This window comes from Salvia miltiorrhiza, chromosome 3, assembly GCF_028751815.1.
Source record: "Salvia miltiorrhiza cultivar Shanhuang (shh) chromosome 3, IMPLAD_Smil_shh, whole genome shotgun sequence".
NCBI classification, from domain to species: domain Eukaryota; kingdom Viridiplantae; phylum Streptophyta; class Magnoliopsida; order Lamiales; family Lamiaceae; genus Salvia; species Salvia miltiorrhiza.
The window spans coordinates 57633075-57775855 of NC_080389.1; the positions used below are offsets into that span (position 1 = coordinate 57633075).

Consider the following 142781-nt stretch of genomic DNA (forward strand, 5'->3'; position numbering starts at 1 on the left):
AGAGCTTCGAATGGGGGATGGATTCTGGAGGAATGTCGGAGTGGAACAGTTGGTGTTTTTCGATGTGTTTTCGTTGGATTTGGGGATTTCCCCTTTCGGCAGATGAATGTTGCCGAAAAATTGAAGGAATTCAGCCGAAGAAGATGATCAGAAAAAAAAAATTAAATAAAATATTTTTTAAAGAAAACGACGTTAAACCGTCGTTAAACGCAAGGATTTAAATGCACATTTTTTTCAAATTTTGGGGAAGGTTTTTGCGCCAGGGTCGAATATAGGGGAGTCAACGCTCTAGGGGAATCTAGTTCAGGGATCAATCTGCACCTTTGCCCTTATTTTTATAAATCTACTCCCTCCGTTCCATATGCTTAGGCTTGTTTTCCTTTTTTGAATGTCCCATTTATATATGCTTGTTTCCATAAAAATTAATATTTTTTTACTCATTTACTATTATATTCTTATTTAATTCTTTAATTTATTTCCATTTTAATATATTATTAAATAATAAATATGAGCATACTAGGAAATTTATTTATATATTTTTATTTTCAATAATTTTTTTTAATCTTTGTGAAAATCTCAATCATCCTGTCGATATGATAGAGGGGGTATATGTATAAAGAGGGGAGAAGGAAATGCAATTTGGTGGTCCATTTGATTTTGCCTGTATTTCATGGCATTAGCGTATTAAATAAAATAGTAACAAAATTCACGGGGTAGTGGTGACCCACGAAACAGGACAATGATTAGAAGTTTAGAGAGAGAGAGAGAGAGAATGGTATTCATATTGCCCCATTCTTGCTCAAAAAGGGCTTCAAAACTTGAAACTTCAAACGTCAAATGCTTCAATTCCTCTCACATATATAACCAACGTGCTTGCCTCAACGCTCTAACTACCATCATTCCTCTTCATTTTCCTGCTGTTTTTTCCACCATTTTTATAAACCTTTTGTTACTATCCCACCAACAAAAAAATTTAAATTAAAAGTTGTCGTTTTTTTCACTTGATTCGAGTCAAAATCTCGGCACCAAACCACTATAGCGACTTAGATGTTTATTGGGCCTATCTTTTTCTGTTGTCTGCTTTTGCCTTTCTTCAAAGCCACACTCTATGATCAACGTTGAACGACAAACTGATTGTGGGTTGTCTCTCACTTTTGCATCTTGCTTAGTGTTTTCCCCACTACTTCTTGCGTCAATGCTGTTTGTAGAATTGCCTCAGTGAGACTTCAGAGTTGTGGGAGGTGAGTTCTTGTTTCTCATAGCTCTACTGCTTTTGGAAAATGGTTCTTGTTTCCTATCTGCTGTTCATAATGCTGATGAGTTTTGGAGAAATTGAAATTGCTGTGCAAATCTTGTTTCTACTGCTTCTTTTTTTAAATTGATAAAAAAAAACAATGCATTTTTTTAAGGTATTGATTGTTATCTTGAGAATTTCGTAATGAATTGTGGTCTGACAATGAATAAAAGGGCTGTAGATTGTTATCTCGAGAATTTCAAGATTGGCTTATTTCGGAATCTTAGTTCTTTTTAAGATTTGGAATCCATTTATCATTGGAAAAAAGAATTATCGTGGCCCATTTTTCTTTAATTTATTGTTTATGCCCTGCTAATCTGTTTGTTTTGTCTCTTCATTTGTTTGCTTCTTTTCAAGATTGGGATGGGATTCTGGCTGTCCACACAGCAGTTTCACATATAAAAGGGGGAAAGCATTATATGCTGCTTTTTAATTGTTTTATTTTTCTTTTTCGTTTATCTGGAGCACAGCCCACAAACCTCTCTCTCTCTCTCTCTCTCTCTCTCTCTCTCTCTCTCGGTAGCCGGAGACAAGTTCTTTAAGTTATTTCTTGCAGAGGCAATGTGTTTGAAATTCTCAGTAATGCTACTAGCTATCTATTTGTTATGCTTAAAGAATGCAAAATAAAGTAAGAAAAATGTAATTTCTTATTGCAGTTTTAAGATTCTTGATCTTTGTTCTATTGGTGCAAATGGTTGTTGCAGGATAGGGACTTTGTATCTACTAATATAGTCACTCCTTCATGGAGACAATGACGGCAGCTGCCTCCATGCCATTTCCTCGTGAGCTGGCCAGTTATGATGAGGTTTCTATGCAGCAGAGCATGCTCTTCTCTGATAGTTTGAAGGTACTTTATTCTTCCATATAATAATCCGTTTAGTGTTGCTTAAGAGCATTTTTTTATTTCTTTAAAAGCTCATTTGAATCATTACTTGCACATTTTAGCCTTAAATTAGCGACTGTGACGGCTCTGAGGAGCAAAAGGTGGGGAGGGAAAAAAAGAAGTAATTATGTAAACTAACTTTATTGAATAATGCAGCGAGTGTTGGAGAAGAATTATTTTGATATTGCACGCAGCGGAACATCTCTTCTTAGTTGGGCATGATTTGTTGGAATTCTTATTCATGCACTGATTTCTTGTCTTTCCGGGTCGGGGGAAGGCAGCACAAGAATATAATTTTCTAAATAATACAACTTTCTAATTAGTACAATCTCATTCCTACATCGAATAGGAGCTCTGTTTTGTATCTCTGGGTTGCTGCTGTACAATCTTGATATGCTTTTTGACAGAGTAATGCCTTATTTCTTCAGGATTTGAAGAATCTTAGGAAACAACTGTATTCAGCAGCAGAATACTTTGAGTTGTCTTACACTAACGATGACCAAAAGCATGTGTGAGTTGCTTGTGGTTGTTGAATTGCTATATTTTGCGTGTTCCTTGTCAATTCATAATAGTAGGTTTACCCATTTGAACATATCTGTACAAGCAGAGTGGTGAATACGTTGAAAGATTATGCCATTAAAGCTCTTGTCAACACCGTGGACCATTTGGGTTCCGTTACCTATAAGGTCAATGATCTGTTGGATGAAAACATCGATGAAGTTTCAGGAACTGAGCTTCGCGTATCTTGCCTTGAGCAGGTATAGTTTTTCGTTTCTGGCTTGACTATACCATTTGAACCAATTGGGTCAAGCAGAACATTCAAGGTGTTTCTTCAACTAATGGTTAACGGTTTTGGCCGTGGTTCTTTCTCGAATCAAGTTCATAATAGTACTGATATTTCATTGTTTCTATCATTCTATGTGTTTTAGAGACTGCGGACATGCCACGACTATATCAACCGTGAAGGTCTTTCTCAGCAGTCGTTGGTGATAAACACTCCCAATTACCACAAACGATACATCTTGCCAGGTATAGGTCTCTCTTTCTCTCTGTCCATATACCTATCTATCTATAATGCCATAGTATAGATCTTACATGGTTCTAATGAAAATGTTCTATAACCTCTATGTACAGTGGGAGAGACTATGAATGGAGGTTTACGCACCAAATCGAAGTACCAAGGTTGCAGCGTAGACGAAGGAGATGAGTGGCATCAATTTAGGAGTGGTAACATGTCTATAATGTCATTTTGATGCACATTTGTAAGCTTTGATACCACGTGTTGATCTCACGAGCGAGTTACCTTGCAGCTATTCGAGCTACAATACACGAAGCTCCACCATCTACAGCCAGGTGAGGTTTCTCCCTAATAAATCAACCTACTTGTATTACTGATGCTACTAGTCGTAAACATACTAAGGTAAACATCGTCTTGCAGTAAAGGGCGCTCCCCATCACCTACACCAAGACTCGTGCAGCAGCCAGGAAATTTTGCCTTCTCTAAGAGCATGCCTAAAAAAGATCTAGGTTCGTTCCTCGTTAAAAAAACTTTCTTGTTTCTTGCCAACTGAGATGAGCTCAAGTATTGTGATGTTTCTCTCAACATATCAGAAAGGAGAACAGTGTCACCACACCGGTTTCCACTTCTACGTTCGGGATCCCTCTCTAGTAAGCCCTCGACTCCAAAAAGCTCGCGCCCGACTACCCCAAATCAAAGCCGGCCAACCACCCCAAATTCATCTTTGGGAAGACAACCGGTATGACACTATCCTTTTTATGTTTAGGAGGCGTCTATCACCCAAAGTAAACACCCCCTTAATGTATGTTGATTTCCTTTGGCAGTTTATTTCTGACCCTCGGAAATCGGCTTCGATGCGGATTCGTGTCGGGAAAGAGAGCCCAAAAGAGTTGGAGCAGATCCCCAGCAAAAGTAAACGATTGCTCAAAGCTTTGCTCAGTCGACGTAAGTCGAAGAAAGATGATACATTATATACTTATTTGGATGAATACTAAAGGAATTGAAGAGGAGATTGAAAGAGTTGTTTGTACCATTTTGTTTTCCTCTTTAGAATTCAGTTTTATATCCTCATTTATGGTAAGTGTAATTTGTCAGAAACATATTCATCAATATTAATTAATGCCCATGTTACAAGAAAGATATCTGCCTCCACAATAATAATTTTACTTTGATTAGAATTTAAGTATAGAACTTGTTAGACTTGTGTATTACAATATGCCAACAAAACATATCTAATGAACTTTGAAAAGTAGTCAACATCATTTCCTTTTAAATTAAACCAAGATTGTCAATTTCCAAAACAGCCATACCATCCAAAAAAACTATAGAATAAATGGGCAATCTCAGATTTCGATCAATTTCAATTTATGATAATAATAATATAGAGTATAATGAGAGACACAATACAGCTATTCAAGAATCAGATTGTTTCAATAATAATACACCTCTCAAAATGTCACTGTATCAAACCCTGACCAAATTCTTCGATGGTCTTGGTGGCAAGTGTAAGAACATCGACAAAAGCACTGTATGATGCACGAAGGAATCTTGCTTCGACAGCCTCAAAATTCCTGCAAATAATTGAGATCGAACAAGAAAAACTTGAACAAACAAGCATCTCAGAGAGTAAATGATGCTGAAAATTTTGATTCAGTGTTGTTCCTTTTCTGCTCTCTACTCTACTACATCAACACAATTTCAAGTTATGCAAGTCGAACAAGGTTAGAATATCGGTAGCATGCAAAATTTGAAGAGGGGTTTGAAACGCTTATCAAAACAACTATCTTCCTCTATTATAAGTGCACAGATATACTTACACAGAAAGTTTCCCGTTGGATACTGACATATGCCTTTTCACCTTATCTGGTTGTAACTGTTAATCCCAAGCAAAATACAATCTCAGAAACAAGAGAGATAGAGAAAGACAGAGAGAATAGCAGTCATTGAAGTAGGTATAGCACACAAGGTACCTCCTTATCAACGGCTAGAGCAGCATAAACCATGCGAGCAACTTCCTCAGACGCATAATCTACTTCCAAGTTGCTGCAAGAAACTTTTATGTCAGACAACAAGAATATCACAGACTACAAAGATAAAGAGTATGAATTTGCTTACTAAATCATATACTACAACATACAAGGCTAATGAGCTTGACGAGGATGCACAAAACTAGAAAATTACTTTCTTCCTATTTCCTAAGTAGTTATCAATACAGAAACCCAAAAAAACAATGCCACAAGCTCTAGTCTCATAACAGGAGAGGCGAATAATGTACTCCCTTCTCAACATGACTCGATTGTAAGAACACAAAACAACTTAATGCCTATGCGAGGTTATAGAAACAGCAACATAATACAAAAATGCCGGAGTCGTGCAAAGTATAAATGCTTGACAGTAGAGTTTTTATTGCCATGTAGTTTCATGTGGAGAAACAAAGGAATTCATGTAGACAGACGCAAATCCCAGCAGATGCTCAGAAATCAGCAGAAACACATTAGATACTTAAAGCAATGATATTGTAAATGATACAAAAGTAATACTACAAGATTCCAACTTTCACCCTCTCATCAAGGGCTTGGACAGAATCCATCTAATTCAACCAACCAATTTTCTACAGAGGCACATGTATCCGCATTACTAAATCCTAATCATGATTAATAAACCCTAACTAGGGACTAGTAAAATAATTGGGAATTAATAAACCCTAATCGGATATGCAAATTTTTGCCTTTTATCTCTTTCTTTACATAGATGAGTTCAAAAAGCGAACTATAATCTTTCGCCATGACATTCTATAGCACTATTTGCATATAAAAGTAGCATTCTTCACAAGTCCGGCAATTACACAAAGAAGAAAAATACAATCAATCAGAGAAAATAAACCCATTAAAAAAATGCATCTAGTAAAGAAAAACAGTTGGAAATATGAAAGCACGCAGTCATACGATACAACTGGGCACATATAAAAGAAAACAATAAACCGAGAGAGAGAGAGACCATCTGAAATCCCATTTGTTTGGAGCTCCGGTAGTGAGGTCAGCAGCTAAGTTTTCCATGTTTTTGGGTATGGAATTCGAAAACAGGGAAGGAACAACTTTCGCGTCGAAAGAAGACGCAGAAACGGTTTAGGGCAACAACTATCCGGTTGGGTCGGGCGACACAAACCGGGTCGACCCTTTTATGTTTTTCTATGATTTGGATTTACGGTTTTCTTTCTCCTTTTACTTCTGAAAATTGAGTTCCTAAACTGACACATGGTTGATTTCGTAATAGTTATGGCCCAAATTTGGTTGTGTACAATTATTCATATTTAGTATGTCATAAGAATCGAAGCATATTCTAAAAAAATATTCCAATGTCTCGAACTTATTACTACTCCTATTTTAATAACTGGCATTCAAACATTATCACAAAAATGTTTTGAAGCACATTTTCTAATCTCAAAAAAATGATTTGTCACGTCAATAACAACAGGCAGTGGGCACAAACAAGGTTCTTTTTTTCTTTTCTTTTTTTGTTTAAAGGTTTAAGACGTGAGAAAAAGCGTTTTGACAATATTTTCCACAATCCGAAAAATATACTTGTGCTGATTTTCTTAAAACATTATGTATCAAACACTAATAATATAGGGAATTGTTGAGAAGAAATATTCTTGCTTATCCCAAATAAATAGTAAAGTAATTGACTAAGGAATCCCGCGGGCTAGCTTGTTTGGCTGAAATTGGTTTTGGGCGAACAGAGCATATTAGAATATTCTTCTCGTATATTACCTCTTTGGCCCAACTCCTATGTATAAATATATCCTTTATTTTTTTTCCACAAACAAAAACACACACCTCTCATCCTTCATGTTGGTGCTAGCTCAGCTGCAGCACCTCCGCCGGCGCCACCCAGCCCTTCCCAGTAAGTCTACTCTCAAAATATATTGTATATGCATTCTTCTTTTCAATCACTCATCTCTCTTATTGTTGTTTGCTTATTTCTTTTAGTCATAGTGGTAACATGATGTGATTCTTTCTTGTTGCACTATTGGGTTCTTTTTTGCATGTTTAGGTAAAACAGAGTGCTGATGTAAATTATTGCAAGAAATATTATAATCTACACGTTTCATTATACGTTCTACTTCTACATATACACAAAAACACACACTGTTACGTATGATTTTTCTAAAAGAAATACCAAAATTTAAGCTTTCTACCACTGATTATCTGCACTTGTTTTCCCATGGTATTTGACATATATGTATGTCAATACTTATTACATGGTATCAGTTTATATGTTTTGGGTGATGCGAGATTTCAAACTCAAAATGGCACTTTGTCAGCTGCATATATATATTGGAATTCCAAATTCATAATGACTGAGTATAATCACATTTCATTGCTCAATATATGATGTATCACAATTTACACTGTATCTGTATAGTCCAAAAGGGAAGGAAAAAGGTATCTTTATTTGAATAAACAGAAAATTGTGCAGATATTGCACTTGATCTTCATTCTGGATACAGCTAGAAGTTCCTTGCCATGCCATACACAACCCTTGTCTTCGCACCCGCCTTAGACTGCGTTTTACATGAAGCGCCATAGCATAAAAATTGCAATAATCTTGTTGTTCCCTATAACTCATCCATGCCTAGATTCACACTCTGTAAATGAAGAAAAATCGAATCCTGCATGTAAAGAAGAAGTAAATGCTTAAAATTTGCACCTAGTGAGTGAAGTAAGTATATTGGTGGATTATGAACATAGCAGCTGCTGCAGGAAGAGTAGAATTACCAGTAGGGAAAAGCCTCCTCCAATGTTAGTTTGTAAGAACTGCTTCTACTTTGACGGGCTTAAGCCTCATCACGCCTCTGCGCAAATGCTGAAAGGCTAGTACAAAGAGGCCAAAAAAGTATAACATGAAAATATGTAGCTTCTCTACGCTTTCAAGAATGAAAGATGAACTGATTGCTCTCCATGCCGATATCTGAGAAGCCTTGCACCCTGAAGAGAAGAGCAGGGTTAGTCATACTTTGATAACCATGGCAGGCTGATTGATTTCAGGAAGCATAGTGTAATCAAATGCATCGAGTCAATAAGCAAAAATGACTTTGTTCGTTGTTTTTTTATTTGGATTGATTGCCATCACATTTCAACAGAGACAATAGACCATAGGCGAATATCGAACTTTTGCTCTTAAATGAAATGACCAGATACCCACATCATTTCTAGGCCTTGGTCATGGGAATTACATTCGAGCCTCATCATATATACACCCCACAGCCTCACTGTGAGCTTGCCTAAGCTATACACTGTTTTCTCTCACTAAATCCTAGGTTAACAAACCGTAATATGGTTATATGGTTTGCGTAGTCTCTAGAAGATTTAGACCAGTAATACAGAATGATGAAGAATTTGCATAAGGATAGCACCCACCACTGCTTTTAGTAGACAGATTTGTCCATTGGTATGAACTTGTCGTACTTTGTGATGCCTTGATCAACTCTAGAAGAGCTTTATTCACCTGCATGTTTGAGCGAGGAAATACCATATAAGCGTCAAGTTCGAGAATTCTGGTCAATGTCATACTCAATTGCAAACGAATTCTGATTATATTGCAGATGATTTTCATGTATGTTTCTCTGTTTTCACTGTTTACAAAACTGAAATTTCATTTCAAGGTTCCTTTCACTGTTTACAACACTGAAAAAGACCTTCACTACTGTTCAAGCCATTAATTAGCCTGTTTCAGAATCACACTTCTCTGGATATGTTTACTGAACGTTAATTACAGGAATACTAACAAAATTCAATACACGGACATCAGCCCTTGTCCGGTAACGTTGCAGGATATGTTTAAGCATCCATTGCAACTAGTTTCAGAACTCAATTAAAAAAAAATGGTGGGATCTTGAAGCATTAAGTAATCTCCTCTATTTGTTTCCTTTATTCTGTAAAATATGTTAAACCAATTTGTTCTTCCAAGAAAAATACCAAATATTTTTCCATTGTAACATTCTTCACCATTTTCTAATGTATTCTCAAGACAATTCAAAAAGAAAGTGTGCTTGAATGAGAAAATGGATGAATTGTGTATCATTGTAACACATTTCCCTCTAACCTTTCTAGGAACTTAATTTCTGAATAGTGCATATTATCAGAGCCTTATTGACCAACGAGGGTTATGTTAGATAAAATTACCCGATAATTTGTAACATGAGAACATCTAATCTTGCTTCCATAAGTTAGCTGTTCCAACTATTATTTCATTATTTGTCAAACTAACGTATAGAATAATACCTCCTCAGTTCTCTCATGGCTTACTAGATGTCCACCATTAAGTTCAACCATTCTTGCAGATGGATATAATCTCTCTGCAAGTCGTTTTGCATGGCACAGCTGAGCAATAACGTCATGTCTACACAGGAAGAGAACCAATAAAGGAAAAAAAAAAAATCAGTCGTCTTTGAAGGCACAGTGCATATACGAGCAATTAGAAAAACCTAGTAAGTCTTTGATAGGCTACCTGCCATGAATTACTGATATGGGAAATCCAGCCATACGGATAGATTCTATCTCTTTTCTTGACAATTTATGGGTCCAACACGCGTTAATCTGACCGTCAAATCCATACTTCGACTGCATACCTGTTGATGATATGCCTTTTACGTATTCCTGCAGAGCAGAGTTATAGCATCATGTTATACTTTCAAATCATATAGACACTACTTGATTTTAAAAATATAGCCTGCCTCAGAAAAATTGTTCGACACTGAGGGTCTATGAATGTAGAATAAAATACTACAAATCATAGTAATGAGAATCATATACAGTGATAACAATTAAAATTGAAGGAACCAATCTTTACTACATTATCCGAATAGCTATGAGTCTATTCAAGGAAAAACATACAGTATCAGGTTTCTCATCTCAAGTTCACAATTCTTAAAATTCCTTACTTGGTATAAAATTGCTCTTCTAGTCTTTAGTCCAATGTACTCTTCAAGATATTCCTGCATAAAAGAGAATGAATTTTCAATCAATTCTCAGCAATCTCAATGAGCTGATGCGTTCTGAATTCGAAGCAAAACAGGCAGATGCAGAAAGCAGAAATTAAAGGGCTGTCACGCTTACTATCATGACCTAAAATAATTATTTTACCTGTGAGTAGTGGGTATCTAAATCAACGGCTGCTCTCTGTTCAGGTGTTTTTGCCCTCAGAAAACGCAGAGCAATTGACAGAGTTTTACGGTCAAACTGAAAAGAATAAGAGATGTAATTAGGTTCAGGGTGGCAAGGCACATTACAGAAACTTCCATATAGGTTAAAATTCGGAAAGACATAGTATTAAACAAGGATTTTGCTATGATTTCCAATTTAGCCAAAAACTCTCAAAGCAAACTGAGTTGGCTATGCTAACTTTTTTGACCTAATTTTGCGTCAGGTGAAATGGCTCATTAAGCTCACATAATGTAATCAACAACCCGATCAGCTCCATTTGTTGAGTTGCTGACAAATTTTCACATTTGAAGGTGTTTTCACAGTCAAGAAAAGAGAGGCAGAAGAAAGACAAACGAGAGAAAGCTATTATACTTCAAACAGAGAGTGTTTGAACTTCAAGACCTGTACACTAATGTCGCCTTTCAGTTTTCAAACATTTCTATAAGGACCATATATTATCAAAAAAGCTAGAGTGCAGTTTGTCAGCCTCAAGCTATTGCCAGAAGATCCAAGTGCTAATTTTCATATATTGCAAGATGTACTGGTGCGGATGTTGAACTAAACACATTGGAATATGTTTTATCGTATAACACTCAGTTGTTTGAAAGTAACTTTGGGGTTATCGGGGTAATCTTAATATTCCTGTTTATGATCCCAAGATTCATCCGAGGAATTGATACCTTTGGTATGCATTCATAACCTCCACCAGTTACATTCAACAACGCCAAAGATGAAATGCGCTCAGGTACCATTGCAGCAAGCTTACAAGCAATCATGGCACCTGCATTATCAAGAAACCATTCAGTAACAAGAAAAGCTAGATCTTTTGTTAATCAGAACCTTCATGATTCTGCAATCCTAAGTCAAGCTTTTACAAGTCAATGTGAAAAAGTCTCACAAGTAATGACGGTAATCAGGAAACCTAACCCATTTGACTGAATCTAGATAACCATTCAAATATATTAATCAATATGGTCGATTTCATATTAGATCAAATGATCACCAAAACTTTGAAAATCACAAACATTCAACAAATGGGGGTCCATGTGGTCCAATAAGTTTCAATATAAAGAACAAGAGCACGAGTTGAGTCAATCGTGCCGACTAGAAATTCTTATTCAAAGACTCACCCATCGAGTGGCCAAACACATGGGCTTTTTCCCATCCCAAATGATCCATTAGAGCTAATGCATCTTTTGCCATAATACTCGTCCTGCGAAATGTATACTAAACATCAATCACTTTAACATAATCTCACGACATAAGAACCCAATATCTGGATAAAAGAGAACCAAAATCTTCACTGCAAGAATCATTCACACAACAATTTTCACCTCAGCTAAACCCAATTGCATCCTATGCCTCTCCTATTTGAGATCTCTTTATATACTAGACCCCACCATTAAATAATATCACAAGAAATCCTTTCCCACAAGATTTGACACCATTCCACAAATTGAGAAAATTAAAGTAAAATCACATAAAGTACGCAACAAAAGCAAGTTCCCAGCTAAAATATTATTGTTCAACCATTCAACCATACGTGTCGATTACTATTAACAAAACCTTCAATTTTGACCAGAACTATTCCGAATAGGCCGTGGGGAAGAACTTTTTCTTTGTAAACAAAGTGTCACAAATCATGCTAAAAGAAACATTAAACTAATTAAAAAAGCTCAAAATTAGGTGGCACTCAATACTCACGTATACTCTGACTTTTTGGTGGGAACGGAGCTCCGCCCCATTCCACGGTTATCAAAAGCGCAGACCTCCACGCCTGTCGCCCCACCGCCGCTCGGATCTTCCGCCGGCGACTCGTCGTCGTTCGGCCTCACTGTCCCGGCCAGACCATTTATCTGCGGCCCCCAGGAATCGTGGGTCCCAGCCAATCCTGACGATTTTTCATCGAATAAGCTTCAATCGGAAACTCCATTTCAATTTCAGATGAACAACGCGACCGATTGAAAGCACGAGAATTTGTGGATCATCGCGAAAACCATCACAAACCCACGAAATTCAATCAAAAACAAACTAAAACCCTCGAAAAACTGAAATGCGCTCGTTTTACCTATGATCATAAGAACTTTGATTGGTCCTTTGCCGTATGTTCTGTAAAAAATTTGGATTCCGTTGCTGCTGTTTGCTGACGCGCCATCTATTTTCTGGTACCTGCCCACTTCGCAAAACGGCATCTTTTTTACCTTGATCGCGTGTTTTGCTGTGATTCTGTGACAGAATTGGTGGGCTCTAGAGAGAGAGAGACGCGTCTATGTATAATGTCTGAGCTGAAATATGAGAGATTGGAGAAGAATACAAAAAATAAAACAAATGATAGAATGCCAATTGCAATCGTCGTTGCTAAATATATACCACACGCCTCAAATAGTCAAATGTGCTGTTAAATAATTTTCTTCATTCTCTTTTTTGTGTCTTATTTTTTTCGGGATAAATAGCAGTCAAAATTCCTCAAAAAAAAAAAAAAAAGTAGCAGTCAAAATGTTTCTTTAAACTTAAATCAATGTTAACATACTACAAATAATAAAATATTTATTTTCATATATTTCTAAGATTATTTTTAAAATGCTGTGATTATACATTATTTTTTAATATTTTTGTAATTACTACTACATCTTTAATTATTTCGATAAAGTTAGTCATACATATATCATTTAAAATTTAAATGATAGTATTGCTTTAGTACTGAGCTATAACGACGTAGCTTAGCCATTACAAAGTAGAGTTGTTATAGGTGTTTTTTTAAAAATAATGTGATTCATAATTACAAAATCCTAAAAAACCGATTTTGTAATTCTCAATTGTGATAAAAAAAAGGTTATTTTATTTTAACAATGATATTTATAGGAACTAAGTCTTTTAAACAAAATTTACATTTTTTTTATAGTATGGTAGTTCGAAAACCGTCTTTGCCAAGTGTATAGCTAATCGAATTATCCCTTTATTTTCTTTTTTTTTTAGAGTAAGACTAGAGACTATATTAATGGCAATCCCGATGAATCAAGTCGAGAAGCCAGCTCGGGAAAGCTGACTCCCAAATCCTTACATCAGCACAAGAAAAAGCGAAATTCGCTAAAGAATGGGCTACACAATTAGCCTATCTACGAACATGGTGGAAGTCCACCACACACGCCTCGCGAGCAAAGGCAAAAGTCTAGCTCAAATCATCGCATAAAGAGTCGGCACTCACTTTCTCATCATGAACAACGTGAACCGCCAGGAGAGAGTCGGAAAAGACAATAACAAGACCAAGATCTTTATGAAGGCAATGTCCAACGAACTAAACTAAATCATGAATTATCCCTTTATTTTCACTGTTTTTATAATTGTTTATATTTATAGGAAAAGGAAGAAAATAACAAACAAACTAAATCATGAATTAACTGTACCAACGAAATGTCGTATTTTTAAATCAACCATGTTGCAAAATTCCTGGTGTCATAGGTCGTCTACACTAAAAAACAATATGGCGAACAAATCACACCAAAAATATATATATCAATATGATCATAAAATAATAATTTGATTAGTAAGGAAACAATTATCACCATGGTTAAGTGTATTTTTAAAAATACCTAGATATTCATAAGTATGTTGATGCTTCGCATTTTGACAATCTCAAAAGATACAATTTTTCAATTTCGATAAGTTCATCATGTTGTCTTCACATTGTTAGTCCTCATAATTAACTATTTTCAACATAATATGCAGATATTTAAATATTTTTTTGAGGGGAGCAAATGCTTAAATATTAGGTAAACGTTAGTATTTTAAAAAAACGCTTAAACATCGGAATGATACATGATATTTCCCACCATAATATAAATTATAAGGAAATCAAATTTAAAATCGAACCCCTTAAATTGAAATAAAATGTAGAATTGTGTGGTGGATAAGCCGTGGGCGGTTGGTCGGCTTTGCCCTTTGGGATGCAAAGTCAAATGTCACAATTTTTAAGATGTAGAGTAGGAAAGTGGGATTGTTGGTCGCCATACTTTAATTTCACTTCTCATATTCATATAGTATTATATTGAATTTATTTATACTAATTTATACTATATTAAAAGGGAGTTTTCAATTTCAAATTAATTTTAAATCAATTTCAAAATTGAGTATTTTACAATATAATGAATATTTTGAGTTATGCCATGAGAAAATATGATACTTAATAAATTTCAATCATATTGCACAATCGGAAAGCGAAGATCATCCCAAAATAATAGTACTAATATTAATAGGTTTTATATTGTCTTAAGTCTAATAAATACTCCTTATTGGCTCCGCCTCAAAAAAATAATACTTATTGACTTATTGTTATTTATCATAATCATGAGATCAAGTATAAAGCGAAATTTTATTTAAAGTGGGAGTAGAGTTGTCAACTGGGCCGGGCCGGCCCAGCCCGAACCGGCCCAAGCCCGGTATGGGCCGGCCCAGGACCAGCCCACTTGATCGAATGGGTTAGTTGGGCCGGGCCAGCCCTTTGAAATGGGCTCCATTTGGGCTATTTATCAAACCCAAGCCCGGCCCAGGACCAGGATCGTTAGAAGCCCAGCCCAAGCCCGGCCCAGGACCAGGACCAGGCCCAGCCCAGGACCGGTCCAAGCCCGATAATTTAGGTTAAATATTATTTATATATTTATTCCTCTTATTCAATATTCAATTCCCTACACAATTTAGCAATACTAAAATATTAAACCTATTTAATTTCCTATTCAAATACGTCTCCAATTCAATCTTCTATTCAAACTTATTAAAATATTAAATTTATTAAAATTTAGTGGTTGTCCATATATGAATGTGCACATTATTTATATGATCCAGATTATAATTAGTTTTCTATTTTGACAAGGACCATTTGAATAGGAAATAAATAAGCTCAAAATAATTTAAAGATAACGATTACAAATTTGAAACAATCTAAAATTGAAAACTCATTCGTACCCAACTGAAGCTCATTCGAAGTACAACCCAGTATAAGCCCATCATACTCGACCCAACATAAGCCCATGTGAGGCCCGGCCCATTTGAGGCCCAAGCCCACTAGACATGTGGTCCTGATTCGGGCTGGGTTCGATATTTTATAAAAAGCCCGGCCCAGGACCGGCCCATTTCAAATGTGGGCTTGGGCTGGGCTGGGCCTAACTCCTTACGGGCTCAACCGGGCCTGGGCCGGGCCGGGCTGGCCCAGCCCAGTTGACAACTCTAAGTGGGAGGCAAGAAGTAGATTACTACTTTCTAGTTGTGTAACTTTTGGCTCTACCCCACAAAATGGAAGCCACGCGACGACATGCAAAAAATGTGTTTGATAATGATTAATTAATTATTATAATACAAGATTATATTGACCACCACCTATCCACATGTTACAATGGATATGTCAACGTGCTTAGTAAAAATTATACCACTAATCTATTTTTTTCTTTATCTAGACTAAAATCTCCCTTTCCCTAAAAAAAAGACTAAAATCTCCCTAAAAAGAACTAAAATCAGAATGTCTGAATATTGCTCAATTCTTGAATTCACAGCTTTACGCTCCTTCTTTATCAAAAAAAAAAAAAAAAAGCTTTACTCTTTTTCAAAATGCAACTCCGTAAAATATATTGATCAAAAACTGACTTCACCGATCACCATTAGTCTGCAACTGTCAACTGATCTAATATTAAAAAAAAATATTAGTATTACACTTTTATATGTGCTTGATGTTGACACTCGAAAACTGACAATATTATCACCAAAATTATGGTTTTATATTGGGTTAAGGTGCAGATCCACCCTTAAAGTAGAGGCCCCTAGAGCATTTATCCCCTCATTCTCGGTTCTGGCGCAAACACCTCCCCATAGTCCAAGAAAAGGGTGCAATTAAACCCAGACCTCTAACGCCGTTAAACGTCTGGGTTTAATTGCACCCTCTACTTCAGGGGTGGATCTGCACCTTAATCTTTTTTTTTTTTTTTTCAATTTTGGCAACCCACTTCCGACATCAGCTTAGCCGCCTCCGTACTCATCGGCTCCGACTTGCACTTTGTCAGCTTGCATGCAACCAATCTCTTGGTCGTCGATGCTATTGTGCGGGGCGATGAAGAAGCTGGTGGCGTTGCTCATGTCAGCGGTGGGCAATCGACGACCAAGAAATTGGACGTGTGCGAGTTGATAAGGTGCAAGTCGGAGCCGATGAGTACTGAGGCAGCTAATCTGATGCCGAAGGTGGGTTATCGAAATTGAAAATAAAAGGTTAAGGTGCAGATCCACCCCTGAAGTAGAGGGTGCAATTAAAATCAGACGTTTAACGGCACTTAACGGCGTTAGAAATCTGGATTTAATTGCACCCTTTTTTTGGACTATGGGGAGGTATTTGCGCCAAGGTCGAGAATGGGGGATAAACGCTCTAGGGACCTCTACTTTAGGAGTGGATCTGCATCTTAACCCTTTTATATTTTGAGGAAATGCAAATGTGATATGATTAATTTAGATTGGTGGGCGTGAAAAGTTTATCAAGCATATATATGTGTGCCACGATAGGGCTGACTCACCTGTCCTCATCTCCCAAAACTCCTTCATTCTCATCTTCTCCACAAATATATATACACGTGTGTGTGTGTAGGATTCAATGGATTATCTGTAAATTAAGGTTAAACTGAAATTTCAAAGTTTCTAGTTTGAAGCTCATATCTCAATGGATATTGAGTAAGTGGTTAACAACAATGACTCAAGTTGATTGACTCCCATTAACAATTTTGTATTTTATATTTTGAAACAGATTTGTAGCTTAATCCTAGCCTCAATTTCAATATCTGAGAGAAGATATTCATTTCCAACTTTCTCCGATTATTTTAAACATGTACATCTTCTTTTTCATATGGACGGACAATTTTGAGATATGATTTTCTTCAGTTTGTGGCTGTAAATAATTTTAGCATGCTACGGATTGCCTCCTCCTCATCATACCAATATATATACCCCAAATTCTCCACAAAAACTCGAGTATAATTTTCATTAGACAACTTAATATCTTTAATGAAATGCAGCTCTCCTCTCACACTCTGATACAAACAAGAAAACACAGAATAGTAAGCCTCTCCATAATCATCAGAATGAAATAACAAGTAAACACTATCCATATACAAAGTAGTACCATATTTTGTTTCCACCAATTTGCAGGAGAAGTTAACAGCTCACAACTCAAACTTTTCCAACTTGGCATAAATATTTCCCATATATGCATTAGTATTCACAATCTTGTGCAACTGCAATCAGACAACAATATCATAAGTTGATGAAGCATTCCATAACAGATACAGAAGAGAACCATTACAGTTATGGATGATAACATTTATATATTAGCTACCTAAATAGACATCCAATAGTTACATGTTTAATTTTTTTATTCAAAAGATCAGGTGTCATGTTAAGTTGCAACTTGCAAATAATAAAAGTTATATCTCTGTAGTGTTCAATGAAGAAATGAATGCTTACGGAGTGGGGGTAATTATCCGGGACTGCAAAGGCGTGATTCAGGTGGCGGTCTCTGAACGTATGCAGCCGTTGTCCAACATTATGATTATGGCTGTAGTCCAATATTGCTCCGGTGGAAATATACACAGACTCCCTGCTAGCTGCGCTGAGCTATGGCCTGTCCGGATGAAGGCGCAATGCTCTTACCAGATGACATCCGAGACATCATTCACGGTGCTAGAGAGTGCATGTTGCTCGGTGTTTTTTATGTTTATGGATTGGCCAATAAGGCCGCTCATTGTCTTGCTCCACGCGCTAGGAATGTGGAGCATATGAGGCGTTGGAAGAATGATCTCCCGAATTGGCTTTGGGGATATTGTAACTGATGATATTTGGTGATTTTATATATATCTTCGAGGTCATTTAAGCTTCCAGGTGATTTCATGTGGATGTCACTAACAATGTCAATAAATACATTATGGGAACATCACTAACATAACTTGCAAAACCAAGGTCGTCTCAAAGATAAGCAAAAGACATCATATTTGATTCGAATGAAGGATAGAGGAAAGCTCTCAATCTTACATAATATGGACACAAAGGAAGGTTTTGCTACAAAAATCTCTCTAGCAATGTTAGAGAACATAGACTTAGACCAGTTCAATGTAAGCCATAGGAGCATTATCCCCGCGCCTTGGTAGAGTCCTGATTATCCTAGTATACCCTCCTTCTCTGTCCCCGTATCTCTCCCCGACCTCAGCAAATAGGGCATGGACAATTTGCTTCTCGTAGACGAAACCAAGGGCCTGTCGTCTCTTGTGTAGGGTGCCGTCCTTAGCCAGTGTGACCATCTTGTCGACATACTTCCTCATAGCACTAGCCCTGGCTCGGGTGGTCTTTATGCGACCATACTTGAGAAGCTGGGTGGTCAAGCCCCGTAGAAGAGCCTTACGCTGGTCGGGAGGCCGGTTAAGCTTGGGCACCTTCCTCCCGTGTCTCATGGCAAAGAAACGCCCACCATTGTCGAGTGTGGGAAAACAGAACTCAAAACTGAATGAATCTGCAATGTTTGAAAAGTACACTGCATGATCAAACCTTATGGTGATGACTTACAACACAAAGCTGGTAGCTTTTTTAAGTAGTTTTGTTTCTATAATCAAGGTCTAATTCCATATAATATGATTGAATACAGTTTAATACTACCTACCTTTTTCAACATACTACAAATGGAGCACAAATTTCGGAATAGATTAAAACCAAAAGTACTTCTTAACACACACCAGACCTATTGATAACACTCATGACTATCAAAAGTTTACTAAACCACCAAAACAACAACAAATAAAAATAAATTAATTAAAAGTGCCAGAAAAACTTGCATTATCTAACACAATGGTATTATCAAAAATAAGAAATAGATAGCAAGTATCTGAACAAGATTTGCAATCATCACCAGCCAGAAACTAAGACTATGAAAGAGATGAGTTAAAAGAAACAAATTCTTATCGACTCATTCAACAATCGAACAAAATCAAATGTAGCCTAAAATATTTTCAGTCACGAGTATCAAATCCCTCAAATTGGAATCTGATATGCAGTCTTTGGCATTCTTGAAACCTAAAATTCCCAATATCATGCAATGCAAACCACCTAAAACACAAAAAGTTGGCCTTTTATTGTTATCCTAAGCAATCATTATCAAGCACAATCGCATTTCCCACATTTGCTATTTTTCTTTTGAGGGAAACATTTGCTAATTACTAATACATTCATATTCCAATATGCTATATCAGATCAAATTTCCACCCGAAACCCCTAAAATGCCTAGCACAAATGAAGTTGAGCACATAGAAACCATCGCAAAAAACAAAAAAGCCTAATTCCAACTGCGAAATCTTCCGCATTGCATAAATTTAGTAAATATGCTTTTTGTGGAGAAGGCGGTACCTGGAGAAGAGAAGATGGGGTGCAAGGGAGCGAGACCGACAAAGGAGTTGAGCGGCCTCGGGCCGGGCTTAGGGCGAGAGAGTCTGAGCTTTGAAGAAGAGGGCCCGTTAGGAAAGCAAATAGAAGGAGGGGAGGGGAGAGCGGCACGTAGAGAAGAGAGGCTAAACGTTGAAGCAGACGCCATTGATGGATATCTTGCTTCTCCTGAGCTGTGGGTGGAAGATAGGCCGCTAAATTTATACGGATAATCCTTTAATTTCTAACACCTTCACTTCTAGTTCTACCCGGCTACTCGAACCCCAACCCAAACCGATAGCGAACCGTATTAGTAAACCGATAACCGCTTTGGTTATTTCGGTTCGGCATTTTATTCCATTTTCCCAACTTAAATCGAAAAAAAAAATACAACAACAATCCCTTTTTCTTCTTCCCTGTGGGTGGCTGCCGACGGCTGGACGGACGGTTGGAGGGCGGTGCGTCTGTGTTATGTTGAGTGACTCAGTGTGCATGAGTTCTTAGATTAGAAGAGTTATAGGGTTTTATATAAAAAGATATATTATCAACTGAAATGCCATATAGTAAAATTCTAGTGTCTACATATGATTAGTTATTGCCGAAAGATCAAATTCCAAATTATTAAAAATGCATATATTAATCACCCAAAAATGGCGTTAGTTAAAAATCAAAATTTAAATATACTTGGTGTATTCACAGACTGTTTATTTTTATGATGCCATATTGTGTAATTTATGATGTATTATGTCCTGTTATTAATTTCACTATTTTATAATTATTTATTTTTAAAAATAAAATGTTATTATATAATGAATTCTAAATTAATATTTTTTACTAAACATTGAAATTATAAAAAAAATATATAATATAAACTTTAAATTAATTATTACTTTAAAGTTTTAAAAATAAATAAAAAATAATTATAAATCTTAAATGAATGAGTGAATGTCCCCAAGAGGACACCAAGCGGTGCGACCTCTTGTGTGTGAACAATGAGGTCCTGGGTTCGAACCCCACTGCTTCCCTCTCCCCAACTACCCCAAGTCAAAAAAAAAATGAATGAGTGAATTCTACTTAAATATTTTAAAATTACACTAAAATATCATAAATAAAAATTGTTAAAAAAAAGAAGTGCATGAGATACCGAAAGTGGAACAAATGATGAATTATATTGGTAAAAACAAACGGCAGATGCTACGAATAAAATCTGCATCCACCATTTCTTTACTTCTAACGTGAGCGCTTGTATGAAGGAAGTGACTGGACCGATGATGAGAAAATTAAAAAGCCACATCACAGATACCATCGAGCCAACCGCTGTCGATTTTCTCACCATCGATCCAGACACTTCCTTCATACAAGCGCTCACATAGGAGCCACAAAACTGTCTTCACGTCTAGCAACCGTTCGAGCCTCAGTTGATGTTAGGCAGATTTGGATAGAGCTCCTCCTTGTCAATTTCTCTCAATTTCCTCCCCTTCAGTACTGGCGAACACACAAAATTTATTGGTATATCTTCAGATGTCGCAAGCCCTGTTATTGGTGAATACAAAATTTAGAAGACAATGTGTAGAAGTCAGTTTGCTTGCAGCGTTCAATTATATAGCTCATACCTCATTACTCGACCCCAAAGAAGTTGGTTGCTTGTGCCATGTGATGTGACCTCATATAGCTTGTTCGAATCATCGGAATCAGAGTTCTAGACTCCAGTACGCAACATACAACAAAAGTCACTAATATTTGACCATGTGTTTGTGTTTGTTTCTCAGTATGGAGAGTCTCCTCTGCAGAGGATACTTGTCATCTTTAATCCCCAATTTCTCCAGGTAATGTACAATTTTCTTCATTGTTTCCATAACCTCTTCGCTATCAGGACCAAAGGCTTTTTCCTGAATTTTCAAAACCCTCTTGAGGAGCTCCACTAATTCACCATCGTCCTTATCCATTCGCGTCCTAATGGACACCAAACAATCTAGAGTCTCTCCTGTTAAGTAAACCATACTGGTCAAACAATTTGGACATTGAGCAAGATGAAAATGGGAAGCATCGGATGCCTCAAGTGATAAGCATACAAGGAAGTTACATTTACAACAATGATACAAGAAAATTGTATGACCATAGTAGCTTAGGAAATAGTAATAACTGCAATGTATAATCCAGAATACCGTTTCAAAAGTGAACAAGTTATTATAGACTTACCAACAGGTAAAGATTCCTTTCCAAATGCTTCTTCACGGATGCGTAGAACATCTGCAGCAAGTCTTTCAGCTTCTTCATCACGATGTAGGTTGTAAAGAGTGACAGCTAAATGTAACATTGGAAAGGTAATAGATGGGTCATCAGGAGGCACATTCATCATCATTATTTGCAAACTTATCCGCAGCAAGCGCTCAGCTTCGGCAAAATTCTTCGAGCCAGAATAGGAAGTTGCAAGATTTACTAGATGGGGAACTAAGCTGGGATGATGTTTTCCTTTGGATTTTTCAGATATTATCAAGCACTCTTCCAGCAGGGCTCGGCCTTCTGCTGCTCTGTAAAAATGAATAGAGTTTTAACATTTCTATAGTCAACACCTACTACTTTACTTGTATGCGCACAAGTACCATATAGTGATAACATATGGTAAAAGGGAAGCTTCCACAGCAAAACGATGATAAATATGGATTTGAGTCCTGACGCTGGAATTCAGATATAATAGTAAATGTTTTCTACCTTCCCACAACATGAAGTAGCTCAGCTAATTCTATTCTGATCTTCTCCATGACTCCATCATCCAATGCCATGTGTGTTGAATTCCTAAGGATCTCCACAGCATTCTTATATAGATCAATTGCCTCATTTACCTCTCCTGCAAAAGATATTAGAAGTTAACAAACAGATGCCCCAGAGAGCGACTTTGATGCTCAGGGGTGCCAGTAATTATCTACCCTCAAGTATTTAAATCCCTTTGTCAAAACAATGAACATAATGACAAGACTCAATCCCTTCTATTTTTAGGCTAAGTTATTAAGAGCGTGAGCACTAGAAGGCACTTTCAGTTAAGGTAAAAAAACAAGAGAAAGAAATGTGGAAACAGGTTGCTACTCATAAATGTTCTTTTCTACTTTGTGGTTCAAGCACGAATAGTAATTACAACTGTCATGGAACAGTTAGACTAGAAGTTAGTAGCATAACTTGACAGTTAATTTATCTAGGTTGCTGTAATGATACAGAATTATATCAGATCCCTCTACATGAGTTGAAGCAACAACTATTATATACATACCATTGACTGAAACTATCTAAAAGAGACTGGTTTGGTAGGCTGTGTGTGAATCATTTAATGCTTTCATATGAAATAAGATTACCTATTGCACATTTCACCTGGGCCAATGAACACATAGCTACTCCCACTCTTCCATCTTTTTCCCCATATAACCTTGTATAGATGTTTAGTACTCTGATACAAACAGGAAAAACAGAATAATAAACATCACAATGAAAGAGCCTCTCCATAATCATCAGAATGATATAACGTTATATGCAAGTAAACACTATCCATATACAAAGCACTAACCTATTGAACATAAATTCAGCATCTGATGCCTTTCCCTCCTTCTGTAGAAGATTGCCTAATGCACTTAATGGAACTATCAACTCCTCACCTTCCCCTCTGCTTAACTCCAATATTTTAATAACATGATGGTATGTTTCTATAGCCTCACTGGCTCTGCCAATAGAGCTGAGCACTGTCGCAATTCCCATCAATGGTGTGCAAAGTAATGAGCTCTTAGTTCCTAAAGGAGGAAAAAACCATGCAGAAGTTACATTCAGCAAACTGTTGACCAAAAGTTTGCAGAGTAATGCTAAATTTTGCAGTTCAATTAGCATTCACTCAGAACAAGAGAACCTACTATTTCCCTTAATCGATACAAGAATTAGAAAAACTACAAAATGAGATGTAATATCTTAATCATAAACACCAAATAATGTGCTATTCATATGTTATTTCGCATAACAAATGCAGAGACAGATTAAGCACATTGTTGGTTGAGCAGATGTCATTAAATCTCAATGTTCAGCCTACCATATTTTCTTTCCATAATTTGCAGGGATCTTTGATAGAAGTTAATTGACAGCTCCAACTTTTCCAACTTGGCATAAATATTTCCCATATGCATTAGTATTGAATCAATAAGCGGCTCCTCATCATTTAATGCATTCACAATCTTGTGCAACTGCAATCAGACAACAATATTATAAGTTGATTAAGCATTCCATAACACACAGAAGATAAACATTACAGTTATGGATGATCACATTTATATATATTATTATTAGCTAGCTAAAAAGACATCCACTAGTTATATGTTTAATTTTTTATTCAAAAGATCAGTTGTCATGTTAAGTTGCAACTAATAAAGTTATCTCTGTGATTTAAGGTCTTGTATCATAAAAACCAAAGTTTTGCCAAAATTGCAGAATCAATATAGCTAGATATTTTGCAAATTTAATTACCAAATCCATTAGGGATCCCACAGTCCTCAAATCTCCAATGGCCATGAAACCCAAAGCGATGACATCAAGAGCAGCAGCTTCTTCGATGCCTTGAGCACCAGAATTCACTTGTTCTCTTACAGCATCATAATTTGCTTGGAGCAAATCTACTGCATCATCGTTCTTCCCCAATTTAATTAAGGTCTTCACTTCAATAAATAATTCCTGAAGCTGCTCTTCAAGGTCATTTAAGCTTCCAGGTGATTTCATGTGGGTGTCACTAACAATGTCAGACCTACAAAGAGTAGCACACACAGGTTAGCTAAGGAAGTGACCTGAAATGAAGTAACATGAAACCTTAGCTAGTGACATCTTTGCCAAATGAAGGAACATGGAGAACTTAAATACTACATCAAAAGGCAAGAACAATCATTTCTACTTAAAACTTAGGTTACTCTTCCAAGTAAAAACCATATTTTCATTTAAAAAAAGAAAAGAAAAGAATGAAGAGTAAGTATGCTTTATCTTTCCGTAGCTATCACAAAGCAATCATTTCAACTTAGATAACAATGATGGTACTGATAAAAAGGGTACATGCACCCCCCTCACATTAGTAATGTAGGTAGAAAATGATATATTACTCGCATTTACGTATCATATTAAACAAACAAACAAACGAAGGGCAGCACCTTATTAAGTACCATCTAATACTATGACAAACATTAATCTATGTAACCTTATACCTCTGGGAAACTTCCGGACCCAAAACCCCTGAAATCACATGTCTCCGAGGATGTCGGCCTCCAACATCGGACAAGCTATCTGCGCCAAAACTTCTCACTCCACACTGTCCATTAAATGTGTCAAATGGTACCAAATACAGCCTACGACTACGTTTTGGAAACGGAACAATCATTTGGCTACAGGAAGACATAGATAATTTCTGTAATCGCACGTGCCCCAATTGCGTTTTTGAACACATTGGATTAATCCTGAAAAAAACAACAAGTTCAGTGTGAGCGCTAAAGCCTCATTTTCGTTCAAACATCAAAACAATCAGCAAGTACAATACACTCTATCTCTCTAGAATTGTGAGCTGAAACAAACACGCACAAAAGAATGTAAATCTTCGAATTACAGCCTGTAGATAACGTGATGGTATCTCTATATGCGTATGACTAGTTATAAGTAAGGAATTCACCTGAAATTAGGAGGAATTGAGGAAGAGATAATGGCAGCCATTAACGAAGCGGGGTAAAATCTTGGGAGTGAAGTGAGGGTTGAAGAATGGGTTTTAGCTCATCCGTAGCTGAAAAAGTGAGAAACAGAATGGGCTTATGGGCTTCACAATTAATGCTTTGGCCCATTATTTCAGGCCCGATAGTCGTGGGGTTGTTTTAGTCTCTCTTTAATTCTAGATGTATTTATCAATATTCCGTTCTTAAATACCACGGAGTTATTCACGAGTTTAAGATTATTAATAAAAAAAAATGTGATTATTGAGCAGAATCACGTGGAATTGACTTTATTATAAAACGCTTCATTTGTCAAAAAACACTAAAGGCTAGTTTGATCGGTAGAACGAACCCCTCAAAAAAAATTTGATAGGTAGAAAAGTAGTAAATATTAATTGAAAATGTTACTCATAAAAAAATGATTTCGAGGAAATAAATTATAATTGATTCTTTATCCTATATTTGGAAATGCCAAGAAAATTATTAAGATTCTTAATTTGTATTGAGTAATTCAGTATAATTAACTAATAGATATGATAATTGAATTATACTGTAATTAACATACATAAAAACTTGCTCTAATCACTTTTCTACTAACAAGAAGTTACAGTAATAATAATAATAATAATAATAATAATAATAATAATAATAATAATAATAATAATAATAATAATAATCACTCATAATTTTAAAAATCAAACTAAGATTTTCTTAAAATAAGTTATTAATTGTGAATATAATAATATTAAAATTAATATTATTAATAATAAATGCCTTACAACACTACTAAATAAATTTGTAATTTGCATTTCAACAAATTAGTAAAAAAAATATATTAAACCTAAATGTTAAGTCGGCAACACTTCCAAATGCCACACAGTTAAGTATAGCGTGAATAAGGAGAAAAGAAAGAACACTTAAGAAAAGTTGGAAAATAAAAAATTCTGAAAACTTGTAGTATTATTTTATTTGTTCTTAGAATTTTTATCACTTTATTTATTTGATAAAAATTCAAATCAAATGCGAAAATTTAAAATTTTAAAATCAAATTATTTTCACATGAAAGTATTCGTGCCAAATAGACAGGCTTCCATTTTCTGAGTTTAGCACATTTTCATTGCGATATATGACGAAATATTGAATCATTTATTTCTTTCAAAACTCATAAAAAGGCAAAGGGCAAAACTCAAATAGAAAATCTGATTTTATTTTTTAAGGTAAAAATTGATTTTATTATTAAAAAAATTACAAATTCATATTTCACCAATGTCCTAGTTCAATTTGTCTTTTCTATATGATTTACATGCTACTGAATAAAGAATAACCTTCACCCAAGATACACTCGTTTAAGTAGGATAGCACGAATGATTTTCATCCAAGAAACACTTGGGATAGCAATTTCCTTCTAATATGAGATGCTGGATTTAGTGGATTACACAAAATTTAATTTCATAATATCTTGCTCAGTTGAAAGAACTCAACTCGATACTTAATCTCGAGACAATAACACATACAATTAATTTTATTTTATAAGTCTTAACCAAGTCAATTCAATCTCTAGATGATCTCGTACCAATTTAATCTTGAATTAACACACACTCCAATATATATTATATACACACACACATACATCATACAAGATTTAAAACAAGTTTTTTTGGAGAAGCCAAGTTGAAAAGTATTTCCGAAAATACTATATACTTAAAACAAATGCAAACAAGGCTTACATTCCCACAACATACAAGAAGGTAAGATTCATCAAATGAATTATAATATTAAGTTCCAAACAACTAGTCACATTTGCTTACGTTCTGCTACTCCGTTCCAGCAACGGGGTAATCCGAAGGAACGCCACCCTAAAAACTCAGATTATCCACGAAAACTGTTGCTGCGTCACACCTTACACTGATCGTGCCTACCCATCTTCTTCGGCTGAAACAAGAGTTGCAGATTTGTGGAAAAAAATCAGATATCAGATTGTATTGCTGGTTCTGCTGTGTGTGTGTTTGAGAGAGAGAGAGAGAGAGAGAGAGAGGGACTTACTGCTCAAGATGAATCCTTGAAGTAAACTCTGAGCTCTCTCTGCTTGCTCTGGAGTACCTGATATCTGAATTACCTTCTCTGTTGCTTCTGGACCATCGTCTACCAGTTTCACGGTTGCTCCGGATAGCTGTTCGCATGAATGATATATATGTCAAGGGCGCATGCACTGCATATATGCTCGCATGTGATCACTAAAGAACTCAAAACTCACCTCACTGATCAAAGTGAGCTTTCTTGATTTCTTGGCGAGTTCAGCCGCTGCATGGGGTGGAATGACAACTTCCAGTATACTTCTTGTCACGAGTGGTACTGAGATTCTGGAAGAAGAAGAGGATGAGTGTGTGCGATTTGAATGCAAGTTAGATTGCTTCTAATGTGAGAAAGCTGGACAGAGATAAACTGACCTATTCAATATGCTGGGCTGATGATCTTCGCGTCGCTCACTCTCATTTTGCTTCACTGCATCGGCATTTGAGGGTGTGGGAGCCACATCCTGCAAATTTAGGTTTATTTTATTGAAGAACGACGGAGTGAATGAGCTACAAGTTTTACAAATTGGAAACGGGTTCAAACATACAGTAATTCAAGCTCAACAAATAACAGGTTCAGGGATAGACAAGGCGCAAAACTGGGAAAACCTTGAATCATGGATGTAGAAACTTTTTTTTTTATATAGATTACATAAATAAATAAATAAATTTAAAGATCGCACGACGGTGGACTCAAACTCAGAACCTCAGGCCTTGGGCATTAACCACCTAACGCTAGACCGACACACACACACTGGATATAGAAACTTATACCGACTGAAACTGGAGCAAATAATAATTCTAGCAAACAAAATAACCGCAAATAATAGAAGACTCATCAGGAAAAAAGCAGGCACAGCCACTGACCTTTACTTTTTGCAATGTTGTAGTAGTGGTTGAGAAACTATGAGGGGAAGAAAGAGCAGGACCATTTCCAGCATGTGTTTCGACAGAATGAGGTATATTGCTTCTTGAAGCTGCCTCTGGTTCCATACCACCATTGACAAGGCTAGGAGCAGAAATATGAGAGACCGGTTCATCCTTCTCATGAAACTCGCGATATATGTAACTCCGAATCCTTGATGTCACCTCCACGAGAGCCTCTCGAGCAGCTTTGATCTCCCCAACTATCTATAGTTAAGAAATAGAAGATGACAATGCCAGAATTGTATTAGTTCTGTCATTAAGTGATTCTAAAGAAATCCTTTCAGCTATGGCATAAAGGAACCGTCAGTCACAAATATTTCAAGCAACGAGCACTTGAAACGAAAAACAAGAGCAGCACCAGAGTAGATCCAACACCAGCTACAAAAAGAATAGTTATCCATAGACCTTTACAAATTTATGCATACGTAGGAAAGGAAAGGCAAGACTATCAGGAATAACTGATGGTCGGCAATAGTGAAAACTATATCAAAGGCAATCAGGAGAGACGAGGATGTAAAATGTTGCAGATATCTAACAAGAATACAAAAAAGTCATAGAAGCACACACATATGCAAGATTTGATCTTGGAAGAAACAAAACTATATAGAACAAACCTGTACTATCTCATCCATCCCGGATACACCCAAGGGACGTTGTTCTCTTGGCAGAATCTCTACACTCGCACCACTGATTTTACCTAGGTCAGCCAAAGAACCAATTTCATCTGATTGTAAAAGCAGCCGAGTTGTAATGATATTTTCTTTTTCTGGAACAAGATCTACAATGCGAGTTTGTATATGTAATAAAGCTTCTTGGGCAGGAAACAACTCGTCATCGGGACCCTAAAAGCCATACAAGTGAATCAGCTTACAAGACATTTCAGAAGACATAAAAGCTAAGAGTTATTGTTAAAGGGCATTCGAATTGACATATAGAGCTGAAATGTAGTTTCGAAAACTGCCAGGATGTAGAGACGAGACCTTCACAACATATTGATTACTAAGAAAGATGGAGGCTAACCTCATCAGAAGATATGATTATGATAAGCTCATCCAATCCATTAATTGGATCAGATACATCAATGTTGACGCCTATTTCATTGTGAAGCAAATCAATGATTCCATCCGACTCACCAACAACATAATCAACCTTACGAACAGGGCATAGTATGCGAAACACAAGATCCTCGCCGGGAAATGATTGAGTATTATCAGATACACTAGCAGGTCCGGACTCATGGGCAAATCCAGATGAACGTGAGGAATAGTTGTTGTTCCTGGAACCTCCAGAATACCTAGATCCAAAACCAGGCCCTTCCGCGGATGATCGTCTGTTGTTGACATGGAAATCATCATCTGGAGGATAGAAACGGTCAGGTGATTGTACTCTGTTCTGAAAATGGCTTCTATCACGATGTTGGCTTTCCCTCAAGCGAGAAGAAATGATTGCTAGAGCATTTTTCACAGCATTCATGTCACCAACAACCTGTACAAATTCTAGTGTAATGTTATACAACACAACCTTTATTTCCAAGATGGTAGAATAAGTATTCGAATAGCAGAGAAACAAGTAGAAAATAATTAGATACATAAGCATTCTGTACTGCACATAATCAGATTTATTTGTTATGCTCTATGGTCCTTAAGGAGTGTGGAGAAACTACAATAGTTAACTGGTGCTCTTCATTTTCTATTTAGCAAGGGAGAAAGGTAATAGTCGGACGAACACAAAGTGACATAATGGAAGTGTCAAACGAACCTTGAACTTGCACACGGCAACTATGCAATGCAAACAAAAAAGGTAAGCAATGCAGTATGCTATGGCATGCAGCATGCTATCAAGAGGCTGAAGAGCTTAAAATCTAAGTAGAGTTAAGGAAGCTTAAATTAGGTAAATGGCATGCAAATAGAATTTCAGATCTTCTATTCATTTTGTTGCATATTAGTCATCAATTCCAATTAATGCCATCAGATTATGAGCAGCAGATTATCACATGCCATAATCCTATAACACATTAATGCATCCCCATCCATCAGCAGTACAACGATAAACTACATCCCGTCTTCATAAACCTTAGAACCTGCTGCATATGGGCAGCCGTTCTCAGTTTCAGCAGGCGGTCGTGCCTGTAATCACCTCATAGTTACATCTCAACCATTCAAATGAGAAAATTTCCAACTCCAAAATATGAGTTGAGGAATCAGAAGTTCAATTCAATTTCTGGTTTTGAAGTGTTACCACCTCCGTTTCACACAAGTAGGCCAATGCATTCAAACCCCTTAGCACCAATCATAACGTTTTTAATGTTCAACAAACACTCAAAGCTCCAAAGGAAGTGTAACAATCAAGAACCTGAACAATCTCCTCAGACATGGCAACACAACGCGGCAGTGTATGATCTCGCGGTAAAATCCTAATATGTGTCTTGGTCTCCATCCTCATTTGCTCGATTATCTTCCCTCCTTTCCCCAGCAAACACCCCACGTGCATCCGGGAAACCACCAGCCTCGTCACGACTCTATTACCGGGGGGTCCTCCTCCTCCTCCTCTGCCACCATACTCCTCATTATCATCCTCCACAAAGCCATCATTATGCCCATACCCTCCTCCCCCATCAGTCTCCAAAATCCTCTCATGTATCAAGAGCAGCGCCTCCTGCGCGGGTGAGAACGACGGCATCCTCCCATCTGGGTCCCGCCTCCGGGTGTCGGAGATCTCGATAATCCTCTCCTCATCCCCCTGCATCAGCTCGTGCACATTGATCCACGCCCCAGTGTGCTGCCTAATCGCCTTAATAATGCTTCCAGATTTCCCAATTACTCCCCCCGCCTTCACATCGTGGCACAGAATCCGGTAGCTCGTTGTCACCATCAAGGAATGATCCTGCAGTTTCCTCCCTCCTCCTCCTCCTCCTCCTCCACCACCACCACCGCCGCCTCCGCCAGAGGAGGATGAAGAGCGCCGATAGCTCGGAGCATAATGGTGACCTCCACCTCCGCCTCCGCCGCCACCTCCGTGTGAATTGTTGCCGTAGCGCGGCTTGCTCCGGGAGTGTAGGGTTTCAGATTCATAGTCCTGGTCATAATAGTATCTCTTAGATCTCGATCTCTCCATTCCCGATTCTTCACTTCCAACAATCACAACAAATATTCCAGGAAAATTCAATTCAAAAAACAGATGTCCAGAATCCAAATCCGAGATTCAGTGCTAAAAATTCAAATCCGCAGCCAAAAAAAGCAGGGGAAAATTAGGGTTTAGATTCAAATCCTGCAATTCCTTTTCAATACTACACGTCGTCGCAATTGCCAATTGGGGGCAGATTCGCAATTCTAGTGGAGCTCTGAGCTTGTTGGAGCAGAAGCCATGATTATTCCGAAATCAGAATATGTTGTGATGAGTAGTAATTGAATTCACAGCCCTATATTTTCGCCTTTTTATCAGTGAAATAATTTGGTTTGTTAGTGCGTGTAGTGTGTGAAAACAGATGCGACCACATACGAATACATACGATTTATTTATTGTAAGTACTAAACACTTCCAGATAGATTCCTGTCAGAAAATTTTCTCATGTATATATGAGCCATATGACATACTAATTTCATCTTCTATTTATAATTTTTTTTTAAAATAAATACAATGTATTTTGGTAGTGCATAAGAGTAAAGTGAGCTTCTCAAAAAAAAAAAGTAAAGTGATGATCTTTTACAAGAATGGTAAGATATTGTGATTAATTTATCGGTCTGTTTTAACTTGATGATGCAAGTGGTGTTTGTTGAAATTGGTAGAATTTGAAAACATTACTTTGGGGGACAGATTAATTATGTTGTTAATCAAATTTATTTGTTTAGTGTCAATCTACATTTTATTTTAGAAATTCAGTTATATGTTATCATGGTATTTGAACTGAAAGTAATTATATTGCAATAATTTATACTCCAGCACGCACAATTAAAGATCAACTATTACTATCTAAACTTCTCAACCAATATTATTTTCTCAATTACTATTACATTATCTTGGTGTGTATTAATTTGGGATTCTGTTGAATTTTTTAAAATTTTAAAAAGTTTATGAATTTTCGTGAGTTTAGAAAATTCATAAACTCTATGCTAAATCTGACTGACTTTTTTTTATTAATTTCCTTGGATTTTCATCGACTTGATAGGAATTAGAAAATTAATAACCCAGCGCCGGCTAGAGCCCAGCTATCGCTGGAATCGGAGCAACCCAGCGCCAATCGGCGCCCAACGACCGCTGGAATTAAAAATTGAATATTTTCGAGCTTGATGCTTACTTATGAATCTTCTGTAAATATTTTTAGGGATATTTTCGAACTAATTATTGGCATACCAAAAACTAAAATAAATTATAATATTAACTACTCCTGGGGGGAGGGGCGCGGATTTTAAGAAAATGTGTATTATTTATTTGTTGAATGGAGAAGGAGCATGACTTTTAAGAAAAAAATGATTTATTTATTAAAAAAATAGTTACTAAAAATGGGTAGAATACGAATTGGTGGACAGACCAAAATGAAAATTATGACACGAATTGGTAGACGGATGAAATAAAATTTTGGAAAATATTTTGGAATCTGAATATTATAAAGTGATCCATATAGATAATAGTTCTCATGGAAAAAATATTCAGTTTTTAATAGGTCTTCACGCAAAATACATCTAACAATCAAATATTAAAATATGTACCATCCATATGCATCACATTTATCGCAAATAAAATGATTATATTTGAAATATAAATAAGAGAACGATAAAGCTGGTCGTTTCATAGGTTTTAACAAATATATAATTGCTACAAATTAATCTTTATTTAAAAAAAAGAAGCAAAATTTCAATCAAATCACTGCAAGCCTTTGCATTAATAGAACAATAGTCATTGCATCCAGGGGCGGAGCCAGACTTTTTATTCAGGGGGGTCCAATTTTTTTTAAAAGAAAATTAATAATTAAATAAAAAATAAAAAATAAATTAAATTATATTAAAAATAAATGATAATCAATAACACAATTGTAATATTATTTAAATTACAAAAAAACACATTTTAACAGATTTTCAAGCTCATATTCATGTTACGATGTATTTTGCAATAAAATTACTAAATATCTTTATATATATAAAAAGCAAAGTAAATGTAAATAATTTCAATTGCAAGGATATAATTGGAATTGAAAAAGATGAGTAGTCAAAAGTCAAAAACAAAATTCAATATATTCAACCCACTTAAAAATAACTGCCGATAACTTAAGTATGAAGTACAAACCTTCCAATTCATTTGTGTGGCATATTATTTTTATCTTTTACTTCTTTATTTTTTTAGTTTATAGATAGAATGCATTTTCTTTCATTTTCAAGTTATTATGCGTTAAATAAAATATTCAATCTATATCTTCAATGAAAGCTCATCAAATAACCTTTAATTTGATGTATAATCTGTAAAAATTAGATTTAAAATAAGAGTGTTATGATAATTTAAAGTTATAATACATAATAAGTCTTATTAATAAAATTTAGGAGTTATTTAGGAGTATTACCACTAAAATTTATATTTATAAACAATATATTTTCCTTAAAAAATTAATGATATTTTACTTGAACTTATAATCGTATCAGCTTTTTAAAATTATCAAATTGTGTATTTTTATTTATTTTATATTAAAAAGTTATTCATAGCATATTATGTAATTACTATAAAATGATAACATATTATTTATCATAATTTGTTTTAAGGAAAGATAATTCAATAATCTCATTTAATTTATTGAATATTAGATTATTTTTAAAATTATAAATTATAATTATATGTATAATATATTTTCTCAAATTTCTCATTCAATTAATTAACTAATAATTAATTCTTCAAACTATATATTAAAATAAATCGGTGAAATATTTACTAATATATATTATTTTAAATATGCGGACGTTGTTTTAATTTTATTAGTTATTTCTTTCTTTTCATATAAAACGCATTTATTATTTCAATATATTTTTAATTTTTTATTATTTCATAAACATGTACATGTACTTTCTCGAACTTTCATCCAATTAATTGATTTTTGTAATTTTTTTTCTTAAAATGCATATATTATTTTAATACAAAAAGGTGTGCATGCGTGCATTTTTATTACTCTGATTCAAGTAATTGATTATTAAATCTCACTTTACATAAAAATAAAAAAGTGAATAATTTCTTTTTAAATATGGATGATATAGTAAAATATATGCTAATATACATTATTTTTAAATAAATATACAACCAATTATTATATAAAATGAGGCAGATGTAGTTTTAGAAAAGACGAAAAGTATGTAACAATTTATTTTATTTTATTTATTCCTTAGACAAAACACAATTTTACTGTTTTTGTTTAGTTTCACCTTGGACAATATAATGAAAGATCATGGAAAGTAATTTATTTAGGTATATAATGAATTTGAAATAAATAAATAAATTATAATTATATAAATTGAATAATTTTTTTTATTTATTTTTATTTTTCTAAATATCGGAGATGTATAAATTTTTCTTTAAGTGTTTGTTATTCTTTGTTTTCTCATTTTCTTTTTTATTTATGACATTTTGATTTATTGTATTATGCATTTCTATTTATTTTATGTAGAAAAATTATTAATAGAACAAAATAATATAGCAATCAAAAGACATTACCCTCCATCCACAAAAATAATGCTAGAGGGCGGGACTAAAAGGATAAAAAGGGGGAGGGGATGGGGAGGGCCGGGCCCAACACGAGCGAGTTTAAATCCAACCACGTAAACTCCAACCACATAGTTATCACTTACGAGAAAGTTTACCAAGATTAAGATAAAACTCTAAAAAAGTACGTATATGCAACGCATGTACATTTCAAAATTGTCACATTTCATTAATATTTAATAAAATATTAAATTTATAGCACATACAATATTCCCCGTGCATCGCACGGGAGGCGTACTAGTTGAATATTATATGCAAATACATGATACAGTCTCTTTCTAATTTGGAGAAATTTTTATTTGAAATGTTACGAACCGATGTCGTTTAGGCCTCACAAAAACGCCGTCGTCTTTACTAATCCACGTAAGCTCCAATTCAACACTCTAGCGATCGAAAAAAATTGGGGGAAGAAATTGCAAAACTTGAAAAAATAGTGATTTAATTCGCCACACTCAAAAGACATTAAAATTGCAAATTCAAAATAGTTTATGATTTTATTTTCCAAAATTCCATGAAACTTTGTAAGGCAAAGTAACTTTCAATATCAAATTCAAAAAATAAATCTCTAAAATCAAATCCAAGCATGATATGCATAAATTAATTATGTGTTTACTTATTCTAAGCATCTTAACTCTAAAGCTTACATATCAATTACAGTATATAATAGCTCAACAAGATAATAATGTAGATAAAATTATATATTTTTTATTTTTAATATAAAATTACGAAAATATCCTAGTATTTTTTAAAATCCCAGGGGGGCCCAGTGACCCCCCTGCCCCACCCCTAGCTCCGCCCCTGATTGCATCACTTGATATCTATAGCTCATCCTGCAAACACAAACAAAATAAGAATTTTGAGACATGATAATTACCAACACAAACATTGTATAGCAACACGCATAAGCAATGAAAATTAAGAACTTACATGAACATCATCATCAACCGAAGCTACGGGGTCATCGATGGGGTCTACTTTGGAATCATCCTCAGCATCTTCACCTTCAACACCGGACCCATCACCTTCATTCTCAGCCTGCAACAACAATCAAGCATCTTAGCGCGAGGTAAGCCCCATCGCTCGTTGGTCTCGAGCGAGCGCTGGACAGAAGAGAGATGAAAGAATCCACAGAAATCTCATGTGATGAGGTGAGATTTCTCTCTTTATATTTTTTAAGGTGAATCCAACAAAATCCATAGTTTTTTAAAATCTGCAAACTTTTAGATACTTAAGGATTTTTTAAGACTTTTTAAAATCCATATTGAATACCTCTATATTTTTAAAGACTTTTAAAAGTCTGAATTGAATACCCCAAAACTTTCAAAGTCCAAAAAAAACCTACAAACTCTACAACCAATACCCCCCTTAGTTACGAAATAGGGTTGAAACCCGATCGATCATATTTGTGTTTATTTTTTATGTATATGATTTTTGTAATTATACATAATTTTCAATAAAATTAAAGTGTAACAAATTATATTGATTCATTTTAGAACTCTTTAATATTATACTCCCTCCGTCCCAACGAAGATGCTACATATTCCTTTTTGGGCCCTCCCAACGAAGATGCTACATTTCTAAATATGAAAAAAATAAGGGATTTTAATTGCAGAATTACAACTAATTAACCACTCTCTTATTACCTTATATATCTATCCTATTTTATCACTTTATTACATTTTCCCTCCTACTTTATCACTTTTATACTACATACTTAAAACACTAATCTACAATTCCTTAAATCTCGTGCCGAAAATAAATGTATCATCTTGGCTGGGACGAAGGGAGTATTACATAATTAGTTATATATATTAGAAATAAAATTTCATATATGATTTAGATTATTTAATTTTTATTTATGTTTGAGTAGGAAAAAAAAAATACTCCCTCCGTCCGCCAAAAGTAGACCAGTTTGGCTGGGCACGAAATTTAATAAAATTGGTGATAATTTTGATGTAGTGGAGAAAGGGTCCCATCACTTTATGAGATGTGTAGTTGAGATTGAATTTGATGTGGTTTTTTTGTAAATAAAGAGTGTTTGTAAGGATAAAAGATTAAAGTGGATGGTGGGATCATTTCTATAAAAGGAAAGTGGTATACTCTTTGCGGACGCCCGATATAGTAAAAGTGGTCCACTTTTGGCGGACGGGGGGAGTATTTATTTGTATTAATATGTTTTGTTATTATATTTTTTCAATAAAATGTAATATTAGATTGATATTTATATATATTAAAAGTAGAATTTTATATATTATTTAAATTTATTTATTATTTTATCTAGTGGCACTCACGAGGAGTCAAATACTCATCAGCGTTGGACATCTTATTATTATTATTATTATTATTATTATTATTATTATTATTATTATTATTATTATTATTATTATGTCTACTTGCGCAGACACATCAACTGAGATCAAGAGCCTTCAATCACTTAGTAGTGAGTTTACCTGCCCAGGCATATAACAACCTTCCAGCATAGCTCAAAAGGATTCCCTAGTGTAGACAGAAGAAGGATCCTATTCCCACTACTTGGCCAAACCAAGGGAGTCAACTTCACGCTACACTGCTGCACTGCTAGTATACCTACCTGCGCAAGCAAGAGTTGTACCTTCCAATTGAAAGATTGCAAGTTAGTTAGTAAAGGATGAACTTCAGATAATGATAGCTATCCGCTTTTGTACATGTAGAGTACGTGAGGACTTAAAAGGTCCAAATTGCTCCTGATCTTGTAATCTCTATAAATACCTTGTATCTCCCTTGTAAATAAGGGAATGAAAAAAGAATATAAAAAAATATTAAGTGTTCTACAAGTTCTTCAGCTTAATTTTGTACTTTTCCGGTGATTTTGGGGACTTCAAGTTTAATTCCCGTCTATATTTCTCGATTATGGGTTATGATGTTTTTCTGTTTCACCAATGATGAACAGATCAATAATTTTGATAAACAAACGCATTTGTCCAAAATCTCGCACTCACATATTCAAACCTCAAATCAAAATGCTTGTTCAATAAAAATATTGACATATTTATTAAAATTATTGACCTCGCACTCGCGGAACTAATGTTTAGTGAAAAAGTGAATGAAAAAGTAAAATGAAAGAGGGAGTAAATAAAAAATAATTTTAATTTGTTTTTTAAAAAAATGATTCAACTTTGTTGGGACGCCCGACATAGAGTACGATTTAACTTCGTCTGAATGGAGGGAGTATAATACTCCCTCCTCCGTCCCACGAAGCATGACACAATTTCCTTTTTGGTCTGTCCCACGAAGCATGACACGTTTCTAAAAATGACAAAAAATTTACCCTTTATTCACATTTTCACCTACCATATTTAACACACAAAATACCAATTTTTTAATTCTCGTGCCGAAAAAAAGTGTGTCATGTTTCATGGGACGGATGGAGTATTTGTTTTTAACGGGTCAAATAGATTATCGCTTTCAAAACACAAAAAAGTAGCACAATCGTCTACGTCAATGAGTCGTTATGTGTTATATTAACAATTATTATTACTAATTAATATATATCATTGGATTTTATACAATAACATATTATACCTCGATGGAGACATCAAAGTAGCATCCCGATTTAAAAATAGCAATTCTTTTAGTTGGGGAATAAGGGATTAATTTTTACATAGTTCACTCACCCTCTTTTGAAATATACGAAATTTTCATATATTTTTAATTTTGTATATGAATTATAAATTTTATTTTTAAATACATAAAATTTTACTCCCTAAGCCCCTTAAAAGTTTGCCCTAAGGGGAACGACACGAATTTTAAGAAAAACTGATAAAAAATTGTTTGATGATGAAATCATGTGCAAAAGTAGTGTTTAACGTGTTATAATTGTTGGTTTAAAAAAAGTGTTGTAATTGTAAAGTTGATGGTGAGGTCATGTACAAAAATAGAAAGTAAAAAGATTGGAACAAACTTTTTAGGGACACCTTAGAAAAAAAATTGGGGCAAACTTTTTAGAGACGAAGGGAGTACTTATTTTTATTTTATTTTACACAATGAATAGTTCCGACGAATAAATATTGAGATGGATGTCAAAACTATTTATGTGACTCAAATGAAAGTCTAAACAAATGACGTAATTGAATTAATAATGAAATGTTGTTGTTTAATTATAAAACAAGTCCTATTTTTTAAAAATTACTCATTTAAAGCATTATTTTTCGCAATTTATGGTTTAAAGAATGGTGTGTTCACCATGCAAGACTGTAGTGAACGATTTAGGACCGTGAGTTCACCATTCAGGTCGCTTCAGTGGTTCAAAATATAGGTTCGTACGTTTAGACTTGAGTTGTGAGTTTGTGATTGAATTGTGAGAGTTGAAATATTCATCATGTGCAAAATTAAACTAAAATAAAAGTTGGTGTGTTTAAAGAAAAAATTATAATTTATGTGCAAAATAAAAATGTGTGAAAAATCATGTCTTTAGTAATTATTTCCCTTTTAAACATACTAAATATTTTATGTTTAGTAGATAGAGAAATTTTTCTTTCTATTTCCTAGACAAAATAAAATATATAAATAATCCAAGGCCATGGACTATCTGGACCGGGCCCAAATTTTAGGGTTCTATTTTGGGCCAGGCCCGTTACGTCAATAATTCGACTCAAATATCACAGACAGTGAAATTAGATAAGCTTGATTTGCAATGGCGCTGCTTACTGCAACTTTCAGCAGCACTTCATTTTCCCACTCCTTCCCTGTAAATGTATGTTTCCATAATCCCCTCATTTTTCTCACTTAGTTTGCCATAATATCTCGACCTTTTTATCCATAATGTGCAGAGAATCGAGTTAAAACCGGAGAACAAATGGCGGCTATGTTTTGCTATGAAGTCACAGGTTAGAATTGTAGTAATTATGTTCTTTTTTGCTTAATTTTGAAGAATTTTAGTTCTTTCGGTTCATGAAATGCGATTTTTGGGTAATTTTGATTGGCAGGATAGTTCGAGCTCACGAAATTCAGGGCGCAGTCATAGGCAAGTGTGGAGGCGGAGAAAATTGGTATGATTGTGAGCCCTATCTACTTAGAGATGTGTGTATGTTACAACGATTTTCATTTTTTTCGGGAGTAGTAATGTACAGTATTGCGAAGTGAGCATGATGTATTTGTGAGATAAATTATTTTTATTTTTATTTTTCCTTCTTATTCTTGTTGTATTCGGGCGAAAGAGTTGCGACAGATGTTAGGTAATCGAGATTCAGATTTAGCTATTCTTCTTGAGAGAGAATGTTTGACGGTTGCTTCTCAAAGATTGCTTGAATACTGAAGTGTGAAGTCGTCTAATTGTTCTGGAAATTGAGAGGGAACTGCAAAATAAGAAACTGGAAGATATCTTTGATAGCTAGTTTGGGAGTTTACATATAATTTTGGCTTCCACTTTGGAGCCCAAATGGGAATTCATTCAACTTGGTAGATGATAATATGTTGTTGGATTTTGATTCTGTATAGTTTTGTTAATGGTTAATTTCATGAGCTTTCTTCATACTATCTTTGGCATCATTGTTACTAATCAAGTGATCAGCATGCTCAAATGCGATTTTTTTTACACTCTTAGGAAGTTCAGTTGATGACAATATGACCAAGAAAAACTTCATAGACCTAGGATTTAGTGATGACAGTATGCAGGAGACTCGAACATTTGCAGAACAAATTTCCGTGTATCCATCCCCCATGTAACATGGGGCCTTTGTAATGATGATTCTAACCTTCATTTTCAAGTGTTGCTTGCTGTTAAGCTATCCCTGTGTATCGTGTTTTAAGGTGAAAAAAGATAAGGTCAGGATAGACAGAGTTCCGTTTCTTGAGGAACAGGTGAGGAAGATAAGGGAGTCGGGTGAGCTCCTGACAATGGACATCGAGAGGCTATTACTCTCGGAGGATAATAGGTTTGATTTCGTTAATGAAGTGGCAGCAGAGGCGAAGCAGTATGTAGAGAACAACCGTGATGAGTATGGTGCAAAGAAAGCAATCCTCCACGTCATCAGCAACCGTATGAACGACTCTGGAGTTTACCGTCCTGAGGCATATAAGGAAGATGATCCTTTCAAGCCAGGTCCTGGCTTCCTAAGGCAAGAACTCTATGATAAATAGTTCTTGTTATTTTGTATGCTCTTAGTCGAGCCTGTATCGGTATTGCTGTGATCTGCTATACAAACTGTATTGTGAGAGATATTTGGGATGCAATTGAAAGAGATCACTTTCTCATTGGATGGGACTTGGGAGAGACCAGAGGCGATGCTTGTAGTGCTGTTTTAGTGTATTGTAACACGATAAACTCTTCTTCATTGTGTTGTATGCAATTAGGTTGTAAAGATTAAAATTTGATCCCATGATGGTACATTCAAGTTTAAGGCTTCCTTTAATGTACTAGGTGGAATTTGTGGCTATGATTGGTGTAATTTGTTCCAACTGCAGTGTCTTTTAGAATGGAATGTAGGTAAAAGCATATAGACTGTTGAAGCTTGTTTGAAGCTTTAGAAACTATTTTGCTATCGAAGAGTAGAGCTGTCAAAGGGGGTGGCCTGACCCGTCCTAAAATTTTTGGCGTGCGCAGCCCGGCTCGACCCATACTTGGGGTGAGAGTCGTGGAACGGGCCACTTTTGACAGCTCTATCGAAAAATATTCTAAACTCACTTTAGGATACCAACAGCTGCTACTGCACAAATTATTTGGATTTGAATGATATTAGTGGGATTTAAATTTATGAGGCCACAGCTCGTATCCATATGAAACAATTATTGTTTGACTTACTGTGTGGTGCGACAGAATTTGGGTAGCCATTGCTGATATGGGACATCATGCTCTTATCTTTCACTATACTTACCTAATACATATATACATCTTAGGACATTGTCTAGTTTTATTATTAAGTGGTCTGGGAATTTCCCGTTGGTGACCCTTCAACAATCCTATTTTATTCATTCTACTATATCATATTGCCAATTTAATGGAATGGAGGTGTATATGTAAACTTCAAGATATTTACTTTGTAAAATGTATATTCCACATAAAATTAAATAGTAGACGGTTACGTGCATCGAGTATCCTCCTCTGAAATTGTGATACTGGTATGAGGTCATTAAATTAGTTCAACACTTGTAATCTTAGTGACAAAGTCGTACATAACGAAAGAGACAAGCAAGAAAGTTTGTGAAAAAGATGGGTCATCTATACTCTTTACCCTCCATCTTCAATATAATATGATTGCTGGTCTACCATTAAATTTTGAGTGGAATACATTATACTTCCTGCGTCTCTAATAAAATGTATCACTTGATAAGATTTTAAAAGATGTTTGGTTGATAATATGTTGAGCAGAGAAATGTATTAGAGCATCCGCAGTGAGGACCCGATAGGGGGGACTCGAGTCACTCCCGAGATCGGGTCGCCCACTGCAGCCTCAGGTGACACGAGGCGGACCCGATAGAACGGGGCAGACTCGATGGGTGAAACGGCGAGCGCGTGCAATTTAAAAAATAATAATAATAAATAAATTCGAATTTTGAAAAATTTGGACGTTGGATTGGACCGTTTTTTTTTTGTTTCTTTCCAAATTTTCGGTCAATTGACCGATTTTATTTATTTATTTTTTTCTTTTTTTCCTCTTCTATAAAATCTCCTCTTCTTCTCCTTCTTCTTCACTTCTCATATTCTTCTTCTTCTCTCTATTTCTCTCACTAAAAAAGAAAAAATGGACCCACACAATCCTAATTGGTATGATTCAAATTGAGTACCCGACCTCTCCGACGAGTACCACCCCGATTTAGCCGGTATTAACTTGGAGGAGGAGCCTCGTCCAAGCGAAGGAGATGTCCCACCGGCCGCCGCCCCTAGAAACCCTCGCCCTCCACAAGCAGCGTTGCGCGAAGATCATCGCTAGGATGAGAGAAGCTGGAGATCTTTAGGATTTTATGTTTTTAGTTTTTAATTAAGTAATTTTAAATTAGGTCTTTAGGTTTTTTCTTAATGTAATCTTTAGGATTTTTAAAATTTAATGAAGTTTAATTTGAAGTCAATTGTGTTATTTAAATTTCTGCAATTAAAAATAAATGAAAAATACAATAATCAAAACTAAAAAGATCATGTCAGCTATCATGTCATCCCACTGCAGTCTCACTGACCCAATATGATCCCCCTCTATCAGGTCAGCTATCAGGTCATCCCCACTGCTGATGCTCTTACTACATTTTAGGTGTCTGTTTTCAAGGAATTGTGCTAGGTCATGTTCCAAAATAGACTTGATATATTTTGAAGGAATGGATGAAAATTAAAAAAATGATACACTTTGCAGGGACGTAGGGAGTAGAAATTGCATTCCTTCATATTAATAAGTTAAATGTTGGAGGCAAACTAGGTAAATTTACACATGCAGTAATACAGTTTATGCGTATGAATTGCGCCAAACTCCAAAGTTTCAATATGTCTTGCAATACTTTGATGAAACAATAATCACCTCAGAAGTTCAAGATTTTATCACAAAACAGTTATCATATCCAGATTAATTATAGCTATTTGTGCCGTTTTTTCTTTTTCTTTTTCTATATATACAGATTATACTCTATAAATTTATATCTTTCACAATCACATATCAAATGGAATTTGGCTAACGTTTGGGTTTTAGAGGTAAGTCTGTAGATGAGCTAGCCAAGCCAAATACTAACATGTTCGAATTTGACTCGTTTAAATATTCGGGTGTTCGAGCTTGGACTCGAGCGTGATTCAAGCTTCTGTCTTGTTGATCGAGCTCGGTTGCCGAGCTTGAGCTCGATTTGAGTTCGACTCGTGTAGTATTCGATAATGTTAAATTTGAGCTTGAACTCAAGCTTGACTCGTTAGATGTTTGCATACATGATGTTCGAACTCGAACTCATTAAAAACTCTTACTCTAGCTTAAGCGCAACTCGTTTAAGGCTCGTGCACTAACTAGATTGAAGACTCGTGAATTTTCTCACAAATATGTTCACGAACGATCGAATCCAAACACGTTTGCAAGCTCAACGAACCGAGCTCGTTGGCTATCGAATCAAACTCTAAACAATTTTTTTACAAATCGAGTCCCAAACTGTGAGTAACTCTGATCATTTACCTCCGTATTTAGAGGTCATAGTCACATATGCTTAGTGCTCTGAATTGAAGTCCATAATCGCATCATTTTTCACTAGACATATCTGCACTTATCCTCATATGCAAAGGGAGAGAGAGAAAAAAAAAAGAGTATTGAAAATTCAGTTCTGATAGCACTATGCCTAATTTAGCCATAACTGCACGATTACCAAACTTTGTAATGCAAAAGATTATGATATTTGTGAGGATTAATGCTATAAATAATGCTGCTTAACTCTACCTGCTTTGACCAAACTAATTGGTTGACAAAGTCCATCCATACTAATTATTAACTTCAATTCTCGACACATACAAGTGGAGCTAAACAAACCAGAAATGGCAAAATCCTATTCCAACATCTATTTTCTGGATATAAATATTAATTCTTGATGAACAAGATTGATTGGTCGATCCAACTCAAGTGGGATTGGTCAATGAAATTAAACTAAATATGTTTATCCACATTATAGTACGAATCATCCATGCAAATTACATAACACAAAATAAAATAAAATAAAAAACGACACAAGCAACATATCGTTCTCAACATTCGTGTACGATAATAAATTATTCTTATATCATTACAATGTGATGGTTAACATTAACATATAGATTATGACAAGAAGTTGTTGAAGCAGCATGGCTTTTGTTTGTACTACACTAGTAGCAAGTAGTCATCTATGTTATTGATTGGAAATGATAGTTATTAATTACTATAATCTTGGGATTACATGTAGAATTTAGGGACCTTTGCCACCTTTCCTCCCTCTTGGGTCATGCTTCCCATTAGGGCCAGCGTAGTCATAGTCTAAAACGATGTCGATTCCAAGAAGCTTTCTTGAATTTGCTCCGTTTCCTCCCTATAGACAAAATAAATAAAAATACGAGATAAAGTTAGACTGATTATTTAATTAAGGGTTTAGAGAGCGATTACAATGTTTTCCTACTTATATACCTTGTGAGGAGGGTTCATCGCGATGTGGTTTGAACCCTTGACCAGACCTGCAGATAGGAAGATGAGGAGCAACAACATTGCTAAACTCTTTATCCTAGGATTCATCACTACTTTGATTGTAATTAACGTGATGATTGATTTAATTTCTTGATTCAAAAACTATATATGTTTTCAAGGAGGGAGGACACCCTTTTTATAAGCATAAGTGGGCATGAAATGTGTGTGATTTTGTGGTGCTGCCCACCCACCCCCAATGGCTTATACAATCATGATGAAATGCATTACCAAAATGCAAGTCAACTTCACAATATGCATGTTACATCATGGATTCATTACATACATGTATATGCAATGTATACAATTTTGTGTGTGTGTGTGCATGTGGATGTCCCTTCCTCTTAGTTTCTTTGCATGGCTCAAATTAATCACTTGGACAAATTTTCAAATCTTTGTGGGTTTTTTTCAGTTTTTTAACTTTTGTGAGTTGCAACTTTTTCATAATTAAGTCAATCCCCCCCTTTTTATAATGCTACCATGCTCTCAATCTTGTTTTCTTTCAATGGTTGCAATGACTGAAATGGACATAATTAATAAATTAATGATCTCTTAATTAAAACTGTGTGCCGCAAATTGACCTACCCCTCAATGCCATCGACCTCCACACTTTTAGAGATTAATTTCTCCAAATTTTGTTGCATTCTCTAAGTCGGTTTTACCGAAAATGGATCGAAGAGTTGAACAAAGAAACAAGACTTCCTTTCAAGTGTCTTGGAGTCGAAGCTTGTTTTCACAGGAAAAACAAGTTGATATTATTTGACGTCCATTATAGATAACCATTTATATCATTTCTCCGACTTGAAAAATGAAAACAAAAAACCAGCCTCTGCTTAGAACTAATTTTGGATTTCATTAAACTTAGCAACTTAAATATAAATCGAAACTTGGCACTCATATTTATTAAGAAACGCCGAAACCACAGTAATTTGATGGTGTATGAAATCCTAATAAAATTCAAACTTGGATGTTCTTCCCTCTTCCGGAAACACAAGTTATATTTCATGTTTTGATATATAATTTTTGCTACACAGAAAAATGGACAATCACCTAACCAACAAAATCGATTTTTGTTAAGGCTTTTATTTATTTTTTATTTTTTGGTGAGACAGTATTATATGTCGGCAATACCAAAAGGTCGACAGTTACATAAACAAGCTCGAAAAAGAAACTACTTGATGCACTATTGCAGGAAACCAATATTGATGCTTTCTTTTCTTGGTAAACATGTGCAGTTATATGTAATACAAATAAATTAATACTACTCCCTATTGCATATGGGATGATACAAATCTACATATAATATAAAAGATCAGTACAACGGTAACTTTTTACCGTCAAATTTTCTCTCTCCCATTTTCTCTAAATTTAACCAATTTCTTTCACTTCTAACCAACTACCCGTCACTCACTCTTTCTCTCTCTCTCTCTCTCTCTCCCTCTTTTTTCCTTTTTCTTTTTCTTTGCAAGTTTTCAATTTTTGTTTTTAATTTTTTTTACATTTAGAATTTTTGTTTTTCCTAAAATTTATACATTTAAATTAATTAAAAAATTTAATACACATATCAAATTAAATATCATGACATGAGCTTTAATTTAATTTATAATAGTATATAAAAAAACTTTAAACTAAAAAGAAGATATTCAAATTAATTTTTTTTAAATTAATCTCTTTCTCTCTCTTATTTTATAAATGAAGTTGGTTTTCCATCTTTTTTGTTATTTGCATAAAATATTTTATGAAATCATGAAAATTATGTACATTTTATTATGCAAGACTGCAATTATTTTTATTACTCTTTTATTTCAAGTTTTTATTTTATTTTTTCACTATATTCATGTTTTAAACTTGCATGAGTTTTTCATAATTTCTTTTTGCGTTATACTTATAGGTTTTTATTTATTTATTTATTGTTATTAGTGTAGAGAGATAAGGACCATAGTGCATTTAATTATTTTCATATGTTTTGTCGTATGTTTGGATTGCTTCAATAGATTATTTCGTATTGGTTATATATAAAAATATGAAATTTAATGATATACAATTGAATTTTACATGAGTTTTAATTATAATATATTTTTTTAAATCCAACTTGGTGTAGGAGTTTATATTGGTTTATTTTAGAATTCTTTAATCTAATAGAAAAAAAGAAAAAAGATAAATTCATAGATTTGTAATTTATTTTTCCTGTAAAAAAAAAGTAGAATTGAACATATGATTTATATTTATTTAATTTAACAATAATTTTTTTAGTAATATATATATTTTTAAATGCATTAACTTTATAAATTCAATACAGTATTCTCACATTCTTACGAAAAACATAATTTTCACAATAACCAATCCATATATAAACTAGGCATGCGAATAAATTTTCATATAATATATGAATTCCCTACTTTATGAAGAATGTGTATTAAAATATTTTTCATAAAATTTAAGGATATTTTTATTTAAAATATACCAACCTCCTTAAACTTTTTAATCTGAATACCTCTTAATTTCGATGTCCATCGTGCATCACACGAATGGATGTATACTAGTTTTAAAAGAATATTAGTAGATAATATGTTGAACGGAGAAAGAGTCCCACTATTATTTAAAAAAAAATGATAATGTGTGGTGGATAATATATAAGGTCATGTTCCAAAGTGAAAGTGATATTTTCTTCTTATAAGACGAACATAAATGGAAAAAGTGATATATTCTTACGAGACGGAGTATAATATGTATTTATTGGTCGAATAATTAATATTTGAGGTCAAAGATTTCAAGTCCGATCTTTTAAAATATATTTTTTTAATAACAATTAATAATGTCATGTAAATTTTACACTCGTACATCACAAATGTAATAAAATATAGGATTAGTTTACTATAATTCCACGAATTATAAGTGCGTTTCAATTTTTCCACTTATATAGTTGTGATATAAAAAAAAAAAAAAACCTTAGACAATTCTAAAATTTCTCCTAAACTTAATTTCAAATTGAAATTGACATAACATAATTAAAGCGAAAGTGGCAAGGTTATCAATTAAAACAAAATCATTTTATATATTAATTTTAAAAAATAATATTCCATCCGTTCACAAAAATTGGACACATTCTTTTAACACAAATTTTAATAAAACAAAGGGTATTATTTTTGTGTTAATAGACAAAAATGCCCTATTTTTTCACATATAGCTATCAAATCGATCAAATGTGTAAGACTTTAACAAAAAATCAAACAAATTCATCAAATCAATGGATATTTAAAGAATAGGACATAGAATGCTTATGTTTATAAAAAAAAAAAAAGCATTTTTCAAATATATATTAAGAAATAGTACATTTTAAATTTTCACTCGTTCTCTAGTCCTCCTGCGTCCTCTCCCTCTCTTCTTCCCCAAAATGATACCTTGACAAAATCTCATCATATGGCCAAAATTTCTAAGAACTACCTCGACGTATTATAATAGTTTTCCAAAAAAAAAATACATATTATAATAGTAACATTTTAAAAGGAACACAGTTGCACAAATTTTAGATAGATAAGGAATTCACGAGTCTGCATGGTATACAAAAGGGAATCCTAAACATATTGATTATGACAAAAAAAAAAAAATCTATAAAGACTTAAAATTGACAAAATATCCAGAAATATTAGTATTTCAAAAGACAATAATAAATTGATAAATATATTTACACAATTACACAAATAACAAAATCATGAACTTCGCAAAAAGAACTCATTGTCAGATTGTAACAATAGCTGACAAATATGGTTCATATATGCATACATTTATATCACGTCAGATATATCATATTCCAAACAAGTTAATGAAAAAAGGCAAAAATAATGCACAAAGGTGGGCAAATCCACAAGAAATTGAATAAACAAGATTTACACTTAAGAGCATTAAAATGTATTGCATAAACAGAATACAAAAGCAAACATATATGTATATAACGAAGGCATAAGAGATGAATACCACAAGGCCACAAATACATTGCCTCTGGAAAAAACAAAACAACTGAAACTGATTCTTCAATCCTATTTCAAATCTCTTCAATGTCATCAACAAATTTCATGACATTTCCCACTCTTGCAACTTTGCAATCGCAACAAAATATATAGATTTTACATAGTCAGAAGCAAGATTGAAGAAAAATCTGTACCAGACCGGCAGAAAATCGCGAAAATTTGGCTCTAAACGACCTTTGAAATGCCTACGGGCTAATGAAAAATGTATGCAAATGAAATGACCTAAAACTGGAGTAGTATGATGAAACTCCATGCAATTTTCTAGATGAATGAAATGAATGATTTTGTATGCAACAACAGACTGCTATGAGTTTGGAATGATGCAAGACACGGATAGACCTGAGTGAGATTATAGAAAGAGAAAACTTTATGCATGAAAAATGTATGAGGGTGAAAAAAAAAGTGGGCATGACAGCTTGACTTCAAGTAAACACGAAACAAAGCTGCGAGCTGATGCTTCATTTGATGCCATTTGACGAGCAAGTGGCGACCCGGGTGATACAGGAGCTATTTCTGTAACAGCACAGCCCAAGAAAAGTAGCCCGTATCGAGCATGCAGCATATAGTTAGCCTGTTCCGCCCATTAACAAGCATCCATACCCAGCACAAAATTGGTATTTCAAATTATAAGTCCTCCTGAAGAATTCAGAGAAGCCACCATCACCAACTACCCCACCCGACTCCCACCACCAACCCCAAGGCAAAAGAAAGGAACCCGACCCGACCCCATGATGCTTATGCATGAGTTAGTGGCAACAGAAATGCTTCTGTTGTCAGAAAATGGTATGACCCAACATGACATGACTATCCCAACCTCGACCCCGACTCGACACGACCATATGCATGCAGGTAAAGTAATATGCACCAAGTGTAAACCGCCTCAAACAGATATAGCACGGCTAATGGCCAACCTGGCCCACTCAGCTGATTCCTTAATCAAATGGTCATCCGAGGACAAACATTCATTCAGGAAGTCTTTGCTCGACAGGGATTCTTGAATCAGAGAACCGGCATTACTTCCCAGAGTGTCTGCAAGATCTCCAAGGACACCAATAGCAGTTTTCATCACAATATCATCCCTGAATCAAAAAAATTAACACAGTCAGAAAACCAAAAAAAAAAAAAAAAAACAGCATAACTAGATAAATAAAGGAATTAAAAATATTATGTAAACTTACATATCCTTCTCTATGTAAATGCTATCCAGGAATTGCAAGATGTGAGGTGCATACGGTATCAGGAGTTGGGTCTTAGGTGAGTTCTTGAAGCCCTGAAATATCCCTGAATATGCCTCCAAAATTCCATTTCTCAGAGAGTTAGTATATTCAATCATTTCATCATCAGCACCAGATGTATGGGCAGACAACTCTGCAGCACTCTGCAGCATGGGCATGGCATACATCAAATACTTCTCGAAGTTCTCGCCTATTGCCAAGGCTATATCTCCAAAGCATGAAAATATTGGAGGCTTCACAGATCGGTGCAACTGATTGCTCGACAAGTCCTTCAGTAGCTGCGTCATTATTCCATCACAGTAAGGCAGAACCTTCTCCTCCAACGCTCTGCAGATATCCCCCACAACACCAACAGTAACAGCACAGACCTGGTATTCCTCAAAATTCTGAAGACCCATCTCCAAATACTTGTAAAAATCTGGCATGTACTTTGCAAAGTTTGGCCCTGTTGCATACGCAAGTGCACCAATGGAAAGCATTGCTTCCTCATGGACAGTGGCATTTCTACAAGCAAAGACTCGTAGAAGAAGATTCATTATTTGATCAGCATATTGCAGTAAGGCATACTTAGTAGGTTCTGATGCCCCCAATTTCTGTATGATGACTTGCAGGCACCCACAAAGAAGGCCTTGCAATTCAGTCTGCTTCTCCCTCTCATCCGATGAAAGTTTTTGAGCCTCAAGGGTTTTGTGAAGCTCCGTCATAATGACTTGAACAAGTTCCACCACCAAGCGAGCTGTTTCCTCAGTGGAGCTCCTCACTACTTCATTTAGTGTCTCATAGGCAGCTGTCCTAAGTCGAGACTCACCCGCATCTTCTCTATGGGTGACATTAAGAAGAGACTGTACAATTTCTTGGAAATAAGGCGTTAGTGGAGATGATGGACCAAAATCCTCATAACCTTGGGCCAGAAAATAAAGAGCACCACAGGCTTTCTCAGCAACATTGGGGGCATCTTTCATGCTTTGGAGGAGAACTGTGATAATCTGTTGACAATTTGCTGGGGTAATAATGGGAGTCTCCACTGTGGAGCCATGAAGAAACTCAAATATCCTCCCAAGGGTCCAGGCAGTTGTGTCCTTCACATGACTACTAGGGTCTTTAGTCAAAGCAGTGAGCATGAAACCAAGAGCAACATTGACAATAGGGGTTAATTTGTCAGGTGACGGGCCCTCCAATATCGACCCAAATGCATAAGTAGCCGCTTCTCTTTGCCTCCAATCGCCTTTTGTTATATTTTCTTCAATAAATGGCATGACAAGTGGTACAATGTCATCCCCCACTGTCCGGGCAACTAAGCCAAGACAAGTACCACCAGCCATTGCAAGATTCCAAGCACCTTCATCTTGATCCTGATCTTCTTCTTGCTTAAGAAGTGTCTCCAACAGCAAGGGCACAAGAGCAGGGAGTGCCTGCTTGATGAAATAGTAGCAGGGAACATCTGAATCTGCAGTGAAATCACCTCCATACTCTTCCAATATATCAATTTCCTCATCACAAATCGAGCTCCAAAATTCAATTGCCTGGAGAGCAACTGGTTCCTCATCATCCCGGACAGCCTTGGATGTGATGTTAAAGATGTCTTGTATGTATGGAGCTAATTTTTCATAATATGTGGAGCCAATTGAGACCAAACACTCATATGCTGCCTGCCGAATTTTCACTTCTGGAGAAAGAGTGGCCTCACAAACGACTCTCATAATGTAATCCCGCTCCATATCATTTGAAAAGTTAGCCTGGGCAAATCCAAGAGCGTTATATAAAGCTCTTGTGGATGCAAGCCGGACTTCGATATTACCTTCATTGGCATTCATACCTTGAACAACAGCTGTCAGTATCTTATTCACTTGATCCTGATCAATTACCTCCGGAGCAACTTCTTCACACAAGTATCCCAGAGTTTCAATAGTAGCTTGCTTAACATGAGGTGGAACCTGATGAACATTTGAAAGGAGAGACCCAACAAGCTCAGGCCACTGCTTCTGTGGCAGCTCAATGCCTGCAACCTTCGCAATCACTTGTGAAGCAGTTGACCTAGCATCAACAGCAGTAGACGAGAGGGTCTGCAATAAGCATGCCTTTATCTGGCTCTTCACAGAAACATCTAATGACAGCCACCTTTGCACGAGCTCATACTTTCTATGCTGCTCCTTCGCATCCAAAGCATTTTTTAAAACCAAACCAGCAAGTTTACGGCTGTCAACGGGCTTCTCCTCACTAGCAAGCTCTACAGATAAAGACAACAAGAAAGCCGGAAGGTTTTGCTCTTGAAATTGCTTCAAACTCTCTTCAGCATGCTTCCTAACTGTTGAATCAACGGACTGCGCACTTAGAAGGATCTGAGTGACTTCCATAGCCATATCCTCCCTGTCAATACCACAGCATATTAATTCAAATAACATGATGAAATGATAGGTTGCAGTATATGATGACATTGTGAAACTTTCAGAAGGCTAAAATTATACAGTTACAACATAAAATAAAAGCGAGCATAGTTAGAAGACTTCCATGGACATAGTATTGTTTTATACTCAGAGCTACAGAAGATAATAATATATGATTCACTACTGTCAGCTTATGGGGAAACAAACAACATAAAAGCATTAACTGTCAAGACAAAACACAAATGGTTGAGTAAGAAAGATGTTCAAATATAAAAAGCATAATCCAATGATACACAGTCACACAGATGAAATAGCTCTCTCATAGTATCTCACTGAGTCAGTCTTATGTAGCTGTTTCGGATGGGGAAAGCGACAACAGACTGAACAGATCCAAATAAATCTCCTTTAATCCAACAAAATAAACTTATATGTCAAATAAAACAAACTGTTCACTACAGTACCCCAATGTGCACAAGACCTAACATTACAGTATTACCACCAAAACCTACCCAGTAATGGAGGTTCCATCAGCCAAATTAAAGCACAAATGTAACATAAAAAGCCATTCATACATACAACGATAAATCCATCCAACCAACAAGAGTAGCAACAGCTAAATTGCAATAACACACAGAAAAAACAGCTTCGGAGAGCAGTCCGATCCATCAAAATAGACTCAACAATTAACAATCGCACTCCTTTTATTTTCATATTAGCAATATAAGAGATCATGACGAATTTCCCAACCTACGATTTTCAACTAAGCAAATCAGCGTCCCAACACGCAGATCCAGTTATCCTCAAATTGTGCAAACAGCTATCGAAACTTCCAATTTTATTTCACCATAAAAATTTAATCTTTGATTACTCAACACACATGCTATAGTTTAATACCAAAAGACAAAAGGAAACGAAACTCGAATCAAAGCAATAAGATGAAATCACCTGGGGGGAAAAAGACGAGGAGGGGAGAGAGAGCGAATGAAGAGTTCACTTTCGGATCTTATTAATTCAAAAGCGGCGCCCCGGAAAACCCTAAACAGGGAGTTTTTAGAGAGAGAAAGTGGGGAGTCTCTGCGTGTGCGTTTTAGAGAGAGAAAATCCGTAAAGCTGAACACTTGAATTATGTGAACTAATAAGTACTAATAATAATAATTTCCTTTTTCTTGGGCAATTATTGTATGCGGAACCGACCAGGTAATTTCTACAGCATAATACGCTGTATTGTGTGGGTCCCACCTGATGAAGATTTTCCCTCTTATTTTTATTCTCTCCCAATTTTTTTAAAATTCGATTTTAATATTTAGAACTTACTTTTTGTCTTTACTTTTTCGTGTATTTCTTATAGTATGACATATTTTATGCAAGTAGGTTAGTGAATTTTTTTTATGTAATATAGACTATAGTATAACCTATATAAATGTAGAGATGAGCGAAAATGTGTCGCTGACTTACACACTTTCCTTTTATATACCTGTGTATTTTGGATTGGGTACTTCTAATATTTTCTTTTATTTGCCAAGTTTAAACGAAACTAAAAAAATTTCTCTTGGAAAAAGGGTCTAATGTTCCCTCAAAAAAAGAGAAAAAAAGAAAAGGGTCTAATATGATATATATCTGCTATGGAAATTTAAATTATATGTCACGCATTATATCTTACTTAAATTCTATGGAACGATTGTAGGCACACGAATTTTTTTAAAAAAAATATATATTTTATTAGTTGTATATCTTTGTTTATTTTCTAATCTTATGAAATCCAAGATTAAATATGATATATTATTGATAAAAACATTATAATAACTCAAAGATAGAGATCAATTTATTTGGCAACAAATCAAATCTTAATATTTATATATATGAATTCCGTCAAATATATATATAGATAGATAGGGTTGAGTTCCATAGAGAATTATTTTTTGTTCATTATGAACAAATTTATATATTTTACGAACAAATCAGCATAAGTAATGAACAGACGTATTTAGTAAAAATAGAGAAAAAATCGCCACCAGCAAGATTCGAACCCAGAACAAATTATTGTTCATGCGGTACATTGATTTGTTCATCAAAATTATAAATCTGTTCGTTTTTGTTTCACGAATTCTCTATTCACTAAATAGTTAGCATTCTCTGTTGAACCTTTCTCTCTCTCTCTATATGAATCTTCAAAAGCAAATAAAATTCTGCCACATCAACCCTATTCCCATAATTATGCGGGCTCAGGCCCAAAGCCTGACTTTTTCTACACCTATAAATAGGATCAGGGTCTCCATATTAATTCTAAACACACCAAATCATAATTCAAGAGCTCAAGAATTGGGGAAAATTTTCTACAATGAACTTCTCTCCAATATTCAAGGTGCCCCATCGAGCTTCAAGGCGTTCTTCGTCGAAGTAGCCCAAAACTCAAGTCAAGCCCAATGTTCGATCCATAAATAAGGCGAATGCCCTCTGCATCAAGGTTATAAAGCACAAAGCTCAAAGTTCAAGGCGTTCTTCGTGGAAACAACCCAAATCTCAAATCAAGTCCAGTTCAATCCAGAAATAAGGTGCAGACCCTCTGCATCAACATTTTAAAGCCCAAAGCTCAAGTCAAACCAATATTCGATCTAGAAACAAGGCGTAGACCCTCTGTATCAACGTTCCAAAGCTCTATTCCCATGTCAAGCCCAACGTTTATTCTAGAAATAAGGTGAAGACCCTCCATATCCCGTTTAAAGCTCAAATCTCAAGTCAAGCCCAATATTCGATCTAGAAACAAACCGTAGGCCCTCTGCATCAATGTTCCAAAGCTCTATTCCCAAGTCAAGCCCAACGTTTAACCCTCCAAATCAACGTCATAAAGCTCAAAGATCAAGTCCAAGAAGATCGGACGCATACTTCTCCAACAAATCTCAAGGGCTACTCAAAGACCATCCAATAATCAACTTGAAGATGTGTGCGTGTGTTGGGCAAGCGGTAAGGGGTTAATACCTAAGGCCAAAGGTCTTGGGTTCGAGTCCTCTTGACGTGGCCTTTTAATTTCTTTATTTAATATTGTAAATTTATATAAAAAATAATAATAATCAACTTGATTATTATAAAATTCTTAGGAAAATTAATTGGTTGGAATATAAATTAGATATAATGACAGAAATCTCATGATTGGGATGGAGGGCGGAATTTGAAAATTTAAAAAAAAATCGGCAACATGAGGTGCTATTTTTTTTAAGAAATAGTACTAAATAAAAGGTTAGCAATTTTAATTTATTTTAAATTGTTGTGGGGAAAGAACCTCCTAAATCCCCACATATCGTGATCAATTTCTTCTTGAATGAATTTTTGCGTTCAGAACATTCATGCGACGATAATATTCTCGGTAAAAAAATCAATAATGTTATTTAGATAAAATTATATGTCCGGACAAAATATGGTTAAATACTTTAAAAAATAAATTTATTTAAATTTTTTAGTTCAAAATAAAAAAGAATTTAGTTAGTTTTATTGTTTTCTCCACAATGTAGATTTTTTGTAATTTTGTACTTACCTTTTTAATTTTTATTATTTTTAAAGTACAAAAACTGCAAAAAATAATAAAAATGATCATATTAATTATTTTTAAATTTATTTAAAGTACAAAAACTAACTAAATTATTTTTAAATTTGAAACAAAATTTTTGGTTCAAAATCCATAATGTTAAATTAAAAAATACGTACATAAGAAAGAGTGAGAAGTTTCGGATTTTAGTCACAATAATTTCTCCCCTCCCCTTCCACATATATATACATCAATATTCTCAAACAAACTAGTATTTAATTAATCGCAGTGGGCCTCAATTGCCGCAAGGCTCAAAGCTCCGGCGCGAGAAGAAATGGGGTGAATGCGGGAGTTCTGTTGGGTCCTATGCTCCATGAAGCAGGGAATTGTTTTATTTGATGTTTTAATTAGCTTTTAATTTCTGTGACGATTTGTGGCTACAGTTGAATCATATCTTTTACATGGTTTGGCGCGAGTGCCTTGTAACAATTCAGGGCATGTTTTTTACTAGATTATGTATTATGCAGCTTGCCATTATGCTAATCTGATATTAAAGTTATCTAATCAACATTACATCATCCCTTTTTCCTCTCTGAAGTGGAAAAGTAATTTCAAATTTAATTTATCAATCATAAATGCCATGATGATATTCTCGGGGAGTAAGTAGTGCACCGCCACTTGCATTCATTAAGTAAAACCTGAAAATGAATTAATAACGCATTACCTACCAAAAACATAAGAGACTCGAGCATTACCTTCAAGATTTGCTATAAATTATGACTTATACCATGGAAAGTATGCAGCCAAAAATCAGAAAAATGATGAAGCTCTCTGAAATTCACGAACAAGACTTCTTCTTTTACGACCTCAAATGGGATACGACGATGGATACAAAGCTTCTCGACATCATGCTCGAGCACAAGGAAAAATGACACGCAACCCCGGTACACAAATCACCTCATGTTCATGTTGAAGCCATAACAATCCTCAACCAAACCTCCAGCAAACTCCTTACCTTAATGGACGTCGAGAAACGCACAAAATTTCTCCATGGACGTTTTTCGTGCTTCAAGCGCATCATGAGTATGCCGGAAACACATTGGGACCAACATGCCAATTGCATCATTGCAGCTAAGAATGTTTGGGTAAAGATAATCAAGGTAAGATCTCTCGTCATCATATTTATCTAGACACATCTCATTCGCCCCTTATCTAAACTTTTTGTATATTTTGTTGCGTGTTAGGAGGCCAATTTTGCAGCTGCCTACTACTATCACGGAGAGCTGGATCATCTAAAAATGTTAAATCTCTTTGACACCGCCGCGATCAAAATAGAACCATCTCATACCGTTATCATCATCAGTGACTCTGTCCCAGAGTAGGGCAAGGCTGTGAACGTTACTTATGATATTTCCTCAGATGATTATGTCACTTCTCCCTCGTTGGTGGATGCCATTAGAGTGAACAAGAAACTATTCCACGACGACAACGATGCTCACTCAACAACACAGCCTACAGACACTACACCACCGCGCACTGGATGGAAGTATCCTCCAAGGAACGTCTTTCCAATGATGCCCAAGGACTTGGGTGGGGTGTCCAAGGAAGCCGAGGGCAGTTCTTGTGGGTCATGCAACCCTTTCAAGTAGTGGTGATATGTAGCCTTTTGTTTTGATGGGCATGGAGATGTAATGGTAGTTTGTTAAGATCTTTTTGTTTTGTGTTAGGAATTAGTAGCACTTAATCCCTTGTTTCTGTAACCATGCAGCCTCCAGTCTCATTCCCTTTTGTATTAGCCCATCATGTTTAAAATATAAACTAGCATCATCTTAACCCTGTGATTGTTTATGCGTTGAACTGATTTCATAGATAGGAAACACAAGCAAGGGATATTTCGAATAGACAAACTAGTATAATATCATATTACTATAGGCTGAAAGAGCATCACAATATTTACAAACTAGTAACAACAAAATATGGTTTTAGCTGCGCTCTATCAAGTTTCCAAATGGTGTAACAAAGACAATAAGAAAATAATTAACATCAAGTTAGACACCATCAGTTACTTCAACAATTTATAAGCAGATTCACCGATCAGATAAGAGTTTTCAAAAGGGATGGACTTGAGAGCAAATAAGAGTTTTAAAAAATGATGGACTTGAGAGCATTCAGAATACTTCAAAAGCTGAGACTTGACTTCGAGCGAATCACTTATTCCCCAATTGAAGGAGACGCATCACATACAACGCCCTTGCATCCTCTGGAAGACACATGAAGAATTCTAGTTGCTCCACCTTGAATGCAAGAAGCTCGCAGGCGTCGAACTTGTCGTTCATCGAAAGCCCCAACATCCTATTCAAATGCTCATAAGCCTCATTCCTCACATTGGCCAAGTCAAATTCGTATCTGATTCGACTTGCAAGTATCTCCAGCCTCTTATCAGTCGTGCGATTGATCCCACCAAAGAGTGCGTACACATCTTCAAGTCCATCCCCATTCTTGCGTTTCTTACTTGTCCCTCGAACTTTCCAAGTTGCTTTCAAGTCCATATATGAATTTTAAGTTATTAAAAATATTCAAATGATAAAGTTCTCTCTATCTCTCTCTCTCTCTCTATATATATATATATATATATATATAGAGAGAGAGAGAGAGAGAGAGGGGAGAGAGAGAGAGAGATAGATGAATTAGAATCTCATAACAAGTTTAAATTGTTATTTATTTATGTAATCGATATCTATTTATCAAATTTTATCCATAGTATATTCTCTGTTGAAGAGATAATGACTTAAATTGTAGATATCTATTTATCAAATTTTATCCATAGTATATTCTCTATTGAAGAGATAATGACTTAAATTGTAGATATAGCGTAACATATACATGTTTAAATATTTTAGTTAAAAACTTTTAGTTTTAAATTGTATTATTTCAATGATTGAAGAAACGACTAATTATACTTAATATTCATGTATGTATTTAAATTAAGTGATTGTGAAATTTTATTTAAATATTTTTAACAAATTTATTTATTTTTATTGTAATTATATGGAGTATTTTTTTATGTGATAATTGAGTTAATATTAATTTATATAATAATATTTCTCGTGCATTACACGCAAGTGCAAAGGTTAATTGTATTAAACTTGTTATAGGAGCATTAAAATCAAAATAAGCATTAACTATGGAAGGTGACGCATTAAATCTTAAACTAAATAAATATAATAACTGATACTCAAACACTTGAGTTTGTCCTCCAAAGATAACACATAATTTGTTGTAGAAATTCAAAACCGTTTAATATAATCGTTAAAACACTTACGTAATCTTAATTGTTTATTTTACTATTAGTTGTAAATGACGTAATGTAAAATTATGACGTGTGATTTCAAATTATAGCTTTCTCATTTTCAGTTGTCGGATTGGCGTTTAATCCATTTGATACACATTGATTTGGAAATTGACATTTTGATACACATTGATTTGGAAATTGACATTGATTATGTGCTAAAGTGTGATAGTCGAAAAATTAAATGACCTATGGCTGTATATTATACTCCATATGGATGCAATTAATTCCTTTACATTCTTCATTTACTTCGATCTCTATCGCCACTGGTCTAGGGATGGCAACGGGCCGAATCTGGCCAATACCAGATCCAGATCCGGATCCAGATCCGCGGATCTGAAAATTTTGGATCCAGATCCAGATCCGTCAGATCCGCGGGTCCAGATCCATGGATCTACTATTTTCAAATTAAATTCAAAAATAAATTCACAAAATGGAGATATAAATCCACTCAAAACAAACCTAACATCATGAACAAATGTAAAGCAGCACTAGACTTAAAACTCAAAGCACACATAAATCATACTTTATACGATTAGATTTGACTTATACTCAAAGCACACATAAATCATTTCCCCATTCACAAAGATTCGAAAACAGTATGGAACAGAGAGAAACTTGCAGTATACAAGTAGAAGAAAAATAAAATAAAAAGGATTCTGCCGAACTGGAGAAGGTGGTGGAGTCTGGCGGCGACCGGACGCAGGCGGCGGCCGGAGATGGAGATGGGCAGCACGAAGAGTCGACCGACGAACTGGAGAAGGTCTGAAGGTGGCGGATGAACCGGAGAAGGTCCCCGCCTTCGTCGGCTGCGGGCGGGCGAACTGGTGAGGCGATGGGCGGCGAACTGGTAAGGCGGCGGGCGAACTGGTGAGGCGGTGGGCGGCGGGCGTCGGCCGGGCGAGGGATTGAGGGAGAGTGACTGAAGCGGCGGGTGAGGGAGATTGGGAGAGGAACCGAGAGAGGTTAGAGGGAGAATTATAATTGGAAACTAAGGTTTTAATTTTTAAAGTTATTCTAATTTCTCTATTATTTTTAATTTTTAATATATATAATATTATTAATAAAATAAATATAAAAAATAAATAATATATTTTAAATAAAATCGGGTCCACGGGTCGGATCTGGGTCGGATCCGGATCTCAAATTTTAAGATCCAGATCCGTTTTATAAAATTAGATCCAGATCCACGGATCCAAAAAATTGAGATCCAGATCCGTATCTGGACCGGGTCCAGGATCCACTGCCATCCCTACACTGGTCCACATGAATAGCCACACTATTTTGCTTATAAATAGTTATGAAAAGTGTATCAACAAATATTATTGGCTGTTGTGCTTTCATTTTCTAATATTCATAGAAGGGGCTTTCAACCCTCATATGATTCCAAATCTAAAAAATTCATCCCCTATATAAGAAATTAAATTTCAAAAGGTCGGCAAGAACAAGCAAAATGTGTTGGGGGATATTTAATTTTAGTGATTTGATTGGGTTGTGAATATATATATGAGTATCTAATGTATATGACTCGATTTTCACATTAGAGTTATATAACTTTTATTGTCAACGATAAAAAAATCAAATATTTAATGGAATCTAACTATAATAATTAAAGTTGATAATGATAGTTGTTTGAATAAACGTAAGTTTTTGCAGTCAATAATGTGAAATAACGAACGATAAAAAAATGAAATAACTAATGAAATCCAACCACAATAGTTAAAGCTGACAAAAATAACTAATTGAATGGACAAAAGCTTTGGTAGTCAGTAATTAATGTTGAATAATCAAATAAACAAAATGGAAATAATAAGTGGAATCCAACTACAATAATTAAAGTCGAGATTATGGGGCTGGTAAACCGGTCGGTTCGGTTTTAACCGAACCGATTTACCAGTTAATCGGAACCGATTAAGGGCCATTTCCCTAACCGATAACCGAACCGATTATTGGACCGGTTAACCGATTAATCGGGCCGGTTAACTGGACCGGTTAATCGGTTAACCGATCAAACCGATTAATCCACGATTTCTCAATTTGTCCGAATTTAACCAGTTAATTCGGTTAACCAGTTTTTATTTAAAGAAAATTCAAATTTGTAGAATGTGTTCAATAGGATTTGAACTCTTAACCTTTGAAAGAAAGAATAAGGTCGTATCCACTGCACCAACTCATAACTTATAATAATTTAGAACAAAATTTTTGTTATAGATACTTGAAATATTAATGTATTATTTAAATTAAAATATTAAAATATAAATTAATTAATTTAATATAAAATAAACCGGTTAATCGGTTTAACCGGTTAACCGACCGGTTAATCGGTTTAACCGGTTAACCGACCGGTTAAACCGATTAACCGATTAGTGATGAACACACTAACCGATAACCGAACCGAACCGGTAAAAACCGGTTATCGGTTAACCGAAAACCGGTTTTTTCGGTTCGGTTACGGTTAAAACCGATTAACCGGAACCGTTTTACCACCCCTAATGATAGCTAGTTAAATGGACAAAAGTTTTGACAGTCAATAATGTGGAATAGCGAATAGAAAAAAATTAAAATAATTAATGGTAATGGAATCCAACCACAATAAATAAAGCTGAAATGATAATTAGTTGAACGAAAAAAAAAATCAAGTCAATAATATGGAATAGCCAACGATACAAAATTGAAATAATTAGTGGAATCCATCACAATAATTAAAGATGACAATAATAACTAGTTGAGTAGACAAACAATTTTGCAATCAATAATGTGGAATAACCAACGATAAAAAAAATTGAAATGTATTAGTGGCTAATTGGATACACAATGATGGAAATTAAAATTACATACGTTAAAATAAAACAAATAAATTAAAAGTTGTTGAAAGTCAGGGTATTTTTATGTAAATATCTATAATTAATACGCTCACCCAAATTTATCGTTTTTATTTGTAACAATTACTTATTTAATTACTTATTACTTATCTATGTTAAGTGTTTGTGTTTCTGTAAAAGGCTGGAAGTTTCCAGACATGAGAAAGCGAAACTCGCGCAATGCACACAATTTAAATTGAAAAAAAAAATCGGCGATCAAAAGCGCTTTTAGTCATCCAACGGCCAGGATCATCCCAAGTCGCAAAAGAACCCTATTGGCCAGCACGTCCATGTTACTCGTTCTCATTGGTCCACATCATCAAAATTGCCACTAGAGTTCCATGCAGATGGCCCACGCAGGCCACAGTGACACAAATAGTCGAATTCAAACTACAAAACGCGAGTAAGAATGACGCATATTCGAGCGCTGATTGGGCCACGTAATCAAGGATGACGTATGAGACCAGCGCCAGAGTTATATATATTTGCGAACTCCTCATCAACGCTTCTTCAGATTCGTAACTACAAACAGAAAAGGAAAAACAAACGGAGCAAATAGGTGAAAGGCGAACTGTACTTGTAGATTGTTGAGCTTCGCAGCAATGGCTGGTGCGTGGGAGCGACGCGCATCCTCTGTCGTCTTCGCCTTCGTTCTGATCGGTGAGTATTTAGTGTGCGGATATTTTTTTTCTGTTGCAGCTGAAATATTTGCATTTTTTTAGTCCGTAGATGGATTGCTTGATTTCTTGCATTTTATGCATTTTTAAAAGCTTTTTTGTGTCACATTTCCGTTGAGGATGGGTTAGCTTTGTTTTGCCATTTTCGCTTTGCATGGCAATTGTGTCTCGTATTTTCGTCGAGAGTGATGATCCGTTTGTGAACAATTTCAGCTGATATATATATATTCTTTTGCTGTCGTCCAGTGCTCAACTATATTAGTACTCATTTCCTGTGTTTGTGTGGATGCAACTAATTCGCATTTTTTGTATGATCAAAGTTTCATTTGGTTAATAGGATTTAGATCTGCGATTTCCAGTCTGAAATTTCAGATAATTAACTCTGTTTCATTAGAAGGATAGATACACGGTGAAATGGTTACCGTGTTTTTTTTGCGATTTGTCGGGATAAATGTGTTGATGTGATATTTGATTTTTTTGAATTGTGAAACAGGCTGTTTTTTCGCATTTTCGATAGCCAAAGAGGAGGCTACCAAACTCGGGACAGTTATTGGGATAGACCTGGGTACAACTTATTCATGCGTTGGGGTTTACAAAAACGGACATGTTGAAATTATAGCAAACGATCAAGGTAACCGCATCACCCCATCATGGGTTGCGTTCACCGACAGTGAGAGGTTGATTGGTGAGGCTGCAAAGAATCAAGCAGCTGTTAATCCTGAGAGGACGATCTTCGATGTCAAGAGACTCATCGGAAGAAAGTAATTTCTCTTCTCTTCTAATCTTCCATTTATGTGATGGCGAATTATTGACAATTTCATGACTGTGTTAATTCTTGCTGATGAATAGGTTTGAGGATAAAGAAGTTCAAAGGGACATGAAGCTTGTCCCGTACAAGATTGTGAACAAGGACGGCAAGCCTTACATTGAAGTCAATGTGAAGGATGGTGAGAAAAAGGTCTTCAGCCCTGAGGAGATCAGCGCCATGATTTTGGTAAAGATGAAGGAGACAGCTGAGGCTTATCTTGGAAAGAAAGTTAAGGATGTTGTCGTCACCGTCCCTGGTATATTTTTTGGCCTGAATAACATTTAAGATTTGGATGTCGTTTCGTGGCTGATTTTTATGTATATTGTCATTTGCAGCTTACTTCAATGATGCTCAAAGGCAGGCCACCAAAGATGCTGGCACGATTGCTGGGCTGAATGTTGCGAGGATTATCAATGAACCAACTGCTGCAGCTTTTGCATACGGTTTGGACAAGAAAGGTGGTGAAAAGAACATTCTTGTGTTTGACCTTGGTGGTGGAACATTCGATGTCAGTATCTTGACCATTGATAATGGTGTTTTTGAGGTTCTTGCTACAAATGGAGACACTCACTTGGGAGGTAAAGATTGTTCTTTCTCTAATCCCAACTAATTATATACAATCAAGTAAAACCCTTGAAAAGATTGAATTTGATGATGCATTTCTGGTCCGATATAATGTATCTTATCGACATGTTTGGTTGTCGCTGCAGGTGAGGATTTTGATCAAAGAATCATGGAATACTTCATTAAGCTGGTGAAGAAGAAGCATGGAAAGGACATCAGCAAGGACAACAGGGCACTTGGAAAGTTGAGGAGGGAGTGTGAGCGTGCTAAGAGAGCCTTGAGTAGTCAGCACCAGGTCCGAGTGGAAATCGAGTCCCTCTTCGACGGAGTGGATTTCTCGGAGCCCCTAACCAGAGCCCGTTTCGAGGAATTGAACAATGATTTGTTCAGGAAAACCATGGGCCCTGTTAAGAAGGCTATGGACGATGCTGGTTTAGAGAAACGCCAGATCGATGAGATTGTCCTTGTTGGTGGAAGCACCAGGATTCCCAAGATTCAACAGCTACTCAAGGACTTTTTCGACGGCAAGGAACCTAACAAGGGTGTGAACCCCGACGAGGCTGTCGCTTTTGGCGCTGCTGTCCAAGGAGGAATCCTGAGCGGAGAGGGAGGTGATGAAACCAAAGGTAAGTAGTGGCTCTTTTCGTTGTTGCATTGCAGATTTTAGTTGGGAGTTAAGCTAAAACAAAACGCATTTGAATCAGATATTCTCCTATTGGATGTGGCTCCATTGACCCTCGGCATTGAAACTGTTGGAGGAGTGATGACGAAATTGATCCCAAGAAACGCTGTTATCCCAACCACGAAATCCCAAGTTTTCACCACTTACCAAGATCAACAAACCACCGTCACAATTCAGGTATAATTAGGTTCGATTCAGTCTTGTTAATTTGGATAGAAATAGGATTTTGTAAGCGAATCTTGACGATATTATGCTGTGGTGTGTAATAGGTTTTTGAGGGTGAAAGAAGTCTTACCAAGGACTGTAGGTTGCTCGGGAAGTTCGACTTGACTGGCATCCCACCGGCACCAAGGTTCGTCTCTCCCTCTCTCTACTAAGACTATCCCTATCCCAAAGGATTTATAATGACACAGTTTGTCTTGTTTGTGAACAGAGGGACCCCTCAGATCGAAGTCACCTTCGAGGTGGACGCCAATGGCATTCTGAACGTCAAGGCCCAAGACAAGGCCTCAGGGCGGTCGGAGAAGATCACGATCACCAACGACAAGGGCCGTCTCAGCCAGGAAGAGATCGAGCGGATGGTGAAGGAGGCGGAGGAGTTTGCTGACGAAGACAAGAAGGTGAAGGAGAGAATCGATGCTAGGAACAGCCTGGAGACGTACGTTTACAACATGAGGAACCAGATAAACGACAAGGACAAGCTGGCCGACAAGTTGGAGGCGGACGAGAAGGAGAAGGTGGAGGCGGCGACCAAGGAGGCGCTGGAGTGGATGGACGACAATCAGAACGCGGAGAAGGAGGAGTACGAGGAGAAGCTCAAGGAGGTAGAAGCTGTCTGCAATCCCATCATCACAGCAGTTTACCAGAGGTCAGGTGGTGCACCTGGTGGCTCCGCGGAGGAAGAACATGATGAACTGTAAAACATAGGTTTTTTATGGATGATGAGACGTAGTAGAGGTAGGACATGATACTCCAATTTTCATGGAGCTATTGTTTCCTTTTTTCGAGAAAGAAAGTTTTGATTACGTGAATTGTGATGCTCGGAGTAGTACAGCATATAAATAGGATTTAACGGTGTACGGAATATCTGAACAGTATATTAGAGATTAATACTTGATTCATACACTCATTCTACAACACCTGAAACGACAATTCGTACTAATTTTTCTGGTTGGTTTCTGCCTTCATTTAAAATCTCATAGTAATTTGTTTTCCAGTTACATTAACCTTTCAGGAAAGCATAATTAATAACCTTATCAAAATCTTAAAAGATGACTGCCAGAATGCAGAACAAAAGAAGACGAGGAAGGGCATGAATTGGATTAGCTTCAATTAAATCTATCCGCGACACAAAAACAAGGAATTGCACATGAGCCCCCAAAATTCCACCTACTCCAACTAGGCAAAGAACAAATTGAGGTCGGAACTTCAAAGTTTAGACACCAGCAGCAATCCATCAAGGCTGAAAATTTGCTTAATCCTTGAGATGGTTACGACAGAAGAATGTACACTGTGGAACCCTTGAATTGAGACAATCAGTCGGCCGCTTTAGTAACAAGCTCCAACCCTGACCACCTCGACTCACAAAGATCCCTTGGAGCATTTCCTTCGTCGTCTTTTACTTCTATGTCGGCACCATGTTTCACAAGTAACTCCGCAATGGCAGTTCTCTCACACACAGCAGCGTAATGCAAAGGGGTTTGACCTTCACCATCCTACAATAACACACGCAGTTAAACATTTCGCAAAACCAGCAATGCAGCTCTGTTCCAACAAAAAGTACTACTCTATTATTACTCTCAAAAACTACTCCATTATTTTATTTTTTCTGGCTGATGTAATAACTAAATAATAAATAGTCAAAGAAATCAGGTCAAAATTTGTTTAGTGTTTGAAGATTAGACAAGCATAATCACTTTATATCATTTTCCTAAATATACAAATACCAGCAGCATTAAGTGTAGCAGAAGTTCATTGTCAATAAGCACAACACAAAAATATGCCCGGTAATATCTACAGAATTCAGAGCTATCATCCAATCACATTACACCTGTGTAAATGTTAACAACCATTTTCTCAGAGCATATTTATTTTTTCAGAGACGAGTGGATATCTAATAACAGCCAGCTCAGAGCCCAAGATATATAACTAAAGGCCACCTTATAAGCTCTTCACAACATCTTTTCCGCATGAAATAGTAAATTTGATGTTGTGTCTTGGGAGGACATGCTATCTTTTCTTAGAAGAGCGAATGATTGTGAATATTTAATCACCAAATATACAATTCGCAACTACCTTAGCATTAACATCAGCGTTCTTGTTCAGAAGCAATGCAGTAATATTCAAATGGCCTCGATCTACAGCCCAGTGCAAAGGAGTGCGGCCCTCACTGTCTGCAAAAATTGGGAAAATTATATTATCCAAACAAATAAATTAACAATCATAGATCAAAAGGATCTATTTGTATGTTAGAAATGCAAGACACAGATTTTAATCTGACATGGATGGTATTGAATTTGCCGAACTGCAGTTTTTCCTTTTAACTCCCCGAAAACATAGTACAGATCCAAAGAAAATTGACAGCCTTAATTGTTTAAAAGTAAGAGTTCTCCTTCTCAAGGAGCAACTTAACGGACGGCAATCAGCGAACACCTTCTTATAACATGCCCACGAGAAAGGGAGAACATATAACAGGGGATTAAAGAATTTTGACATCTACAAACCTTTCAGGTTTAAGGGGACATCACTCTCAATGCACTTGACCAGGTTTCCTTCATCTCCTTCTCGGGCAAAAGCATGAATAGCATCCAATTTCCTTCAAAGAAAATAGAAAGATTAGATTCAAACAAATCATCCTCTCTGAATCATATTAATGAAGAAAAGAACTAGCAAACTAGTTTTATGTTTGCTAGTTCTATGTCCACACTCCATGCACAATTACCTCGATTCTATCTAACCCCAAGGACATATCTGAAACCATATACTAATTAAAATATCAGACAGGACGTATGTATTTTTCCAATTAGATTATGCATTATCCCAGTTACATGCAAGCGAGATTTGAAGAGTATTGTCGGAAGATATGCAGAGTGGATATATGGTTGGAACTCAGAACTTGATGACACAAGAATAAGTTAGATCCACAATTCAAAATCATCCCTAAAGTAAGGCATATAGTAAAAGATATAGGAGATTGCACCATAGAAGTCATGAAACATGTTGACAACTATACAGAGGATATAGTGAGATGATGCGAATGAAAGACATATAACATTAAATGAAATAGCTAGAACACTCACAAGTCAGTTCCCGATTCCTCTTCATAAACAAATGTACTAAAAACAGGTCCCATAGGTCCTCCTGCACCTCCCATAGATGTATCACTGGTACTTTCATCTTTCTTCTTCTGCTGCTGCTGTATGATGCATATAAATGCCAACAACAACAATGGTTAGGATCAGAATCAATATAGAACTCGGAGTACATAAAAAAGAGCTAAATGAATCTGGTCTCACAGTGGCAAGGCCAGAAGCCCAAGTGGGATATAACTCCGAAACAATGTCGATGTACTTCTCCATTGCTTCTTCAGGAGGCATAGCACCCAATTTCTGCCACGCTTGCCTAGCACACAAAAAGATAAATCTTTCAATGGGTCAGCCATAATATCTTAAACCTCAAAAGGCAGAGAAAACAAGCAAAGCAACATGAAGTAGAAAGCCATATGCCACTGCAAATTTCTAACTTTATACACAATCCTAAGAATGTACAATTCTTACAATAGAAACTGCAAGAAACATCTTCAGAATAGAATACAAATAAACAACGAATAAATACTTCCAATAGTGGCAAAATCATAAAAGCAAGATCTCACAATGAGGGAAGAAATCCCTGTAACAGATTTAAAACTCATGTCCCTATTAACCAGGAGATTCAGAACTGCACAATTCATGTGCCTTAAGAATAGGGAACCTCTTCTGTGATCACCAGTTATATTCATTAGGCTCTTTAAGAGGACTCACCACAGTGATGATGGGTTATCTTCTTTCGTCATTTAAATTCTCTACCAAAATGACTTGAACCTAAAGTTGGAAAAAAAATTCAGGCTTCATATCAAAGATTAACATGTTTCTGGGGCGACCAAATCCAAATCCAAATTCAAATCTACAATTTCTCAACAACAACTACAAGCCAAAACCACACATATTAAAATCTACAAAATATCAATAATAAATGAAAAATGTCTCAAATGAGAACCATGAAACTCGATTAGGAATAAAAATTATTTATACCATTTGGCACGAGCAGTCATTTTCAAGGCAGAAGGCTGGGGAGCCGAACACGGTCCCTCAGTCGCAATCTTATACAAGCTATAAAGCTGTAGCTGGACATCATTCGACACCTTCATCGCGGACCTGTCGGCAGCCGTGGCCGCAACAAACGCAGTGGCGGCACTGAAGATCTCATCCAATTCGGTGCTCTCAACGCCCTCCCAATCATCATCACTATCACTATGATCACTCGTCACCACGCTTTCATTCCCCGATACCGCACCTCCACGGATCAACGGCTCATTCTCATCCGAATTCCGAGCCGGAGAATCTGCGGCTCTCTCTTCAGCTTCAGGTTCGAGGGAATCAGCGCGCGTGATCCTCAGATTCTCGTCGCGGAAGGCGAATATAACAGAGAATAGCTTCGCGAGTAGGTACGAGAAGATGACTCCCAACAACACCGATTGAAGGAATTGGTGCCACTCCGCCGCCATCAATTCCCGATGAACCTCCCAAATGAAGAGAAAATTATGAAATTGCCCAGGGATGAATATAGGTTTCGTGAATAGCGAGAAAAGCAAAACCCTAGAAACAGGGGAAGTGGAATTTCTGAGATTTGTGCTATATTTCCCCTCAGTGCAATAAATGAAGTGAAAATTATGTAAGTGGCGGCGGCAAAGCCCAAGTAACTGTTTCCAGCTCGACTGCTATTGTCTATTGCCTGCAGCTTTCTTCCTGCAGTTCTTTGCAGTTTTCACCCTTTTTTTGTCCTTTTCCTTTTTATTTATTCTTTTATTTAGTAGTAGTATATATTTTCTCTGTCACATTTAACTTAATTTTATATATTCATTTTATGCTATATTAAATATAATTTTACTTACTTTTATGTTATATTCTTAAATAACTGTGTTAAAATAAATAGATTAAGTGAAATCAAACATAGTCAATATCTATATTTATATGAGTATAAGAGCATCCGCAATTAGCTTACTTGATAGCCTATTTGATAGTGAGTTGTGATATTGAGTAAGTAGTGCTGTATTGGGGTTACTTGATAGTCTACTTGATTTTTTTAATTTTTAAAGAGGAGAGATAGATTTTTCAAGAGGAGAAGAGAATTATAAAAAAAAAAAAAAAAAAAAATTACTCGTGCATACTCCAAGATTCGAGTAGCCCCTCCCTGCAACGCCATACTCGAGTGCACCTCTCTACTCGAGTAGGCGCTCGAGTAAGGGCGTTGCCAATGCTCTAAGAGTTCTTCCAAATAGTTTCACTTAAAATGCATTAATGGACTTTCAACTCATAACCTTTTTTTTCATGAATTTGCCTTCATTGAAATTTTCTGTTTTGTCAAAATCTTTTTCCTAGCGTCTCTTTTACTCCGACTGCATTATGCATTGTATTTAAGTGAAAACCCCCTTCCAAATTCTTTATATCTATAAAAGAAAAAAAGTTACTAACTATGTCCGATGAAAATCTAAATATTTTAATTTAAATGATACAAATCTTATATTTTAAGTAATTTTTTTATTCTTATATTATGATCAGAGTTCAACAACCATCATTTCTTTCTCCTAATTCCAAAGAAAAAGAAAGAAATTAAAACCTCCAATCTCCTAAAATCTCTCATATTAACTCTTTCTTCCTTTGTTGTAGCTAAAGTCACGCACCCAAAAGACAAAAACACTAAAACGAGAATCTAAGCAATTGTATAAAAACTAAAAATACACAACTACGGGAAATTGCACATTTACAAAACTATTTTTGAATATATTTATCTCAGTCAAAAACAAATATTAAAATAAGAATTTAAACCAGTGCAATCTCGTAAATCTCTCATACTTGTAGCTATCCTTAAATCTCACACACCAAAAAAGTATATACTATTAAAATAAGAATATAAGCAACTACATAAAAACTAAAAATACTCGACTAGGAGAAATTGCACATTTCCAAAACTGCTTTGGAATATATTTATCTCAGCCAATTCAAGGCTAAGGCACATTATAAAATCTCAAGAAATTCAGGCAAAACAAAAATTTTAAGGAAGATTGCGCATCCAGGGAATCGAACCCTGGTCAGTACCGTGGGAGGGTACTATGATACCACTACACCAGATGCGCTGTTTTTTAAGCAATTAAATAGCAAATTTAAGTATATACCTTCAATTAAAACTATACTTATGACCTAGGTTTAATGGTGTCAAACACGAGCTTTGGACTCATTTTAATTTTTTACAAACTTTGAAAGTAAGTATATATATCTCAAAAGGAACACATCGTTGTCATGAAAATCACGTCCATCATGCATGTGAAGATGCATGCTTCGCCCATGGCAGAATGTTGTAGCCACATATTACGCGCAACTGTATCGCTATTTTACTCTTTAATTGTCAGGTATTAATAATATATATCAATCAGAAATGTTCGTTGTCGTGAAAATCACATTCATGGAATGTAATATGTATCTTCAGAAACTCATGTGAATAGAGATGTGATTATAGTTTTTTTTTTGAAAGGGAAAGATCTCTATTAAATTAAAGATCCCGAGCAGCAATATCCAAGAGCCAAGCCGGAAAACTTGCCTCCCAGTCCCAGATCATTACACCAGACGAAACCGCGACAAAATTTGCCGAACAATGAGCCACTCTATTGGCTTCTCTACGAACATGACGAAAATCACTAACAATACGCTCCTTAGCAATGACGAACACCTCAAACAAATCATCACTTAGGGAATCCATACCTTTAAACTCCTCATTAACAACATGTATCGCGAGCAAGGAGAAATAAGTTGATTTACTGTATTTATAGTACGGAGTATATATTAATTTAATTTTTGACAGTAAATCCAAAAAATAATTATATAATAATTCACTACCAAAAGAAATTATTTGAATATACACCGTAACTATTATAGTTAAAATAATATATATATATATAATTAAAAATTATTTTAATTAGGTTTAGTTATACCTGAAAAAGAAAACAAATCATTATATATGGGACAATCCAATAAAAAATCCAAACCATCAATATTGAAATGCAGAGAGTAATAAATTCAAACTAGCTAGAACATTTGACAGACTGCATAAGGATGGTGGCAAATGCCAGCTCCTAAAAAGAAATAAGGAGCTAAGGAACTAGAGCTGGAAGCTATTGTTGCAAATTGTCATGTTGGCACCTTGACCTTGGATGCTAAAGATAGAACCCAACTTCATGCGCAGCAAAAGAGAAAATGGTGGCTAACAACTGAAAAATAATGGCTAAATTTTAGTATTTTCATTTATATATAATCATATTAAATTAAACATTGTCACACATTATAATTGATACTTCACTTAATAACAAATGAAAATTAGTCAATTCTGACTTGTACCTCAACTTTCAGTTGTTAAAAATATTTGTTGTGTGCAAAATTAGAAAGAAATGAAAGTTCATGTATTTAAAAGCAGAATTTTAAGTTCGTGTTCAAAACTAGAAATGTCAACGTGTATGAAAATTCAAGTATTTTAACGTTATTACTCTTTTTTTATTATATTTATATATATAATAATTGAATTGGTATCAATTATATAAAAATATTTTTTATGTATTGCACGATGTGCACATGCTAATATTTATTTTTGTAAGTTTATTAATGCATAGATAGGTTTACAAAAATTAATAAATTCAAATTCTTGATGTAGCATTGATGCAACACCACCTACACAAAATATAAGTGGCACGATTCTAAGATAACTGATGAATATGGCATTTAAAATAAACTACTGTAAACTTTCGTTTAATATGGGTATAGATAGATTGTAGTATTATTTTGTGATTGATAAAAGAAAGTTAAAATGAAATGCGCATCCAGGGAATCGAACCCTGGTCAGTACCGTGGGAGGGTACTATGATACCACTACACCAGATGCGCTACTTATCTTCTATATTTTTGTCATATTATACAGACTTATTGTAACAGTATTAAATAATTTTAAGGTTAACTTAGATTAGATGCTTCTAAGAATTTGTTCCAAAAAAAAAATGCTTCTAAAAATTTCATTTTACGTAAGAGAAATTTGATTAAAATTTATATATTGCATAATCCCTTGTGTAAATATATTGGCCATGGAGTTTCTCACATCCAAGATTGAGAATTTTCCCACATATTATGTAAAATTCAATTTAAATCATTAATCTTTATATAATTTCATTTTTATTTTATTTAGTTATTCTTACATGAACCACTTCTATATACTATGGTACTTTGAAAGTGAAGATTTTTACCTTAATGTCCATACAAACAATCTATTGTACATAGTTATATTTAATTACTCTTTTAGACATGCAGCAATACAAATAAATAAAATAAACAAGGCGGCCCTGAAAAAAGGATGAAATTTAAAATTTTGAAGGTGATGGTGGAGTAGCATGATCATGGCTCAAATTATTTTATTTTATTTTTTATTATTGAAATATTAGTTTTTCTTAGAGCCAAATATGTCTTAAGTGTTTTTTTTAAGATAAAAATATGACTTAAGTGTTGAATTGTGATCGTTCAATCATTTTATTTTATGTATTGAAAGATTAGTGTGTGACTATTATATTTCCAAATAAAAAAGTGAAAATGAAAAATGAAAAGCAATAAAGAATAAAAAGAAAAAAAGAAATAAGAAAAGGCTACTTGACTAAGTCGGAGTCGGAGTCGGAGATTTCAAATTTGTAATCAAAACCTAATTTTGGTAAATTCCTCTTGCTCTAAATCCAGCTCCCTCAATTCCACCGATCGATCAACAATCCAACCCATCGAATTCAACGACAAAATTTGAAGAATCAATGGAGAATGAGAACGGGTCATACTACGACAAAGTCGACGGCCTCGCGCGGTGGGTCGGCATGAGCGTCGCGGCGGCGTTCTTCGCCTCTCTCGAGCGCTGCTCCTGCGTCAACCTAACCACTTTCGACACCGACGACGACGATGAAGAGGAGGAGGCCAAAGATCGCCCCCTCATGCTTACCTCCTACCCTTCCTTCAGTTCCACCACTTCTTCTTTCGCCGCCCCCAATAATCCCGTTGTCAATTTGAAAAACCCTCCCACCGCCGTTGAGAATCTGCCGGTCTGATCGCCTCGACGATGACCATTTTCTAGATGATCGGTAAACGATTGCATTTTTTCTGCCCCCTCATGTTTTGATTTGATGTATTTGGGTATTTTGTTGTGTTAATCATTGAAATTTGGAATTTATTGCGGAAATTAGAGAAATGTTTGTGGGATTGAAGAAGTGAAGTTTGTTATTGACGGTATCTAGTATCAAATTGTGATTTTACTAATGTAAAGCATTCTAGTATGTGATCCATGCCTGAAGTTGCCCCATTGATTAGTAAAATCTATATATCCTTACTTTTCAGTTGAACGGTCGAATGTCTGAATTTTCTGATTTCCAGTTACTATAAAAATTTGAGCATTTGAGTTATTTGTAACTAAGGGAGTTTTTGTATGTTCCTTTAGATTGGTCCAGAGTTATCAATAGTGTTCCTTGACTTTTTGTTCAAGGTTTCTACTTTATCTTATCCTGTCTAATAGGCCCTGAACTTGTACATTTTGGAGTATATGATACTTATGAAATAAAGAGAAGGGGAGAAAATATATATATGGGTGTTTAAAATATCGTTAATCTAAGAAACGAAATGCTATAACAGTACGTTATATTTGGCTAATAAAATGCTAGGTTGCAATTCAAATCATTATAGATATAGTATGCGACTTGTATTTGATATTCATTAATTGATCCCATCGGCATTTGTTCATAGATTCATTCAATAGGATCCGAGCATAAGGATAGGTTTTGAAGTATGTAGGCATAGTATCACTGTGATCGAGATCACAGTGATACCTGGTTGCTAGAGTTATTGACTCTGCAGCTACCATATTGGGATTATGTTATTCTCATAGATTGTACAAAATTGATGGATACAGGGAGCATACACTTTAGTTAGTGCAGACTGTGAATGAAGTACATTAAGCACTTGGCACAGTATATCAAGAAAGGTTACCTCTAAGTTCCAAGAGACTGGAGATTGGTTTCTTAGAAGGAAGATAAGTTCAAAATTTGACTTCTCGTGGTAGCTACTTGAGTTGTTTGGAACGCTTGCTTTTGCTTGTTGGGAAGTACACAACTCTTATCTAAAGTATTAGTGTCTACTTTAACTATACATGGATGATGGATATGTCAAATGCAGATGTCCATGATCTTTGAACTTACATTGCACTAGTGGGAATTAATGCTTTGTTTTAGTTTAAAAATGAAGTTCCATTGCCTAGATCTTTCCAGTGACCATGCTTAAATCATGAAAATTCCGCTAAACCAAATAAAATATTGTTTAAAAGATAAGGTTTGCTTCAGGAATATAATTTGGATGTTGATACAGATCCCCCATCAGGAAATTGTTGCTTAGTAATGGGAGTAGGCTTTCCTCACAAAATTGACGTGTGGAAGATTCATTTAGCATATTGAAGTGTTATCTAGTTTTTTCTAAAGCTTCTTCATGAGGTCGATAGATCAACCATGCATACTGAGTGTTTATATACAAGAATGACTTTGTTCTTCTTTATGCCTATATTGATAATGTCTGGGTACTTGTTGCTCAATCTATTTAAATCTTGACAACTAACACATGACCGAACATAGGAGATGCATGGTGTGGATGGATGGCTTTCTTCAGTTCCTTCTTTTTTTTTTCCTTGTTTTTGGTGCTTATAATTTTGTGGGTGAATGTGTTTTCGATCTGGTTTCTGGAGAATAAGACGTCGTCTGAAGTCATTTTCGCACATTTAAATCCAGGGCTTCTTGGTTAGCCTGTATACATGTGGAGAAGTCTGGAGTCTGGACATGTATCGAAGCCCAATGAAAGCTGGTGTTTTTGTCACTGTTTTGTGTTGGATGTTTTTACTCTTACACTTGAATAATATTTACTACATGGTTCGACAGAGTTCACATGTGCTCTTTACATCTCCATGTTTCCATTTTCTCCCATCACCTTATATTGTGAGATCCAATAATCTCAGTGTCTTGGTTGTCTTGTGTATGAATGTATAAATGACACTTCACTTCAATTTGTTGTATTTTGCTACTCTTTAATTTGGCAGCATTTCTATCTCTTGTAATGCTTCCAAAATATTAAACAGAGTATGCCTTTGAGTTATCTTTCAGCAAGTGGCAACCTAACCTCTCTCTGTCAATGTTTACTCTAAAATCGACTACGAATCTATATATATAAGCAGTCACTTCCAAATATAGCAAGTTGTATTTTCCCGTCAAAAATCACTTTATTATTTTTAAAAATATAATTATATTTTTAAATTTTATTTGTTAGTTTATTTCGTCTAAAATGATCATATAATATTCAGTATATATATATATATATATTATTTAATAATTAGAAATAAAAGTATCAAAATATTAATACAGATAAGATTTATGATCATATATGGACTTTTAACATATATATTTATTTATTGACCGCTATCACCCAAAATACAGAGTACTCAAGTTAATATATAACTTTCACCCATAGTAAATTAAAGTGATACACGAATCCACATATATATCTGAAATCTTATTAGTATTAAGATTTTATTAAGTCACCGAAATCTTGATTCTTCACTTATGTCAGATAGAAGAATACATCTCACTGTGATCCTATCAATGCGTTATGACGTACCAGTATAGACAAATAGTCAAGACAAACTATTTCCATCTATACTGCAACCTAGACCAATGACTCATCCTAGAGACATCTCGGCTGTAATCTATTTATATCTCTTAAGTTTATTCCAATTATATGACCTTCTGTGATCTGTTAATCACCATATAATCTACTTATATAGAGATAAATGACATACATATGCAATCATGAACACAATCAGATAGGAGATAAAATAGTGAACACAGGAATCATTGTATGCAAGCGTAAAACGTTCTTGCTTTCAGTATACAAATCCAACAGGGAGAATTGGTTGTTGAGGAAGTCCAAGGTGTTCTGAACGTCCTTGGAAACCATGTTCATCCACATGGCGTCCCCCGTGCTGCACGAGAATCGAATGTACAGATTCTTCCCGGCCACGGTGCATTTGATGCTCTGAAGTCGCCCGAATCTGCTGGAGCTATTGAACACCATTGAAAGGGTGTCGAAGTTAATAGGATTTTCAAGGAAGAGCTTCAACTCTAGAGCTCTTTTGGCAGAGGGAGCTCTGGTCATGGCTGTAAACACAAATTTTTGTATTTCAATTTGATAAAATACAAAATGGGTTACAAAGATAATTTGATAGATATGAAGATAGATTTATGCGGGTTGTAATCTCTAGTTAATCCTCTGATTCTTCTCTTCCATTTGATTCTTGAACAAGCTCGAAGGTTCTTGAAATACTTGTTTTGATGACGCCAATCCAAAGGACTTAAGTCATGATTTTGGATTGAACGTTGAACTTGATTTGATTTGAGAAGAACGTCCTTAGAATTTTGTAAGAACGCTTTGAAGCTTTCGAACTTGATTTGATTTGATTTGAAGAACGTCCTTAGAATTTGTAAGAACGCCTTGAAGCTTTAGGACTTTGTTGATTTGATTTGAGGAAGATCGTTCTTGGAATTTGTAAGAACGCCTTGATCACTTGAAGATTTGAAGGTTTGATCACTTGAAAATACTTGAAGAATACTTGAAGACTTGATAGAATTCTTGAAGACACTTGAAGATTTGAACACTCAAATACTTGAAGATTCGAAGGATACTTGAAGATTTGAATGCTCAAATACTTGAATATTCGAAGGATACTTGAATGTTGCCTTGAAGATCTTGAAGATTTGAAGGATACTTGATGAATACTTGATACTTGATAGAATTCTTTGAACTCCTCAATCTTCCACTTCAACTTGTGATACTAGAGAGAATTCTTTATGCTCTTCGATCTTCCGCTCCTTCGAGTCGTTATAATGAGCACCCCAACACCTCTATTTATAGATTTTAGAGATGGGCTTCGTGGGCTTTATGGGCTTTGGGCCTTCATGCATGGGCCTTAGGGCTTTAGGTGTCTATAAGCCCATTAATTCATTTATGTTAAATATTAATTATATATCTATTTAATTTAGGAATAAAATCCCATTTAATAAAATAGAAAATATAATTGAATATTTAATTCATGAATTTACACGTGGCACGATTTAATTCGACGACAATTTAATTGTCTACAAATTGCCCCATCGAGACTTGTTTATGGACGAAACGTCTTTGGTAATAGACGAGTCTCGAAATATATCTTGATAGTTTAAACTCTTATCGCGGAGTTCTTGATTTTGAATTTTGTAAATAGTTTATACTCGTATTTAGGAGTTCTTCATTTGATTTTGAAATTTTAAATAGTTTATACTCGTATTTAGGAGTTCTTGTATTCCTTTGAATTTTGTAAATAGTTTATACTCGTATTTAGGAGTTCTTCATTTGATTTTGAAATTTTAAATAGTTTATACTCGTATTTAGGAGTTCTTGTATTTCTTTGAATTTATAAATAGTTTATACTCGTATTTAGGAGTTCTTGAATTTCTTTGAATTTTGTAAATAGTTTATACTCGTATTTAGGAGTTCTTCAATTTGGATTTTGAAATTTTAAATAGTTTATACTCGTATTTAGGAGTTCTTCAATTTGGATTTTGAAATTTTAAATAGTTTATACTCGTATTTAGGAGTTCTTGAATTTCTTTGAATTTTGTAAATAGTTTATACTCGTATTTAGGAGTTCTTCATTTGATTTTGATTTTGAATTTGATTGATTTTTTTTTTTTTGGCAATTAAAGATTAATTGCTTAATTACATTTTGAGGTGTGCAACTACCACCCCTAGTTAATATTTGGGACCATTTTCGGTCCAAAACAAATATATGTGGGCTAATAAACTTATCAGCCCAAACCACATTTTCCTTAAGCCCATTTTCGAAAGCTTCACATGGCACTTCTCATTTCAAGTTTACTTTTTTTTTTTTTTTTTCTGCATGTACTGTAGAGTATTCCACCATTTTTTTTTTTGTACAGTTAGAACTCCACCATTTTTTTTTGTGTACAGCTAGAACTCCACCATTTTTTTTCGTGTACAGCTAGAACTCCACCATTTTTGTACCACCATTTTTCTTTGCAACAACTTTGCCTCTTTAGGCATATCAAAGTCTGCAAAAATAGAGCCATGGAGCCTCTACAGAAAACTATAGAAACATCTGGGGTGCTTTTCTCTTTGATACAGCTGGAGTTTTGTTTCTTTCCTTCGTGTACAGCTGGAACTCCACCATTTTTGTATGCTGGCAGCTAGGATTAGGTAGCTAGGATTTTTGGTGAGAAGTTTGCTTATAAATACAGACAATGTTGCCACTCTTCCTCATTCACCAATTCCCTTAGCAGTAGCAAATACTCCTTTACTCAAAAACATGCAAAGTTGCAAACTTGCTTTTGCTCAATTTTCTTGAAATCTTACAAAGCAGATGCAGAGAAAGCTATGTATACCTTCCTTCATGGCAGTTTTGGAACCCCTGGCCCTCGGATTCGAAGCTTGTTTTGCCCAGTCGAAGTTCTTGATCCCCGTATCTACGTCTCAAGGCTCAATGGCTTATCAAGAAGCTCGTCCTCAGCAGCAAACCTGCCTGATCCATGGCTCATCTTGCCAAACGAGCCAACTGTTAATAGGCTCTTGAAGCTGCTGCTCCCCTCACTCAAATTGCGCGACCTCCAAGACTTGCGTGGCTTTGAGGAGTGTGAGGTCACGCTCAATATCATTCTCGACTCTGAGCTAAATCACGACAAGCTTGACTATGTTGCTCCTGCAGAAGGGGCAAACCGGCACAGTAGAGCAAGAAGTTGTTGGTTTGGGCTTATTGTGGCAGCACAAGGCAAGCGTGCATTGTGCACACATTTGGTGGCCACATTCTTGAACCTCAATCGTGCAAACTTGATCGAAGCATATGCAGCAGAGATCTGTATCGCTTGCCTCAGATATATTGTCATCAATTCCAGAGTCGGATGCTGATGGAGACGGGAGAGAGTAAACAGTTCCCTTCAAGATAGTTTTTTCTCTTTCTCTGTTGGCCTCCATCAAGGCTTGTTCTAATAGAGCTTTTGCCTCCTGATTGAGTTCACTGATGAATTTCAAAGGCGATGGCCAAACAAGAGGCTCTGCTGACGAAGGGTTCAGAAGGGCGGCACATGCACCATGGCGATGCCTTGAAGCTACCACATATGGTATTCGCCCTGAGGCGTCTCTTTGGAGTCGATCAGCGCCCCAAGCCAGCAATTCTCTGATGCAATCAAGAGAACCACCTCTTGCAGCCAAATGAAGAGGAGTACTACCAGGAAAGCTATATCCACCAGTCGAAGCACAGACAAGGGCTCCATTATCCAACAATATATGAACACATTGAGGGCGTCTTTGACGCGCTGCCAAGTGCAACGGTGTTGCCCCTTTGCTATCTCTAATTTTACGAACACCTTCCAGGCATATCGACTCGCCTCGCAACCGGGCTATGTTCTTGTCGGAGAGGAATTGCCATAGGTGGAGGAGAAGTCACAAGGGGAGCAGATGCTGAGATCCTTCCTCACACACAAGCTCGTCAAATCCAGTTCGTTGAGCAGGCAGACGTCGAAGCTGAACATCCCCTCGCCGCAGCCGCCGGTCCTGCACAATCCGCTGATCCTTCAAATACAAGTTCAAATTGTTGGGGTTCTTCTGCATATCCTACATCATCTTCACGAAATCAGGCTGGTGGAGATACTCCCGCGTGCTGGGATCACTCGCCAGCCTCACCCACATCTCCGGCCCGAAAGCCTCTCCGAAGGGACTTCCCCCAGACCCGGGCCGCGAGCTCCGGGCCAGAGCGTTCTCGGCGTCGGCGAGGCCTGATTTCAGGCCATCGTTGCTGGGGTCGATTTCGAGGCCTTTTTTTGTAGGCGGAAACGGCGTCGGCGTAGCCGTGGAGGCCCATGTGCGCGGCGCCGAGGTCGACGGTCTTCTGCGCGTCGGGGAAGCTGGTGTGGCTGGAGTCCGAGCCGGACGGGCTGGCGGGGCTCAAATACATGGGCCCTGAGCCGGCGCTGGCGGATTTCTTAAGCGGCGGGGCATCGTCGTCGAACGGCGAATTCTCGCTGGAGAAGAAAAGAAGGGGAGTGCGAGTTACGGATTTGATTTTGTGAGAAGAAAATGGGGATTTCCTTGGGAGAAGTATGGGGATTGGTTTTGGGAGAGTGCAGACAATATTGAGAGAAGAGGTGTTTGGTTTTAGTGAGAGAAAGAAGAGCCCATTTCAATTAAATCAAATAAATCGGGTCCAATTTTGGAAACAAAGTATGGGCCCAAATTTTTTTTGAATCAATCAGCTAGACGAGAGCCACTGTGCTTCTTCCAATTTATTACCATTCACATTTTTTTTTTTTTTTTTTTTTTGCAGTTGGCAATAGAGAAAGCTTGGTGATAGCGACCTTCAAGATTGGCGTAGTCTTATCAACCAAATTCATGGTGGATTTTGCCCCAAACGAGATGTTTTGAGTATTTGCAAAGTTCGGAGTATTATGTACAAGATTGGCGAATTAACCAACTTCATGGAAGATTTTGCCCCAAACGAGATGCTTTGAGTATTTGCAAAGTTCGGAGTCTATTGTCATTATTTCTTTCAGTCTTGACATCTCCATCAGCCCAACTAAAGACTATCCTCAGAGAGTTCATCCAAAAAAATTTGGCAGCAGCCCATCTAAGATCTTATTTGAGTGATGTTTACTTTGCACTTCAGGTGGCTCAATCGGCTTTTAATCAGATTTCGGGTGCGCTCGGATCTGGGCCATTGTGAGTCCAACCTTTGAAGATTGCTGGTTACATTTTCTCTTTGCGCGCATTCGAGCAGGCTAGATGACTCAATGGTGTTCTATTATGTTTGGCGAACATGTGTTTCAACTCCACGAGCGGATTCAACTTTAGCTTGGAGAGAAGTGAATTTGTCGATGCATAGCCGACCTCAATGCCAGATGACTCAATTCTTTGACAGGTTTTGGGTGCGCTCAGGCCTGGGATTGTTTGAATCTGGTTTGAGTGAGGTTGTTGTTATGTTTGGCATCTCACGAAGTTGGGAGAATTCTGCAGGCTCGAGAAGATTGAGTATTTTCTTCTTGATGCTTAAGCCAAGGAGAATGAGGCCATCGTCCGAATTGCTTTGATCAAGGAAGTGCTTGCTATGATAGAGAGGTGGAAAACAGAGATGACGTTGTCCTTCAAGCAAGATAGTGCCTCCTTTCATATTGTCCGAGGTGCAATCCCAGAATTCAAAAGAGAGTTTGACAAACATAAAGTTGCACATGTTGATGAGGAAATGCTGCGGAATTTTGAAGACTTCAGAGTCACTTTTGATCTCTGCTCAGAGAACTTTGGAGGATCAAAACCCATTTACTTAGTATTGGTGCAAACCGCAGTTTCTATCATTTCTCTCTTGATGATTCTTATTTGATTTGTGATGGATATTTTGACATCTTCTCCAAATGCTCGTGCTTCTTTTGATGGCTTGATTTTCTTCCCAATTTGAGACATATTCGGCTTCACATAATCAACTTAAATCATAACTTTGATGATATAAATTGAAAAGAGTCAAACACAATTCATGACTGAACCTAGAAATTATCTAAGCTGCCTACGTACCCTTTTTGAAAAGGATCAAGTCAAAACGTAGTTCATATGATCAACGGGTGTTTGAGATTGGGTGCCGTGCACAGTTTATACTCATGCGGGCCAGGAGTAACATGCAGTTTAGGCTCGTGCGTCAAGGAGCTGTCTTCATACACTCCATTTTGTCGCTTTTCTTCATCTGACTCATTTTTTGGCTTTTCTGCTTTTCTATTTTTTTTTTGGCTTTTTATGCTTTCCATTTTTTTGGCTTTTCTATATATATATATATATATATATATATATATATATTTTTTTTTTTTTTGGAACTATATACATATGTACATGCTTCAACTCCTACCACCCTTCAAGGATAGTAGTACTTCAAGAACTTTCCTTTGAGAGTGATAACAATTGGCCTCCTTGCAGCGAGGGCCATGTCTCCAATTTGAAAAGAGGGCGCTCGCACTGCTTTGTTGAAGGATCTTGAAGGAAGAGCTTGATAGTATTCCAATTTTTGCTGGACTTCTAGTCTATCTTCATCCAGAGTTTCCAGTTCTTTGGGGCTTAAGTGCGAATTCTCTTCTCCAACGACCATTTTCTCGCAGGAGGTGATATGGTTTGTTGTGACAACGTCTTCATCTTTTCGGCGAGGATCTTTGCAATCAAAACACGTCTTTATGCTTTTATTTCTCTGGCGTATGAAGGCTATATTCTCTGCAACGCTTGTTGTGATAACGCCACTTCTAACGAGACTTGCAATTTCACGGCGCACTTGACTTTGAGTAGTATGAGGAAGAGGAACTGGATTACTAGCACTATTAGTAGTGTAGTAAGAGGAAGCCACACTTTCTCTATCTTCTTGATCTATGGCATCTCGTGTGAAGATGGTGGTCTTCATTTGAGCTTTCATTTTTTTCCCACATGACATAATCAAAGTGGTGTATCTTTTCATTCGAGGATGGATCAAACTTCTCAATTTCTCTGTTATGTGCAGTTCATCACTCCCTTTTGTCTTGCTTCGTCTCCATGATTTGCCTTTGCCAAGTCTTTTAAAGACAGATACTCGTTGAGCTTCTCTTCTACCCATCATTCTGAAAACAGAAACCCTTTGAATGTTTGACGATTCCAGGGTTTGTTGGGTGCTAGTATAGTTAGTGGCAGCTCTTTTGATGGCGATACGAACGGGACTCTGCGCTGTATATCCCAAACCTGCTTTGGAGTTTTGGCCCGCGTTATCAGTCTTTTCCAAATGAGACTTTGACATAGAGCTTTCTTGAGGATTGTATCCAGCATTCACGAGGAGTTTATATGCCTTCGGACCAAAGTGCTTTGAGAGTTCTTTGTTTGAGAGATCTTCATGATCTGTGATGCTACTTTGCTTTGGTCGGACAAACCCTTCAAATGGTTGGTGAATTGGCTTCTTGGCATCAATCTTCGTTAAAGGCATGGTGAATCCTTCCATCTTCAGAAAAGATTCTTCTTTCTTTTTCTCCTGGCAAGATCTCAACTCGTCATGTGATGTATCATCTTTCACCATTGAGACTTTGGTTCTTTCCAAATAGAACTTAGCATCAGCAAAATGTGATTCTGCTTCCGTAAACGGCTTTTGATCACCAACCACTTTTCTTACGGCGCCATTTTGATAGTACTTGAAGCATTGGTGCAATGTAGAAGGAACAACACCATTTTCATGAAGCCATGGTCGACCCAGAAGCATATTGTAGGACGTCTTGGCATCGATAACATGAAGCAACGCCGTCGAATCCATGTCCTGCATCAGCAATCGCAACCTTATAGTTCCAAGAGCTCTTTGCCCTTCATGATTGAAACCTTGGATCATCAATCGACTTTTTGACAGCTCATCTACTTGGATTCCCAATTGCTTCAAAGTCCTTAGTGGCAAAATATTGACCGCTGAGCCTCCATCGATGAGAATTCGATTGACTTTCTGCTCCTGTGTATAACAACTCACGAACAATGGCTTGTTATGAGGTTCAGATCCAAGCTGCAAGTCTTCATTGGAGAATGTGATTGCCAATGCATCATCATCTTCATCCAAATTTAGCTCAGGTTCTTCATCTACTTGATTGGATGTATCATACAGAGCTCCAATACCTTCTATTATGTCATTCAAGTCGGTGGAGACCATATTTACAGCAGTAGCGTCTTCTTCAAGAGATATTTTCCCTTCTCGAGCTAAACGCATGACCCTGTCTTTAAAGATGAAGCAATCATGTATGGGGTGCCCAACCAGACGATGGTATTTGCAGTAACTTGGATCGTCTGTCCTCCCTGCTTCATTTGGTCGCTTCATTTCTGGCAACTCGATAAGCTTTTCTTTGATCAGGTCATCAAAAATTCCTGAAACATCAGAGTCTAAGAATGGATATTGTTTTTGTTGCATTTCTTTCAAGGTAGGTCTTCTTTGCCCCACGTCTCGGGAAGAGTTCTGATTGTCTCGTGAAGTGTTCTGGTTGCCTTCTTGTCCAGCTTCTCTCTTTAAGAATTTCACCGAAGTTGCCTTAATCGCCATGGATTCTCTCTTTGGTGTTTCATCGGATGGTTTGCTTCCTTTCTTGAATTCTGGCTTGAATTTGCGAGGTTCTCGGATTGGTGGTCCTTCGATCCCGCTTGCCATCATGCTCAACTCCATATCATGAGCTCTAGTGGCTAGTTCCTCGAATGTTCTTGGCTGGATTCCTCGCAAGATGTATTGCAAGCCCCAATGCATCCCTTGAATACACATTTCGATGACAGATGATTCAGACAATCGGTCCTTGCAGTTGAGACAAAGGTTTCTCCATCGGTTGATGTAATCAATGACTGGCTCTTCTTTGAATTGACACGAACTTGTGAGCTCCACCATGCTGACAGTTCTTCTAGTGCTATAGAAGCGGTTGAGGAACTCATGCTCCAGTTGTTCCCAACTATCAATTGAGTTTGATTCTAAGTCGGTGTACCAATCAAAGGCATTACCTTTCAATGAGCGAACAAACTGTTTGACCAAATGATCTCCATAAGTACCAGCGTTGTTGCATGTTTCAATGAAATGAGCCACATGTTGTCTCGGATTTCCTTGGCCATCAAATTGTTGGAATTTAGGGGGCTGATAACCAAGAGGCATCCTCATACTGTCAATTCGCCGAGTATATGGCTTGGAGTAGGTTAACGATGACTTGGAGTTTCCATCGGAGTTATTCTTCATTGTTGCTTCGATGAACTCTTTGAGTTGGTCAATGGGAATGAGGCCACCAGACGAGAAGAGAATGTCTTTTCCTGAAGGCCTTTTTCCATCACTCTTTGATTTGTCTTTGGAGATTTCTTCATCGTTATTCTCTCCATCTTCTTCGCTTTCTTCGCCTTCCCTATCGTTGTTGGCGTGGCTTGAATCTCCTTTTTCTCTTTTAAGCTTTGCAATCTGGGCATCTTGCTCTTGGATGTGCTTGGTTAGAGATTCAACCATCTTTGTCAAGTTCAAGAGTTGTTCCTCCATGGTGGAAGTGTTTGTCATCATGACACTTGCATGGAGTTGATAATTTTCAGTGGGGAATGTGAAGCTTCTCTTAGAGTTGTCATCTTCTTCATGGATAGATGGAAGATGAAAGATCGGCTTGGATACTCCTTGCATCGATTTTGATTTGCTTCGCGTTATCATACCGACGCTTGCCGAAGAAACTTTGGATGAAGCTGGAGCAGCTGCATTTGATTGAGTAGACATAGTTCAAGATTTTTGGTGAAGAGTAGAGATGAGAGGTAGAGATGTCCCACCGGGCGTGCCAAAATTTGTAAACACAAATTTTTGTATTTCAATTTGATAAAATACAAAATGGGTTACAAAGATAATTTGATAGATATGAAGATAGATTTATGCGGGTTGTAATCTCTAGTTAATCCTCTGATTCTTCTCTTCCATTTGATTCTTGAACAAGCTCGAAGGTTCTTGAAATACTTGTTTTGATGACGCCAATCCAAAGGACTTAAGTCATGATTTTGGATTGAACGTTGAACTTGATTTGATTTGAGAAGAACGTCCTTAGAATTTTGTAAGAACGCCTTGAAGCTTTCGAACTTGATTTGATTTGATTTGAAGAACGTCCTTAGAATTTGTAAGAACGCCTTGAAGCTTTAGGACTTTGTTGATTTGATTTGAGGAAGATCGTTCTTGGAATTTGTAAGAACGCCTTGATCACTTGAAGATTTGAAGGTTTGATCACTTGAAAATACTTGAAGAATACTTGAAGACTTGATAGAATTCTTGAAGACACTTGAAGATTTGAACACTCAAATACTTGAAGATTCGAAGGATACTTGAAGATTTGAATGCTCAAATACTTGAATATTCGAAGGATACTTGAATGTTGCCTTGAAGATCTTGAAGATTTGAAGGATACTTGACGAATACTTGATACTTGATAGAATTCTTTGAACTCCTCAATCTTCCACTTCAACTTGTGATACTAGAGAGAATTCTTTATGCTCTTCGATCTTCCGCTCCTTCGAGTCGTTATAATGAGCACCCCAACACCTCTATTTATAGATTTTAGAGATGGGCTTCGTGGGCTTTATGGGCTTTGGGCCTTCATGAATGGGCCTTAGGGCTTTAGGTGTCTATAAGCCCATTAATTCATTTATGTTAAATATTAATTATATATCTATTTAATTTAGGAATAAAATCCCATTTAATAAAATAGAAAATATAATTGAATATTTAATTCATGAATTTACACGTGGCACGATTTAATTCGACGACAATTTAATTGTCTACAATGGCGTCGCTGAAGAGGGAGCTAGTGGCGCCTACAGAGGCGTAGATAGCCTTGCATAATTTATTGGTGCTCGCGACCAAGCAGCCCTTCGTCGTCGCCATGGGCACCGAGTACTCGTGCTCATCCAACAACAGCGGGCCGACAACCCCCACTAGAATCTGCACGTATCCGACCGGCATCTCGCAGCACTGTCTAAGTATCAATTCGTAATCGAATTCGTTTAAAGGAAGCCCTTCCAGAGACTTTCTGGTTATCCACCGCAAAGCCTCGTGGCGGACGACGGCGACACGACAACAATTGCCCAATTTCGATTCTAGAGCATAGGAGGGGATCTTTCCCTCCACCATCGAGTTCACAATTTCCTCATCTTCTTCGTTGGTAACCTCAATTTTCTCAATTTTGAGATCATCGAATTTGGGGGCGGCGACAACGCAGGGGATTTTAGGTGATTCCTCTTTCACCATCAAACGGTCAAAATCGTTGTTCGTATGTGAAGACGGCGGCGATGTCGGAGAGAGTAACGACGTGGAGAGGAGTGGAGTTACGGATCTTCTCGCGCCACCGGAGGAGCATGAAGTAAACCACCAAGAAGAAGAGAGTGAAGAAGAAGGCGTTGGTGAGGTGCAACGGAAGCGGGAAGGTGTCGGAGGTGGCCCCATTTCTGAAATTAAAAAAAATAAAAGGTAATGGACGGTAAACGACCGTTTATGGCCTGGGTTTAATTGCTTATTTTTTGGACTTTAGGGGCTTATTTGATCCAATGTAGAGAATAGGGAGTAAACACTCTTAGGGGTCTCTACCTTAGGAGTGCATCTACAGCTTAACCAATATAACTATTACTATGCATAGCACATGAGCAAAACTAGTATCATTCAAAAACTCATTTGTACCTTAACCCAAATAATTATTATTGTGCATAGCACGGGAACAAAACTAGTATCACTCAAAAACTCATCTGCACCTTAACCCAAATAATTATTAATGTGCATCGCACGGAAGCAAAACTAGTATCACTAATAAACTCTATTTGATTTAGCGTTTTGAATAGTGGAATTCTACGTATGAATTTAGTTATTATTTTCGGTCTTATGTACCTACTATGTTGCATGATTCTCTCATTAAATCTCAAATAGGATTGAATGAAACTATAGTTTGATAATCATATCTCATCTGAAACAAATAAACATGTATTCTATTGACAAAAACATAGATACGAGAAGCCACACAAATTAAAGATAACTCAATGCACCTTGCCCTTTTATGATGCTACTATTGACTTGGAGAATCCTCTAAAATGGCAAAATTGGAAATGTTATTTATAGTAATTGTATTATTTAATGGTTGTATTGATTACCATCACATGCATCTTTAAGTAATAAATATTTTTTTTACTCATTAAATGTCGACGCATGTTAATCAATAATCACCGAGTTTTGAATATGAAACCGAAACAGATAAAGAGTTAAACAAACTTCGAACATAGTAGTATAACATAACTATATTTCTCAGCATGAGAAAGAAAAATAATACGTACAAAACGTTACAAATACTGTAATAATATTAACCACTTCCATTGAAGCTGAACAATTGAATAAGTTGGGAAATTATGCACCAACTATACACGCGGAATATCTATTTACATAAAATGTTACCATAAACAACAAAACTTTTTTCCATTCCTTTTTTCTTTTTCTTTTTTAAACTATCAAATCCCTTAATTTTACACTCATAAATATAAACATCTCAATGCATTAACATCATCCACAACTCCGACTGCTGCAGCATCAACCTCCGGCTGTAGAATCTGTCGAGCCAGCCTCTTGGAGACGCATCCAACAGTCTCCGGGAGACGGCACTAAAGTCGCAAAGGGGCAAAGAGAATGCAGTCAGTCTCAGAAATGGATGCTTCGTAATCCCTAGGGATGTCAATGGGTGGGTTTTACCCGGACCAGAACCAGAACCGTTCATTACCCGTTAAGCTATAAGCAATGGTTCTGGTTATGGTTCTAGACCCGACCCATTTAGACCCTAAACCTGACGGGTCCAGATCCGACCCGACCCGTTTGTTATGGGTCCAGTCCGACCCGACCTGTTTTGCCGCTAACCCACCACCACCCACCCCTCCATTTTTTTTTTTTTTTAAAATTTTTCCTCCCCAATCCCACCACAGCCCCGCCACCCCCACCCACCCCCCACCCCCCCCACCCCCCTCCAAATTTTTTTTTTTTTTTTTTCAAAAAATTTTCCTCCCCAATTCCACCCCAGCCCCGCCACCCCCACCCACCCCACCCACCCCCCACCCACCCCTCAAATTTTTTTTTTTTTAATTTTTTTTTAAAATTTTTCCTCCCCAATCCCACCCCAGCCCCGCCACCCCCACCCACCCCACCCACCCCCCACCCCCCCCTCCAAATTTTTTTTTTTTTTTAAAAATTTCCTCCCCAATTCCACCCCAGCCCCGCCACCCCCACCCCCCCCCCTCCAAAAAATTTTTTTTTTAATTTTTTTAAAAATTTTTCCTCCCCAACCCCACCCCAGCCCCGCCACCCCCACCCAATTTTTTTTTAATTTTTTTAAATTTAAAAAAAATTAATTTTTTTTTTTAAATTAAAAAAAAATTGGAGGGGGGGTGGGTGTGGGTGGGGGTGGCGGGGCTGGGGTGGAATTGAGGAGGAAATTTTTTTTAAAAATTAAAAAAAAAAATTGGGGGGAGGGGGGGGTGAGGGGGGGTGGGGGTGGCGGGGCTGGGGTGGAATTGGGAGGAATTTTTTTTTAAAAATTAAAAAAAAAAATTTTGGAGGGGGGGTGGGGTGGGGGTGGGTGGGCTGGGTGTGGGTGGGGGTGGCGGGGCTGGGGTGGGGTGGAATTGAGGAGGAAATTTTTTTTAAAAATTAAAAAAAAAAAATTGGGGGGGGGGGGGGGGGGGGGGTGGGTGGGGGTGGCGGGGCTGGGGTGGAATTGGGGAGGAAATTTTTTTAAAAAAATTAAAAAAAAAAAAAAATTTTTTGGAGGGGGGGTGGGGGGTGGCTGGGGGTGGGGGTGGCTGGGTCTTGGTCATGAGACCATGGGCTTTCTTAAGTTTGGTAATGGGTATTATTGGGTCTATGGGTCTTATAATACCCATGGGTAATTAACCTACCCACACCCATTAATTTTTCACTTAATGGTCTGGTCCGGTGTGGATCCATTAAGCAATGGGTCGGTTCTGGTTCCGGAACCGTAACAATTTTAATGGTTCTGGTCCGGGTAAAACCCACCCATTGACATCCCTAGTAATCCCTTTCACTATTCCATCAAGAATCAAAATGGCAGACAAATGAAAACTCAATTATGCAGCCACAAAGAAACCATTCCCCACTACTTTTCCTACAACAGATTCCGGCCACCACCCCCTCCTCTAGCACAGTCCCACCACGAAAAAAACGTATGGAAGAGACAATTCGAGGCCCCACGAGCACCTCTATAATGCACATCAATCTCAAGCAGAGATAGTTTCTTTCTCATAGTTTCTCAGATGGGCCAGCAGATAAAGATCCACCGAGACTTAATAAATTAAAGAATCAGCGATATAATTAAGCCAAGCAACGAAAAGATGAGGTGATATGGCAAACCTCAGCTATTCTTGACAATGTGCCCTTTCAAGAATTCAAATATTTGACTCCAGCCAGCTGTTGTTGCCCACCTGATGTCAAATAAGTGCTTACATCGGACGGGGCCCAATGGTTCTCAATCCTCGAATACCCCCAAAATACGTAGCGATTTAGTGGATAGGGTTACTTGCCAGCCCATCGTGCAATGAATTCACAGGCACATACAAAAGCCGCCTCTCAAAGGAGATCATATCCAGTTTCTAATACTGATGTTGCCTTATGTTAAAGTGGAATTGGCAGACCATAATTGTGGAATGACCTAATCCGTCCGTCCCAGGTAGCGGTGACGATAACCATGCCCCATGCATGAGAAGTTGATGAACTCTGGAAAGAAGTCCTGAAGAGCTTGTACTCGGACTTGCTCATCGAAGATGTTATGGCTCGGGGACTTGGTGCAGGAAGCTTTTCCTCCGGCCATGTTGCTGAGCCCCTCGAGTTGGAGTCTATGGGAAAATCTTGGCTTAGTGAGAAGCCAGTGGATGAAAAGAATGGCAATGAATGAACTGAGCTGTTGCGGAGCGTGTTAGATTTTAAGCCAGGCCATGTTATAGCAACGGAGGCATCAGCTGAGAAGCATTCGAATGACCTAACAAGTTTTGGGTGTGAGAAAGTTGATTCTCCCTCACCATTATAGCTCCAAATATAAATATGTGAATCCTCAGATGCTGATACAATATGCTTTCCGCATGGAGTTAACGAGGCAGAAATCTGGTTCCCTGTATTGCGAAGGCCTGGCCACAAGGATAGCGATTAGTTAATTTACAGAAATTTGGGAAACTGGTCAAGAATAATTTTCACCGAAATCAGGAGTAAAGCCAAACAGGTAGCTAGCACCTGAATCTATACATAATTTGTAACAAAAAATACAAAAAGAATAAAGTATATACCTTTGTATTTTTCGATCACATTTAGTGCACCATCTACAATTCTGACTTGTGAATCAGCAGAAGTAACCAAGATTTTTGCTGGGTCGTGTGGTAAGAACTGCATCATTGTAAACGATAATTTAACAAATAAATAAATAAAGCAAGCTAATATTCTCGTAAAGTCAGTTATTCGGCACTAACCTGAAAGCCAATTATCCTTTTGCAGGGCGACTTCTTCTTACCGGCTAAACACATCTGTCTCTCCAGCTGGAAGTGATTATCTGATACAAGCAACAAAAGAAATTAATGTCCTGCAAAATACACGTCCAATTTAAAGTAAAATCATAATTTATCATTGAAAAGAAAAGGCCACAAATCAGCATGAAGAATAATTGGAGATAAAACTAGACAAATAATAATTGAATAATGACATTTACACAATTCAAAACAGAGAAATAGAAATAAATGACATTCACAAAGGCTAGAACAGAGGAAAGTTCGAGAATTCCATAAAAAGTTACCTGATATATTGAAGAAGTGACAGGTCCCTGTAATACAACCAATGATCCCTCCCTGTTTAACAAGCAAATCTAAAATAATTACAAATATGGCTTATGAGATATAAAGTTGTAATATAAACAGGGCAGTAAAACAGACCTGTGCATCAGGGCGGTACGAAACAGCAGTGACTATGTCCTTTGTTTCCGTCCAGTCAATAACTTGAGAGCCGCTGATGCTCCACATTCGGACCTTTCCATCTATTGAACCACTGATGAAGTAATCGTCATCGACAGGGTTGAACTGAACGCAGGTTACTGCACAGCATTACGTGGGGTCTTTAGCCAAGGAAATCAGCAACAAAAAACCAGATTTAGTTTTAAATTTTTCGTTTCATTAAGGCATACAACAAGTACTTACCGTAATCTGTATGGTGGAAGACCTTGACACAATGGTCAACCCCGACCATCCACAAGCGAACAGTTTTATCAACGGATGATGAAAGCAGGCACTGCAAGGAAACAAATAAGACTGTTTATTCCCATTTAACCAAAACCAAATTATATTATTCTACAAATTGATTGCAAGTATTACACCTACATTATTCTTTGACCATGAAATATCCAAGATCTCCCCGCTGTGTCCATGGAAAACATGCAATGGCTCCTCTAAAATACGGAAAACCTTTCGAGGGAAAACAATACAGGCAGAGTCTGGTGTCTTTCTCAGCCCCATAGATTTACCAAATCTATCTTTTTCCGCTATGCGAGGTGCCAATTCAGAAAGATGATTCACCGAGAAGTACACACATGATGGATCTGCATCCGGAATGTCAATCATTTCTGATCTCTCATCTTCCACCACTTGCCATATTCTCACAATCTTGTCTTCACCAGCGCTTGCTAGGTACTGCCCATCAAGGCTGAATTTCATCGCCAATATTGACCCCTCGTGGGCTTGGATATCTTGTCCTGTGAAGAGGCCTGAGAGTTCTTTTAGCTTTTTCCGACAATGTTGAACCTTGACCCTACGATTCTTTTTCCCCTGAGCTTGGCTGAAACAATGTAATCTCGCATCATCTTTATCATCTTTCACATTCACACTCATCATACAACTCATGGAGCGCCATTTACTCAACCACCTATCCATCAATCTATCAATGAAAGTAGGTGCATCATGATTGAACTCAATCTCCCTCTTTACAAGTTGCTGACCTGAGGGAGAGGATTGAGCCTCAAATTTTCCAGATGATTGAAACTGGTCCAACCCACCGGCCCAAACCTCTCCTAGCCTGTCATTTTGCACCACCCTAAATTCAGTTCCAACATTACAAGTCCTACTGATATCATTTGAACCGATTCCATGGGGCATATCCAAATCATCAGCATTCCAACTAGACAAAGAAGAGAGGCTAGAAGAGAAACTATCTTTGATACCTGAAGTTCCCAACACAGCCCCATCGTCCTCCATAATTCTGTAAATATCTCCAATGAAAAAACCACCATCACCACTATCACGGGCATCCACAGAATTCTCTCCCTCAGATGCATCGGGGCTCAGCATCCATTTAATGAATTTGCTGCGGCGCTCCCTAACACTTCGAGGTATACTAGTCCATAGCTCATATTCCCAATCTTTAGATGATGAGACATTATCCACATCAGGCTCTTGTGCAATGTGCTCGAGGGCGTCAAAAAACCGCGATTCTTCGCCCTCGTCACTGAAGCTATCCATGACTGCTCAAGTTCAAGCCATGGAAAGACAAAGTAGACCCCTCTTCAAAAGATAAGCTTTTGAAAACCTAGGCAATGTGCTTATTGCTTTCCAATATAAAACCTTTAAACAAACAGAGAGAAACACAGATTAAGTGATAAAAAAATTGCTGACTAAACAAACACAGCAGCACCACAACCAAGGTTTTCAGCAAAACTATAAAACAATATTAAAATAGAAACACCACAACAGCAAGAACATAAAACAATTACTATACAAAGTGATAACTAAACATGGGAAACATAAACAATAGATCCAACATGGATCCCAATCCACACACATTGTAACTGGCCCTTCCACATCAATAGCTCCCACAACAATAACAAATAAAAAAATGAAGAGGAAAAATTCAAACTTTTCATCTAGAAAGAACACAGAAACCCGAACACATTTAACCCAGAAACCGAAAACCCATCACCTAAAAACGACTTTCCAAACCCCCAACAACGAATTATGGCATTAAAGGCTATAGTTGGGCGAATTAAACAAATATCATCAAGAAAACCACATCATTTGCAACGATATAACAATGAAAAGTCATAGAATTGGAAGATTTGCTCACATGGGTTTGATTCAGATTTATGAGATCGAATTAGAACAGAGGGATCGAGGGGTTTGGTTTCTCTCTCTACAAAGTAGAAAGGGAGCAACAAATAGGACTGCCCATTAAAGAAAATGGGAATTCGAGAAAAATCATAGCTCATGGAAAAATTAAGGGGGCCAAAAAAGAGGGTGAAAAAATAATCTAAAAATGGAAAATGAAAAAGGCAGAAATTCCTTGATATCCGTGAATGGATGGCCCGAGAAACGAGATTGCGAGCTCCGTTTGTGTGTGTGTTGTGTGTGTAACAGTGCGTGTGCTAAACAGTATTCTCTGCAATTATGCCCCAATTTACTCACCGAAATTTTCTCTCTCTCTCCATATACATATATCAGGAATACAACCAAACGATTTTTAATAATATAGATAAGATAAAATAGAGAATTTTCTATATATAAGAAGATGTTTTAAAAAAAAAAAACTAATGCAATAATTTTATTTAAATTATATCGTCGGGGATAAAGACAAAAGACTAATAAAAGGTAAGCAATTTTCCTTGTTTTCTTTTTGTGAGGTTATGACTACATTTTTATTATAAGAAACTGCAAATTTGAATAATTTTATATATAAAAAAAGGGCTAATTGCCTTCTAAGGACACTAAAGTTAGATTGGACTGACTCATTATGTCAATAAAGTTTGTATAGATTGCTATGTTTTTAATCGCCCTTTGCATCTATTCGTTCGATATATATCGTTCAATATAGATCACTCACATATTTTAATATAATTTTTACAGTATGAATCACTTACTATAATACGTATAAGTAAATATCTTAATAGAATATGTGTACGATCCGCACTGTACGAACATTTGCATTATTAAAATATATACATATTATTTTTGGTGATGTTATTGAATATTACCAAAGGCATATAATAAACGATTTTTGATTGTTTAGTCATTGGAGTCTATTATACATGTATATGTGTTAATAGAGATGATTTGGTAAATATTATTCAACTATGATTTATTATTTCCATCATAAAATCATTTCAGTTAATTTATCTTCAATTTTCTTTCTTTAATAAAGATCTTTTTTTTGTTGAATAAAATTATCTCTCGGACTTTTATACTCAAATTATCTAAACATTTTTACAACTTTTAAATTATTGTAACTTATAAATTCTGTAAATAAGTTTAACCAAACACTTACGCGAGTTGTTTTTATCTAGGTCCCAATTAAAGCAGTTTTTTAGTATAATTAAATTTTAAGTTGAGCCTTTTTCCTTCTTTAATTAATGCTCGATCCTATTTTGTTGTTGGTTTAACAAATGGATGAGGTCATTTTTGTATTAGCAGTGAAAATCAATAATTGTTCTCAAAAAATAGTTTTAATTTATGGCCAAAATTAAGTATTTTAGATGGAATTTCTCTCGCCCCTTCTTTATTGTACGTAAAAAAACATAACATCTATCTATTTTCCTTACTTTCACGTCTTTCGCCGAAATCCTAGTTCTTCGTCGCGCCACCACCGCTCTGAAGTCATAATCTTCCCATCGTGTTGCTAAAACCTTTGCTCTGACACACTGTCGTCAATATACTAACATATACTTCGGTCAATTTCTTATTTTTTTCGAAATCTCTTTCTCATGTTGCCATCTTTTTCTCCGATTTTCTTCGTCGTTGCCGTCAACATCATCTTCTCCAGATCACAGTGAAATATGACTTCTATGAGTTCGAATAGTTCAAGGAGTTCCAGATCTACGATAATTATGAGATGTAAATCTATATCTAAAAAGATCTGGAACGAAACTGTAAGAATTCGTATTATCATTTTCAAGATCTGTCGTGTCACCTGAAGAAATTGAATGGGCCAATGTGACCATTAGCCTTATCCATGTCGTCTGTACCAAGATCAGTTGGGGTAAAGACTAGTACAATTAGTGCGAATGGAGCCATTACCATCATTCATGCTAGCTGCCTGAGATCTATCCCGCATATGTGATGAACGAGTCGAATGAATAAACAAATTTGTTCCATCCATACCAAGTGCGCAGGATGCAATAAATAAGATAACAATCTCCAACCTTCTTCGATTCTTCACCGTCGCATCCGCACAACGCTTTTCGCACCAATCGTATAATAAAAGTGAAATTTATCCTAATAAAACCAACATTTAACATGAATGATGCAAAATGGAATATTGGCATTCGTGCCAAACATTTGGCGCGACATAGATTGGGCAAATGGTACGAATATGCCATTTTCAGACCATCTGTTCCAGCATTTGGCAAAAACATACCTTGAGACGAATGGTGTGAAATTGAATATTCGTATCATTCGTCTCATGTGCTTGCATGACATAAATTTGAAATAACACGGAATAGCACAAATTTGAAATAACATTTTATTCATCTTATTCATTTTTAGAACAAATCCAACTACAAATACAAGTACAAAATAAAACAAAACCTAACCATATGTCATAACTAAATTTATAATGATTTCAACTGGATACCACTGGGGATCTTTCGCCAACGAATCCATGTTTTAGGCACAAGCACCTATTATGAGTAGTGCTAATGGCCACGTTGACCGGCTGATATGACAGATTTTGGAACGAATACTATTCGTTCAATTGATTCAAGATTTGCTTAAAACTACATTTACATCTCATAACCCTTGTAGATCTCGAATGAAATTATATTTGTAGAAAAAGATGTTGATGCGGTGTACGGGTGACATTGGAGAAAAGGTCGTCGGAGATAGAGAAAGAGAACAACTCTACAACGAGAGGAATAGGGCTTCAAAGCAACTCAGAGGCGCGACGGAGGAACTCGATAATTTGAAAGAAAGAGAGAAAGAGAGAGAGCATGTGTTTTTGTACGAACAAGAAAGAATGACAGCGGTCATCTCGTCCAAAATACTAAAAATTAGCTATATTTTATTGAAATAATATTGGATAGACAATTATTGATTTTCACTATATCCAACAGATATTTCACACTATTAAACTAAATGGAGCCAAAATTAATTTTTATATATAAAAGGAGAACCACTCCCTACGGTATTTATCTGTTAAAACTTCACTATATCACCATTAATTAATATACTAATAATTAAATTAATTATCAATTACATAATATGTATAAAACTATATGTATATATGATTCATTTTGCTTAAAGAAATTTCACATGTAAATTAACCAACTCAATTTTATTCTTTGTATGATAAAATATTACTCCTATTAAAGAATTGAAACATATTTTCTATAAATACAACATAATATATATATATATATAGATAGTACCAAATCAAGACCATCATGTGACGAGCTAAGAACATGACAGGTGGTAGAGGGCTTCCAAGACAATATACATGCATGAGTAAAATAGGAATAAAAATTTTGGATATTAATTTTTTTAAAATTAAAATTGATTTTATGCATATATTTGAACACAAAAATGCATAACTTTACACACAAAAATGAATTGCATTGTGGCAACATCATGCATAGTTATTTGTGCAATAGTACATATTTGTATTATATATATATATATGTGTGTGTGTTTGTGTGTGTGGGTGTGTGTGCATTTTTGTGTTTATATATGCGCATATTGTGTGCAATTATATGCATCATTTAGATGGGGGTCGAGGGACAGCGGTGAAAGGTACCTGACTGGTTGCGTAATGTAATGCATTTTTGTACGTGTGTCATGTTATGCAGTTTTGTGTTCAATTATATGCATTAAATAAATTTCTCATATATAAAAATAAAAATAAAAATTAATATCTATAATTTTAATTCACATTTTGAAAGGCCTCTGTCACGTAGCGTATTCTTGATGCGCCACATGAACAAAATGTTTAGTCCAAAATTAATAAAGTTTGAGTACTACATGATCCTCTTCCTATATATATATATATTGAATAGACACAAGATGGTGTAATGTAATTAATAATGATTCATCTAATGTGAAAATACTCATCTAATATAGTATAGCTCTAATTTATTGAGTAGGATAAAAAATTTAGTCTATGTATAAAGTCATAAACAAATATCACATGCGAAAAGGTGAAAATATAAAAAGTAATGATAAATGAGTATTAAGAGTGGTGAAAAGATAAAAATAAAAATAAATATGTTATTATCAGTGGTGATAGCCAAAAATAGAAAGAGATTTTTTTTTAGAACGAACAAAAAATAAAAGTTACTAAAATGACAGAGGGAATATAAGACAGAGGTAAGATTTGACTAAATCTAACAACAAAATAATTTAGGTGAGATATTAAAATTTTGTTATTAGTGTAAAATTGGTTAACTTTTGTCACAATACAATAATTAATCATTTGCAAACTATTTAAACGAGATAAACTATACTCCTCCTGGTCGTGATATCATTTTTAATTTTGCTATTTTGATACGTCCAAAATATCATTTCCACTTTCATTTATAGCAATATGGTCCACAAATTCTACTCACAATAATAATGAAACCCAAACTCCACTCGCGACATCATTTTCTTAAAATTCGTGTCATTCACAAAATGAAAACAATATAGTAGACGGATGGAGCCTAAACTAATGGCACGTGTGTTGATTATTCAAATTTAAAATAAATTTCGGTTTTAAATGCCAAACTCATATTTAGTTTGGAACCATGAGACATGCGTAAGATCGTCTTATAAGTAATATTTATAAGACGATATTCATATTCATATTAAAACAATCTTATACAAATTTTAGTAATATATCATAGTAAGCTACTCAAATTAAGTTGATATTCATATTCATAATAAAATAATCACCTTATACAAATTTTAGTAATATATCATAGAGGTGGTCTTGGGTACACCCGGGGGTGTACCGTACACCTGAATTGACCCGTACCCATATCCTAATCCACATCCTGATTCAAATTGTGTAAAGACATTATTCGATTATATAAATGACACTGCGTGTAATTGACACTATTATATTATACAAATGACACTGCGTATAAATGACACTATAATATTATAAATGACACTGTGTATAATTGACACTATTCAGAAATATAAATGACACTTTTTGTAATTGACACTATAAGATTGTAAATGATACTCTAATATTTTAAATAACACTATAAAATTGAAAATGACACTATAATATTTTAAAATGTTCCAGTGTCATTTATATAATTGAATAATGTCAATTATAAGCAGTGTCATTTGTATAACTGAATATTGTCATTTATACGATTTGGGTCAGAATGCGAGTTTAAATTAGCATGCGGGTCAGGATCTGGATACGGGTCAATCCGAGTGTACGGTACACCTAGGTGTACATGAGATTTTGTCTATATCATAATAAGCTACTCAAATTAAGTTATGATTAAAAAGTTTTGAAATTATGTTAAGCTTAAGCACACATGTTAGACCAATAAAAACAACGCATGTTCATTAAATAAAACATCAAATTAGGAAACATTTGTCGCTCTAAAAAATGGAAATTGTGGTGGATGGAGAGTGGTCAGAATGGGACACTTGAGCTTTCTTTCCTCTTAATATTTAAGTCAAACGCGACATATTTGACTCTACTCGTTGTTTTGAAGTTTGAATAAAAAATGTTTTGAACGAAATCAAGGGGGTTAGTTAGCACAGGCATTATGAAAATTAAAGGAATTAACAAATACTCCATTTTCCCAAAAATTGTGTTATTTACCTGGCCTCCTCTATTTGACCTTTGTTATTATCTTACGAATAATCCTATCAATAAATTAAATTAAAGAAAAAAACATGTCGTATGAGTTATCTTTTTTGCACAAACTTACGCAATTACAAAGTTGTAGGAATCAAAGTTGACGAGTTTTTTTTTTTAAATATAAGTAAGTGTAAAAATTGATAGATCAAAGTTTTAAAAAGTATATATTTTCAATAATTCACTATATAATTGATAGTACATAAATAATTTAAAATTTAAAATGATATTTACCCTTTTTCATTTTTGAAAAGGTTGTCAATATATTATTTCAACATTAAAGTAATAAAAAAAATATTCAAAAGTTAAAATAGTTATGCATACTAATAATGGAACTTTCGGATATATACCAAAATAATTATCTTGTTTAATACCTACGAATTAATATACCTCTAAGGTTTTGGTATTATTATTTTTCACTTGCATATTACCCATAATACAATATTTGTTGCATGTATTCGTTTCAATTCAATTATTATGGACCGATCGATAACTTAATTAATTATACTATATGATAATATGATATCAATGTATTGGAACAATAAAATGGACAACTCTACTCGTCATTCTTTTTAAGTTTGGATTTTACACAACGGTCCTTTACTCTCCTTATTTGCATTATTTTACATTTACATTAATACATATTTGTGTTGTATCACGACGATTTATGTGTGTATCGATCAACAGATCGCACTAAATTCAAGTATGTTAATAGAGATATTAATTATATTGCTCATTCTATTGCATGTTCTGCTAGGACGTTTGGTATAACCTATATGCGTGGATTGAGCCACCAAATTTTTTGATTGATTTTTCTTATTTCGGATGTATTTATTCGTTAACTTAATAATAGCAGCTCGTTTCTCTCAAAAATTGGAAAAAATGTATGTGCCCATCTAATTTAATTCACCCATAATAAGCTTTTATAATAAATAATTAACTTATACGACACGCCTGCAAGACTGCAAGTACAAGTCTTAATCTAATTGAGCATGAATAATTAACAAGTATGTATATACTAATCCTAATTAATGAGACCAATTAGGGAAAATGAGAGTGACATGTTTGACCATAATTATCATGAGAGACTAGATAGGACTAAAAGTGGTAAATATCTATTCAAAGAATCAAAAAGCTTCATCTTTCTCGGTCTAATTTGAAGGCTGCCAAACAATGAATAAGACTTGTTTGAAGTGATGTATTTGACAATTATTTTGGCTTATACATACTTACGTTTTGTAAGGTAGAGTAGATTAGTTATCACTAACATTTTTTTTTATTATTATTATAACATTTCAAATGTTATACAACGATCATATGTGTATTATAAAAAAATTAGAGCAGTACATTAACATAATAAAAGCTTTCATATTTCATAAAATTATTTTTTAAAAATGAAAATTTACAAATGAACTGAATAATCACAATTATTATTTTCGAAAAGTCGTAATTGTTTTTATTTATTATATAAATAAAAATAATCTTTTAATATATTTTTTATTTTTCTATTTTTTTGGTATACTATATTTGTTCACATATATATTTAATTTATTTTATTTTTTAATGAGAAATTTATATTTATGAAAAATTTAACTTAATGAAACAATAACAATTTATTTTCTTTACTAAAATTAAATATAAATCTAAAATTATTATTAATAATTAGAAGAAAAAGAAAACAAAATAGAAAAATTTACAAATACATGATATGAATCATATATATATATATATATATATATATATATATATATATATATTTATACAATTTAAATCAAATTTTTAAATATCCCATATATATGTGTGTGTATATATATATATATATATACAATTTAAATCAGTTTTTTAAATATCCTATATATATATATATGTGTGTGTGTGTGTGTGTGTATATATATATATATAGAGAGAGAGCGAGAGAAATGATATGCTACATACAACACCACTCATGTTTAGCTCTCGTTAGCGTTATCTTTTTTGTTCTAGGCATTTATTTTTATTCTACTCCCTCCGTCCATGAATCATCTTTTTGTTTGGGGTTCGGCACGGGTTTTAAGAAAGCTGAAAAATGTGGTGTAAAAGACTAAAAGGGTAGTGATAATGTATTGTGATTACTTTTAGCAATCTTTCACTAACTATTTAGCATTATTTTATTAGATGAATTAAATGAAAGCATTTAAATGAGAAAATACTAAACAAAAGTGCCGATTCAATTATGAAAATGTAAGCACATATTCCATTTTGAAAATTCTTTAAGCGTTTAAGGACAGATTCTTGAGATAATACTTTATATATTGTTATTGAGATAATTAATTATATAAATTAAATAAAAATCAAAGTAATTTATTCTTTTATTAATTATTTGAAGTTAAAGGAAATGTGAACAAATCCAACTTTGATTTTTATGTAATTTATAAAATTAATGATCTCAATAACAATATATGAAGTATTAGAATAAAAATAAATACCTAAAACAAAAAAGATAATGCTAACGAGAGCTAAACATGAATGGTGCTCATGTAAGGTATGTAGCATTACATTTCTATATATATATATATATATCAAATTAAAGCTCGTACTGCAATTTTAATTTCAAGATGCATATTTAATACTCCTAAAGTTTTATAAACGAAATAGCATGGTCTTGAGAAAAATAAATAAATTATAGGAGTAGAAAAAAGAAGAAAAAAGAGAGCAATTTTTTGCTTTATATATAATCGGCCTATTATGCTAGTAATTAAATGTAATTAGTCATTGTATGTATATAATAATACAAAATTACCGTTTAAATATAATTTTTAATTTAAAATTTAATTTTAAATATAATATAGATAAGTAGGACTGCCATCAATTCATAGTACTATTTTTGTTACCGACACTACGACGAAAAAACAGTGAAAATGTTGTAATCATTTTCCTTTATTTATTTGGGGGTTATATAGAAATCCCACAAGCCACAACCCCACGAGTCACGACCCCAAATATTTTAGTTGGGATTTATTAATCCCAAGAAAAAAGGCTCACTTTCTAATGTTTTTGGCATTTAACACAATATAAAAGTAAGAAAATGCATAGTTTAGATAGGTGTGTGAATACTTAAAGCAGTGTAAAAGTACGATTTAATTAACATTAGTCAAAACTTTTAAAGGAATGTTTGAATAAATTATGGGGGTGCTCTGACGATTTTTTTCTCTCTTTAGGATTCTTTTTAAATAAATTGTTTCGCCAAAAACAACCAAACATACTAGCCTTTATTTTTTTTGATCAATTAAAAATCTATTAAAAAACTGGGGCGGTACCAGGAGTACCAAAAACATCATACAAGTGGTGCGTACTCGTTAGAGCACCACAAGGTAAAAGGAACATTGGACTCGACCACATGGAAGATTTTGTTCCAGCTCCAAAGCCTCCCTTTGACCTCATTAACAAGATTGGACACCTCCCAATTCTTGTTCTCAAACCTACTCTCATTCCTATACTTCCAGATCAGCCAAACAGTCCCGATCCAAAGAGCTTTAAGGAAGTTCTTGTTTCTCTTACCTCTTCCTCCTCCAATGAAAGACATGAAATGATGTTCGACTTTTTGTGGTTTAGCCGTTTTCATTCCGATCCATTGATTGATTTTGTCCCACACGCGGTCGACTTTCGGACAATGGAGAAAAGAATGTTCAGTTGTTTCCTCCCTCCACACACACGCATTGCACCACTGTTCTTCGGCTGGGATGAGGACATTCCTTTTGAGAAGGTTTTCGCATGTTGGCAGCCTGTTACAAATGCTTCTCCAAGCTGTCACTCTGGCTTTGTTAGGGGCCGGTGCCGTCCACAGTTGTGCGCTAGCTTCAATGTGTCTCCCAAAATGATCACCTTCCGCCTTTGCGCACTCCTCATAGGCCTCACAGCCTTTATTTTAGTTTTAGGATGATAATAACTCTATCGAATGAAATAAAATAAAACATAATAAAATAAAGAGTTACACAGTATAAAGTAAGGAATTCACAATAATTTCCGAATTGCCGTTTGTAAAAAACTAAATTTATCGTACATTTGTGAATCCACGAAGGCCAAAACTTAAAAAAAAAAAAAAGGGGGGAGGGGGGGCGCACTTTTTCTTCTTTTTTTTTTTATCAGTAAAAAGGAAACCTTCATTAATGTAAGCAAAAACATGGCACCAAAGATGCCATTTTAAAATAACATGGAGAATTTGAATCCCTTAGAACCATGAGGTGAATGGTACTCCCAACTCCACAATTTTGAAAACATCATTCCAACTCCATAGCCTACCCTTAATTTGCAATGCTAGTCTATTAATATCTCATACTTTGCCCTGAAATCAACTTTCATTTCTGCTTATCCATAACAGTCAAATTGTTCTCACCCACAGCGCTTTGAGCAATCTCCTGCATTTCTTCCATTTTCCCTCGTAAATGAAGGAGATGAAGTGTTGTAGTATACCTCTAGGTTTTGCCGTTTTGATGTCGAGCCATTGTTGTATCTGATCCCATACCTAGGGTTGTATACGAATCAAATAATTTTGTTCGATTCGGTATTCGTGTTTGAATTTTGATATTTGTATTCGAAAATTTACGAATCGAATCCAAATACAAATATTTTTGATTTGGTTAGTTACCAAATACAAATTGAAAATTTTAAAATTCGATTCGATATTCGTAATTATTAGATTCGATTAAATATTTATTATAACATATATATATATATATATATATATATATATATAATATGCTATTCATAACTATCTAATTTAATTATAATTGAATAGATATAACTAATGAAATAAACGTACAGCAACCAACCTAAACCTTATGATTAAATATATAAGCTAATAAATTATAATTAAATGAATTAAACAAAAAACAAAAATAATTAAAACTAAATCTTAATATCTCTAAGCCCTAAACTTAAGAGCAAACACTCACCTTTCTTTCAGTTTCATGTCTCTAGGTTGAAAATAGAATCTTATATTGTTTAGAATATTATTTTAGGTATGTTTTTTTATAAATTTTGAATTGAATCAAATATTCGAATCAAATATGAATAGTTCGAATATTAATTCGAATCGAATACGAATCAGATTTATTATTCAAAAGGTATTCGAATCTTGAATAATTTCATGAATACAAATCGAATACAGTGATATTCGATTCGTTTACAACCCTACCCATACTGCCTCCACTTTCGGGCAATGTAAAAACATGTGTTTCGTCGTCTCCTCGCACGACACACAAGCGTTGCACCATCTCTCCTCAATGACGATCTATATATTTCTTCTTAGCAAATTATCGCACGTTGCCAATCTATTTTCTCAAACATCTCCAAGCAATCACCTTGGCTTTATGCGGCATCGGAGCCTCCCAAACCTGAGCCATCTCCATTGGCTGAACTTGTTGCTCTCATTTGGCCACCGCGAGAAGTTCGTATGCCGACTTGGTTGTGAATAAACCATCCGTTGTCGCCGTCCATCTCCACCCCATCGATTGAACCTGTGCAAGGAGCAAAATTAGATATAGCCAACATTAGTTCCTCCACCATCCCTTTCTCCCTCTCCCTCAACTCCCTCTTCCACTCCACCGCCCACACCCACGATTCTCCCTCCCGAAATCCGTTCTCCCCGACCAACCCTTTCTTATTCAAACTCAAGTTATACAATCTCGGAAGCACAACCTTAAGAGGTTTATTGGAGACCCACACGTCATCCCAGAAATAAGTGCCCAAACCATCCCCAAGCCTACGTCGCAAATTATCAATGAATCACCTCTCGCCCCCCCTCCTCCCCTCTCCACGATTTTCGGCCACCTTCCGCCCACCTCTTCCCCCTCACCCTGCAGTCCCCCTCTTCCCCCCACACAAGCTTCCCATAAAGAGATCTAACCACCCTCGACCAAAGAGCATCGCCTTCCCCTGAATACGTCCAAAGCCATTTGGTCAAAAACACATCAATGAACCATTCCACATTTCGGAACCCCAATCCCCCTGTTTTCTTGTTGGAGCACAAAGAACTTCATTTAATCCAGGCAAAACCCCCGACTCTTCCTCCCCCCCTCCCCCACAAAAAAACTGGAAAATAACGAATTAAGGTTATTGACCACATCTTTAGGTATGAAGGCGAAAGAGAGTTGATACACCGGAATGGATTGCAACACCGATTTAACGAGAGTAATTCACCCTGCCAACGAGAGTGGTCTTTTCTTCCAACTTGCTACTTTCTTTGAGACTTTTTCAACCAAAAACTTCCAATCTCCTATACCATTGCTTCGACCACCCACCTTAGTGCCAAGATAATTGCAAGGAAATGATCCAATCTTGCATTGGAGATACGACGCTCATCTCCTCTCTTCTGTCTCGTCCACCCCCACAGTCATAAGGCTGCTCTTCTCGAAGTTCACAGCCAAACCCGAGACAAACTGAAAGAGTAATAAGATATTCTTCATAGAGTCCATATTTCTGTCATCTGCCTCAAGAATGAAGATTGTGTCGTCCGCGTACTGTAAATGTGAAATCGACACTTTATCCTTGCCAATCTTCGCCGGGAACAGTAACTGCATTTCCGCTGCTATCTCAATGAGAACGTTGAGTCCTTCAGCTACAATTAGAAACATAAATGGTGACATTGGGTCACCCTGTCTCAACCCTCTCTCCATTTTAAAGTCCTCGGTTGATGACTCGTTCACCAAAACACTTGTCGTAGCTGACTCGAGACTCTCCTTTATCCACTTCCTCCAGGTTCCATCGAAGTTAGGGCGATCAAACAAAGTATCTAAAAAGTCTCATTGTACAGAATCGTAGGCTTTGGCGAAGTCTATCTTGAAGAAAATTCGGCCCATTCTCTTCTTCTTTGCCTCTACAATTGCTTCATTCAAGATTACCACCCCGTCGAAAATAAAACGACCCTTCACAAACGCACTTTGATTATCGGAAATGATTGACCCCATTACCTACTTCAATCTCCCAACCAAGATTTTAGCTATTATTTTGTACTTCTTCTTTTTCTTCTTCTTCCTTTTTCCCTTGTTCCTTTTTAATTAAGTGAACATATTCTTGGATTTCGACTTAGAGGTTGTGGGTTGTCAACTTGTCATTTTATTTTGGGAAAAGGTGCAGATAAGACCTCCTAGGTGTAGCCCTTATAGCATATACCTCCCCATTTTCACTGTGTGTGCAACTAAACCCCCCAACTCAAGAAAAATGGTGCAAATACCCCCTCGCCCTAACCTCCGTTTTCTCACCGTTAGTCAGCATTATTTTATTTTTTGTGGGGCCCACCATCTTCACATAATGTGCCTCCCTCCCCTCAATTCTCGTCTCTCTCTCTCTGCCTCACAACGCACACACACATAGCAGCACCGATGTCTCTCTCACTCTCTCTCTTCCGGCCGCCGCGACTCATCTCCGGCGAAGGGCCATCGATTGTCGCCGTTCTCCCTCATCTCTCTCTCAACTCATGGCCCTTGCCTCGATTCCCAGCGAGCGCACGGCTGGAGGGCCGCCGTCGCCGATCTCGACCCTAAACCCCTCTCTAAACTCCAGTGCCGCAGCTCCTCCTCCGACGAAGAGCCACCGTCGGCCAACTAACCATTTTCCCTTCCCTCTCTCCGTCTGTGGCTGAGCAACAGCGGTAGGGCCGCCGCAACCCTGGCCTCCCTCTGCAAAATCCATCCTAGTCCAGTCACCACCGCCTGAACTTCCTCCTCTTCACTCAAACCGGCCGACAGCAGCAGCAAATGAAGCAGACTGCCGTCGGCGCCCTCTATCTCCCTCGGCTCTCTCAAGCCTCCCAATTCTATGCGCTACTGAGCGATAAGGCCAATAGCGTCAGATCTCGAATCGAATTGCTGCGGAGGAAACTGCACCAATCGTCATTGACGTCGGCTGAGAATCGTTGCGGCTGCGTGGAAATCCGTCATACATGTGAAATTCGTGACTTCAGATGGTGGGCCCCACAGAAAATAAAATAATGCTGACTAACGGTGAGAAAACGAAGGTTAGGGCGAGGGGGGTATTTGCACCCTTTTTCTTGAGTTGGAGGGTTTAGTTGCACGCACAGTGAGAATGGGGAGGTATACGCTAGAAGGGCTACACCTAGGAGGGCTTATCTGCATCTTTTCCCTTTTATTTCTGATATTATTATTATTATTATTACTATTATTATTATTATTATTATTATTATTATTATTATTATTATTATTATTATTATTATTATTATTATTATTATTATGCAACCATCTAATATCTTTAATATTTAATTAATTTATCTCCTTTTCAAATTAATAATATTTATCTCAATGCAACCACATTTATTTTAAGCATAAAAGTATGGATAACAAAAATAATATAAAAATACTATTATAACAAGAAATAATTGGGGATTTGAATCTATTTTGAAATTTTGGGAGTAAATATTTTCAAGATTGTGAAAACAATCTTGGAAGGCCGCTAAATTTTGATAAATTGGGAGAAAGTTAGTAATGGATAGGAATAAGAATAAATACGTAAAGAAAAATAGAGAATTTTAATATAAGTACGTAAAAGATATGTTGAATTTTATGTCAAACATATAACTTAAATACATATAAGCAATCAATTTTTGCCACATGTCACAATTTTTTTTATAATAAATATATTCCCTTCGTCCGTCAAGAGTATATCAAAATTGTTATTTTGAGAGTCCGCAAAGAGTATGTCACTTTTCAATTTTGGATATGATCCCACATATTTTCCTTATCATTTATCCTTACAATTATTTTTTTTAAAAAACTCACCTCTTATTCAATTTTAATCACTTATTTCATATAATGGTGATACTCTGTCTCTACTACATAGAAATCACCAATTATTTTATTAAAATTAGTATCTATACATATATAAAAGTTGGTCCATCTAGCAAAAAAAAAAATCCCGCTCTTTTACTCAATCTATTTTTGGAAAGTTGATTTATATTTAGAAAGTTCACTAATTCATTGGATGATATATATAAAAGTTGCGGGGCCCACTTGCTACAATCTATACAGTGCTCTTTTATATCATGCAATTTATAGTTTTGTGAAAAATATCCTTTATTTTCATGAATTTATATTTTTTTAGATAAATTTATATAAATATCCAATATTTAAAATTTACCCACCAATATTTTTCAGTGTGAATTTATATAAATTTTGAAATATATATATATATATATATATATATATATATATATTGTGAATTTACCCATGTGAATTTAAATATCCAATATTTAAAATTTAAAATCACCAATAGTAAATTTATGAATTTATACTTAGAATTTATATTTTTTTGAAAAATATCCTTTTCTTGTGAATTTATATATTTTTAGATAAATTTATATTGAAATATCCAATATAAATTTATAGTTTTGTAAAAATTTATCAATTTCAATTAAATCTTTTGTGAAAAACATCCAATATTTAAAATTTATAATATAAATATATATAAATTACATGGGATCTTGTAGTCATTTGCAAAAGTGAATATTATTTTTCATTTACACGCAATTTTTGACTATAGATTGTTTTTTAATTCAAGAAAATAAAAACTTATTTACGAACTCTAGCAATATCTCATATTAATTCTTACTTATTTACACACTAAACAAAGGGATTGGTATGCATGATCAATGGAATTTTTTGTATGATCTTCACAGCTAAACAGACGATGAAGAAGCCTTATTTCAAGGTATACATGGCGTCAAATTTGTGGGAGAGAGAGAGATAGAGAGGGTGATAGAGTGAAATGTGTAATTTGACAACATTCCTTATATATCTCCAAAAATGCAGCAACTTTTTATTATATCAAACCAAAATCAACTGCATTGTCAAAGCATCTCATTTAATATAATATATTAAATATATAAGTTTCATGTATATCTCCCATGAAATGTGCATCCACATGGCCTATATAAACTAATTTTTCGTGTTAAACTTTTACTTACACTCCCTTCTCATTTTGATATTCATCATTTCTCTAATCAAAAGCATGCCGACCATGTGGTCCTTAGTAAAAAACTTGCAACCAAATAATGCCAGATCTACAATTAAAATGAGACTTGTGCGTGCATACAACCGCTCATCTCAAAGCACCAACAATGTTATCAGCTACGAGTGTATTTTTCATGATCATGAAGTAAAAATTCTCTATTCACTAAACTATTACGTATTTAAGCATTTTTACAACATTATTATGTTTTTCTAATTTAGTTGTTTTTTTAATATAGGGTGACCGCATCCATGCTACAATTGATCGCACGTTGATCCCCAGTTCAAACATATCTTGAAAGAAGACAGTGTTTATGCCATAAAAATTTTTTTGGTGATGCATGATTCTAACAAAAAGTATAGAACAACGACAAATGTCTATTATATTAAATTTATTAATAGTAGTCATATAGTTGAAATTTATGAAGAAAGTTTTCCACGCCAACTATTTAACTTTAAAAGTTTTGAAGAAGTGGCCTCCATTGCAATGACAATATGCTATTTGGTAATGTGTTTATTTCATTATTTCCTTATACATGCATATTCAATTGATAATCTCAAAATTCATATTTTTATAAACTCAACATTTTGATATATCTACATTATTGGTATGCATTTATATTTGTAGATGTAATTGGTGTGGTTTATCACAAAGTAGTCAAAACTGTACTTTGCAATGATGGAAGACAAGTTGAAGGGGTCTGAAATCTTGATATGTAATGAAGATAAAGTAGAATAGTCGTCTACTACAAATGTTGTATATAAAGAAATTTTCCAAAATTTATAATAATAAGATGAGAAGTTTTCAATTGTCTTTTCATGTATTATTATTTTTACATTGATTTTTATGTAATTAAAAATGATAGTCTTAAATATATTTTAGTAGTAATATAATTGGTATAATTGTATAATAAAATATTTTTAAAACTCATTTATTTTAGAGATTATACAAAAATGTATTCGAAAATGTTACAATAAAACTTTAATAACATATGTAATCCCGTGCATCGCACGGGTAAAACACTAGTTCAGTCAAAATGACATACTTTTGGCGGACGAAAAGAGTATTAAACTAGTGAATTAATAATTGAACATAGAAAATATAGGACAGAGGATTCGAATGGTCCAATCAATCATGTATAGTTTTTAGAACTATTATTTTTAGGATGTAAACGAGTCGAGCTAAGTCGAATACTAACAAGCTTGAGCTCAGCTCATTTAAATATTTTGGTGTAGCTCAATCTCGTCGGCTCGTTATATTCGAGGGAAAACTCGTTAAAAACTTAGAAAAAGCTTGATATATAGCCAAAATGTGCTTTTAATCTAATTAATATGTTACTCGAGCTCGATTCGTTTAAGGCTTGTGCACTAACTCGATTGAAGGTTCGTAAATAGGCACGCAAACATGCTCGTAAACAATTGAATCCAAACATGTTCGCGAGCTCAATGTGTTATACTGTTAGATTCGAGCTCGAAATCAGGCTTGGATTTGGCTAGTTTACTATCGAATCGAGCTCCGAAAAAAAAATTAAACGAGTCTCGAATAGCTTGCGAGTAGCTCTATTCATATACGGTCCTAATTATTCTAGGAAGGCATAAAATGTGAATATTATCTTAATATTAATTTGTATACTATTATATATTACATCGACTTTATGTCGTTTTCTATATAGAGTATCCCCACCTATATTTTTGCATATATATGTAAATAGTTCTATAAGTCAACATAGACAAGTATAATTCCGAAATGATGAAATGGCTTTTATGGTTATTGTCCACATACGGAACCGATCACCTACCCACCGTGGGCAAGCATAACGTGCCCACCATTGATGTGGCAATTTTAATTAGAAAAGATAACTAATAAATCTTACTCTAATTAAAATTATCTTACTATAATTACAATTGCCACATCATGGTGTGCACATTATGCATGCCCACGGTGGATAGGTGATCGGTTCTGTGTCCCCATATAGATAATAAACAAAACATTATGGTTTTTTTATTGTAAAAATTCTCTCAATTTCCCCCCCCCCCCCTAAAAAACGGTAATTTTAGATTGTATCATCGTGTCTTGCATGATATTTCTTTCATTATATTAAGATAGATCTTTTCATCAATAGACTAAATTGTCACGAAGTAGTGTGACCTTCTGTGTGTGAACAATGAAGTTTCGGGTTCAAACTCCACTGCTCCCCCTCCCCAACTCCCCCAAGTCAAAAAAAATTTTTCAATAGACCAAATTCTACATTCTTTTATTTTGTAGTTGAATATTGTGTTTCACTCTCTCAATATTCTTTTCTTTAAAATATTAATAGTGATTCCACATTTCATAATGAAAATATATACTCCCTCCGTCCCATTTCAATAGGCTCATTTTCATTTTTGGGTTGTCCCACTCTAATAGCCTCATTTTCCTTTTTGGGTAAAAAAATTGTACTTAATTGGTGTGGACCACACCAATTTACTACCACTTTCCAACTAAAAAGTAAATTTTCTTAATCTCCGTGCCTAAAAAAAATGAGCTCATTGGAATGGGAAGAAGGGAGTATTAATTATGCGACGTCATCTTTAGAGACATGGTATGCAATTGAACCAAAATGAAATAAAATAAAATGCACGTACAAAATTACATTGAATCAAAAAGTTGCATCAATTGCACCTAAAGCCGTGATTTGATAGTTAAGTGTGGACGGAATAATTAATTAGAACACAAAGATTGAATATGGCGTGACACATGTTTGTCTAAGTTTATGTTGAAAGAAAGTTAAGTAAAGTCAAAAGGGATTATTGCACTTGTATCAAATTAATTAAACATTATGGTTTGATGCTTCCACCATAAGCATATATATTCAATCAACATTTTTTATTGGTTATTTCCTGTGATTTTCCGACCAAATAATGTAAAACGAGTGATATAGTACAGACAAACTCGCACCAAGCTCAAATGTAAGTAATCAAAGTCATGTGAACAAAACTTTTAAACAACAAAATATTTAATTATTGTTTAACTTTTTGTTTTTCTTGCATCATAAGTTATCGTCGTTAAAATAAAAGTACTCCTATATAATTATACAAAGAGTTAATATACTGTTCTAGCCTATTTCATATAATTCATCCTTCACAATTCAATTGGTCGGTCAAATTTTCTTCTCTAGACATCCCATTTTAATAGATAAGTTTCTAAAATGGAAAATTAATATATAACAAATAATTTCACATAACTCATTATTTATACCATATATCATAGTATATGTTATTATAATCCATACATAATTATCTCTTTTTTTATTTAAAAACATACTCCCTCTGTCCCACGAATCTTGACACGTTTGGTTGGGCACGGGAATTAAAGAGTTATAGATTAGTGTTTTAAGTCTGTAATTAATAAAGTATAAAAGTGATAAAGTAGGAGAGAGAAGGTAATAAAAGTGATAAAGTAGGAGAGAGAAGGTAATAATAATTACCTTATTTGGAAATGTGTCAAGATTCGTGGGACGACCCAAAAAGAAAAACATGTAAAGATTCGTGGGACGGATGGAATAATATCTTCATTTATCTCATACTTTTTAACAAATATATTATAAAAAGAAGTTAATTTTTCGCTCTTATTCTATCAACATTCGTGCCCAAACTCTTGTGGTCTATTAAATTGGAAATAAGGGACTAGCAAAAAAAATCCATAAAGATAAAAAAATTAAAATAATATTCCCTCCGTCCCACTATAAGTGACTCAAACATTTTCAGCACGTGAATTACGACAGCGCAACGAACGTGGAGCAGCGACAACAGAGACGGAGGTCGGCGGGTTGGCAACGAGAGGGGCCGACGGCCGAGGGCGGATGAGCGGTTGCAGCCTGCCGCGCGCTGCCTGTGTACTGCCTTGTTATTTGAGAGAGTGAAAGAGAAAAGAGAGCGAATTGGTGTTTTAAGGTCTTTAATTTTTAACATTTTACAAAATTGATTTTATTTAATACTAATTTAAATAATTTTAAATAAAAATTATCCTTTATGGTATAAATTTATTCTTATTTTTTCATATTTAGCTATATATTCATTTCTGTTTAATATTTGATGGATCAATAAAAATTATTATAATATAAATTCACTCTTATTTTTTTGATAATTAAATGATAAGCTTATTTTTATTTGTAAGTTGATTTTTACCATTATAAAACATAATAGAGAGTTAGCAATTATTTTTAATATTGACATTGGTGCATTTGGTGTGAACTTTAAAAAAAACAAGCTTGTTTCAACACACATATATGACATTTGTTTTGAATATAATTGACGTTTTATACCAAATGTCAAGAATAATATAATTAATGACGGTTTATTTATAAACATACATGATAGTTTGCATATCTGTCATTTATCAAATTAAAATTAACGCACATATATGACACTTTGTGGTAAATGTCATGTATACTATGAATAAACGACGCTCATACATTACTTTTTTTTAAAACTATCATCACAACGTCAAGTATTCAATATATGACACTGCATATATGACGCTTATTTTTTTAAAACGTCATATATATCAAAAAAGCGCTCATACATGACGTTTTTTCATAAAAAGCGTCATGTATGCAGTGTTATGTATACTCATTTTTGTAGTAGTGGGTATGAGTTTGGGGCACTGGCCTCAGTCTATACCATGGCACCAACGTTTAGTGAGATCAAGGGTCTAACAAAATGGATCCAGGAAACGGTCTACGACGTCTGGGCAATGAACAAGTCCCTCAAGCGAGGGGATATGTTGGAGTTGTATTTTTTTAGTGCAGCTCCCGAGCCAGCGGGAAAAGGGAATCACAAAGCTTTCCACTTCATCAAGCTTCGAAGACCTGATAACTAAGCTTTGTACTGAATCAAGACACTCGAGAGTCAATCCTCAATTGTCGCCACTTTTACGGAAGATCAAATTTCCACTAGGCGAGCATGGGGTTTGTGGGTCTGTCTCACGGAGATTGACAAAGTCAAGTCTAGGTTTAAGTTCTTTCAGAACTCAAATCTGGGATCATTCCTGTTAAACACTATGACAGGAACAACGACCAAGTTTGCGGAGAAGGCCTTCATAGATAAGAGGTCACTACTCTGGCAGAACAAGATTGCGAGGAGTAAAGAGACTCGTCGCAAATTCTGTAACATGACTTATTTTGGCTATTGGGCAGATCACATCTGTATGGAATGCCCCAACCAGTAAGAACCGGAGTTTGCAAAAGGTTTCCCACCGAAACCGGATACGAAAAAATTCCGGTCAGATGAGCACGAAGAATGCAAGATACCTTGTGGAAGAGCACCTCGGACACCAAAAAAGTAAAGTGACCGACAAAGAAAATAGGGCCATGTAACTCATAACAGGAGATCCACTCACCCAAAAGAAGACGACAAGGGTGAGTGAAAGATAAGCAGACGAATCACCCCACTAAAAGAAAACGATAGAAGTGGGGTAAAATAACATGAAGACCACTCACCAAAAGCAAAACGACAAAGGTGGGTGGAGGATAAAAGCAGCCAACCCCTACTAGCATTATCACAAGATAATAAAGAGAGGGTTCAGTCCATGTGAATGCATCAATTGGTGTCGGCAATTATGGCTGACAAATGAAGATGGCAGTCACATCCACCAAGAGTTGGCCACCCAAGGCCAATAACGCAAGCGTATAGAGGCTCTCAAACCTCTATAAAACCCGAGCTCTGGAGAGGAAGAGAAGCATCCAAAAATCTCATACCTCATTCACAACACCCTTTATCTCCGAAATCTATCTTTGTAATCTTAAGCTTTCTTAGTTTAATTTTATCTTATCTATCTAGAAAAAGCTACTTAATGAGTAGCTAAACAAATTTGTCTGTCCCTACAGGAGATATTACTTAATGTATTAAATATTATATAATCCTCAATAAACGCTTTGTTCTTGCTCAACTTTCCGGCTGAGTAAATATTTTCTTTCATTTACCAACTAAGTATTATACGTCGAGACTGAGAATGCTCAGAGAAAATCATCGCTTAACCATCTGATGCGTTTGTGTGGTTGGATTATATCCATAAAACAAGGGTGATAGACTCTGGGTAATTCAAAGTCATTACTGAAGGAGGAGTATTGCAACCATCTATTGCGAGTGCTTGGTTGGACGAGCCCCGGTGTGGCGGACGGTCTGTAAAACGCAACAAAGCTGACTCTGGAAGCAGTTCAATTAAAGGTATAAAGTTGGTTTACGTTATAGTTAATATTGAAGTGATATGAAAGCATGTTGGGCCTTATTTTATGATTTTATTATTGCTTTTATAATTATAGAGAACTCATACGGGTAATTTTGTCGGAATAATATCATGTTGGGGTTCTTTAATAAATATTGAAAAGATGTGGGGGTCTTTGTATAATTTTATATGAATGCGGGTAGGTTTGTAATTATCATAAAAGTTGACATGAGGAGTTTGAACAATTTTGAAAGTACTTGATAATCTGTGGATTTTTTAAAGTTTCTGGGGGAAATGAATTTTCTTCAAAAATTTTGGTATTACACGCAATTAACCCTAATTATAACATTAATACTATAGATAGATATGTATATATCAATAATATCTACAAACATATAAAATAATAAAGAGAGAAAGAAAAAGTGTGACAAATTAGTGACGATATTAAGAGACAAATTATATGTTTTTGCCTTAGATTATGTAGATTAGTTCCAATTGTATAACGTTTGGCCTTTTGTTTGGCCTCTTTGGATTTAGATTTCTTAGTTGGATTTATTTCACAGGAAATACTTAAAAAAAGGGGGTTATTGTCGGAAAATACATGTAGTTTGTTAATTTTTTGTTTTATAACATGACTTTATAATTTGACCAGAAAATAGATCAATTTTTAATTTAATCGCAATTATAACTTGACTTTATAGTCTGATAAGAAAATACACCAAGTTTCAATTTATTATCAATTATAACATGACCTTGTAATTAATTTAGTATAATAATATCAAAGTTTAATACATTAAATATTTTTAATTTTCTTTTCATCTCACAATATACTATATATATTTATACACATATATATTGATAAATATACATCTATATGTAAATAATATATAATATTATTTACTTTTTAACATAGTTTCTATTATATATGTACCTAAATTATTTATTGGTCCTAATATTTTATAATTTCATAATTTAAATAAATAAATACTTATTATATATGTAATATATTAATAGAATATTAAAATCAAATTTATATATATATATATATATATATATATGTGCATTTGTGTGTTGAAAATGTAGATATATATACACATATATATATATATATATATATGAAATAATTAATCATCTAACTTAATTTTTATAAAAATTAATCAATTAATTAACAATATTTTATACATAACAATTTAATATAAATACAATAAATATTAATACATCTATGATGAAAAATAATCTAAATAAGGCCATGTTATAATTGAGAGTAAATTGAAACTTGGTGAATTTTCTTGTCAGACTATAAAGTCATGTTATAATAATTGCGATTAAATTGAAAATTTGATGTATTTTCTGGTCAAATTATAAAGTCATGTTATAAATCAAAAAATTGACAAACTACATGTATTTTCCGGCAATAACCCCTTAAAAAAATAACAACAACGCATCAACCATCATGGAAATCCCTTCTTTTCTTTTTCTTTTTCTTTTTTTTTTAATCACGGTTCGCCAACAACATTTAGCTCTAGTTTGGTTAAAGGAAAATTAATATCTTTTGCATGGAACTATTTATCACATTTTATTATATTTTGGCCTTAATTATCAATTAGTTTTCATTAGAGTTTCTATCTCTGACCTATGTGCTTATTAGATAAAAACTTCACTATTAAAAGATACATACCATGCGGTCCATGCCATAAAATTAATATACATATTTATAATTAAACTAAACAATCGAATAAATGAAATACAACTGATATGACATTAATAAGACTTCAAGTAATTACCTTTTACAAGATAGAGACTTTAATGTTTTAAGCTTGCCGCTTGAACTAGACTTCCTCGACTTTTTAAATAACATAAAAACTTGAGTGCAATCACATATATTCGGTTGAGCTCCGCACTGCAGATCTGATCCAACTTGTGTTTATATTTGCGCGCAAATTGACTTAGTCAAATGTCTCATTTACTTTTATAGAAAAATTCACTTATTTTTTAAAAATATTTGTGACTTGCCGCACCGCACCGGAACACGCCCTTCTTAAATAATATCCTTAAAAATATACAAAAAAAAAAAAAAATCCTTAGTGACTCGATTTAGAAGATACTAGTAACATTGGAACTAAAAAAAACGTAAAATAAATATTGTGATGGACTCTACTTAAATTTACAAGTAACATGAACTGGCGATCTCTTGACTAAAAATTTCAACTACTCCGCGGTGACATCATTGGGAAAAAACTAGGGGCAATAGCAAAACTACCTATTTTCGTATAACAATATGCACTCTGTAGCCATTTCTTATGAGTGGGGGTGTACTATCCAAAAATAGATAAAATGTTACGGAGGGAGTATTAAATTAAATCTCTTATCAATTAAGCTTTTGATGTGTATATTGAATTATTTTATTATTAACTAAAATATACACCTTCCGTTCATAAAAGAATTTCATATTTTTTCTTTTTGGGACGTCCACAAAAGAACTTCTTACCTAATTTTAGATTACACCACCACTTATAAATATCTCATTTACCTTTACTTTTCATTTTTTCATCGCTCTCAATACTAATTAAAACACTATTTCATCATTTTCAATACTCTCAGCAACATTTTCTCCACTCTCAACAACTTTTTTCTTAAAATTCATGTTACTCCCTGTAGGAAGTTCTTTCATGGACGGATAATGTATTTTTTTAAGAAAAAAGAAAGACAAAATGATAATAAATGGAAAAAAGAAAAGGAAATAAAGAAAATACTACTCATTTTTGGAAATTTATATGTTTGGTTTGAAATTTACATATTGAGAGATATTTTCATGATAAAATTTATGTAAAATTCTAAAAAAAATATATTTTTTTTTTCAAAATTCACATAGAAGTATATATTAAAGAGAAAATAATAATCTCAAACCGTGTACTGATTGAAACCACCGTCATCGTCGAGCGTTGCAAATAAATTAATAAAGGATTCCACTTAGAAATTCCTTAGGTTTGTTTGCAATTTAACTAGGTATTTTGAAGATGCATGGATTTTTTGGCTGCATGTTACGCAACAAATCTTCTACGGTTGATGTAATTTAGTTACATGCTGCATTTGTTCTTCAATCTCAAACACAGCCAGATACTCTTAACTGTTGACCTTTTCATAAAATAACATTTTCCTTTAATCAATATATTTGTTAATTTTTCTTAACATTCAATAATTATTGCCTTGTTATCAGTGTTGCAAATGGTTTCACAAAACATCTTTTACTTTTTGTTTTGCCATCAAATAAATAAATAAATACATGTTGAATTGGTCATCTTTAATTAATTATTTCGGGTATAAATTTTGGTTTTATCTCGTACTTTAACTACGTGGTTAAAAAAAGGGTTAAATAGCTGAATATATCTCAAACTACCTCAATGTCCTCAATTCCATCTTGAATTATTGATATTAACTAATTAATACTCAAATTATTCGGAATTTGACGTGAATCATTTCCATATCATTAATTGACCTTTGTGGAAATTTTATGATTATTCTTAACTTTCATCCTTTCATGTATTGAGAAATTTATTTGGGAATTGATTTGCATAGTATTCCATTGTCTAGATATTAATTGGTTAATTAAAATTAATTTTTCAATAAAAATTTGGACATTTGTGATAATTTATTAGAAATATATTTGACTATTTAATCTAACAATTAAAAATTATAACAACACTCGATCAATAAATTTTTGTTTATGATACTTCATCCGTCTCACATTTTAGTATTCATTTGAGAATGACACAAATTTTAATAAAGTGGTTGAGCGTGTTGTAAATGAAATACGAGTCTCACCTTTATAAGAGTGTTAAAGTAATTAAAGTGGAGTAAGTGGCCCAAATTTTAAAGGATTGTGTGGAGTACTTTTACTAAAAATAGAAATTGATACCAAATTATGAGACATACTAAAATGAAAAGATGGATACCAAAATGTGGGATGGAGTATATTGGATGATAGTCTTGTACTCCCTCCGTCCCATCAGTAATGTCTCAATTACTATATTCAGGACGTCTCACTAGTAATATTCCGTACCTTTTTTAGCAAAAAATTGACTATTTAAAATGTTATTAACAGTGAGCTCAACTTATTTTATATGCTTACTCACTTAAAATAATACTCCCTCCGTCCCGCCCAAGATGCTACATATTCCTTTTCGGGTCGTCCCAACGAAGATGACACATTTCTATATTTGACAAAAATAATAAATTTTAAACACTTAATTAACATTAATTAAATATTCTCTTATTACATTCTCTCTCCTACTTTATCACTTTATTACCGTCTCTTTCTTACTTTATCACTTTATTACATTCTCTCTCCTATTTTATCACTTTATTATTACACACTTAAAACACTAATCTACAACTCCTTAAATCTCGTGCCGAAAAGCAAATGTATCGTCTTGGCCGGGACGGAGGGAGTATATTCTTAAATATTTCCTCCATTCCATTACAAATATTTCATTTATTTTTTGGCAAATAATTAAGGAATTTCATTAACTAATAGGTCCACCAACCCTACTTTCTCTCTATACCTACTTTTAAAATAATGCTTAAAAAATTTTCACCAATTAATTTTATTTATTAATTACATATTCCATAATTAATCTTAATGATACTATTAAAACGACGGAGAAGCATGTAGGGCAGATTGTACTTTTCTTTTCTTGATCTCACTATTTTTTTCCTATCTAATACTACTAATACTGATACCTTAAACGCCTAGAAAAAAAGTACTTATACCTTATGGGGGAAAAAAAAAGAGGTGGAATTATATTTTTGCGTCACCATCAAAAGAGACTGTTTTGTAAAAACCCCAAAATTGAGAATGTGAAAATCACCTGATATGTTTCTTTTTCAGATTACAGGAAAATAAAGTTTTGGGGACATAATTAATAATCAGGTACGGCCTTTGATGTGACACAAACCCTTTTGTTCTAATCAGGATTGTATTGGGATTTGACATTTTTCTATGAAAAATAAATAAATAAATAGAAAAAGGAAATTTTTATTTTTAGTTATACTAAAAGACAATTTAAAAAATGGATAGACAGCCAATATTGGATTTCAGCCACAAGAATATTGGGGAAGAAAGACTTGTCAATTTTCATGCAAACCAATATCTTTTTGTATCATTTAATTACTCCTTATTTTCGCAAAGATTCAAATAATATATACACAAATATATATATATATATATATATATATATATATATATATATATGTTATTTTAATTTTGTTTGGTAAAGAATTTATATTCATATAAGTTTTGGGGAGTTGTGTTTCTTTCCCTGAAGATATAAATAATTTCATTCTAATACAATGTCAACAAAATAAATAATTTAACTTGTAAGGAATAAAAAGTCACACTGATTACGTAAAAAATTTAGTAATTATTTGGTTCCATGTAAAATTACCTCACTACTTGTCGGTTAGTTTAAATTATTGCTTGCTAATGTCAGCCATTTGTATACATAATAATTAGAATCTAATTTATAACATAATTGGTCATCAATGTCTAATTTTTTCAATATCAATTTACCCAATTTTAAACATTTTATAAGCTTCAACGTTAACAAACTATTTTAAAAGCATATAAGATGTAGTATCTCAATAATTTATAAGGTGATAAAATATTTAAATAATTGAGTAGAGAGAGAATTGTGAGATAATTAAGTAGTGGATTACAGAGGGAGATGAAATGCAAAGGGTATGTGTTGAAAATAACAAAATATAAATTATTCAAGCATATTTTTAAGACATTATAAATTGTTTAAACTTTATTTTATCAAACACATTAATTTTTTGTTTATCAAATAAATATAAAGTTTAAGAGCTACATCACGTCGAACTCAAATTTAAAATATGTAGACTCATAATTAATTAATCTATCACTAGGCTTAACACTATCTTCATGAGCTTATAAGTAAGCATTACAAAATTAGATTTTCTATTTTTTTTTTCATCGTTTGTCAGATTCAAATAAAAATTTATATATCAGCAAACATATATTTATATGACAAGACTAACATGCACATACCTAAAATACCCCTCTCAGTTTTTTTTCTTCTTTTACTACCCCTCTCAGTTGCACACACATATCATATATTTATATATCTGGTAATTGCATTATTTTAATTTAGTTAAATAATTCATTACATTATCAATTTCGTAAATTCAGTTAATTAATTTTATCGAAAAGTCAATTAGAAAATTCCGAATTCCATCCCACTACATAACTAATGCGACCAATTTGTCTGGCTTTATTTGCAGTTTGGGCCCATAACTATTCATTCCCATTCACAAATCCTACAATAATTATAACATAACATAATATTATCAAAATAAAACTTGCCATAAAAATATATACTTCCAAGTTTGACTACATATATAGTGATTTATGAGCTCATTTTTTAAAAAAAGTACAAATATTCGTCAATTTTTTTGGTCAAAGCTGGTATGGATTGGTGTTTGTGGCTGAATTTTCGACTCGATTTTTTTTTTTATGATTTTTGACAAATTCTGATTCACCTTATATATTTTAGTTGATTGAAAAATTTAACGCGGGCTATTAAGTAAACAATGTAGAAAAGTAAACATTATATTTATGATTTGGACAACGGAGTCAAAGTTCGAGCTATAATTAAAAATAAGTTTAAAATCACAATTAGTGCATTTCTCAATCACAAACCTGACCGCTTATGATTGGCTTATACACAACCGAATTATGATGCACTAATTTCAACTTAAATAAATACAAACAGAAACCATATTTATGATTTCTACGAAACCACAAATTTCAAAATCAGCAATAATTATTGGACAAATAATTGAAGCAGAAACAGTTAGTAGGAATGTATGTTTTAATCATTCAAATTCACCAACTCCTCGATGATACGTGCAACGAATTTCCCCCTCAAATAAAGGGAACAAATGCCATTTTTCTGCCCCAAATAATTGAAAATCCCATTTAAATAATACAATTTGATTAAATAACATAGAGGTGAATACTTTGAATACGTGGTCGCGAAAGGGTGGCAATCAAACCTAACATATTTTAATGTCTTTTATTTATATCATAATATGATCGCTAGACATAATTAAGTTCTTAACCATAATACATAAAATATAAAATAAGAGAACGAAAAGAACAAAGGGTTTATGAATAAAACATATAACTTGACAGTCTAAATTATGATAGAAATGAGTTGGAGAATCCAAAAAATCTACCAATATACATATATTGGGAGAAGTAAAAATAATAATAATAATTTGCCATTATTGGGTCGACATGCCTGGAAATAATGAAAAACGATACGACTTGCGCCCATGGGAGGAACCCAAATTAAGAAAATACATAAACAAATAAGCAAACATATAATATTGAAAATTGACATAATTTGTGGGGCAAAAATGAAGGAGAGTTAGTAAGTTGAAAGAAAAATTGCTCAAAGAGGGAAATATTCACGCAGATGTGAAAAGAAACACAATAGTACGTGTGCAATGCATAGTTTGGGGGCAAGAACGCTAAAAAAGAAGAAAATTTACCTTAGAGAGCAATGCTCACTTATGCTGATGTAACAAAAATTGAATAGTTGTAGTGGAACAATCAAATGTTAGAAAGGCAACATAATAATAATAATAATAATAATAATAATAATAATAATAATAATAATAATAATAATAATAATAATAATAATAATTACCGAGTTGCAAATTATCTAAACAGGGCAATTTTTTACTTACAAGTAACGGGAACGAAATCCTATGTGATATTGGTATGACCATGTTGCAATTTGCAAAGATGACTTTTTTCGGTCTTTTCGTGTGATTGTGTTGGCCAAGTGTAATGACTAATGCCTAAGGCAAAAAATCTTGAGTTCGATCCTCTGTGGCATAACCTTAATTTTTTTTAATCTAATATTGTTAATTTATCAAAAGAAAAAAAAATGACTTTTCGAGGAGGCTTGACTGAGTTTATAAGTTCTTTAAAATAGTTTATAAGTTGTTTAGAAGTTTATAAGCTCTTTCAAAGTATTTGACAAAATAATCTTCTGAATAGCTTATAAACTGTAAAAATATGCTACAAAAGCTTATAAGCTCCTCAAAAATAAGTTCATCTACCCCAACTTATTTTTTCTTTATCTTATAAGCAACACTCAAATTTTCATCTCTATTCGATTTTCTCTTTTCAACAAAGTTTTTTCTCATTAACTAAAAATTCTCTCTAGTTTATAAGCTCAATTATCTTAAATACTTTGACAACTAATAAGTTCTTAAAAATTCACATCTTATAAACTCTTTAAAATAAGCTTAGTCAAACACCATCTTTAACTCGGATAAGATTAATATTTGCAAGAGAATGTTACACTATTTGTACAAATAGCTTAATATTTTGAATTTATAATTTTATTTGGGCTTTATCCTTGATGAGATTAATATGGATTTGTTGAATAAAAGTAGAAAACGAAATGACGAGGAGATTGATATTTTTCGTTTATTTAGTGGATGGATGGTTGGAATAGTCCAAGGTAGCACGAGTGGATGGGTTTTTTTGCTTTTTCACAAAGATTTGGATTCTTATTATTTGTAAAAATGTAGAAATAATAAGTTATGGACAGTGACCAGCAAACAAGTTATTGGCCCTTTGATGGTTGCATTTCTCTGAAATAGGATTAATTAGGATGGGTACCCACTAACCCTTTTGTTTTCAAGCTTGGATTGGCCCTTTTCAACTTCTTCTACTTCTTTGCTTTCTATTTGTACACACACATACATACATATACATATATATATATATATATATATATATATATATATATATGTGTGAGAGAGAGTGGGGCCCTTTTTAGTCTCTTCAACTTTTTTTTTGCTTTTTATTTGAGCACACACATGTGTGTGTGGGTGTCCATATTTGCGAATTGCGATATATTTTTGCGAATTATACGTATTAATCATAAACACCCCTAAATTAATTACGTACATTCATCTTCAATATATTTTCGTTTTAGCTCATCCATGTCTAGAATGAACGAAGTAAGGAATCACTTTATAATAAGATATGAGATAAATTACAGATCAAGATCACTGACATGTACAATCTAAATTTAACAGCTTAGAATCTACTAATAAAATAATGTAAAGAACAAGCCTACAAAACTACGAATATAATTCAATATAACGCATGAATAACTGTATTCAATTAATATGGTGAAAGGTCTGCCACCCCCTCAAAGATTGGAACTCAAGTGAGAATACTGTTCGTGCGTTACATTGATTTGTTAGTAGAATTTTTTTGAGTCGGATTTGTTAATAGATTTTATTGACTTGTTCATTAATCTCAATTCACACGATTAATTTGAAGAATATCAACAATAAAATTTGAAATATCTAACGCTACAGATTTATTCTCATTTCATATTATAGATATCTTAATTTTTCATTGAATCATTTCTCTTTTCTCTCTATACATATTTTATGTATAGTTGGGATCAGGTAAATCACAGTCTTCCCGCAGCATCCTAGAGTTCATGCATTTTTGTATATATAATAATGCATTATATATGAATTATGCGCTTTTACTTCATGTATACACTTTTATAAATATACAATTTTATTTAATATTATACTATATATTATATATATTCCTAAATGGATTTACGGGACTAGGAGATCTTAAAGTATGGATATATATGATATTTTTCAATATATGTATAGATAGAGAGAGTGTCGTCATTACTTTTAAAAACCTAAAGGGCAACAAACTTTCGATTGTGGGATTCAATTTTCAATGTAATGGATGACTATTAGGGCAATTTCGGCGTGGATCCATCTATTATTGATTCTCATTGGATGCCAATTATTTTCTGGATTGTGTGAAAGCCAAGGGAGGGGAGCATTATTCTATTTTATGCTCTATAATGCCTCGCATTATTAAATTTCCGTCTCAATTTAAATACAAATCAATATCTCTAAGCATTTCATTTTATCAAATATCTATAAAGGCAAATCTTGAACAAAATATAGATTAATTTCAAGGCTATCACCCGAAAGAGGCCACTCATATATTCGAATCTCGCCATTTTTTTAGATTAAAATATCGCAGCTATGAGTAAATTTTGGGAAAAGAAAACATCGAGCTACGAAGAGATTAGTTTGAGCAAATATTCGTTGTTTCTTTAATATTTTATTGTAATATACTATATAGGAATATTGCACCATGACTAGAGAAGTGTCAGAAAATTCCTTTATATATGTAAATTGTACTAACACTATTATTCCTATATAATAAAAGAATCAAATCTTCATGTCTTTGCAAGTAGGCCTAAGTCGTAATTCTAAAATGATGGTGCGCAGTTTATATAACCATAGCTCAAGAGTCCAATATAAGGATTAATGAAAATTTAATTTGTGATAATCATCCAAATATGGTGCAACAAATATAACTGATGGAGGAGATTTACTGCACAATAGTAAAGTATGAAGCAAACACATCTAAAAACAAGCATCACCCTACATACGTGTCCACAACCCAATGAATTGAATCCAACATCAAATCTAGGTGGGCTATTAAAAGCAAATCAAAGAACTTAGTCTCTAGTTGGCCTACATTTATTTGCCTATTTATTTTGAAGGTTTGGAAGTTTATGTATGACTTTTTATTATACTTTGTTACAAATAAATCTCAAGCTTTAATTTTTAACTGTTTTCCAAACATGAACTAAGTAATAAATTGCATTGTCGCAAATATATTTTGCATATACAGGAACCCGAAAACACAAGAAATTGCTTTATAAATAGTGGAATTTATACTAGTGAAAGAAAAAAAATAATGATAGCTAGAAAACCTAAGAAATTGTTTTTTATTTTTTTTTGAAAAAAGAAGAAATTGTTTTATAAATGAGTTTTTGGGGATCTGAGCTCTGATCACCCCAAAATCTCTGGTCACTGAACTTCTCTTGCTGGCATTTTGTATCACACCTTGTAATCCTAAACACGTACAACATCATTAATTTTCCCACCGAGAGGACCACTAATTTATTTTTCGAATTAAATTGCATGCAACATAAATGATTTTAATCATTGTGCATGGCATTGCTAAGTCAAAATCGTGATGGAGCAAGATAAATATGCATGGTCCTGCGTCTGCGTGTATCTATAGGGAAGGACACACACAAAAAGTTTCTTATGGGGAAGCTGTATTTCTAAATTTCAAATTTGGAATTTTAAGATGTCAACTATTCTACTATTTGGTTTGATGATGCAGGCAAATACATGATATATAATTCGCACAAATTAATAATAATTTATCGATTTTATAAGAATTAAAAGAAAAAAAATGCTTGGTGGAGGCTTAAGTATCCCTCCGCTGCTAAGCCGGGCCTGCCATGTGTGTTATCTGAATTTATATTCAGATATCACGAGCTCAAATCACCAATAATTAACGATAATTTCAAGAAGTCAATCACTTCAACTCACGAAATTAAACTATTAGGATATGTTTTCTCTGATTAATAAATTATCACGAGAAATGACGGATAATAAAAAATTCTTCCTTTATATTCCCTCGTTCTTTTCCCTCATTTTCTTGCAAAGAGAATTTCACAATTTCTCATTTATTCTTTTAACTTTAAAGAGTGATAATATTATTATCACACTAAAAAATAAAGAGATAATGTTATTCCTTCTTGGAGTGAAAAAAGAAGGAACAAGAAATTGTTAAATTCTCTTTCGTTTGAAAATGAGAAAAAAGAAAATAGACATTTAAAGGAATTTATTTTATTATCATGAATGGCGGGAGCAGAACTCTTTACTCCTTTGATTTAGTGAAACATAGTGATGCAGGATTATCCTCGTCGTGGAAAAGAGAAATAAATAATGAAGTTGGTGAATTGGGAGAAATGAAAGTGGGTGGGGTTTGATTATTGAATAAAATGGGAGAATTGTATTTGTGGGTGTGGGGAGTAGTTGTGATCCAGCTAGGGTTTGTGACGATTGTGGCAAAAGAGCTACCACTGGACCACCCTATAGAATTCAAGATTTGCACAAGCTAGAATAGGGTGGTCCTATAATTGCCTCATAATTACTCTCTCTCTCTCTCTCCACAATTTTCATTATTGTTTATTTGGCTGGACTGACAGTCACTCCCCTGAACTGCCCCTGCTCCTTCTGTACCTCTTTCCCTTGCCAAATTCATACTACTAATTACTTAATTCCACATCTCTATTTATTTTTCTCCACAAATTGAAAATACTATGATCATTGTCTCATAAATTTGTTTTTTTTCACAAAATGTTGTTGTTTGGGCTTATTTTGGTCATCAATTTTCAACTATTCGTTGGGCCTCAATTAATGTCTTCTCTGGTTTTTGTATATGTTGCGAATTTGTAGCATAACTTAGTTCAAGATTTCTAGGCCACATTCAAATGTATCCGTTCTAATTAAATTTAATTGTAATCAATAAACATTAATCAAATATAGGTGAACTCTAATTAGATGGATGCCCTACATATCAAATATACTCTAGTTTTTGCCAAGATCTATTTAGTAAGATATCATCATCGATTATTTGTTTTTAATTTTTTGAGTTGAGAATAGGAGACAAGATTTGTACCTTGATCTCTGAGTCTTACCAAAAAAAAAAAAAAACCACTAAGTGGCAATGCTAATGGTGCTGCATGCATTAAGAATATGCAGTGTGGATTCTCCAACAATAATATATCATTGCCTGAAAAACTTGAGACAGAAATGAAAGAACTATGTTCATTTTCTTTAAATAGCCATATATAATGTCAAGAATGCTGGTGCCAATATATAAGAAAAAACATAACAAAATTTGGAATGGACAAAATGAATATGTTAGGACCAGCTTATACAAGATCAGAGCCTCATTGCAGGCGGAGGTGTACGCATTTCCAAATAATTTAGCTGCTATGCATCCGGAATTTAAACCGGGGGGAGGCAAAAGGTGGTAAGAGAAATACCATCGAATTCCAATGGGGTCAAACAAAGTGCTGCGTTGGATACTCATTTTCGTATCCATTGTAGTCGTAGTATAGCCTCTCTCCTTTTCTGATGTCGCGGCTTGCAATCAAAAGAACTCGACATTCACCATTGACATTAAACCTCACACACTTCACATTTTGCTTCTTCTTCCCACCCCTGTTGTTAGAGGAGAGGTGAATGTCAGCAGAGTATTCAAAGGGATAACAGAAAACATGCGAATGAGACAGTGATTCGACTCTTCAGTCAAATATAGGAACTCAAAGCAACTAAATGCTCTTTTATATGTGATAAAGAGATCTTCAGTAATTCAGGGATTCATCCAACTCTTTTATTAAAAAGTGGTAGGTGATTTTACATAACCATTATTCAAGCTTCAAAGCAAAAAAGAAATGTAGCTACTGGTAAGGACTAGCATGAATAGGAGTATTAACGTACGGCACATGGTTGTTGATTCCATTGATGAACCGAGCAATATTACTTCGCTTATCTGGACAGATGACAAGACTTTTCGAAGTGTCAGCAGCAGTGAGGAGAGTCATCATGCTATCCCCATCATCATGCTCACGATTTTTCAGGAAGTCAACATCTCCAATATACTCTGTGATTATTGTCAAATCTCGAATGCATCTATCTGCTTCCACAGTGAATCTATTCCGATCCAGAAAAGAAAAACAAATAAGGCTTGCAACTTTACCACAATAACACAAGAATGAGCATGAAACATGGAAGAATACCCACCCTTCACGTGGATCAAACACAACCATAAGAGGTGGCCATTCACCTTGTTCCATCATATTCTTACAGAGATTCAAAGTTTCTGTGTCGTCTTTTGACATAACCTAATAGTTCAGGAAATGAACAGTGATTGAAATAGCATTAACAAAATTGAAACATCCGTAATAAAGCAGATTATAATAGCTAATGACAAAATGAAAGTTGCTCGAGATAATATATAACAATTTCTCTCGGCCCTTAGGGATCCTCCACCGTCTCAAACTTGAAATTTAATGACTGCATAGCATTCCATTCTATAGTGACTCAATCTTGAGTTTCTTACAACGAATAATCTAACCAGACAATCTTAATTCCAGACAAGATAGGTAAACAGCATTTGGAAGTACCTGCATTCCATCTCTTTCAAGAGTAGCACAATTTGCTGATCTTGGAGCCATGCCCGGAATATAAGTCAGCTCGTTACTGAATTCTGTCCCAGTTGCATTTAGTGCTGTAGCTAAAGATGCCATCTGTTCCAATGTCCTATCAGGATCCTCAGTTGGAATGAAAGGCAATAACTTCCTTCTCTTCTTCGACATCACTAAGCCACCAGTTCGCCTTCTTTTCTTTTTACTTTCTAAGGAGAATAAACAGAGAGTGATATCAGTAAGACCCAGCGTCTCTCACAATTATAGGAAAATGTAACCAAGTGATGCCTTTTACCTGGACTGAGCTTTTCGGCAGGTTGTGAAGACCTTTGTATGCGGAAAAAATCAACTATTTTGGTTTGTACAAGAGTCAAATCTGCAAGCCAAACCATCAGCCTTATTATAATTCACTCTCATGATCTAATGTCATCAATAACCAACATAACAACCTGATCATTAACACCTTTTCCAATCCAATCACATAACATGGTTAAGAGAAAGAAAACACCAAGACAAACCACAACATGACACGATATGATTTGAGGCTGCGCAAAATTACATTTGATGGATATAGTTTGTTAATGAAATGTAAAGTTTTGTCATAATTGCCTTGGTGGTGCAAATTTCATATTTAGCAGAAGATCCTGATCGGTCCCTTGGAATGAAAAATCCATTTAATGAAAAATCAAGTCCCACTTAGAAGCAAAATATACACTGTCCAAGAGTACCAATCAATCATGTCAACTGTTGAATTTTAGTAAGGTGATGCATCTAAACATTCGAAGCTAATGTTTCTCGACAGAAAGTAGATAATGTTAAGAAGCACAGCCAATAACATGTAAATAATCTCCTTGGAAAGAGCATGAAACTAAACTCTGAAAGATGCACAACATTGCAAATGGTCTATGAACAGAATTTGCCACAAACAGCAAAATAACAAAGCTCAACGCATAAAGACTAACAACTCACAAATCTACATGTAAAGCAGATTATTACTAAAAGATTTGGCAAACCAGCCCTAATGCTTAAAGTGAAAACCCATAAGCTAAAGGCAGATATGGCTCTAATTCTCAGCTCACAAAATGTATGTTTTCCATGGGATTGATCGCTTTGCCTAGCCAAAAGTTTGAACCTTTGCACAAATGGGAAGTCGAGCTGGGGCCATGAATTGTCGCCATCAACGCGAAACTCATTTTCAGGATTCGACGCAATGACACGCCATTTACAGAAAAAAAATTAAAAAACGCTAAAGAAGTTCCAAAAACCAGCAAAATACAAATAAAAATAGAAAAAGCAAACTCATTATCATACTTGAAGGATTTCCTTGATCGGAGCAAGAGGGGCAGAACCAGCGGCCTTTGGGGACGGCGACGAGAACCGGTCGGAGGCAGAAGAGGTGGAAGCCAGAGTCACATTTATCGCACAAGAGGAGCTCCGCCGGGTATTGACCCGACCCGCATTTCACGCAGCGCGTGTCGCTGTAATCGTCCGATTCTTCTTGCTTCGATCTGGATCTTTTTCTGGGAGCAATCTTGGGGTGATTAGCTGGTTTCGGAGCGTGGGTTCTCTTCCTGAGCGACGCCATTCCTGCGGCGTGAAGAATGTAATGGTGGGTGTGAGAGAAGGAGAGTGAAATGGAGAATGAGGGTTTTCACATTGGCTTAAGAAATGGGAAATTTTAGAGGGAGAGAGAAAGAGAGGGCAAAGCTATGTGCGCGGGTAAATCGGAGTTTCGCGGCATTACTTCAGATTTTAGCGCCAATCCACGTGTCGTGCCGGGCTATTTATTTCCTAGTAAATAAATTATGATGCCTTGTTTAAATTTTTTATTTCTTCTGTCTTCTCTTGTTACGGAAATTAAATATAATTGCTTATTATTCAACGCATATTCAAAATTTCAAATTTAAGGTGTAATAACGTATCTGAAATTGAAAAGGTCATATTTCCATAAAATCTTGCTATTAGATATAGTTGATTGACTCATCCCAAATATTTTCAAATAATATGTAGATTTTTTTTTGTTTGACTTGAAATTCAATTTTTTAAAATATGAAATAAATGACTACATACTTATACTCCCTCTGTTTTTTTTTAAGTGTCTCATGAAAAAAAAGTACATATATCAAGGAAGTTGTAATATTACCTTTGTGCCCATATTTATTATTTTCAAAGTGTAATAAATTTATTCTCAAATTTTGAAATAGGACACTTAAAAAATGGTAAAGTAGGAACTTTGTCATTTTTTTATTCTCAAATTTTGAAATAGGACACTTAAAAAGAAACAATAAATTTATCTTAATAGGACACTTAGGGTTATTAGCCTGTAAATACACGAACTTTTTATATTTTCTGAAATTTAACATGACTTTTATTTTTAGCCCACAAATACATGAATTTAACATTTTTTCTGATTTTTGACATCTACAAGAAAAAATTCTAAAATACTATTAACGTGAAGGTCGGTATACCATGTCATTCACTCTCTAATCCAAATAATAAATCAAATTACTTTATTCAAGTGCATATTTCGTAGTTCACGTCATGTATTTCGGCCTCCATCTCCACAATAAATAGAGTTTTTTCATGTCGATGTCAAAAATCAGAATAAATGTTAAGTTCGTGTATTTATAGGCTAAAAATAAAAGTCATGTTAAATTTCAGAAAATATAAAAAATTCGTGTATTTACATGTTAATAACCCGGACACTTAAAAAAAGCGAAGGGAATACTTAGTAGGAGGGAGTTAATGCACAACTAATAAAGAAAACCGACTATAATTTTTGAACTTTTGGCAGAAAAGCCCGAAAGAAGGAGGGGAAGCTAAACAAAAAGAAAGCCGCAATTATTAATTAGAGGCTAATTAGAAAATAATTACTCCATCAGTCCATCCATGATAAGTATTATTCTTTTTTTTGTTCGTTCATAATGAATATGATATTTATGTCTTTATATTTTTAGCTTCATTCATATATTATTTACAAAAAAAATATTTTATAAATTATTTATTAATTACTTAATAAATCAATTTGACGGGTCTTACATAAAAATTATTAATTATGATTGAATTAGGCTGCCTGTGCACATGATCATATGCCTCAAACATAAATGCCAACGGACAATATATTTGGGAAAAGTGGAGCGCCATCAACATATAATTTCACTTAACATTTAAATTAAAATAATTATTAAAATATAAATTTAGATACCAACTATGATATTTTTCTCATAAGGACTACTTTGATGAGTGTGAGATTATCTTTTGTGCTACTAAATAATCATTTAACTTTTGGTACGTCGTGTTATTAATACTTCCATAACGTATTAATACTTTTAAATAATGCCTTTAATTTGTCCAATTCATTATAGCATCTTCATTGATTAAGTCAGTTATTGACTCATCAATGCTCCGGGATCACTTATGATTATGAATCAAGGATTGTATTGGTCTGACTCATCCTGATGGTTCATATGTAGGGCTGGTAATCGGTCCGGTTCGGTTATAACCGAACCGGTTTACCAGTTTACCGGAACCGATTAAGAGCCAAAATAATAACCGAAAACCGAACCGATTTTTAGTCCGGCTAACCGATTAACCGGTTAATTAGGCAGTTATCTAAATTGCCCATAATTACCTCTTTTTATTCTTTATTAGCTTCTTTGAACCACCTCATTTTTTTCTTCTTTATTCTGCACTCATCTTAACCTTTCTCCCAACCCACTAATCTAACTCCAAAAATTTCTTGGAAATTTTGCAGAATCAAATCCAAAGTTTCCCCAAATATTAAATATATCATTCATTTCACACGATTTTGGGTTCATATCATATCCACACCAAGTCCCCAAATCCACCTCACTGACATGGAGGATTTTTTTGCAAGAATCCATTTCAATAAGCTTGAAGCAAACCCAGCCATTACCAAATGCAACACAGCAACAGTACACGATAGAGACATAATACGATTCATTTCATTTCAAAACAAACCCATTTCATTTCAGTTTGAGAATCCAATGCATCTGAGGGCTTGCAGTGCTGGGAGAGGCAGCGCGGTGCGATGCCGAGCAGAGCTCGCGGTGCTGGGAGAGGCGGCTACGGCCTGCAAGCTTTGCTGACTGACCACGGGGGGCAACGGCGCCGGTGGGAAGAGGCCGACGGCGACGATGTTGGAGGGAGGCGCAGCCGCGCGAGGGAGGCAGCAAGGCAGGCGTGAGACGTGCTAAATGAATGAAGTGAAACTGAAAAATCTGCCCTAGACTAATTTGCTAAATTCTAATATATTAATAAAATATAAATTAATTAATTAATTTAATAGTAAACCGGTTAATTTGGTTTAACCGGTTAACCGACCGGTTAAACCGATTAACCGGATAACTGAAAATACCAAAACCGATAACCGAACCGAACCGGTAAAAACCGGTTATCGGTTAACCGATTAACCGGTTTTCCGGTTTGGTTTCGGTTTTAACCGGATAACCGGAACCGATTTACCAGCCCTATTCATATGAATTAGTTTTGTTTTTTTTGTCTTTTTCATTTAATTTAAACGACACAAATTGAAATAATACAATTACTTGAATTTAAATTGCATTAATTTAAATTAATATTAATTTAATTTAAATGACACCAATTTAAATAACACATATCTTTAAATTAAAATTACATTAATTTAAATTATTAAAATTAAATTAATTAAGAAAATTGAAAATTAAAATAATTAAAAAATTAAATGGATCATTTTAAAGTTTAGCAAAAACTCAAACTAATTTTTAAAAGTCCAAACTGAAAATTAAATCAACAAAAGCCTATTAATTTCTCTATCTTCAAAGCCCTAAAATCATCATTTATCTCTCATCAAAAGCTGTTGAACCATCTTATTCTTCTCCATCTTTCATGTTGCTGCTTCACGTATGTATTTTCTTTTTCTTTTTTTAATTTTAACGTGTGTGTTACACGCACATGCTTTAAATACATGGTGAGCTGAGCTTATCTAAATGGACCGCAACTCGAGTTTCCCCTATTTGCATCGAATGGTTCATCGCCCAAATTGATTCGAGCCGATGATGAGCCACCATTGAAGTGAATGCTCTAATTTACTTTACTACTATGGTTGTGTGGCATTCTACTATGCCAAAAGGGACATTGGAGCATGTGACTCTTTCATAAACAATGAAGACATGTATTTGATAACCATAGACATGTGTTTGTTAATTGGGTCAAGTCATTATAACTGTCAGATTATATGAGTTAATTGGGTCAAGTCATTATAATTGTCAAGATTATTTCAAGCTATGCTTTTGGGTATTGGTCATTGCCTTCAGTTGGACTTAGGATCGATTATGTTGTTTTTCGACTCTTTGTTTACGGTTCATGTTACATACGATGATAAGATTGAGAGTCAGCCTTTCCGAGTTGATTCTTCAGTTTGATCCGGTGGAATTTAAGCTAATAAAATTTCATGATTTTCCCCTAAAATAAATAAATAAATTATAATGCTTAGATTTTGGGTTAACTCGTCGAGGGCAAAAAAATCATGAGAAAAATTATCCATGTGTATAATTTTTTCTTAATAATCTTATATTTGTAACTAAATAAATACACACAAAAGTTAAATTGAATCACGTGCATAAAATTCAAAATCTAAAAATGCCCCCAAAAAAAGTCAACATTACACAAAAAGAAAAAAAAAACAATAAAAATTCAATAATATATAGTTTGGCATCGTAATATCCTTCAAATGATTTAAAGTTTAAACGCTTCTTCTACTTCGACAATATTTGGAGTTTGAAGCTTCAATCAGATCATTGACTTCGAACTCAAAATCTTCATCCTCTATTAAAAATATTTGTATTATTAAAATATAAAATATCTGCAAAAAATAGTACTAAGTGGTAATTAATTTCCTACTTTCTTAGATAGAGTTCCAGTTTAGTTCTTCACCATAGAACCTGAAAAGTCAATCGTTTATAAGCAAAGGTCACAAAGATTGTTAAATAAGTATTGTTGTGATGAATGATGATCAAGCGACAAAGTATTTAATGTCTAAGGTAAAAAATCTTGAGTTTGAGTCCACCATAAAGTGATCTTTAATTTTTTTTATTTAATCATTAATTTATCAAAAAAAATTGTCACAACAAATAAGCAGCTTTATCCGTTCAACTTCAACCCAAAACTGCAAATCCAACAAGCAATACCTAAAATGAAACAAGCAACAGTACAAACACTGAAACACTTGGTTGGCATTCTTGAACGAAAGTTTAAAGAGGTGATTAGTACGATGGAATGAAGGTGAGAATTGAATGATAATTTTTACCTTGATTTCATTCATTTGCTTGGTATAATTTCTTTGTAGAAATCACCATTCCTTCCACCAACCATGGTATTAGCCATTTCATTACATTCTTATAATCTTTCTAAATTTAAGTTTTGACATGTATATTTGTATGAAACACATAATATTATTATTATTATACTCAAAATATATAAAGTATTGTTTTGAATAAATATATATTTTAAAAAAAATAAAACTTAAGGTATTCTTTATACATACCAAGCATAAGAATCACCTAAGTTTTATCATTTCATTCCTACTTCCATTTTATTCCACTCTCACTCCATTCCATCATACCAATCACCTCTCAAGAAGAAATCGTCAATTTAACAATAGAAAACTACAAGGCAAGATTCAACGAAGAAGAAGGGTATAAGAAGGTCAATTTAATTGAGAAAATACAGATTATGAATAAGTATATAAAAACTCCAATTTAATTGAGAAAACAATGAGGAAGTATAGAAAACGAACAAAAACTCACACTTGCATTCGGGCTAGAACTTTACATCCTTTAACTCTCTAGGTTATTCGGGTCAGCACGTGGGTTTCTAACTTTCTATGTTTGTTCATTTAATTAAAATAATAACAATAAAAACGATATATATATATATATATATATATATATATATATATATATAGGAAGAGGTTCAAGAAAGAACCATAAATAAAAAAAGATCGGAGAACCATTTTCAGCCATTCCATCATCAAGATCTACGGTGGATGCATCATCTTGTTGGATGAATGCAGATCCTGGGTTCGAATCCTGAAGGGAGCATTTTTTTAAATTTTTTTAGTGCATTAATTTTAACAGCGAATGCATTAATTTTTACAGTGGATGCATTAGATTTGATGGTTCTCCCGTTCTCACAAATAATGTAGTTCTCTCTAGAACCACACCCTATATATATATATATATATATATGTGTGTGTGTGTTATGTAGTAATTGTTTAAAATACTAGTATTATTTTAATATAAATATAACCAATAAAAGTAACATGTATATATTAAAATGAATATTTGTGTGTAATGGTCCCGCTTGTATGAGATGTAATATTTTTCCACCTTTATACGATGTAGAGTCTCCGTACGTGGCACTACAAAACAAAAAAAGTCGAAGTAAAAAAAAGTTGTTTTGTAGTGACAAGTAATCCTAATTTTTCAAACCATTTACTCAAAAAAACAAAACTGAAAACAAAAAATAATTAAATTTTAGAGCCCAATAAGCCCATATATGAGAAAAGGAGACAATTTTGATTTACAATCTTTAGTAATTTATTGATGGAAGTCCAAAAACGAGGGCTTTCGATCCACCTAATCACCTCCCATGACTCGCCCGAGTTCGCTCACCTGAACCACGCGTTGACTCACTCATTCGTCATCGGGCTCGACGCGGAATGGAAACCCAATCGCCAGGCTTCCACCTTCCCCGCCGTCTCCCTACTCCAAATCGCATGCCAACTCGTCAACGCGCCCGAGTTGGACTCGGACGAGTCGCCGATTTTCCTCATCGATCTCCAAACCATTCACATGCCCCCGGTTTACGAGCTGTTGAATCAAGTGTTTGTAGCGCCCAATGTCTTAAAGTTAGGGTTCAGATTCAAGCAGGACTTGGTTTATCTGTCGTCTACGTTTTGCGAGCGGGACTGCGCTCCTGGTTTTGATAGGGTAAGTATTGATTGTGATCGTTTTTTGGGTAATTTTTTGTTGCATTTTAGGTAAAATAATTGATTTCCCTGTATATACTGATTTTGGATGTATTAATGCTTTTGATACCATAAATTAGGACAGAAATCTTTAGGAATTTGTTACGGGTAACTGCGCTCACTGGTCAATTATATTGTATATCGACCTGTTTATGTTTGATTTCAAGCGTTAGTAAATCGTCCGTTTGAAATATTTGTGAATTTCTTAGAATAATCCGGGCCAAATTTGCACTTAGAATTGTGCCAAACTTGCATGGAGATTGAGTTCCTATTTCGATTTTACCTCATAAATGGATTTTCTTGCCAATATAGTAAGATTGGCTGGATTTGAGAAAGTTGATGCGATTCGTGATGATTCTTAGCTGCATTGAGGAGAAGTGTATTAGAATGAACTTTTTCTTTGGATGCTAGTGTGTTAGAATGAACTCAATGTGTGTTTTTTCAGTTTTAATCAATTTGCAATCATAATGGTTGCTGGGGTGGTTCAAACGTTCATTTGTAAGCTGATTACAGTATATTTGGGGTCTGTGTAATCGTCCTGTTATGAGGTTAATGAATTATTCTGTGCAGGTTGAACCTTTTATCGACATTAGTGCAATATACAATCATCTACAAACCAAGCAACCAGGACGAAGGATACCGAAACAAACAAAAAGTTTGGCAACAATTTGTGAAGAAATTTTAGGGATTTCGCTCTCCAAGGTGTGTATTTGTCAATTGGAGCACACGATTCATTGTGTCGCCTTTGAAAGCATTTAGCTTCTATTCCAATTTAAGTGGATTTTATTCATTTTTTCTAAAATTTATTGGTGTGTTTTTCCTGGAATTTTTCAGGAACTTCAGTGCAGTGACTGGTCGCAGCGTCCTCTAACAGAAGAGCAGAAGACATATGCTGCTGCAGATGCACATTGTTTGGTCAAGATATTTAATTTGTTCCATGCAAAGGTTGTCAGAGAAGGTTGGAACTCCTCTGGTTCCTGTAAATTACTTATTATATAGTATGATAAACATTTTCTTGGAATGCCTTTATGTGATGCTCTACTGCTACATGATACTTGTTTTGATTATTTTGAAACGCGTTTGTCTTATTGCTGAACGACTTCCATTTATGTGCTTAAGTGCCCATAACTGTTTCTTCTCAAAATTTGGTCGGTTTTGCAAAGAGTTTTCAACTTATTGTAAAGAAAACTAACTGAAACAATCAAAGTTGATAGCTGATTATGTTATAGAAAATATTATACCACTTTCACTCTTATCTGCATGATCTAATATTTTTGCTTTTCTTGCATGTTTGGAGCAGGAAAATCTTCTCAGCCATCTGATGTCGGTCCAGGGGCGGGGTTGAAGCAGATACTCGAGAAATCAAGTGGGGATAACATGGTAACAAGAGCCGCGCTTGTTGAAGCTTCAAATATGACCCGTAAAATTATGCCTGAATTACATAGCATACAGACGACTGAGGAGGCTAATTCCATGAAGTCAAACAATCTTAATGAACAAGTAGATAATAGCTTCTTGCTGGTTGTCAGGAAGCATGGTGATAGAATATTGTTAAAGGATTCTGACAGAAAGCCCAAAACCTCCAAAAAGAAAGCTAAAAAGATTATGTCGAAGCCCAAAACCAGTGAAATTATAGAAGATTGGGAAGGCCCTCCTCCATGGGATCCATCTACCGGAGGTGATGCGTGCCCCAAATTTCTGTGTGATGTGATGGTATGTGATTCACGTATTAGTTTAAACATTGTTTGTATATTCGCAGCAAATTTTTTTCTGGTTATATCATTCCCATTCTATTTATTAATAAATAATGGTTGTGTAAGATTTCTGAATCCTCAAGCGTGAGTTTGATGTGAAAAACTTTCAGGTTGAAGGCTTAGCAAAGCACTTGCGTTGTGTTGGGATAGATGCTGCAGTTCCGCATTTAAGGAGGCCGGACACCAGGTGCAATTCTTGTTAATAGCTATATGAGCTCTCTAGTTCAAATTTTCCAACACATAAACATGTATCATGCATTTTCTCCACAAAGCCAAAGAAGAAGCTATCTTATGATTATGTTATGTAGAAAGCCGAAGATAAGTGTACTTCACTAAATCTTCTATTTGTTTTTTTAGGGACTTAATTGATCAAGCACAAAAGGAGAAGAGAGTGCTCTTGACTCGGGATGCCAAGCTTTTGAGACATGAATATTTGATAAAGAATCAAATATACAGGCTAAAAAGTCTCCTTAAGAATGACCAGCTACTTGAGGTAACCCTTGCGTACATCCAGTATACTGGCTTGTACTAGACCTTAACCAGGTCTTCATGTATACCTCCCTAAGTACAGGTGAAATTGTTTTGTCTACATATCACTGATAATGAAATTGAGATCTACAGGTGATCGAGACATTCCAGCTTAAGATTTCTGAGGATCAACTAATGTCGAGGTGCACTAAATGTAATGGGAAATTCATCCAGAAACCTTTAACAACTCAAGAAGCTGTTGAAGCTGCTAAGGGATTTCAAGTGATTCCAAACTGCTTGTTTAACAAAAATTTGGAATTCTGGCAGTGCATGGACTGTAATCAACTTTATTGGGAGGTAACCCTCAAATATCTAGTTTAACAATTAATGTTAGTTGATTTATAGCAGAAGTCACCCCGGTATAAATACCAACGGTTAACCAGAAGTTGGCAGAGTACCAAACATGCAAAATAGATTCAACCATCTAGCAGCATGTACTTAGTTGAAGAATATTCAACGGTGCTTGTTCTTGGAAAGACTATTTCAAGAATTATAATCGAGGTCTATATTTGTGGTACTCTGAGAACTTCTGGTTAATCATTGGTATCAAGATCGAGGCGTTATGTTCTGCTAACAAACAATCTGAGGCCATCGTCCACTGTTACCCCAATACACCTTGTAGCAAGAATTGTTGGAGAGCACTTCTAACACATTTCTTTTCTCCATGAACCCTGCTTTTGCAGGGTACTCAGTATCATAATGCAGTCCAGAAGTTCATCGATGTATGTAAGCTAAATGAGCAACCTGAAGGTGATGCTTAGTAAAGTTGTCCATGATCGTTCTTCATACCGAGCAATTGTTGT

At 35.0% G+C, this 142781-nt stretch overlaps 14 protein-coding genes, 1 long non-coding RNA gene, 2 other non-coding genes and 2 pseudogenes across 23 annotated transcripts in view; 5 read left to right on the top strand and 14 right to left on the bottom strand.

Annotated features, from left to right (window-relative positions):
- The first annotated feature begins 645 nt into the window (after positions 1–645).
- On the top strand, positions 646–4333 carry LOC131014718 (protein ABIL3). 2 transcript variants are annotated; one of them, XM_057942787.1, is made up of 11 exons: positions 746–1241; positions 1652–1873; positions 1999–2141; positions 2606–2688; positions 2785–2935; positions 3107–3206; positions 3312–3404; positions 3488–3530; positions 3616–3704; positions 3789–3934; positions 4020–4333. In XM_057942787.1, the coding sequence occupies exons 3-11, from the start codon at positions 2037–2039 to the stop codon at positions 4188–4190; spliced, it is 981 nt and encodes a 326-aa protein (XP_057798770.1). In that variant the 5' UTR covers positions 746–1241; positions 1652–1873; positions 1999–2036; the 3' UTR covers positions 4191–4333. The 2 variants fall into 2 exon arrangements, with proteins under 2 accessions (XP_057798769.1, XP_057798770.1); XM_057942786.1 differs by lacking the exon at positions 1652–1873 and having other exon boundaries at positions 646–1241.
- Positions 4334–4528: 195 nt separating this feature from the next.
- On the bottom strand, positions 4529–6547 carry LOC131014732 (uncharacterized). The gene is made up of 4 exons (XM_057942814.1): positions 6193–6547; positions 5166–5238; positions 5013–5068; positions 4529–4766 (listed from the first exon to the last, which is right to left on the bottom strand). The coding sequence occupies exons 1-4, from the start codon at positions 6249–6251 to the stop codon at positions 4652–4654; spliced, it is 303 nt and encodes a 100-aa protein (XP_057798797.1). The 5' UTR covers positions 6252–6547; the 3' UTR covers positions 4529–4651.
- A 72-nt stretch (positions 6548–6619) lies between these two features.
- Positions 6620–10990, top strand: LOC131014737 (uncharacterized). The gene is made up of 2 exons (XR_009098308.1): positions 6620–7098; positions 10624–10990. It is a non-coding gene; the product is annotated as an uncharacterized LOC131014737 (long non-coding RNA).
- On the bottom strand, positions 7557–12765 carry LOC131014705 (uncharacterized). The gene is made up of 11 exons (XM_057942761.1): positions 12469–12765; positions 12105–12291; positions 11531–11613; positions 11081–11181; positions 10341–10436; positions 10139–10192; positions 9706–9854; positions 9480–9597; positions 8616–8703; positions 7974–8183; positions 7557–7867 (listed from the first exon to the last, which is right to left on the bottom strand). The coding sequence occupies exons 1-10, from the start codon at positions 12590–12592 to the stop codon at positions 7999–8001; spliced, it is 1185 nt and encodes a 394-aa protein (XP_057798744.1). The 5' UTR covers positions 12593–12765; the 3' UTR covers positions 7557–7867; positions 7974–7998.
- A 5631-nt stretch (positions 12766–18396) lies between these two features.
- Positions 18397–20847, bottom strand: LOC131014728 (50S ribosomal protein L17, chloroplastic). Its single transcript, XM_057942808.1, has 2 exons — positions 19818–20847; positions 18397–18930 (listed from the first exon to the last, which is right to left on the bottom strand). Exons 1-2 carry the CDS (start codon positions 19999–20001, stop codon positions 18521–18523), a joined length of 594 nt encoding a protein of 197 aa, XP_057798791.1. The 5' UTR covers positions 20002–20847; the 3' UTR covers positions 18397–18520.
- A 37-nt stretch (positions 20848–20884) lies between these two features.
- On the bottom strand, positions 20885–25662 carry LOC131014697 (uncharacterized). The gene is made up of 10 exons (XM_057942751.1): positions 25510–25662; positions 25052–25300; positions 24330–24603; positions 23899–24049; positions 23389–23608; positions 23180–23271; positions 22545–22680; positions 22032–22363; positions 21446–21816; positions 20885–21365 (listed from the first exon to the last, which is right to left on the bottom strand). Exons 1-9 carry the CDS (start codon positions 25548–25550, stop codon positions 21566–21568), a joined length of 1746 nt encoding a protein of 581 aa, XP_057798734.1. The 5' UTR covers positions 25551–25662; the 3' UTR covers positions 20885–21365; positions 21446–21565.
- A 1552-nt stretch (positions 25663–27214) lies between these two features.
- LOC131014689 (RNA-binding KH domain-containing protein RCF3) lies at positions 27215–32046 on the bottom strand. 2 transcript variants are annotated; one of them, XM_057942742.1, is made up of 8 exons: positions 30895–32046; positions 29563–30027; positions 29157–29384; positions 28489–28746; positions 27991–28079; positions 27798–27903; positions 27587–27713; positions 27215–27475 (listed from the first exon to the last, which is right to left on the bottom strand). In XM_057942742.1, exons 1-8 carry the CDS (start codon positions 31654–31656, stop codon positions 27459–27461), a joined length of 2052 nt encoding a protein of 683 aa, XP_057798725.1. In that variant the 5' UTR covers positions 31657–32046; the 3' UTR covers positions 27215–27458. The 2 variants fall into 2 exon arrangements, with proteins under 2 accessions (XP_057798725.1, XP_057798724.1); XM_057942741.1 differs by having other exon boundaries at positions 28483–28746; positions 30895–32042.
- A 7876-nt stretch (positions 32047–39922) lies between these two features.
- Positions 39923–41690, top strand: LOC131014730 (protein PLASTID TRANSCRIPTIONALLY ACTIVE 7). 2 transcript variants are annotated; one of them, XM_057942811.1, is made up of 4 exons: positions 39923–40009; positions 40086–40154; positions 40242–40304; positions 41065–41690. In XM_057942811.1, the coding sequence occupies exons 1-4, from the start codon at positions 39950–39952 to the stop codon at positions 41392–41394; spliced, it is 522 nt and encodes a 173-aa protein (XP_057798794.1). In that variant the 5' UTR covers positions 39923–39949; the 3' UTR covers positions 41395–41690. The 2 variants fall into 2 exon arrangements, with proteins under 2 accessions (XP_057798794.1, XP_057798795.1); XM_057942812.1 differs by having other exon boundaries at positions 40086–40142.
- A 3257-nt stretch (positions 41691–44947) lies between these two features.
- LOC131014733 (uncharacterized) lies at positions 44948–45528 on the bottom strand. The gene is made up of 2 exons (XM_057942815.1): positions 45363–45528; positions 44948–45267 (listed from the first exon to the last, which is right to left on the bottom strand). The coding sequence occupies exons 1-2, from the start codon at positions 45465–45467 to the stop codon at positions 45148–45150; spliced, it is 225 nt and encodes a 74-aa protein (XP_057798798.1). The 5' UTR covers positions 45468–45528; the 3' UTR covers positions 44948–45147.
- A 3760-nt stretch (positions 45529–49288) lies between these two features.
- Positions 49289–54198, bottom strand: LOC131014683 (importin subunit beta-1). The gene is made up of 3 exons (XM_057942734.1): positions 54009–54198; positions 50623–53046; positions 49289–50523 (listed from the first exon to the last, which is right to left on the bottom strand). The coding sequence occupies exons 2-3, from the start codon at positions 53037–53039 to the stop codon at positions 50325–50327; spliced, it is 2616 nt and encodes an 871-aa protein (XP_057798717.1). The 5' UTR covers positions 53040–53046; positions 54009–54198; the 3' UTR covers positions 49289–50324.
- Positions 54199–63296: 9098 nt separating this feature from the next.
- LOC131014690 (luminal-binding protein 5) lies at positions 63297–66645 on the top strand. The gene is made up of 8 exons (XM_057942743.1): positions 63297–63453; positions 63964–64231; positions 64320–64534; positions 64614–64856; positions 64989–65468; positions 65547–65701; positions 65794–65876; positions 65958–66645. Exons 1-8 carry the CDS (start codon positions 63396–63398, stop codon positions 66442–66444), a joined length of 1989 nt encoding a protein of 662 aa, XP_057798726.1. The 5' UTR covers positions 63297–63395; the 3' UTR covers positions 66445–66645.
- Positions 66646–66833: 188 nt separating this feature from the next.
- On the bottom strand, positions 66834–70543 carry LOC131014715 (acyl-CoA-binding domain-containing protein 1). Of its 2 annotated transcripts, none has more exons than XM_057942782.1 (6): positions 69814–70543; positions 69040–69145; positions 68824–68939; positions 68248–68339; positions 67820–67917; positions 66834–67239 (listed from the first exon to the last, which is right to left on the bottom strand). In XM_057942782.1, the coding sequence occupies exons 1-6, from the start codon at positions 70284–70286 to the stop codon at positions 67060–67062; spliced, it is 1065 nt and encodes a 354-aa protein (XP_057798765.1). In that variant the 5' UTR covers positions 70287–70543; the 3' UTR covers positions 66834–67059. The 2 variants fall into 2 exon arrangements, with proteins under 2 accessions (XP_057798765.1, XP_057798766.1); XM_057942783.1 differs by having other exon boundaries at positions 68824–68936; positions 69814–70536.
- Positions 70544–71844: 1301 nt separating this feature from the next.
- TRNAG-CCC (transfer RNA glycine (anticodon CCC)) lies at positions 71845–71915 on the bottom strand. The gene has a single exon. It is a non-coding gene; the product is annotated as a tRNA-Gly (tRNA).
- A 1724-nt stretch (positions 71916–73639) lies between these two features.
- On the bottom strand, positions 73640–73710 carry TRNAG-CCC (transfer RNA glycine (anticodon CCC)). Its single transcript has one exon. It is a non-coding gene; the product is annotated as a tRNA-Gly (tRNA).
- A 2385-nt stretch (positions 73711–76095) lies between these two features.
- LOC131019054 (3-hydroxy-3-methylglutaryl-coenzyme A reductase-like) lies at positions 76096–88901 on the bottom strand (annotated as a pseudogene).
- On the bottom strand, positions 80318–81540 carry LOC131019200 (putative E3 ubiquitin-protein ligase XBAT31; annotated as a pseudogene).
- Positions 88902–91490: 2589 nt separating the features above from the next.
- On the bottom strand, positions 91491–96030 carry LOC131014688 (uncharacterized). Of its 2 annotated transcripts, none has more exons than XM_057942740.1 (8): positions 95908–96030; positions 93835–95070; positions 93655–93745; positions 93394–93551; positions 93258–93309; positions 92938–93017; positions 92758–92854; positions 91491–92601 (listed from the first exon to the last, which is right to left on the bottom strand). In XM_057942740.1, the coding sequence occupies exons 2-8, from the start codon at positions 94966–94968 to the stop codon at positions 92093–92095; spliced, it is 2121 nt and encodes a 706-aa protein (XP_057798723.1). In that variant the 5' UTR covers positions 94969–95070; positions 95908–96030; the 3' UTR covers positions 91491–92092. The 2 variants fall into 2 exon arrangements, with proteins under 2 accessions (XP_057798723.1, XP_057798722.1); XM_057942739.1 differs by having other exon boundaries at positions 95570–95948.
- A 34238-nt stretch (positions 96031–130268) lies between these two features.
- Positions 130269–133421, bottom strand: LOC131014716 (histone-lysine N-methyltransferase ATXR6). The gene is made up of 6 exons (XM_057942784.1): positions 132979–133421; positions 131963–132043; positions 131647–131876; positions 131264–131364; positions 130961–131173; positions 130269–130681 (listed from the first exon to the last, which is right to left on the bottom strand). The coding sequence occupies exons 1-6, from the start codon at positions 133250–133252 to the stop codon at positions 130522–130524; spliced, it is 1059 nt and encodes a 352-aa protein (XP_057798767.1). The 5' UTR covers positions 133253–133421; the 3' UTR covers positions 130269–130521.
- Positions 133422–139180: 5759 nt separating this feature from the next.
- Positions 139181–142781, top strand: part of LOC131014699 (uncharacterized) — a 3805-nt gene continuing 204 nt past the window's right edge. The window contains exons 1-8 of one of the 2 annotated variants that reach the window (XM_057942754.1): positions 139181–139658; positions 140267–140398; positions 140531–140654; positions 140997–141409; positions 141561–141637; positions 141808–141943; positions 142072–142275; positions 142662–142781. The exon at positions 142662–142781 is cut by the window's right edge and continues 204 nt beyond it. In XM_057942754.1, the coding sequence (XP_057798737.1) occupies positions 139272–139658; positions 140267–140398; positions 140531–140654; positions 140997–141409; positions 141561–141637; positions 141808–141943; positions 142072–142275; positions 142662–142739 (1551 nt within the window). In that variant the 5' untranslated portion in view covers positions 139181–139271 and the 3' untranslated portion in view covers positions 142740–142781. The remainder of the gene's footprint in view (positions 139659–140266; positions 140399–140530; positions 140655–140996; positions 141410–141560; positions 141638–141807; positions 141944–142071; positions 142276–142661) is intronic. The other variant, XM_057942753.1, reaches the window with a different exon arrangement.

Excerpts from the sequence above, each read along its gene's own strand:
- LOC131014718 (XM_057942786.1), top strand. The coding sequence starts at position 2,037 with ATGGAGACAATGACGGCAGCTGCCTCCATGCCATTTCCTCGTGAGCTG. Across the intron at positions 3,207-3,311 it reads CAAACGATACATCTTGCCAG|TGGGAGAGACTATGAATGGA; the intron begins GTATAGGTCTCT and ends CTCTATGTACAG. Across the intron at positions 3,531-3,615 it reads GCTCCACCATCTACAGCCAG|TAAAGGGCGCTCCCCATCAC; the intron begins GTGAGGTTTCTC and ends ATCGTCTTGCAG.
- LOC131014732 (XM_057942814.1), bottom strand. The coding sequence starts at position 6,251 with ATGGAAAACTTAGCTGCTGACCTCACTACCGGAGCTCCAAACAAATGG. Across the intron at positions 5,239-6,192 it reads AACAAATGGGATTTCAGATG|CAACTTGGAAGTAGATTATG; the intron begins GTCTCTCTCTCT and ends AGTTTCTTGCAG. Across the intron at positions 4,767-5,012 it reads TCCAACGGGAAACTTTCTGT|GAATTTTGAGGCTGTCGAAG; the intron begins GTAAGTATATCT and ends AATTATTTGCAG.
- LOC131014705 (XM_057942761.1), bottom strand. The coding sequence starts at position 12,592 with ATGCCGTTTTGCGAAGTGGGCAGGTACCAGAAAATAGATGGCGCGTCA. Across the intron at positions 9,598-9,705 it reads ATATCAGTAATTCATGGCAG|ACATGACGTTATTGCTCAGC; the intron begins GTAGCCTATCAA and ends CTTCCTGTGTAG. Across the intron at positions 8,704-9,479 it reads GCCATGAGAGAACTGAGGAG|GTGAATAAAGCTCTTCTAGA; the intron begins GTATTATTCTAT and ends TCAAACATGCAG.
- LOC131014728 (XM_057942808.1), bottom strand. The coding sequence starts at position 20,001 with ATGGCGTCTGCTTCAACGTTTAGCCTCTCTTCTCTACGTGCCGCTCTC. Across the intron at positions 18,931-19,817 it reads CCCCATCTTCTCTTCTCCAG|ATTCATTCAGTTTTGAGTTC; the intron begins GTACCGCCTTCT and ends CAAACATTGCAG.
- LOC131014697 (XM_057942751.1), bottom strand. The coding sequence starts at position 25,550 with ATGGCTGCCATTATCTCTTCCTCAATTCCTCCTAATTTCAG. Across the intron at positions 23,272-23,388 it reads GCTGAATTTATGTTCAATAG|AGTACTAAACATCTATACAA; the intron begins GTTAGTGCTTTG and ends TGTTTGTATCAG. Across the intron at positions 22,681-23,179 it reads CCAGGTGAAATGTGCAATAG|GAGAGGTAAATGAGGCAATT; the intron begins GTAATCTTATTT and ends TATCTTTTGCAG.
- LOC131014689 (XM_057942741.1), bottom strand. The coding sequence starts at position 31,656 with ATGGAGAGATCGAGATCTAAGAGATACTATTATGACCAGGACTATGAA. Across the intron at positions 29,385-29,562 it reads TAATCATATCTTCTGATGAG|GGTCCCGATGACGAGTTGTT; the intron begins GTTAGCCTCCAT and ends TATGGCTTTTAG. Across the intron at positions 28,747-29,156 it reads GGATGGATGAGATAGTACAG|ATAGTTGGGGAGATCAAAGC; the intron begins GTTTGTTCTATA and ends TCTTAACTATAG.
- LOC131014730 (XM_057942811.1), top strand. The coding sequence starts at position 39,950 with ATGGCGCTGCTTACTGCAACTTTCAGCAGCACTTCATTTTCCCACTCC. Across the intron at positions 40,155-40,241 it reads AGTCACAGGTTAGAATTGTA|GATAGTTCGAGCTCACGAAA; the intron begins GTAATTATGTTC and ends TTTGATTGGCAG. Across the intron at positions 40,305-41,064 it reads TGTGGAGGCGGAGAAAATTG|GTGAAAAAAGATAAGGTCAG; the intron begins GTATGATTGTGA and ends TCGTGTTTTAAG.
- LOC131014733 (XM_057942815.1), bottom strand. The coding sequence starts at position 45,467 with ATGAATCCTAGGATAAAGAGTTTAGCAATGTTGTTGCTCCTCATCTTC. Across the intron at positions 45,268-45,362 it reads CGATGAACCCTCCTCACAAG|GGAGGAAACGGAGCAAATTC; the intron begins GTATATAAGTAG and ends TTTTGTCTATAG.
- LOC131014683 (XM_057942734.1), bottom strand. The coding sequence starts at position 53,039 with ATGGCTATGGAAGTCACTCAGATCCTTCTAAGTGCGCAGTCCGTTGAT. Across the intron at positions 50,524-50,622 it reads ATTTACATAGAGAAGGATAT|GGATGATATTGTGATGAAAA; the intron begins GTAAGTTTACAT and ends TTTTTGATTCAG.
- LOC131014690 (XM_057942743.1), top strand. The coding sequence starts at position 63,396 with ATGGCTGGTGCGTGGGAGCGACGCGCATCCTCTGTCGTCTTCGCCTTC. Across the intron at positions 63,454-63,963 it reads CTTCGCCTTCGTTCTGATCG|GCTGTTTTTTCGCATTTTCG; the intron begins GTGAGTATTTAG and ends ATTGTGAAACAG. Across the intron at positions 65,702-65,793 it reads AAACCACCGTCACAATTCAG|GTTTTTGAGGGTGAAAGAAG; the intron begins GTATAATTAGGT and ends GGTGTGTAATAG.
- LOC131014715 (XM_057942782.1), bottom strand. The coding sequence starts at position 70,286 with ATGGCGGCGGAGTGGCACCAATTCCTTCAATCGGTGTTGTTGGGAGTC. Across the intron at positions 68,940-69,039 it reads GGGCTTCTGGCCTTGCCACT|CAGCAGCAGAAGAAGAAAGA; the intron begins GTGAGACCAGAT and ends TGCATCATACAG. Across the intron at positions 68,340-68,823 it reads GAGGAATCGGGAACTGACTT|GAAATTGGATGCTATTCATG; the intron begins GTGAGTGTTCTA and ends TTTTCTTTGAAG.
- LOC131014688 (XM_057942740.1), bottom strand. The coding sequence starts at position 94,968 with ATGGATAGCTTCAGTGACGAGGGCGAAGAATCGCGGTTTTTTGACGCC. Across the intron at positions 93,018-93,257 it reads TCACTTCTTCAATATATCAG|ATAATCACTTCCAGCTGGAG; the intron begins GTAACTTTTTAT and ends TGCTTGTATCAG. Across the intron at positions 92,855-92,937 it reads AAAGGATAATTGGCTTTCAG|TTCTTACCACACGACCCAGC; the intron begins GTTAGTGCCGAA and ends ACAATGATGCAG.
- LOC131014716 (XM_057942784.1), bottom strand. The coding sequence starts at position 133,252 with ATGGCGTCGCTCAGGAAGAGAACCCACGCTCCGAAACCAGCTAATCAC. Across the intron at positions 132,044-132,978 it reads CGATCAAGGAAATCCTTCAA|ATTTGACTCTTGTACAAACC; the intron begins GTATGATAATGA and ends TTTGGCTTGCAG. Across the intron at positions 131,174-131,263 it reads GTGTTTGATCCACGTGAAGG|ATTCACTGTGGAAGCAGATA; the intron begins GTGGGTATTCTT and ends GGATCGGAATAG.